At 40.4% G+C, this 108,897-nt stretch overlaps 11 protein-coding genes across 16 annotated transcripts in view; 2 read left to right on the top strand and 9 right to left on the bottom strand.

The window, feature by feature from the left end:
- Positions 1 to 904: 904 nt before the first annotated feature.
- Positions 905 to 15,646, bottom strand: LOC115587178 (tyrosine-protein kinase CSK-like). The gene is made up of 13 exons (XM_030426840.1): positions 15,148 to 15,646; positions 9,146 to 9,241; positions 8,009 to 8,122; positions 7,764 to 7,876; positions 5,347 to 5,566; positions 3,061 to 3,154; positions 2,869 to 2,934; positions 2,427 to 2,526; positions 2,234 to 2,324; positions 2,079 to 2,152; positions 1,631 to 1,826; positions 1,429 to 1,515; positions 905 to 1,165 (listed from the first exon to the last, which is right to left on the bottom strand). Exons 2-13 carry the CDS (start codon positions 9,158 to 9,160, stop codon positions 980 to 982), a joined length of 1,356 nt encoding a protein of 451 aa, XP_030282700.1. The 5' UTR covers positions 9,161 to 9,241; positions 15,148 to 15,646; the 3' UTR covers positions 905 to 979.
- Positions 15,647 to 18,458: 2,812 nt separating this feature from the next.
- On the bottom strand, positions 18,459 to 22,379 carry edc3 (enhancer of mRNA decapping 3 homolog (S. cerevisiae)). Of its 3 annotated transcripts, none has more exons than XM_030427184.1 (7): positions 22,194 to 22,379; positions 21,810 to 21,975; positions 21,498 to 21,718; positions 21,076 to 21,414; positions 20,837 to 20,990; positions 19,801 to 20,018; positions 18,459 to 19,685 (listed from the first exon to the last, which is right to left on the bottom strand). In XM_030427184.1, the coding sequence occupies exons 2-7, from the start codon at positions 21,971 to 21,973 to the stop codon at positions 19,351 to 19,353; spliced, it is 1,431 nt and encodes a 476-aa protein (XP_030283044.1). In that variant the 5' UTR covers positions 21,974 to 21,975; positions 22,194 to 22,379; the 3' UTR covers positions 18,459 to 19,350. The 3 variants fall into 3 exon arrangements, with proteins under 3 accessions (XP_030283044.1, XP_030283045.1, XP_030283043.1); XM_030427185.1 differs by having other exon boundaries at positions 22,214 to 22,379; XM_030427183.1 differs by having other exon boundaries at positions 21,810 to 22,379.
- Positions 22,380 to 23,043: 664 nt separating this feature from the next.
- Positions 23,044 to 30,887, top strand: LOC115586066 (myosin-9). Its single transcript, XM_030424826.1, has 24 exons — positions 23,044 to 23,105; positions 23,388 to 23,537; positions 23,625 to 23,689; positions 23,799 to 24,081; positions 24,266 to 24,363; positions 24,453 to 24,573; positions 24,658 to 24,783; positions 24,886 to 25,011; positions 25,114 to 25,218; positions 25,317 to 25,376; positions 25,454 to 25,680; positions 25,793 to 26,057; positions 26,150 to 26,255; positions 26,628 to 26,667; positions 26,770 to 26,839; positions 26,969 to 27,042; positions 27,133 to 27,217; positions 27,334 to 27,409; positions 27,492 to 27,574; positions 27,657 to 27,755; positions 28,552 to 28,674; positions 28,796 to 28,948; positions 29,826 to 29,886; positions 30,126 to 30,887. The coding sequence occupies exons 2-24, from the start codon at positions 23,457 to 23,459 to the stop codon at positions 30,311 to 30,313; spliced, it is 2,715 nt and encodes a 904-aa protein (XP_030280686.1). The 5' UTR covers positions 23,044 to 23,105; positions 23,388 to 23,456; the 3' UTR covers positions 30,314 to 30,887.
- A 433-nt stretch (positions 30,888 to 31,320) lies between these two features.
- LOC115586067 (uncharacterized) lies at positions 31,321 to 35,687 on the bottom strand. The gene is made up of 5 exons (XM_030424827.1): positions 35,162 to 35,687; positions 33,644 to 34,662; positions 33,003 to 33,159; positions 31,658 to 31,818; positions 31,321 to 31,545 (listed from the first exon to the last, which is right to left on the bottom strand). The coding sequence occupies exons 1-5, from the start codon at positions 35,304 to 35,306 to the stop codon at positions 31,339 to 31,341; spliced, it is 1,689 nt and encodes a 562-aa protein (XP_030280687.1). The 5' UTR covers positions 35,307 to 35,687; the 3' UTR covers positions 31,321 to 31,338.
- A 1,480-nt stretch (positions 35,688 to 37,167) lies between these two features.
- On the bottom strand, positions 37,168 to 49,943 carry LOC115586017 (AT-rich interactive domain-containing protein 3A-like). Its single transcript, XM_030424756.1, has 9 exons — positions 49,687 to 49,943; positions 48,401 to 49,000; positions 43,170 to 43,244; positions 43,002 to 43,074; positions 41,139 to 41,322; positions 40,140 to 40,390; positions 39,448 to 39,735; positions 39,267 to 39,356; positions 37,168 to 38,451 (listed from the first exon to the last, which is right to left on the bottom strand). Exons 1-9 carry the CDS (start codon positions 49,711 to 49,713, stop codon positions 38,312 to 38,314), a joined length of 1,728 nt encoding a protein of 575 aa, XP_030280616.1. The 5' UTR covers positions 49,714 to 49,943; the 3' UTR covers positions 37,168 to 38,311.
- Positions 49,944 to 52,941: 2,998 nt separating this feature from the next.
- Positions 52,942 to 56,569, bottom strand: cox5aa (cytochrome c oxidase subunit 5Aa). Its single transcript, XM_030426892.1, has 5 exons — positions 56,390 to 56,569; positions 55,387 to 55,503; positions 53,707 to 53,828; positions 53,466 to 53,583; positions 52,942 to 53,373 (listed from the first exon to the last, which is right to left on the bottom strand). The coding sequence occupies exons 1-4, from the start codon at positions 56,460 to 56,462 to the stop codon at positions 53,470 to 53,472; spliced, it is 426 nt and encodes a 141-aa protein (XP_030282752.1). The 5' UTR covers positions 56,463 to 56,569; the 3' UTR covers positions 52,942 to 53,373; positions 53,466 to 53,469.
- Positions 56,570 to 57,510: 941 nt separating this feature from the next.
- Positions 57,511 to 59,479, bottom strand: LOC115586954 (ribonuclease P protein subunit p25-like protein). Its single transcript, XM_030426448.1, has one exon. The coding sequence runs from the start codon at positions 59,122 to 59,124 to the stop codon at positions 58,438 to 58,440; it is 687 nt and encodes a 228-aa protein (XP_030282308.1). The 5' UTR covers positions 59,125 to 59,479; the 3' UTR covers positions 57,511 to 58,437.
- Positions 59,480 to 61,550: 2,071 nt separating this feature from the next.
- LOC115586205 (protein mono-ADP-ribosyltransferase PARP6-like) lies at positions 61,551 to 69,252 on the bottom strand. Its single transcript, XM_030425033.1, has 23 exons — positions 69,029 to 69,252; positions 68,763 to 68,847; positions 68,286 to 68,384; positions 67,371 to 67,465; positions 67,217 to 67,277; positions 67,020 to 67,110; positions 66,855 to 66,921; positions 66,601 to 66,750; positions 66,380 to 66,521; positions 65,705 to 65,836; positions 64,948 to 65,043; positions 64,751 to 64,843; positions 64,544 to 64,669; positions 64,374 to 64,439; positions 64,173 to 64,240; positions 63,982 to 64,030; positions 63,704 to 63,816; positions 63,525 to 63,597; positions 62,554 to 62,623; positions 62,351 to 62,430; positions 62,200 to 62,263; positions 62,021 to 62,105; positions 61,551 to 61,916 (listed from the first exon to the last, which is right to left on the bottom strand). The coding sequence occupies exons 2-23, from the start codon at positions 68,763 to 68,765 to the stop codon at positions 61,820 to 61,822; spliced, it is 1,920 nt and encodes a 639-aa protein (XP_030280893.1). The 5' UTR covers positions 68,766 to 68,847; positions 69,029 to 69,252; the 3' UTR covers positions 61,551 to 61,819.
- Positions 69,253 to 73,733: 4,481 nt separating this feature from the next.
- On the top strand, positions 73,734 to 81,220 carry pkmb (pyruvate kinase M1/2b). Its single transcript, XM_030426742.1, has 11 exons — positions 73,734 to 73,864; positions 75,181 to 75,359; positions 75,517 to 75,608; positions 77,066 to 77,197; positions 77,290 to 77,476; positions 77,584 to 77,854; positions 77,939 to 78,089; positions 78,180 to 78,332; positions 79,429 to 79,595; positions 80,383 to 80,564; positions 80,699 to 81,220. Exons 2-11 carry the CDS (start codon positions 75,209 to 75,211, stop codon positions 80,803 to 80,805), a joined length of 1,593 nt encoding a protein of 530 aa, XP_030282602.1. The 5' UTR covers positions 73,734 to 73,864; positions 75,181 to 75,208; the 3' UTR covers positions 80,806 to 81,220.
- Positions 81,221 to 84,917: 3,697 nt separating this feature from the next.
- On the bottom strand, positions 84,918 to 102,548 carry LOC115585958 (potassium/sodium hyperpolarization-activated cyclic nucleotide-gated channel 3-like). The gene is made up of 8 exons (XM_030424642.1): positions 101,177 to 102,548; positions 95,050 to 95,473; positions 93,037 to 93,198; positions 91,469 to 91,687; positions 90,294 to 90,440; positions 89,390 to 89,630; positions 88,020 to 88,184; positions 84,918 to 86,732 (listed from the first exon to the last, which is right to left on the bottom strand). The coding sequence occupies exons 1-8, from the start codon at positions 101,830 to 101,832 to the stop codon at positions 85,174 to 85,176; spliced, it is 3,573 nt and encodes a 1,190-aa protein (XP_030280502.1). The 5' UTR covers positions 101,833 to 102,548; the 3' UTR covers positions 84,918 to 85,173.
- A 3,409-nt stretch (positions 102,549 to 105,957) lies between these two features.
- nptna (neuroplastin a) overlaps positions 105,958 to 108,897 on the bottom strand; it is a 15,850-nt gene continuing 12,910 nt past the window's right edge. For 2 of the 4 annotated variants that reach the window (XM_030425973.1, XM_030425975.1), the window contains 3 exons: positions 108,680 to 108,701; positions 107,082 to 107,158; positions 105,958 to 106,953 (listed from right to left, as the gene is read on the bottom strand). In XM_030425973.1, the coding sequence (XP_030281833.1) occupies positions 107,098 to 107,158; positions 108,680 to 108,701 (83 nt within the window). In that variant the 3' untranslated portion in view covers positions 105,958 to 106,953; positions 107,082 to 107,097. The remainder of the gene's footprint in view (positions 106,954 to 107,081; positions 107,159 to 108,679; positions 108,702 to 108,897) is intronic. The other 2 variants (XM_030425974.1, XM_030425976.1) reach the window with 1 other exon arrangement.

Genomic DNA, 108,897 nt, shown 5'->3' with positions numbered 1-108,897 from the left:
TCATTTGTTATTGAATATGAGTCAAACCTTCGTGTAAATGCATAATTATGACGAAAGAGGCACTTTAAAGATTTACCGTAGTTTCGTTTTCGGGCAAGCTAATTTTCAATGGGGTGCAGGGGCACTCTGACGCTAGCATCAAAATCGCTATTTTTAAAACACTAAGAAGGCTCGACACAACATGAAAGTTTGCTCGTAGTATTACCAGGGTCTCTACACATGAACACGAGCATTGAGAACATGGTTTGTGTACACAGAGTTTGCTAAAAAGAAGGTTTTTGGACAACTCACGTTAGCAGTAGCACTTCCTGCGCGCCGCCGTCATGGTAGACCAAAAGTGTCGATCCCCGAGTGCAACCTGACAGGTAGGAGGTCCACCATTACTCTCCTGCCAGTTAGGTCGCACTCAGGGATCGTCACTTTTGGTCTGCCTTGACGGCGACGCGCTGGAGATCCAGCTCCAACGGTGAGTAGTTCAAAAACCTACTTTTTAGTAAACTCTGCGTACACAAACAATGTTCTCAATGCTCTTGTTCATGTGTAGAGACCCTGGTGATACTACGAGCAAAGTTTCATGTTGTGTCGAGCCTTCTTAGTGTTTTATAAATAGCGATGCTAGCATGTCAGTGCCCCATGCGCTCGATTGAAAATTAGCTTGCCCGAAAATAAAACTACGGTAAATCTTAAAAGTGCCTCTTTCGTCGTAATTGTGCATTTACACGAAGGTTTGACTCATATTCAATTACAAGTAAAGCCTTGGTTGCTTTTTGGCGAGAGTTTCACTTTAAGAGTCACTGCAGTCTGAACAACTTGAGGTGAGGGATGCTCTAAATATAAACTCTAAATATAAACTTTGTGAAAACAAACTTCATCATCTGCCAAATAATACAGATTGGAATCTTTCTTTTTTTTTCATCCCATGTTATGGTCCAAGTGGTCAAAATGAAGGTGTTGAAAAGTCACTTCTCTGTCAGATCTCTCATTGTTTTTTCCCCATCCCTTGGCTGATGTGTTGTAGCCACTCCTTCAACATCTGAAAGCTTGGTCGAGCAGCAGGATCCAGGTTCCAGCACTGTTTCATGATGTTATACACCACTTCAGGACAGCCGTCTGGACAGTCCATCTTGTATCCCTTCTCCACCCGTGGCACAACATCTTTTAATGGCTACGGAAACGAAAAGACAAAGTTGTTGGGCAAAAAACATTACTTATTTTGTTCTGGGTTATTACTACATGAAGGACATTTTGATGCAAGAAATGTGCATGGTAAATTACCCTGTATACATAGCAATTGCTCTTCATTAAAAAAAAGATCTGCTTTTAAATTATTTGACTGCTGCAACAGTCAACAGTGTACTGTCAATTCATTGCAGATTAAGCTCTGTCTTCAGAAAGAGAACCTTATACGTTGTTTATATTTGTACTTACAATTCTCGGGTAAGGCACTCGGCCGAAAGAGTAAATCTCCCAAAGCAAAATCCCGTAGCTCCAAACGTCTGATTTGGTTGAAAATTTCTATGGATTATTAGAAAAACATGCATGTAAGAGCTTTAATCAGTCAGTTTCAATTAAATCAAGAGGTGAAGTAAACTCCTCAACATGGTTAAGTTCCTTGTAAACAACAGCGTACCTTCTCCCTGAGGGCCTCTGGTGATGTCCACTTCACAGGCAGCTTAGCAGTATCCTGAGTGGAGGAGGCCTCCTTGGTCAGACCGAAGTCACTCACTTTGGCTATGTTGTCGTCTGACACAAGTACATTGCGGGCTGCCAAGTCTCGGTGGACAAAGTTATTGACTTCCAGGTACTCCATGGCTTCACAGACGTCTCTGTGAACGTACAAGGACAGAAAGTTAAAACGTGAGGGACAGTTTACTCTAATGTCTCAGTCTCAGGGCATATTTCCCAACAAGAAATGGACAATCTTAAAGGGGAGACTCAGATGTTTTCTTACAAATAACATGGCTTCATTTCGAGTCAGTTTTTCTCATCCACAGTGTGTTAGACCTGGCACACAAGCTACGGTTTACCTTTTATACAGCGTAAATGTAGATATTTTAGACAATCACAATCATACGCACAGTGTAAAGTTAAGGAGAGCGTCTCCACCGAGTACTGTCCGACCTCTGGAACGTAAATAGTCAACCAAACATCCCTGAAAGAAACAAACAAACATGTCACATCTTTCTTCCAGTGCTCCGGAGGTTGACAAATGATCAGACGGTGTGCCTCCTACCTTGGCCATGTACTCAGTAACTATAAACAGACTCCCGTTCTCCTCTACGATCACCCCCAGCAGCTGCACCAGGTTATCGTGCCGTAGTTGCCTGAGGAAGGCGAGGACACACACACAGGCATGCCGTTTGGTTTACAAGTTAACTTGTTTATTCACGTTTCTGAAAGAACACAGACATGTAATATTTCCTTACGTCATGACCGAAGCCTCTGCAATAAAGGCCTGTGCGGTGGCGTCATTTTTTATGCACTTCACGGCCACTTTAGTCCCTCTGTAGTCGCCCACCATGACATCTGGAATGATCACACACAATAATGAACTGTTTAATGATCTGTTTAATGATCAGTGAAGACGCTTTTTTTTTTTTTTATGAGCTGACCAAAAATAGACATGGAATTGTCAGGAAAAACACATTAATGGTTACTCTGTTTGAGGGTGAATAACAGCCAGCCCTGTTAAGGTTCTGTTTACTCAAAATTAACAGTATCTACCTTTATCTACTCTGCTTCCTGATACGAAAACAACACAAACCTTCATTTATAACAGTACGTCAAAACAGTTATGCTCATCTCTGCCTCGGGTATGCAATAAAATAAAATTAGCCAGGTCATATATGTCAACCTGAAGCCACTTGCCTCCAAACTCTCCTTTTCCAATAACCTGCTGCAGCTTGAGGTCCCTTCTGTTCATCGACCAGCCACCTGTTGGACATTTAAAGAGGAAACATCACGTAGCTGAAACACAACAGGCCCGACACCTCTCATTCATAAATAGAAGACAGTGATGTATATGAATTGATTGCGAAGAAGTGACAAACTGAGACTTACTCCTGGAAAACTCATCCTGAGCAGCCACCGTCCCCTCCTCCAGCTTTGGCTTTATTAGTTTGGTGCACAGGCCGTCTGCATCTTTGGTGTAGTGCTACAAACAACGTAAATGTGATTTAAAAAAATATGAAAACACCAGCATTACACCACCATTGTATTCTGCATAAAAAGGTTGTTTGATCTTTTCATATAAAAATCCCTTTTTGGATGTTTACCATCCTATTTAACATCCACATAGACTGAACTAGACCACAGGACACTATCGAACTCACTCGTCTAACCGTCTTATGCTTTAAATCCTGCAGGTTTATTATGACAAGGAAAATCTGGTCTTAGTTTTTGTGCATCAATTAACACATGGAGTTATTATAGAACATTCAAATCCGCTTTTAATTTGTTTTCATATTGTTCTTTTCAAATGTTTTAATGCTGCACATTTTTATCATCGCAAATAAGGGAATCCTCAGTGTTTTGGGTTTTTTTTTGGGGGGGGGGGGGCTTAAATAAAGGTTTGAATTTAATTCAAACGTCCAGCGTGCAGGATTTTAGGAGATTTGGGGGCAGATATGGAATATAATATTCATATATAATATATATAATGTATAATCACCTGAAAGTAAGAATCATTCATCTTTTATATTTACAAAGAGTTTCAATCAGAGTCTGTTAGGTTGCAATGTCATGTTGCTACAGTAGCCCAGAACAGACAGACCAAACTGCTAGGTATCACTGAATCCACCACATTGGAACTCTAAAGGATCCCCAGATGTTGTTTGTAGCCTTCAAAGACAATTGTACTAGAGCACATGTACACTCCACCGGATGAATAAGGTTTGTCTAGAGTGGCTGATGGCCGAGCTGGACCGGGATTATAATATAGGTCGGGAATCTAACATCAGTCCGGGTCAATCTCCACATTCATTCAGTCCATTTTCAATAGACAACTCCCACTATAAGTGTTAAGTTGAAATATTTGTTCTGTTTACTGTTTATACCAATCACATATTTTCAACTCTTAGTTAGAAAAAACATCCAAAATAGTCAAACAGCCGAGTATCTCCAGTTTCAAGAGTCGGTAAAGTGCACTTCCTACCCTGACAGAGCAGGAGTAAATATTGTCATTTTTGTGCAGAGTGTTCCTCGGAGCTCTGACTGGAATTTTGTTTATCATCATGAATCTCTGGTATCTCTGAGTAACTGAACAGCAGACAGGTCTTTATTTTCCAGATTATTTCCATGAATGGGCTTTCCTACATTTCAAAATTAGACACGTTTTTCAAACATATAATCAACCCGAAAAAAGAGCTTTGTGATGTGCTGATCTGCTTGTTTGTCTCTGTGTTTTTTCAAAGACCAACCACGTCACTTGCTTTTGACGGTATCTGTAATTTTGCATCAGTTTCCTTCAAGGCTTTTGTCCTTTAAATGCGCTCCCTCTCAGTTACATCTCTTCTCTTTTTACATTCTCTCTCCTTCCTGTGCTGCCCATCTTTGATTTACACATTTTTAAGTATCATTTTTAACCCTGATCTCACATTGCTCGCTACTGGGAGTTCTCCTAGCACTTCCAAAGGCCAGTCCCTGGTCTGGTTAATGGGTAGGGCTGTTGGACAACCCTTTATTTTCCTCTCTTCTTTCGATTTTCTGTTGTTTTTCTCAGCTTGTGCACCAGCTTTTCACCATGTTGACTAGTGGCTCTAAATTGTTCCATCATCTGTTCATTATTTTATGGAAGACTTAAAAATCCAGCTGTACCAACTGTCTGAACAATAACAGCCGCCCACATTAAAATAGATCTGACAAAAAAATAAAAAAGTTTCAGTTTAGTAGCTGTGAAACTTGGTAAGCAGTGCTTCAGAAGGACCAATAGAGGGCTGTCAAGTCAAGTTAGCAATAAATATGAAGGACGACTGAGTTTTACCTTAAATAGTTCATACTGAACTCACTCACATTCCTCTTTTTTACTGTGTAGTGTACAAAGTATGCTTCTGTTCATAATAATCATGTAACACCGGAAAATTTGCCATTTTAAGAGTAAAAAGCCCTTTTTTTAAGGTAAGAATCTGAACCTCTGCATAGTGTTCACTGTTCCTCTTTGACACTTCCTGTTCATTATTTGTTCCAGGAACTGTATGTGGTCTATGTGGTCGAGCAGAGACGCGGGGACTCTAAAACAGGAAAATACAACATGCATACAGTAGAAGAAAGCCCTATATAGCAGCAGAGGTAACACCAGAAACTCCCCCTTTTATTTATAAAAAAACAAACTCTAATTTTATGTCTCACCTCAACCAGCTGCATGAGGTTTTCAAAGTACATCTCATCATCAATTGTGAGCTTGCCGTTGTGGTAGATGATACGGTAGTGCTCCACCTTGCCATCACAGCTCACACACAGGGTGTAGTCACCGGGGAAGTTGGTGCTCTCTCGCACCAAGTACAGGCCGGTTTCAGGAGGGTGAAGCAGCTGCTCTGCTTGGTCCCGCGTTATCTTCCCATGAAACCATCTGGGAGGGACAAACCAGAGAGTTACCAGTGTGAATCTAATGAATGACCACAATGAAACCCACCGTTTTTGTGGCGGGATCACAATATTAAAAACACCACTCTGTATAATGCAGTACAGTTGAACAACACGTTCCTTTTAGTTGGGTCAACACTTTTTTTTAAAACTGTTCAGCTGAAAATCGAAGGTAGAATTTACATCAGGATTGTTGTCTTAGACATATGGTGTTTGTTTGAGCCAGTTCTACCTGATAAACTTGCAACTGAGAGTCCCCGTCTCTCAATTGGTTTAATTTTTGGTCTTCATATTTCGCTCGTTGACACTTTTCTGTTTTCACACCATAACACACTTTGTAACTTTTGTTGTTTAAAAAGTACTTTATATGTCATTAGAGCTGTTATCACAAAAACACTTCTAATACATCTTGAGGAGGAGGAGACAGCGATGATCTCAACATCTGCCTGCCTTTTCTATTTTTCGTACTTCCTTTACTTTGCAAATTAATGTTCATCTTCATGTTCGTGTTTTCTGCACAGTCTTTGTGGGTTTAGGTGTAATACATTACTGATTTGCACTTTTGATAAAACTTATGATGTTCTCTGTTCACTCTATAGCTGTGCAATGATTACTAACCGCTATTCTGTGGACTTAATACTTTTTCATCCCATTTCTTTTTTTGTACTTTTTCCTATTTCACACAATCGCATAATTGCTTTTAAATTGGGTAAGTTGAGGAGATTTCAGCTTAGTGATATGTGTTTGCTTTTAGGTTTTCTTTTACATCGTGTTAGGATCTGAGCTGATTGTTCTGTGTATCTACGTAAATATGCACAGGCTAATGGACGCTGTCATCGTTGTATAAAATGCCAGATACATGTAACCCGACTGAATAACTGTTGAATAAATTCACCATGATTGTTGACAGTTTGCAGGAGACTATTTTTTGTTTGTTTTGAACAGGTTGTCCTGTTAGTCAAAAATCCTGGAATCAAAAGTCAATAATCAGCTGAAGATATTATTTTACGTCCTCCGCATCTGTCTGATTTAATTCTCATTGTTACACCATCTAGATTTAATTAACAATTTAGACACACTGTACCTTTATATCAAATGGTTTATCAAAAGACTTTGATACAGTTAGCCTTGCCTTGATTTTCACAAAGTATATCCTCGGTTGACATTTGAAAGTAACCCTCTAACTGCTATAAGAGCAATAAATCAGACCAACATCAGTGTCAAAGCAGGTTAATAGGGAAATGCTGCTGGGATTCGTTTTGGACCAGCGTTGCTGTCTACTTTCCATTAGCCTTTGAGAAATGTTCCCCTTGTATTATTTAAAACCCTTCATAACGTTATTATTAACCTTCAAAGGGCCTTTAATGCAAATTAAACAAATACTGTTCTGGAGATTACAGGGATTTGCATAAAGACGGTCACAGACTGTACAGTAAGGTCATTTGCGTCTGGCTCCATGAGAAAGTTGCATTTAAATATCACACATACGACCTTGTTGGAAAGCTGAGACAACAGTGATGCACTGAGAAGCAGTTTCCCTTTCTATCAAATTTTATACACATAATGCCGCCTACACTCAAACCTTGTTCCCCTGATTTAGGGTCAGTACTGTGTAGTTTAGGCTAAGGTTAGCTGAAGTAGGGCTGTTACATCTCTCTGATGGCTATATTCAGTCGGATCACGTTTTAAAGGTAGGTCTGTTTTCTTGAAGTCATTCGAAACAATTTGGTGATCAGCTGTTCTATAATAAGCCATCAGACATTCACACACGTGCACAAGCATGCACACGGAAAGCTCATGTGGACAAATGGGGATATTTTTGAGATTACTTCAGTGTGAGATACAAAAGAAACAACAGGAAACAGTGCAGAGCTGGAAACCGACACAAGTGCACTGCAATTACAACAGAACCTGACCCAGCTGTGGTCTCCATTCACATAACTACAGCATCACTGCATCGACAAATAGGCCATCTGCCCACAGCAGCCACAAAGCCATAGCAAGAGGGCAAAGCCGAGCTATTTTAGCCATCGCTGCAGACAACGCACAAAGCTGTTGTCATGGAAACCTTTGAGATTTGGTCACCAGATACAGAAAACCCAAAACTGGTTACTTTGAAAGTGAAAGAATACATCCGGCATTGGATGTAAAAAAAAAAACACGATGATAATCTTTGTACTCACGGCATTAGACTCAGCTTGCCTTCAGTTTTAACACCTTCCCTTTTCTGAACGTAGTTGGCTGGAATTGTTCCCTCGCAACCTGCAGCATTTTTAGCTTTGTACCAGTTTGGATCCTGAACACACAAAATGTCAGAAATTGATCTCTTTCATACCTACAGACAGTAAGTGTCATTGTCAAAATGTACATATCAAAAGCATAACTTTGTAGGAAGATAAGTCAGAATAGCAGCCTTTGAAAACATTACCTTTGTGACTACGATAATAGTCAACACATCTCCTTTGTTAAAGGGCAGGTCCTGTTCTGATGTGCCCTTGAAGTTGTACCTGGCCACACACTCTGTGCCCTGTGGCCATGGAGTCTACAGGAACATGGACAGATCAACTAATTATTAAACACATTTTTAAACAATTACTCATCAGACCATGTCTCGATGTCTGTCTGAATTTTGACATACACCACTGTAGACAGACCAATCAACAGAATGAAGTTCCTGCAAACCATTTATTACATTCATTTTCTATTGAGTTAGGTTCGGTTTAAACAACAAAACTACATTGTTAGGTTTAGACAACCAAACTATTTTTTTAGGTTTAGACATCAAAAACTACTTTGTTAGGTTTAGGCAACAAAATAACTTTGTTAGAATTAGGAAAAGATTAAGTTTGGACTGAAATAATACATTAATGGTTTCACACAAAAATAAAAAATCATCTCTGTTCAAAGTTGGTAGAGACGAGACAATGCAGGTGACGACAGGGCGCATCAGGCACACAACACTGACGCATGACAAAAGGCCTCACCCGGGCATTATGCCACATTTTTGGGGAGTCCCCTTCTGTTACAGGTACAGATGACAATCAGTCTTCCTGACACAAATGACGGCATAGCTTATTATATAACTCTGACCATTGTCATTGTCAATGACTAGTGTCATTGATTCGCAGAATATCATCTCTGTCTGGATGTCTGGCTATGCTAAGGGAATGAAACCCCAGCATGTGTATATCTGAAACTCTGAGCTAGCACAGGGTGGTTAATACTTGATAAATTAGGATTTGCCCAGTCCAAAGCAGTTACAATACAGTTCCCATTCTATTTTCTGCCAATACATATTTTTATCAAGATGTCAGGACATTTTCCAACTGTGTTTGTGGTGACAAAAACAGGTATTTAAGTCAATAACATGATCTTTTCCTAACCCCTAAAAAGGTGTTCTTTGTGCTTAAACATAACAGGACATCAATCACGTTGTCAAAATATACAAGTAAATATTTAAATGTAAAGAAATGTGTATCGTTTTAAATTATCCATGGTTTGCAGAAACATACAATGCCAACATATATTGCCGACTGGGTTTTTGTACTCCAGAGGCCTAACTCACCTTGACCTCTGTCATGTTGAGGCGGTTCAATCCTCTCACAGGAGATGCCTTCTAGCTGCTATCATTAGAGCTGGTAACCACACACATCAACAGTACCTATAAAGAGAAACAGAATATGATCAGTATTTACGCCCCTGCTTCACAGAGAATTCACTTCACCACAAGCTTTCGCAGGAACACGGTTAATTTGTGGCTTTTGCAGTGGGGGCTTGCTAATTCGCAGTGAACAAGTCAGAAGGCTCTGCAGCGGTGTCTGATCAGACAGTGTTGGTAAAAATAACTCGCTGATACAGAAAGCAGAACTCACAAGTCTTCTTTTTTTAAATCACACTTTCACAACTGGGGCAGAATGTTTCCATGACGCAGGAAAACAGCATGTGCATAAAAGACAGTTTCAGTGTACTGATGGAACAATAACACAGTTTAAAAAACTTAGAAACACACCATGACATTTACTTCTTATCTGGTGAATAAAAAGCCTAAAACTTGATCGACTTTGTTCTTTATTTTCTATATGGTAACCTGACCAAAAATAGACACACTCTCCAGCTAAGCCTCAATGACTAGGTCTTGTAGGAATCAAGATAACTCTCTTCAGTGCTGGAATGCAAACTTGTGGTGAGACCTGACCAGGCCTGAGCGACTCATCCAGCCCGGCATTTCTTTACGTCAATAAAACAGCCACTGTGAAAGAAACCTTAGGCCTGAGTCACCCGGCGCAGTTTTTTCCATCATAAATGCACAACAAATTACAGCAGAGGTGTTATAGTGAAATGATGGCCTGTGGATTAACTCATGTCTCTCCTCCCCCACAAAACCCCACTTCCTGTCTTCCTGTATCAGTTCCCATGGAGAAGCCCAGGGCTCAATGGTCAAAGCTCAGGGAAAATCCTGGCTCAGATAGATCTGTCACTTTACATTAGGTCACATCCTCCGACATGTCCATTACTATGACATCCACTTCCTGTAGGAGAGCCCAGATTTTGTTACTCCTGCATTAGAGTGGCGTTTCCAGAAACAAGAAAAATACAACACATTCTCTGCGGATATCACTCTTTACTTTTAATAATATGTTACTTCCTTTAAAACACATTCTGACATGTCCTCTGTGTCACGTATTTAAATATAAAGCCAGTCCTTTCACTGAAATCAAGAGTGAGACTAAAAACTGTCGAGTCCCAGAGAGGACTGTCATCGTCAGTACGATGAGGATGTGGCCGATGTCGTCCCCAATGGAGTGCTGCAGCTGTCTTTCTGTATCGAGAGACGAAACAATCTCATCGCATTTCCCACGCCTGTCGACCCGGAGGTGATACGCCAGTTTTGCCTCGTCTCATCCTAGCCCATCTTTTCTATCACTTTGAGATATCACACTGTGCGGAAGGCCATAACAGGAAGCGAGTCTACAGGCGAGCAGCTCTGTGAGGCTGTAATTCTCATTGTGAAGAAGACCGAACTAATTTGTCCAGGTGACCCTTCATCACAGGTTTAACGTGACTGTAACTGTAAGTTTTAACATGACTGTAAGCGAGGCTGCACGATACGGTAAAAGAAAATCATATTGTGATAACATGACACACATCATGATTGCAAAATGAGTCATGACTATGTAAAATGGAAACTCTTGTATCAAGATTTTAATTTTATCATTTTTTCCCCCAGTTCTCCGGACTGCTAGCTGTGTGGCTATCTGAGCTAACTACCAAATGGCAGCTACAGTTAGCAGCAGTTAGCATCAGTTAGCAGCAGTTTGATGTTAAATATGCAGACCAGGGGAATCAAACCAGCGACCTTCCAATAACAAGAAGCTGGCTCTACTCCTGAGTCACAGCCACCCCCTCATTAATATCAACTGGCTGTTGGCATTACAAGTAGTTCAGGGGATCATCAAAGTCAGTGTGATTGATCCTTTGTGGACCATGAACGTCGGTACAAAATGTCATGACAGTCAAGTGTTGGGCTAACCGATGCGGTCATCCCTTAAAACCCACATCTAATGGAGGGGAGAAATCCAATCTTCAGACAAAACCTCAGTATAAGTTATAACTTGAAGAAGGAAGCTGTGCACATAATGCTCTGAACAGCAAAGCTATATATGTCGATTGCAACATAATATGTCTGGGCAAAGTTCTCGGTGAATGAGCAAAGTGATCTCACCAAGTGAGGAATGGATCAACGGAGCCAAGGCTGACACACAACAGCACTTAATAATTCCTCTCTTTTGGGACAGTGAATGCATCTCAGCAGCAGGCCACCAGCAGCCGAGTGAATGGGACAGAAGTCAGTCTGTCATGGTGTCACATTGCCATTTCCAGAGAGCTCTACATGGAACCACAGCTCGCTCATTTCAAGAAGGGGACAAGGCTGTCATTGTGAGTCGGTCAAGTTTCGACTGACCCCTGTCTCATTGAGAGGTCCATCATCATCAGTCCGTCCGGTGAGTAGCTTTAAGGGGAAGCAATGCTTCATTTCTGCAAGTCTGGAGATATGACTTCATATCTGATTCTGCAGTTACAATCAACATGCGTCCACTGCTCTGTTATTATCATGAGAATTTCAATATAGACCAAAAAACCCTTACACACACCAAAGAATGCCATGACAGAGCAACTAAATCAGTGAATTTACATATCAGATTTAGAGATGTTGTCCGTGACAAAACAAGCAATGCATGACATAATGTACTAAAAGCAACAGGAAACCAGCAAACTCAGTGACAAATTGAATCTGAATGCTGCCATGAAAGGGCACAAACCTGCACAAGTACTAAATAAAAACGAGTGAGAGGTGACACATCTTTTCAGAGCAGAACACATATGGCGTTTACAGTCCAAGTTTGCATATTCTTAGGGTCCATAACAATCCTATTGTTCAAACCAAACCGGTTAATCAACGTTTAACTCTCATCTTATGCAAGTCAGTCACAGTCTAGCCTGTACAAATCAGCCCTAGCCTGACTGCACGCAGCAAGACAGGACAGGAATGTAGACATATCTTCTTTGGCCTTCTTTGAATCCGCCACTCCCTTCGTCTCTCGGAAGACAAAACCTGAGGTGAAAATGCTGAACTTGCAAGGTGCTGCAAAAGCTGCTGTGATACAAGAGGCCAGTGAGAAAGGCTGGAGGTCGGCATCAAACACCAATATATCTGTGGGTTGATATTATTAGTTGATATTGGCCAACCACAGATATTTTGGTAAAAATGATTGGAGTATTCATCAGGCTCTACTACTTGTATTACATTACAGTATTTCCTATTTAATGCTACTATTCCACTACAGTTAAGAGGGAATTATTATACTTTTACTCAATTACATTCATTTTGACAGCTGAAGTTACTAGTTGGATAATGAAAAGATTATTGATAAGATAAATTGTTAGAGATTAACAATTACACTCCTTTACAGGAACCAGCATCTGCTCGGGGCCCGTCACGTCAGTCACATGTCTAAGAGTCGTTCAATCAAAGAGACATTTTCCCAGCAAAGATTAAAGATAAGGTTGCAAAATGTTACACACCAGAAGTTTTTACTTTTTGCTTTTTCTTCTTTCATTCTACAGCAATCATCTCACACCATCTCACTCGTTTTTATCTTGTGACCTTTAGAAGAGGTCCAACCCCGCAGATCACGGATCAACGAGCCCCTCTGTGACATCAAGGATGACGCTTGCAGATTCATGCATCAGTACGATCGATCTAACAAGTAATAACCTACCAGTCACAGAGGCGATTTATCCAATTTTTCTCACATTAACGCATGGCTAATTTGTCTTAAAGAATAAGTTGAACCAAAATAAAAATTCTATCATCAGCTAGTCACCCCCAAGCAGATGGAAAGGCAAGGTCAAGTTTCATAGTCCACTGATGACTTCTGGTTCTTCGCAGCAAAACAGTGTTATAGCATTCTCCTAAAACACTGAATTAGATGGGGGCTTGTTTTAAAACGTACAAAATAAATATCAAAAAGAAACAAAATAAAGAAATCAAATGGCTCCATACAGTTTGCACTGAGCTAAAAGCATTCGTGCACACCCGTATGAAGTGTGTGCGCAAACTTGACTGCACGTCCAAGGTGTAGATAATTAGTTTAAAGTAAATCAATTCAGGATCTCAGGGTTTCTGGAGATTTGGATTACAGTGTATGGAGCCATTTCTTATTCAGGTTTGTTTTTTTGTTGGTGTCCCAATCGACTTTAGTTGTTTAGGAATATACTTAAAATTTTTTCTCTGAGAAGCCAGAGAAAGGTTTCCTGGACGACGAAACTTCACTTGACTTTTCATCATCATGAGACTGAGCAGATAATGACAGAATTTTCATTTTTGGGTGAACATACCCTTGATGGATTTCTCTTGCTCTACTGGATATCCTGTTGTAAGAACGTCTCATTGAGCATCATGCCTGTGTTATTTTTAGCTGCCTCTTCTATGTGCAGCATGGGGCTGGGGCAAACTGCCCTTCATCCTGACCCTCCAGCCTCAGGATGCTCTGCTGCTGCTTTGATGCTGCTGCCCTGTTATCATCCCCATTACAGCAGCGGGATAGCAGCCAAGTGCAGAGAGAAGAGAACAATGAATTCTGTCCATGTCCACTGAGCTTTTATCTGGCAGAAAATACAAACCAACACACCGAGAGGTGAGAAATGTACCGAAACAGTTCAGTGCCAGCAGTTCACCCAGCTGGGTCTGTCAGGCTGCAGATGTTCTTGAGGTGCCTCGGAGGAGGAAATAGCCTCTGCCTCAAGGACAACAGCTGGACTCTGGTGCAGCAGCACAGCTCACTGAAACGCCTGTCTGTAGGATGTAAGGGCGGAAGTACGACTCTAGTGATAGGCACTGCAGCACAAGCTGTCATTGTATCACTTTAATGACTGTCAGTTTTGCCTGTGAGGCTCACAAAGCATGAAAGCAATCATATAAACCTGAAGCAGTATCCTTTTTTTCATAAACAAACCTTAACTCACACAAACAAGGCTGTTTCAGAGTAACAGGAAGAGGAAAATCAATGATTGTTAGTCAGGGGAAAGTCCCCCTTAATTTGGCATCCAGAAATAACAGCAAACTTTGTATTTGACTCCTATCCAAAGTTTAACAACATAATAAAGGCCCTGCCATGCGGATAATAAAATATTTTATAAACTCATCGAAAAACCCCATGCAGGGTGAAGCTGCCTTGTTGTGCGGTGGACAGACCGTTTCATGCTCTGCACAGCTTGCAGTGCAATGCTGCTGCTGCTGCTGATCATGCAGCCATGCATGACACATTACAGGGTAGCAGATCTGCTTTGCTGTGGTTTCAAGAGCTGTCTTCGTCTGGTTTTCACCAGCTTAATTTTTCGTTGCAGTTTTGTTACACTTTCACAGAAGAATCCTCTGTGAGAAAGGCGTTGAGGCCGTGCGAGCACCAGACTGGCTTCAGACTTTTTCAGAAGAAGTTGCTGACCTTTGAGGGAATTCCTGCCTCAAGCGGGTATGCATCACCCTGAAACAAACCCATGTGCTCCTCAGTTCCTCTCTCTGACAAATAACTGCTCTCACTGAACTTTTGTTTTCTGTTTGGTTATAACTTTTTCCAAGATCTCCACTCCATGAGAATGACAGACTAAATGAGAGAAAGCTATAGGCACATTTCTGCAAGTGCGCTGCATTCGGCTTCAGACAAACTAATCAAGCACCCCACTGGCTGTGTGCTCATTATCAATGGAATAGAATCATCTGCCATGTAGTGACAGTTCAGAACTGCGTGGTGCAACTGCAGCACCCCAGAAGGAAGTGGCAGACGTTTCAAAGAGGAGGATGTGAGGTCTGTCATGAAACATATCACATATTCAGTCTGTTCACATTTCAGTGTCAAACACCCTGAGCTGCATGAAAAAAAGTAGTACAGATAAACGCAAAGTTATTATGCAGTTTCTAAAACCCCAATGCTTCCAGCTGTCAGTAACTCAAACACATTTCACACCTCAAATACATCTACAAGCACCATTTCAAAATAAAAGTCTTACCTGTTTGCAGGCAAAGAAAAAAAAAAGCCGACAGATTTGACTCAATAACAGGTGATTCCTCTACTGCCCGACGTCTGTTCTCATCGGAGCGCCTGCACACACACTCCCATTTACGAGATAAACAACCGAGAGTTTACGTCGAGGGCGCAAAACACATCAAGTCCCGATGAGGAAGTGAAGTCTGTCTCAGGTGACCTACACTTCAACAGCAGTCCAACAAGTAACTCACTAAACAACACCAGCCACGATTGTTCTTGGTGCGTCTCCTGTCAACATCATTTGGAGAAAAAAACAGTCTCAATTTAGGATAAAATAAAATAACTTTCTGCCCAACTTCTCACTTTGCTCTTGACGCCCCTTCAGTGGGGGAAAAAAAAGGGAGAATGAGTTTAAAAAAAAAAAAAAACACCCAAAACGTCACAGCTCAACTGGATCAAAACTGCAGCGATGAAGTAAACGCGATTCAAGTTTGAGTGTACTTCAGACTGCCTCCTCCGCTTTTCCCCGTCAGACGTTGAAGTTTTTATTTTTTTTGCCCCACCTTGATTTTGCACTGCACATGCGCGTTAATGATAAACTAAAAATGGATCACTGGGGTCTATTTGAGTCGAGCTGGAGAAGGAATTTGATCATGAATGTTTTAAGAAATAAGTCCACAAAAAAGGGTGATGATGAACTTTTCCTTTTTTATTATAATTTCTGCAGACATGACACAAGAGGACTGCATTGTGTTTTTGCATGACACCAAAAGACAAACTCTCCCACGAGTAGTATGAACTGCAGACTGATCTCAGTGGACTAAACATCCAGTGTGGATTCATGTAAACGAATTCTTAAGAAACCTGCGTTTAATTCCTTTCTCATCAAAAGCCGAATCACTTGCTCACATCGCAGATAAATAACCCTACTCTTTCAGGAAATAGTATTCTGTAAATGACGTGAAATGACGGCCACAACAAGGAAGAGCCGCCAAAAGTGTTGGTCCAAAGCCCCCTGGCGGCCAGAGACACACAAAAAGTCATCTTTTTAGTTCACATTCAGTAACGCTGGCTGCCGGTTCAAAGCCAGACTTGTCTCAACAGATGAGACTGAACACATCAGGTCAGAGGAATGTTGGAGAAAGAACAAAACCTTTGTGCACAACAGTGACTCTCACTGAACCAGCAGACTGTGCAGGTTAATGTGCACAGAGAGGAAACAAATATGATGCAAGTGTCTTTAATCATCCTGAGTGCACATAAGTTCATATGTAGAGAAACCATAAAACCATATTTCAGATGATTATCTGCAGATTCTAATTCAAGTCAACACCCTCTGGACTTCCGATATGCACAATATGCATTTCTCCAGAAGATCTGTGGACTCTTCTCTGGACACATTTCAAAGTGAATGTGATCTTGTTAAAGGATAAGTTCACCCAAATATGGACATTCAGCCTTTATGTACTCATGCTCAAGTGAAGTTTTGTAGTCACACAAGATATTTCTGGAGCTTCATGGCAAAACAGCGCTGCAGCATTCTCCAACAACTGAAGATGGGGACTTGTTTTAAAACAACAAAAAAAATGTAATTTTTACAGCTTTGCTGTGCAGCTCCAGAAATGTGTTGTGAACTACCAATGCGACTTTCCATGAGCATGAGGGTGAGTAGATAATGACTGATTTTACATTTTTGGGTAGGGCCAGATAACGTTTAAAAAAAAATTGGTTCCTGAAAGATACTTTTCTCTATACCAATTTTATGAGATCCTTTTAAAAGGATTATATCATCTGATTATATCATCTGAAGAACAAGTAAATGGTTTGACCGATCTGGCAGTAGCGATGCCTACAACTCCTCTTCCTCAAGAAGCTCAAAACAAAATGTTTAAGTACATAAACAGGCAGATCAACCCATCAACAATTTATCGTCACAAAGACCTAATCCGATTGGTTCAAAGAGGGCCATGTGTATAAATGCAGGATATTACATTGAATCCCTCATATACAAAGCTTATATACTTCGGAAGATGGTCAACTGGTTATGTTAATCAACACAACCTGTTTGAACTTAAAAAAGGGCCATATCAGCATTTTTTTAGCTCATTTATAACAAATCACTTACATTTTGCATCTCTTGCTACTAACCATCTGGAATAGACTTGGAATAGACTTCTAGGCTCATTTCCATTTAACAAAAAATCTACTAGGACGCTCTTGAAGCTTAACTCCATCACAGTCAACTTCAAGTATATAGTAGTTTTTGTGTGTTTCGAAATCTGTGTTCAAACTGTTAGACCATACAACAATAATGTGACAATTAACCAAAATATCCAGATTTTTGACACTGTGATGGATTATATAACACAAAAGACGCCTCAAAGTCTGATAATTGAGTCCTATACTGTGCAGCAATAATTGAAAACAGATATAAAAATATTTGTGTATATATATATATATATATATATATATATATATATATATATATATATATATATATATATATGTATGTATGTATGTATGTATGTATATATATGTATATATATATATATATGTATATATATATATGTGTATATATATATATATATATATATATATATATATATATATATATATATATATATATATATGTATGTATTATGTATGTATGTATGTATGTATGTATGTATGTATGTATGTATGTATGTATGTATGTATGTATGTATATATATATATATATATATATATATATATATATATATATATATATATATATATATATATATATATATATATATATATATATATATATTTATTTATTTATATATATATATTATTTATTTATTTATTTATATAAAATCTGCACAAATGTTAAGTGATTTGTAGTAAAGGAGCTGAATCCTGCTGGTGTGGTCCTTTAAATGATACAACAGAGCATCGAAGTTAAGACAGATATTCCAGGTTCTGCTCCACAATTAAGAAACCTCATTCATAATCTCACTGACATTAACTAAAAATCCTGCTTTGAAATGCAGCCTTACATAAGTTTGTTGGGTTGCTCACTAACTGGGGGAAAAAAAAAATGTATTCTTGTTGATTCAATATTTATGTTTTTAGCAACCTCTAAGGAACACAATTTCCCATAAGCTTTATATGGTCATGAATATGAAAACAAAGTTACGTGACACAAGCACCTGTGCTGCCACACTAGATTTTGTGTGAGCTGTAGTTTTTGTCTGTTAACAAGGCAATCATTGTTTTACTTTTTTTTTTAACAAAGGTTTAAGTTTCTTATAGCAACTACTGCAGTGGATGCCGATTATTTAATAATACGGACAGTAAACTACAGGAACATGCTTGATTAATACATTTAATTGAGTTACAGTAGCTAGCCTGGAAGCAACATCATGACTTCTGTTCTCTACTGTGCCAAAATTTATTTTGTAAACCTTTTTCCCTAGAAAAACTACAGGTGTAGTATGCTGTGTCTTCGTATCACAGCCCTTATCATCACAGCCTAACTTACCATGGGCAAATAAAACAGCTGATATCTGGATTCTCTCCAGTAGCTGCCTGTTCAACACTGGTTTAGTATGAAAACACAGCATTACTCACAAAAATATCACTGCACATTTGCTTAGATGTCATTTCTATACTATTAACACTTTAGACAACGGTAACAGAGTGCTGCAGAGCATGGCAGGTGATAAGCCAATAGCAATGGTGACACCAACTAAGTGGAATTCCTGTTGTCTCATCCAGATTTATCTAATAACATGGCACTTGCATGTATTAGTTTATTAATCAGATGGCTTTGGAATGAGATGAGAATACAGTGACGGTAGGACATTGTCCATTTTAAGTCAAAGATTGTCGTATTCAATTTAAAACTGAACACCAAGTGGTAATGTTTTTGACACTTCAGCAGTGCTTCTGAAAAATCTATCTTCCAAATACCTTGTATCATCACACAGGTATCTACAGATTGCTGAAGCCTTGAATAGTCAACACTTCTACTTTTTTAATAAAGCTCTTTCCTGTCCTATTCTTTTGTGCGTAGTCCTTGATGGACTAAAGCACCCAACAGTGGTCCTTCAGTATGAGGGAAGTCCTGTTCACATGTTGATGGGCTAGAAGCTTAATGGATGAACCGAAAAACAGCTGAAGCTCTGGAATATACGGTAAGGCGCCAAAACCCAAATGGTCATGGTGGGTGAAAGATTCATTCTTTTGACCATTAGTCCCATCATGCAGAGTGCAAGGGAATGACAAATTTGCAGCCAAAAGGAGAATGGTACTTGATTCCCACTTCCTGGAACACCTGGCGAGGGATGCCTATGTCACACAGGTAAACCCTGCCAGCTCCCTCAGCTAGGGAAAGGGGTAAGCAAAGAGAAAGGGACCACTTGGCCTCCACTGCCTGCCCCTGTCCACTACCTGGGGGGTCTAGGCTGAGCACTGGTGCCCTGTTCTGGTTAGCCCAGTCTGCGGCTGCTCGGTACCAGGGCTGATCCATCAGGAATGTGTTCTCGTGGCAGTCCAGGCAGTTGATGATGAGGTCGACTGGGGTGTCTGGGAGGTCTGTGGAGTCAGTGAGAAAAAATGTCAAATCTCATAGTGCAAGGCTTGACCTGACCAACTACAATACAAAATGTAGGGAAATTAGGTTAATATAAAACTAGAGAAATATGCCCACCTTTGATACTTGACACCTGTTTGCCACCAGTCTTGTTAAAGAGTGTGAGCTCACTGGTGACTGAGTCCAGCATCTTAACAAAATTTGGCAGAAACAAGATGACCTCCACTTCATGATTGGCCAAGTGACGACCACAGCTAATGCCCTGAGCTCCCTGAACGTGTGGGCCACAGAGCAGAGCCACTGTGGGACGCTGGTGTAGATTTTTTGGAGTGAATCTGGAAGAAACATGAGAGATTGAAATATGTTAGTTCTGTACTGTTGAGGCACTTATTGCCAGTAAATTTAAATTTGGCAGTGAGGTTCTGTAACGGTGCTTGTAATCATCTCAAACAGTTGCGCAAAGGACCTTCAATTTGGTTTGCAATAGGTCACAGTCCTACAGCAGAGCATAACTTATCATGGACATTTATCAATATATCAGGTAGTTGTTACAGAAAGAATTATTGCTAATTAGCCAATTTTCAATGTTTACATTTTTGCAAAAAAATGACGCTACTTTCTACATATTTTACATCACTAGACCAAAAACATACTGAATCGTGACCCCATAACCAAGGTGCATACAGAATTTTGTATGCGTGCACTGTTTCACGCCTACAGGTAAACAAAGTATTTAATTATTCTATTTAATAAAGCAACAAATTAATAAATCATAAAAGGACAAATAAGACAAAATAAAATGAGAAAAGTTAATCTCACTATTGAGAAGCATTACTGACCATTATCTGTTTGATTATTCAAAAATGGCTTATCAATATCAAAAAATTATGGTCTTAAAACACTGAAAAGACACATAATTTATAACTTTCAGCTGATACTGTACATCTTTAACAACATGAAGCCACTGTTAACAGGTAAGTAACTATAATGAACACTGAACTGGTCAAAGAAAGTTATTCTTTTGTAAATTTTCTTCTTAGGACTCTAGATCAGACGCCAATAAAATAAAATTCAATAAAATAATAAGTATGACTCAACTGTCATAAAGCCAAGACCAGTTTCATTTGTGCCTTCAAATCATCAATAAACGTACCTGTTGGGCCCACCCAGCAATGTAAGTGCCATCTGACTGGCACACACACCAGTCATCTCAAGTCTTCGGTCCAATGAAAGACCATAACGCTCAGCGACCGACAACAGACGCTTGTGTAGCTCATAGGATACACTGGGAACAACAAGGCCAGAGTCTGTATGGAACAAAAGTATAAGACAGTTGACTTCAGATAACTTGGCACAACTATTATTTGTCTCAGTACAAAGGTAAATACTTACCAGTGCAGTACTCTTTGGCGCCCGGCTGTGGGACAGTAATCTGTCTGTAGACAATAGGTTTGGCCTCCAGGATATTTTCATCATGACGATACCGTGAGGGCGTCTGGTCTTGAGGTGTGCCACGTGACCTTGCACCGTTACGGCGCTCTGATATGTCAATTTCTGAGAAAACTGCTGCTTTGTCAAAAAGAGCCAAGTTTCCTTCAAAATCAAAGTCTGTGTCCAACCCGTCGTCCATGCCATCTCCAAAACACTCATCATCTCTGTGCTTCATCTGTCCATTCTTCACCCCATTCTTTTTTGGCGTCACCTGGTTTGCCCCTCGACTACTAGATGACCCTGATGGGAGAAAATAAAGCTTAACATAGCAAACATCAGCAGTATTTTTTTTACTTGACCAAATTGTATTATATTGCACTTACAGGAGTTGTGTCTTCGACGGAATGCCTTTGGCTGACCAGGTACATCCAGATGTCGCTCTCCATAGCTTTTAGAGCAGTGCTGAGGCGAGTTGAGCTTCTCTACAGACCTGGGGTCACCCTTTGGGACTGCAACTGGGGCACTGCCCACTTTTGTAGAACAGTTGTTCCTAGCATTGCCAATTCTGATATCTAAAATCTTTAATTCCTTTATGTCAATGGCACTACAGAAGAAGAAGAAAAAGAACGAATACCACATTTAATGACACGAAGGGAAACTTAACCACTGTCAATAATTTCTTGGCTGAGCTTTACCTGAATGTGACCTCGGGAACAGGACACTTGACTCCATTATGGAAAGGTTGTCTTAAGGAGATTGTCTGGCTGGACTGGTCCACAGACACCACCTCTCCTTGATAGACTCCCAGTGTTGGCCCACAGTTAATTGACACCAAACTACCCAACCAATCTGCAGCCATGACTGCAAAACGATAAAAAAGCAGAAGCCTGACCTTCTCGTTGACGTTACGTGACAACGTCTGTTCAATTCATACGAGTTATTACAGAAGGACAGATTGGTGAATGTTAGCAAACAGTTATGCTAACATGCTAGCGCGAGCGTCTGCCTGATATCGAGTGTTAGCTAAGTTATCTAGCGTTAATTTCAACACACAAACGCCGCAATTTAGGTAATTTTACCTTGGGTTAAAGTGATTTACCTTCCAAAAAAATGTATCGAAGCACACTCTTCAACAACACAAATGACTAAAGTGTCAAGTTTAGCGCTGAAAAGAAAACTGTTGCTGCTTTAAACTGCTAGCTTTTAGCTTCTTCAATAGTCAAAAGATGCTACTTTTGCTAGCTTCTGCATTACGACTTCCGGCTTCCGGCATAAGGCACCTTTCGAAATAAGAGCACAATCATGACCCTTTTTTGTTAACCTAAATGAAAAAGGCAATAACTTGACATGCTGAGATTTTTATGGTCATCAAAACTTTTTAGAAAAATTGTGTTTTGTTTCATTTTGGATGCTGAGCAACATGTATCTCTTGAAGATTTTCAAAATATTTATGAACGATAGAGCTGAATGATGGTCTGACTGGCATATTTAGTCAGACGATTTAGTCAGTGGTATGCAATATTTCACACTGAGCTGTAGAGTATTAGCTTACTAATATAGCCATGATACATCTGACAGTTAATCACATGCTTGCTTATATGGAGCTTAAATGAAATAATTTACAAATCCCAATACGAACAATACTCTGAACCATTGTCTCCTTGTATGTGTCTAATGGCAATCATAATCGATCCTGAAACATTCACTGGAATAAATAATGACTCATAGGACAGCTATGTGCATTATGATCATTGTTAGGGAGATGTTCTTAACAACCCATGTCAACAAACAGCTGACTGAGTGAGATCATGTGGAAACTATCCCAGAAGCCTTAGCGCACGACACACCCACCCCACTGCGTCCTGTGTACATAGGTTACCATGGATACTCAGTTCAAGGACTACTGAACAGCTTGCAATCAAAGCTGTGTGAAGCTCACAAGCAGATTACATGAGTGTTGTTGGTGTAAAGGGGAGGGTCTCTGCAGAGAGGTAGCGTAAGAAGGAAGTGCCATTTTGTGCAGACTCCAGCTATGTTGTGTTTCTTTTCCTATCAATCTAATTTTCCTACTTTTGATCACATTCTCGTAGCTAGATATGGAAAAGGGTGACATTAACAAATGTATATTCAGGCCTATGACTGTAATTGTCATGCTGTGTTAAAACTAGCTGTTGACCATCAAGCAAGCAGTGGAAATATCAAGACACATGATCCATGAATAGTCACACGCCTCAAGCTGCCACCTTTGTGTGAAAATTGTGTGTCTTGGGCAGACGTGGGGAGATGAGGACTGTAGCCTCACCCATACAAGGGGAAGTCATAGCTTCGAGCTACAGTCCAAGATGTTTAGACCCTCATGCACAAGTCCATTTTCTCTCACGGACCTCGACATGTGGGACACCAAGTCTCGCTTTACAGCTCAGGTAAGACACATATATTTACCTTTTTTGTGGTAAAACAGATTGATTGAAGGTTAGTTGTTTAAAAAAAAAATTGTCTTTCTTTCTTAGACCTCAGCATGGTGTGGTATGGCAGCCGTGTCTGGGACAGGGTTTATGTCCAAAGTTAGCACAAGGTGAGGAGAAGATTTATACAGTTTTTTAAATGTGAGATACAAAGGTAATGCTAATTTTCTAGTCATGGCGATGTAATGTATTCTGGCAAACATTTTGTATGTGTTCCAGCACATCTGGGAGCACCGGTGGCTTTAGACAGACGGACCCAGGTCTAAGGAAGTGGCAGTCATTGTCCCATCTGCCACCCGAGGGTCCTACACGATCCTTTTCTCCATCTCCAGGGGCTGAATTAAGGGCGTCTCGAGGTGCAAGCTTCAGACAAGCAGAAGTGGGACAATGGCTGCAGGGTTCTCATGAGCATGTAGACACGCAGCTAGACCGCCTGACGACCAGAAATTCACAGCTGAGCTACAACAGAGCTACAGCACAACTGCTTGACATGAAACACAAAGTGAGTTAAAATATATCTAAATCTGCATGGACATTTTTTTTCTAATATTTCCCCCTTTTTTTTCATTTTTTTCTGTTCTTTCCACTGATTGTTTGGGTGGATTTATAGTTTTTCTACTTTGGATAAGTGTGTTGTTTATGTTTGAATGGCACACAGTATCCTGTTATCTTGATGTGTTTCACAGAAGCTGTCAGAAATGATGGCCGCTCTTGAGCAGGAGAAGGGGGCAGCTGAATTATCCCAATATGAAAAGAGCTGGCAGCGTGGAGAGCTTCATGAAAAGTGAGTGCAGCGAAAGAAAATGCAAAAAAAGATTTTCTTGAACAACTTCAGCAAAGATTGAGATTCCTCATGCTAAATTTACTCACAAGGGACCTACAGCTGGAGAAGGAGCTGCTGCAAATGAGGTCTACTTTGGACAGAGAGAACGGAAGAACTCCTGGCTCACTTGGCAGAACATCACCAATGAGTCAAGAAGACTTAAACAGACAGGTGTGTAAGCTTTTTGTATTATGAAAACTGATTATTATTGTTTTTGCCAAACCTTTGCTCTTACACATGATGGCTTTAATTCAGGAGCGGCAGGAGGTTGACACAGAGCTGTGCAAGCTGAGGGAGTCTCTGAGAGACGCTGAGGCGAGGGCGAAGAAACAAGAAGAAGAACGAAACCAGGCACTCCAGAAGCTGCAGACTTCTACAGAGGTCAGTTTGAAAATATAAAAAGGAAATTCAAACGTTTACTGCAGCAGACTGTTTCACTGCCATTGTCTTTTCCCTTCCATATTTACACGTTCACCTACCCAGAAGCAGAGGGCGCTGTTGAATCAAATAGACGTGATGAACCAGAGTTTTACCCACATGAAACAGAATCACTCTGAAGTGCAAGAACAGCTGAGTGAAGCGAACAACAAGATCAGCCAAGCATGCCTGGTCTGTCAACATTTAATATTAATATGAAAATGAATATGAACCTAGATTTCAAAGTTTCATATTTGGAATTGCACAATGAAAATGATCTTTAATACTTTTCAGGAAAAAGCCATCCTGTCGACTCAAGTGCTGAAGCTGGAGGATGATATAAAAGAACTGAAGGCTAACCAGACAAGGCCTCTGTCTGACGAAAGTCACCTGACCCAGGTGTCAATCTTTTACTACAATATCTGACGCATCTTAGATCAAAATATTGTGTTAATGTTACAGAATTATGACTAGGTGTTTGTGCATGTGTCTTATAGGACAAAGCCGGGCTGGACCAAACTGTTCTGATGAAGGAAGAATTAAAGGCTCTTAAAGAGGTTAAAAGCGTAATCTTTTGTAATTAGGTCTCATTTGTCTAAATTATTTATTAAATCAACTCTGCTGTTTGCTCCAGGTAAATGAAAAGTTGAAATCTGAGCTTGAAATGATGAAGCAGGAACTGAACACGTCGCAGTCTCAGCTACAGGAGGCAACTGCAGAGAGGGTCATCAACTCCAAACAGATCACAGATCTGCAGGCAGAATGCTCCCAGCTGATCAGAGAGAAAGACGACGTGTGCAAAATGAATGAAGGTCGACGTGAGGAGCTAAAGGAGATAAAAGAGAAATGCAGCCAGCTCAGGTGAGACGGTGGCCAAGCTTTATTCTTCAATATATTAAGATTGACTCTTTACTTGAGTGATGCAAAGTAGTATAATTGCCCTCTCTCTACTCTCTCTGAACTTTTTTTTAAGGGAGTCTTTGGACGTTTTGGAATCAGAAAAACTGAATTTGCAGGATCGGTGCCTGTGTTTGGAGGCTGAGGTCCTTGAGAAGGAGGAAAAGCTAAACCTGCAGGAGGAAGAGTTTCAGAAACAAGATGCTGTGAGAGTCCAGAGCACCAAGGAGCTGAAAGCTGTGGCAAAGCACTGGACTGAGAAATGGCAAAAGGTGGCTTTGACCCTGCAGTCCACACAGGAGGAGCTAGAGGAGCTCAAAAAGAACAACTCCAGAAATGAAGTAAGACTCTCTCTTTACCACTCCCTTAAGATTAAATTAATAAAGATGCTGATGTTATACTGGTTATTTAACTATGTGTTTTTTAATAACAGAGAGAGTCTGAGTCACTGCTAAAGGTGGAGCTTGACACTTGCAGACAAGAGCTGGAGCTGGAGAGGAGCAGGAGTCGGGCGCTGCTTCACAGATACAAAGATACAAGTAAAGGCAGTGCTGGAATGTAACTTAGTATATTTACTCAAATACTGTAGTTGAGTACAATTTTGAGGTCATTTATATATTTTACTCCACTACATTATGGGAGTCAATATTGTAGTTTTTGCTCTGTTACATTTATTTGACAACATTAATTACTAGTTACTTTGCAGATTCAGATTATTAATGCGACATATACAGTAAATTAAAGATATCAGAAATTATTATTCTGGATTAAGCTACCGAATGTATATCTAGCACTTGGTTTAGGTGAATGTGCAATGCAAACATCACATCAAAAGTATTTTGAGTAATTTTTTTTTATTATTCTTTAAACACAAGGGGGCGTTAAACTGCTGTGACCTTGTGTATTTCCAGGTGGTGCAGTTCAAACACAGGACCAAGAGACAGTTACAGAGTGAGTGGTTTTGATTAGATTTTCATTTTCAAAATGCATCCGCAAATCAAAAATGGAATTCTGTGATCCGTGTCTTTATCACGAACTCTGTCTGTTTATCAGCTTATCACAATCCTCTTTGTCATGGGAGCCACCGTCAGAGTCCACCAGCAGTCAAAACAAACCCCCTCAGGTAACAGGATGTTCCTCCCTTGAGATGCAATTACACATGACACACAATGGTGTATTGTTTATGTAAACATGTGTTTAGAGTGAATGTTTTGTGTGCAGAATACTGAGGTTTCCATTTGATGATCAATAGGTGTGTGGGCAGAGCAGTGAGGTTCAGAGGCTGGAGCAAAAACTGGCTGTAAGGGAGAAGGAACTCAGGGAAAAGTAAGCTTTCCTGTGACGGATTGGTGAATGGTTAATTGTTCTAAAGACTGGGCGTTGAGTATAAATCAGCTTTAATCCTCACTGTGATAGGGAAGAAGCTCTGAAGAGTCTAGAAAGGCTGAGGGAGGTGGAGATAAATGAGGCTCAAGTCAGGATTTCTGCCCTGGAGCTCAAGGTGCATATGGTCTCATATACAGTATATGGATCATGAAGGTGTGTTGAGTGGAAGTTTAACAGACACATCTTTTCTTTCCCCGTCATCTGTGTTTCTCATGATCGTCTTGAAAAAAGGCCTCAGAAAAGGCTCAAGAAGATGTCCGCCAAGCAAATGTCTCAACCACAGAATCAATGACAGCACAGCTGGAAGGTATGAGCCTGCATATGAAACAGCTTGCAGAGGATAGTGTGATGATTTCTGCTCTGTAACTTCCTCCTCTGGCTGTTTCCAGAGAGCAGGAGGAGGGCAGACCAGCTGCGCCAGGAGAAAACACTGGCAGTCCAGAAGCTTCAATCATTGAGGCAGCCTCACCCGGTAACGTCCCCAAACAACACGTCTAAAGACGACCTCCTGTGGTGGTTATGAATATAATCAATGACAGACTCCTTTTCTACAGGCTAAAGATGAGAAACCATCCGTTGAAGACAGGAAGGATAAACCTGTCTGTCCAGTCAACCTCGACACGGAGCAGCAGAGGAGGATGGTCACTGAGCAGGTATATACTGTATGATCCAGGTGCAAGGCTCTCAGGACGCCAGACCACTACTTACGATCATACCGAAATATCTCAGTAAGTTTTAGTTGGATTGGATAAAATGCATATGCTGAAATTCATATCCCCAGAGGATAAACTCTAATTACTTTGGTGATTCTTTTTTCTTTTACTTTTTCGGAAATGTCTGAATAACTGTGTTACTAAAATTGGACCTTCCTATAATCATCATCATAGTCGCTGAATCTTTCTGTTGCACCATCATTGGGTCAAACTGTAAGAATACATTTTCCTGCAAAAACTTATGACATCCCCATCAACCTCAAGTATACTGTGAGTTCAGTGCTCATAAGCAGTGGTGGAAAGTAGGAAGGTAACTAAGTACATGTACTCAATTACTGTACAATATTGAGGTACTTGTATTTTACTTGAGTATTTGCATTTCCCATTCTTTATACTTTTACTCAACTACAATTCAAAGGCAAATGTTGTATTTTTAACATTTATTCATATTATCATACTGCACAATGACTCAAGCTTTAAAGTTTAAGTGGTCATTGTGCAGTAAGTAATACCATACGCAAACATCAAACAATGGAGTATTTCTGCACTGTGGTATTACTAAAGATCTGAGTACTTCCTCCACCTCTGCTGATGAGCAAATGTTAGCATGCTAACACGCTAAAATAAGAAGGGTACAAAGGTGAACATCCTCATGTTAGCATTATCATCACGAGCAGCAACTTGTAAATGACAAGAAGCCCCAAACGACAGAACATCTATTTTACCAAATTTGTAGTTAAAGAGTCTGTTCAAGGAGCGAGAAGGAAAGGAGGCAGGAAAGGTTGACAACAGACCAGCAGCAGCTCAGACTGGAGCCTCCTCACTACAAGACCGGACCACAACCTCTAAAGTGATGAGGGTGAGGAGCCTCAGGAAATCAAATTTTAAAAAAATGATCAGAATCCTGACTAACAAATGATGACTGTTACGTGGTATGTATGTGGAGCATGTGCAAAAAGAGCATGTTTATCTTCATTCAGGCTGCAGCAGACAGGAGGAGCTGGCCACACGGCTCAGGTTTGATGCCAGTGTTTGAAGAGGATGAGGAGGGCTGTGACTGGATAGGAGAGGAGGAGGGACATCCAGCAGAGGAGGCTCAGACTGAAACAAATGTCCACAACCAAGACCAACAGGTTGGTTAAATTAGCCTAGGCTGTGATAACCAAGTCAAAAATCCATACACAATCAGCCTAAACGGGCAGTGTGCATATATGTCCATATGTCTGACATCAACATAAAGCCTCCAGCCACCACATCAATTAAAATAAACATGTTTGCATACTAGGATAGAGTAACATCTGCAACAGATGCAAATTAATATCATTAATGGCACACAGATTATATCAGAAATTAACAGCCCGCACATTCATTATTACATATCCAGACACATATGTGCAGACAGCACTAATCCAGCTTCTGCTTTAATCAAAGAGCATACAGCACAAGGGGGAGGGGCATCAGCCTTGCTGCATTAGCACTTAAACTCAGTGTGAAACATAGTTTATATATAATCACACACATGACTCTCCCTCCTCGGTAAATAATCGGATTTGAAACTGAGGAGTGAACCGCTCGGCTGGAACACATCTGATTCGACCATAGAAGGGAGAGAAAGAGTAACTGAAGGCCTGTGACTTTGTGACAACGGAGAACCAGTCAGTCACATCCAGACAGAAGACATATGAGAAAAGTAATGTGTAATATAGTAACTTTACTGTCCAAACTTAGTCAGAGTCAGTCTGATGAATGTCATTGGGAATTTATTAATCATAGATCACCCTGAGCATCATTTTCTACAGTTTGTTTTGTAAAAAAAAAAAAGAGGTTTCACATTGGTGTGTACTGAACAACATATACGACAATATTGATATAGTGTCTGTGGAAGGCCAATATTGGCCTGCTAATGAATCTGTCGGGCTCCTAATAAATGCCGAAAGGAGGCAAAGGAGGCTTTCAGCCCCGGATACAAAGATAAAATGAGAGATTTCAACCCATTCTCTCCTCTGCCAGATGTCAACTATGAGTGCAGAAATCAGTGGTCTGAAGGCAAAAAATGAGAATCTGCTTCAAGGTGAAGTTGTGCATGAATCAGTGTGATAATCATTAGTGTAGATTTGTGCCGTGATCTGTGCTGTGTTTCGTCTTTGGGAAGACCATTGGATTCATGTCTTTATCTCACACAGGGACAAATCCAGTCCCTGGACAAATCCTACAATCTTCTCTGTGTGTAAAAGTACTAATAGTAATGAATGTGTACCATTTTTAGATATTAATCTCTGTGTAATTATTTCCCCCTTTTTCCTGATTTAGCCACACTAAGGTGCGAGCAGCCAGACCAGGACTGTCCCCTCACTGCAGTCACACTGTCAGAGAAGACTCCCACTCTTGATGTGCAGCAAAAGAGGGCACCCTCCCTCTATCCTGATGGAATATTTCTGGCTGAGCTCATAGATATCTGTAGCCCTGATGAAGGTGAAGAGGAGGGAGAGGACAAATGAGGTGTTTTGTCGAGACGCCTGCTTTGCAAAAAACTTTTCATAAACCGGTCTACACAGACTAGTCTTCCCAGTTTGCTGCACCAGTGAACTTTGTGCCTCAAAGCTTATGCTGTATGTTTTTTTTTTTTTTTACTCAAATGAAACGTCAGAATTAACTACGATGTTACATTTTTACACTCCATAATTATCATAACAACTTATCTATAAGTATCATGTAATTTGTCATGTAATATTTCTATCATTATTTTACGGTCAGAGAGCTGCCAAGTGAGAGACCACTGATCTAATCCTAACCAGGTTGTTGTTGTGGTTAACCCTAACCAGACATTAAGCAAAGCATTGTCACAACTTGAAACAGAAAATTGCAAAGTATAAAATCACCTGTGGTTCGCATAGATATCACAATGCCACTATTTATTCTGGTGATTGGGCTGAGGACTGAGATGTTCTTGGATGGTAGTCTAACAGAAAATCCACTGAATGGTGATCAGCAAATACAAGAGCGACAACATGAACCCTTTTTCCCCCAGAGAATAGTGTTATTAAAAGTCACCACGGTACCTCAGGCAAAAGTGTGTTTTATTTATATGACACGATATGGCTCCTCACATCATAGTTACATTCAGAGGATCCCACAACCAAAAAGACATGTCAATCTTATCTCAAAAGTACTGTGAAATTACACACATCAAATGAATGACTGAAGGAGTGAATACTTGTAGAAAGTATTATAGATAATACCATATTGCTGAGTTCATCACTGTCACATTTCCGTTTGTTTACAGAGAGAGAGGTTGAATGGTTACAACAGATCACTGAGAAATTAAATGAGGAAGGTTTGTTCTCGATAATGTTTCACAAATACCTTGTTCTACTCCAACACACTCTTGTTCCCAAAGCTTGTGCACATCTACAGCACTTTGTCATAGGTTAATGATACATCCAAATAAGGCCATTTTATTGCTGAGTGCCCATGTATCAGGTCATCCATTAGAACTGAAGTGTTAGTAACACATAGTGAAACATTAGCTGTGTGCACTCTTGTGGTGAAGGCTTATTTTGGATGGGTTCAAACAGTGTGTCAGGTCCACTGAAGCCGGTTGTACAGTATGCCAGCGTGCCTGCTCCACCTGCAGGCTGCACATGTCCCTCCAGTGAGCGCGTCCTGCATCTGCAGCATCTGCACCGATTCGGACTCGACCAAGAACTTCACCTTCTGAAAAGACCTGATTCTGTCACAGCAGAGAAAAGGAGATATACAATTCAAAGAGTTGTCACAGTACAAACAAATGTGTTTGGTTTGTTTTACCTCTGTGACTGTGGGCTCACAAGACGATCATTTACCTGCATGATGATGAACTCGACCATTAGCGGCAGTTTACTGATATCTCCTGCAGGCAGGTCAAACAGAAAAGAAGCATTCCACACAGTACAGGACCCTCCTTCAGTTTGTCTGCTGCTGATCACAACTCCCTCGTGATGCAAATTGATCACCACCCGGTATTCTGCACACAGGTACACAAAGGTTTACTGTGAAGTATGAAAAAAAAATCAATTGTAGAATGGACAAATTAATAAGATTAGAAATTGTAACTGGCAGGACAACACAATACTGCACAATCATAAGACAGGCATCAAGTCTAATGTAATCCTTGTGACATGCCACAAAGCAAAAGTATGTTGTGGTAAGTGTTTCTGTGTTAAAGGAGACCTATTTTGTTTTTGTCCTTCCTCCAGTGTTTTATATCCTTGTGCATGTGTACCATGCGTGTAAAAGACCAAGAAACGTTGAAAAGGTCAAAGTCCACACTAACAGAAGCTCCGCTCTGCCACAGAAAGCACTGCTGTGCCTTGTCAATAGTCCCGCCTTTAATTCCATTACTTGCATCACACTACATCACCATGTCACACATTTGCATAATTTTTGCCTAGGGGCTAATAATAGTTAATAGTTGCCTATTCTACAGTCGCAGAGAAGTATATGTTCTAACCCACCACAGTCACTGTATTCATTATTTAGATCTGTAACAAGTTAATAAAAACCTGAAACTGTTGAAAAATCATATTAGACAAGAATGTTTAAGCACACTGTTGAAAACTGTATGAAAATGAATCCAAAAACAACAAATGAAACCAAATTACATTTCCTGTAAATACAGTATAGTTATAAGAATACATATATTTTCCCCGTCTATTCTACGTATGTTGCCCTGTCTGGTCTCTGCTGTATAAATATTAATGAACAAATACATTCGGAAACAGATTAACCAAGTCAGATTTATGAGACATACTGTACGTGGAACAGATATCATAAAACCCTAATGGCTCTTAGCATGAGATCTGCCTGTGTGCAATAAAAAATCGGGCCCAGACAGGATAATGCAAACAAAGATTAGATGTGTCAGATCAGAGATCCAGAGGAGATTGGAACATTTTCCTGAGGATTGTGAATAGTGAGGGATTAAAACCACAATGTCATTAAAAAAAGGATGATCTCCTGCTGCATTCAGGCCCTGTAAGACATCATTTAATCCCCTCAACATTAAAAGCAAACATAGGGAATTACTTTACCTCTGCCCCTGAAAAATGAAAGTTAGTTCTGCCCAGGCGTGTTTACATAATGCCCTATTCATGATGTCCTTACGGGATCTCTGGATCAAATTCAAGTGACATTAAACGTCGGTTTTACCTGTTGCTGACAACGTGTGGACGAGGTTCTCTAGGTTATCTGCTCTGAGGACTGTGGCCTTGATGCGGTGTGCCAGAGTCTGATACTGAAGCAGAATGAAGATCTGTGGAGGACAGCTAAGCCCCTTACACATCACTGCATCCTGCGAGATCAGACCCTGCAGTCAAAGGGCAAAAGTTCACAGGGTAGAGAGAGAAACCTCAATCAGGAAAGGGCAGCATGAGGTTTATGCTTTGTAGCAAACAAAAATTAAGAAAATTGGATGAACGATAGAGATTACAAGTCCATATGCAATGCAGCCAAACAAAAAGCTAACAAAACAATATGAGGCAATATACGTAATACTGCTTTTGTTTCTGTTTCAGCAGATATTTTATTGTCCATGCAAGGCTGGAAGACCAACTGGACACAACATGAGGCTATCTGCCCCCAAACCATCAGATTCACTGCATGTCACTGTATTATAATTTAATGTATAGCTTGAATGTTCATTCTTGACCTTGGAAACAGCAGTATGAAGTCTTAAAATACACTTAAAGTGGGTCAGACAGGGCCTAGCAACAGATTTTTTGCTAGGTTCATATGGCCATTCCGATATGTCAACACCACAGATAACAGATATTAATTCAATACACAACTACCTTTTTCAGCTTCCACTTGTGTGGGTAAAGCTCTTTCGTGAAGTGAAATGGATTCCCTGCTCTCCAGTCTTGCCCTCTGCATTCGACCTCCAGTTCACCCACTGCGGTGCGTCCTGGACTGGGAGTTTCTTGAGTGTACACGGCTATTCTCAGTGCACACCTTTGGAGCTCCTTCGCAGAGATCACCTTGAAAAGCAGCACCAGGCTGTGGGTCTCAGGGCTGAGGCTGCTCTGGGCTGTGGCTTGTATGGGACAGGGGTACAGAGGCGGCAGGCTGCCCAGCACAGACACATCCTCCAGTCTATGGGGCGTCCCAGTGAGGCTGAGGACAGTGACTGCCAGGGTTTGCTGCTCTTGAGAGAAGGCCATAGTGAAATGGAGGCATGGTTTTGGTGATATTGGCTGTTGGCAGCTGGCACTGGAGCCATAACTGAGTGGGGCCAGTGGGATTGGTTCTTCAGGCATAAAAGGACATGCAGCACTGGGGCTGGTGAGCCTGCTGTGTTCATTGTAAGATATACTACCTCCAGTGACCGTGCGGCGCCTCTGCAGAGCCTTACATGTTTTAGACAAAAGTCCCAGTTTGGGAAATGCTGGCAGGGAAACATGAGCGGGATCTATAGGTTTATAAAGGGGTGATGTTAATGGAGGTGTGCTGAGGCGGCGCAGGGAAAAATACGACTTTTGCTGCTCCTTCCGCTCAGAGGCAGCTGTAGGTCGAGTAGAGGATGGCAGAGAGGAGAATTCACTCTCCGAAGGGGCAGGGCTGGTGAAAGTGGAGGGGTAATCGAGTAGATCCGAGCCCAGCTCCGCATAATGCTGCCTGGACATCGTCGTCGCTGCTGAGGGAGGCGGAGCCTGGGCAAAGGTCACAGGTTCAGCAGGAGCTGGTGCTGTTGTCACAGGATCTTTGTCTTTCAGGGGACACATCTGACTGTTCCTCCAGCATATAACACATCCCAGGACCAAACACAGACAAAAGACGATCAGTCCAACCAAAAGAAGAACTTGGAGGTGAACTGTGAACAGAAAACAGAATTATAACTTCCATCAGATTGGAGCAGTCCAGTCGTAATTTACCTTCATGCAACCCCCTGGATTACATAACATACAACATGCAGTACACAGTCACCTGTGCTTCATATTAGAGTGCTGTTAAAAGGCTGGTTCACATGTTTTCAAGTGATTATCCATTCCCTTCCTGATGGTGAACGATGGTGAACAAAATCTACCTAGATGTGTGATAAAAAATCATTTTCAGCAGTCTGATTTAGCCATAATGACAGATTATCATCTAAAATTACAGCTTTTTATTGCAGCATCCCCTCATTTTTTCGTGGGAGTTTCCTTGTTGAGCTGTAGAGGAAGGATAGTAAGACAAAGAGTAAATATTCTATTAAAAAACACAGTAACTTTGCAAGATACCCACTTGATTTGACTTGGAGTACTGATTAAAGCAACCTATAACTCTTTAAATGCAAATATGAGCATGTGAGTATTACTTTACTAAAACCATACCTTCTAGTTGTTTGGTGAAAAGCACCTGCACCAGAAGCCAGAAGAAGAGTATGACCATGATGCCTTCAATCATCCCTTTACAGCAGAACAGCAGCACAGACTGCCACAGAGGCTGACCAGGGTACTCCTCATCCTGGTAAGGCATGGTGCCAAGAGTGTGCTGAAGGTTTGTCAGAGACTATTTCTAAAACATTTACAAGTAGAAGCCCATAGGTCCAGGTGAAGAAGATCATTTGCACATACTGGCTTTCAGTCCTGGAGATGTCGCCCCATGTAACTCTGCTCCAGAGGATCAATCAAAGCCATTGTGTCAGGGTGTAAAAGTCCCAGAGGCACAAAAAACATCTGTATCCCATTAAAACATCTGGGGTGTTTAGAATGACAAAATTCAGGCTTGAGCAACAAAACCTTCACATTATGTGATATCTCCAGATAGAATTTCTAATAAAGGGAGGACTTCCTTCCAAAAGTTATAGTTCAAAGTTGAAAAATAATCCTGCTGTCCTGACATGTAACATGCATTATATCCCAGTCTTCATCCCAGGGCAGTGATCTCCTCATCCGCAGACGGGCTTGACTGGTATCATTCCTCCCTAGCGGGCGGGGCCTGTGGGCGGAGATATCCATCTCATAATGCCTCTCATTTGTGCCTGTAGCATCTTTATTTTACAGTGCTCCAGATGCCAGTACAGCAGTGCCACTATAGAAAACAAGACGGTAAATCCTGCAACCCATCCCCCGGCCTCATCCCCTGACCCACGGGCCATAATCTCAATTAGTGTAACCTCTGTCATAGTTCTGCTGCAGAGTTCAGGAATTACCCCTCTACACACACTCTTTCTATACTTCCTCTTCTATAAAGACAAAGATCATGTAGATATTACCTTAACATATAGATAAAGAACCAATGCACAAAAGATTGGTTGTTATTGATGAAGCAGATAAGAGTGAAACAAAATTTGACAATAAAATAAAAAACAACAATTGTTGAGAAGCATCTTAATTAAACACTGCTTCAGGTTCCTGATCAAAGATAGTAAAAGCAGATTTTTCAAAGTGATGATTTTGAGTCAAAGGAGTTTATTGGTCCTAATACCCCTGAACTTTAAAAATGGTGTGTCTTGTATAGAGGAGGAAATACTACCCCCATCTGGCCACTTCTTTTTCCTTCAGAGGTATTCAGACCCTTTAGGAACTTCAATATAGAAATACTTCTTTATAATTAATAGTCCTGCAAACTGTAGTATAGTTGAGATAATGTATTTAAGATCAAGATCAAGATCCGTACCTGACAAAGTGTTGAAAAAAGGCCATATCACGCAAAGTTAACTAAAGTAATAAAACAATCCTGGATCTGTCCCTTTATGAGGATCAAAAGTACATTCTGGGCCAAACTCATCCTACATCCAAGTTTCATGGAAACCCTTCCAGTTGTTTTTGTGTGATCCTGTTGATAAACCAACCAACAGATAAAATGGACATGGGTAAAAAAATAACCTCCGTGATGAGGTTAACAATGCATGAGTTTTGTTTGAAATATAAGTTGTATTTACTTGGCTGGTATCTCTTAGTAAGTACAATTAGATGCAGGTCCGAGCTCTGCTGAGTTTAAATTATGGTCAAACAGTTCTGGGTGTTTTAGAATTTAGAGTGATACGGGGCAATCCATTTCGATACTGGATTTGATATCTTGATTTAATAACAAGGGACTGTTGGGCCTTGGCGGAGGTATGCACTCTACTTGGTGCCATTCTAGTCAACATCAGGATCAGACAAATTATTTCAAATCAGTCACCGATGAAGACAGATAAAGCTGAAAGCTCAAAAAAGTTTTGCGCTGAAATTATTTTGTCACACATGGTATAAAAAGAGAACTAACACAGTTGTATGCATTCAATGTGAAATATGAAAAAAGCTAACATTTTGAGGAACGTTATAGGAAAGTCGAAGGACACAAGTTCACAAAATAGCACAGACTTTGTGCGAGATAAAAAAGAAACAGTCTATTTACAGCAGCCAAGATTGTTTTATTCCTTATGGCCACATGTACAAGAAATACGTTAATCAAAGACCAAAAACTTAGAGTTAAACATCAAGCTTAATTTTTTTTACAGTTGTCAAGTTCACAGTGGCATTTGTTTGCAATGATATGTCTACTTGATTGTCCACATACAGGAGATTTCAGCAGATGGCTAAATTAACACATGCTGCATTAGGTATTGCATATTTCTCTAGAATAATGAGGTAGCACTGTTTCAGTGTTCACTTGTCAAAAGCTTGAGGTAATTATTGATACATTCTCTGTGTTTATACAAATACAACACAACAATATATATTATGAGATACAGTATAAATGTCATGAGTCCAGAGGACATTCCTGAGTCCGGAAGATATCCCAGAGAAACTTACCAACGCGGGAAGTCAATTGAGGTAAATTTGTATCACTTCCATCCTACACAAACCTTGTCTCTCATATCTTGCCTTTGATTCACAGCTGACATGAAATAAATGTTTTGTAATTTTGAGGCAGAACCAAATGATTAAATAATAATAAAAAAAAAAAGTAAAATAACACACAATGAAAAACATTTAAAAAAAAATTAAACCAAACTGCAACCAATTTCTTTTAAATTCCACTTGATTTTTTAGGACGCAACACTTCTGTGGAAACCACTGGTCAGCTGTGAAAAGTATGTAACTATATGCTTCAACAAAATAGGAGCTATGACATTAAACTAAGGCTTTTTTGGTCTTCATCAGCAGCACATTGTTCTACTCCGGAAAAAGGCAGCTACAGAACTGTTGGATAATTAGTGACACACAAAGAGACTTTGCATTGGTTCTCATTGTGCACTTTTCTCCTCTAAAAAACACCTCTGAACAAACCTTGTAAAGCCCTTTCGACATGAGTCCAACTACATTTACTTTGCTTCAGGCACTAAGGTAAACCGTGATCTGAATCTACATTAGAGTCGTTTTGGAAGCCATTTAAAGCACACTCAAGGTAACGGAAAAACAATGCTATGAAAAACTGGAACTGCGCCATATGTTGCCGCTGATTTTCCCTGGAATCCACAACGTTCTTGTCTGACAAGAGAGGTATATTGAGTAATAATTTTTCCCAGAACAGGCTAAAAAAGCCAGTGAGCTTTAATTTGGTCCCTTTGAGGAGGTGGAGGATGAAGAGGAGGGACTGTGTGAGGAGGAGAGGGCACTGAAACCACTTGTCCCTGCCATAGTTACAGCCTGTGACACCACGGGACCAGCTGACTTCTGGGCAAACAACATTCCTGTAATGCAGAGATCAGAGAGAAGATTACAATTAAAATCATTTGAGATTCAAAAGCATGTATAGTTGGTCATACTCACAGAAATTACAAATTTCAAGATCAACTTCAAGGGGCGAATTTAATGTATCTCAGTGCTTTGTATGAAGAGGAATAAAATCTTTTAGTGCTGTGATGTACATAAACAATAATAGGTATAAAGGACAGATAATTACAGTAGTTTTGAAAGGAATAGTTTTACACTTTGGGAAAAGTTCCATAGTGTCATATACATATTTACATACATATAAAAGGTGGAGCCAACAGGCTATCTTAGCTTAGCATCCACACTGTAAGCGGGGGGAAAAAGCTAGCTTGGCTCTGTCTGAGGGTAACAAATTCACCTTCCACCACCTCAAAAGATCCCTTAACATGTTATACCTGAAGGGTTGAGGGGGTAGTTGGCTGAAACACATATCCAGTACAGAGAATGCACTCTTTAAAGGGTATCATCCAAGTAAGCTGTTTTGTAAATATGACTGAGAACCTTCATCAACATGTTTTGTAAAAAGTTTAATAATGAATATAGCTACTTCTGACCAACCCATATCAATCATAAACAGATACAGGTGTATTTTCTCATCCTGTTTCTTTTGTTTGTTTAATCTGCACAACCGGGTTATAAAAAGTTGCGAAGAAAGTTCCCGCTCCCAGCTAGGAAATAGTACAGTTGAAAATGTTTAACTATTCCTTTTATAACTATAGAAAACTACTTTATTAAAAAAAAAAATCTGTTTACACAAAGTTTAGTCTGACATATATGACTTGGAATTACTCACCTGAGTAAACGGTACCATTGACCTCCACAGACACACTGATACTCGCTGCTCCGTTAGTGGAGATTTTCAGAGACATATCCTGTTTGCTTTCTGTGGGAGTAAAAGAAAACAATCATATTAATGGCCTTACCTAAGATAAAGAAATGATAAGACCCGTCTCATAACAGCACATGCAACTCACCATGTCCATTGTTAAGTTTGAGATTCATTGGGTTGAAGTGAGAGGCGATGGCCAGGAGGTTTTGTTGGAGGGCCTGCTGCATGAGGCGCTGCTGCTCTTCTGCCAGCTGCATCATTTTCTTCTCTGGACCGTCGGCGGCAGCTCCCCCTGCTCCTCCTGCTCCTCGCTCCAGCCTCTCTCTCAGATGCTCTAATGTGGCAGCTTGTGCCAGCTGCTGCTGCTGCTGCTGCTGCCCCAGTGCCAGAGCCATGGGCAGCTGGCTGGGTATTACAGAGGCTGACATCTCGTCTGATAGGAAAATAAAGTGACAAGAAATTTTTCATGAAATCAGAACTCAGAAAAGGGAAGGAAAACTGTTGTTTCCCTTTAAATTAGAAAGTTCATTGTGTGCATAATAATGATCCTCTCAATGTCACCTGGATTAATAGTCTACTGAAAAAAATAATTGTGAAGGAAGATTTAAGAGGACACAAGTATCTTAAATAAATAAAGGCAGCCAGAGTTCATGGAGGCATGGTCACAATCCATTTCTGGTTTTATATGATGAGGAAAGTAGTTTAATAGTAAATTCATTGAAACCTGATCTAAGAAGCCAGTAGTAGTCCACTAATGGATTGGAATAAAACAATATGGAATCCATCACAGATCATATCGCTCATACATGAAATCAGGAAGGACGCATCATGTCGTACCTGTCTTCCTCTTTAGATTTGGGCTAGCGGATGTATGCAGGCCGTTGTGTCCAGTCGGAATGGTTTGCATCGTGGATGAGGAAAGGAGGGCATGTGGAGCTGAGCTCGGGGAGGGAGAGTAGCGGTACAGGCTGTTGGTGTAGCTCGGACGTCTGCCTTCTCTGCGATTACTATCGATGGCAGCCTGCAGCTGACCTGGAGAGCTCAGGCTCTTTTTCTCACACTCAAACGGGTACAAATATTTCATATACCTGCAAGGAAACATTTGACAGGAGTATTATCATACAAGTTATATTTTTAAATAAAGATAATCTTGGTGTAACAGATAAAACATTTGATGCAATGGATTGAATAGGTTCCCATTGTCATTTGTTGTTATTTGGTCATTTTTCAACATTCAGTAAATCACATAGCTGCCTTTGAGATGTGAAAACCTTTTTGCAAACTTAAAGGGTTGCTCCACCACATTAACTCATTAAAGTGTATTTACAGGTCTAGTGCATGTATGAAAAAGCAGTATAAAGCCTTTTGTGGTTGTGTGACAAAATACCTTAAGTGAGTAAGTACCAGACTCTGAAAAGAGAAAAGAATCAGTGGAATAAAAAAAGGTGAATCGCCGGTTCTACTGTATTGAGGTTGATTGAGTCCAACAGTGTTGTAGGAGTGTCATGTTAGACCAGCGGACTGCTTTTCAAAACATCGCGCCTTCATTTCCCACAATGCAACTTAGTCACCAAGTGACATTACTGGAGGCATTTTATCAGATTATATGCAGCTTCCTCTGGAGCCACAGAAGGCTTTATACTACTTGTTTCACATGTGCAGTAGTACACTCCAAGACCTGTAAACAAACTTCAAGGTGAAGTTACCCTTTAATAGCCAATGATAATTATGTTATAGTTTCTCCAAAGGTAATCAATATCTTGCCGATAATATTGAAAATAGAATGATATTTATTCTTTTTTGAGATTTCTTGTCACAAATGATAGCGACACCTACTGTGTGCGGAGGGTGAAGGCTGCACTGGTGATTGAGGTCGGGAGGTTGAGTCCCTTGGTGATCTCCCTCCAAATCTTCTTGTTAATAACCTCGACGAGACCTCCCTTCTCCGTCACCAGCTTATAAAGCCTGTACAGGTCCAGCACCTGCTTGGCCATAATGGGAATGCGGTTCACAGGAGTTCCTGATTGAATAAGAGGATAAATTCAATTAAATGCATTTTGAGTTATACTCCGGGAAAGATGACAGAACAAGTTAAAAACACCATTAAGGACAAGCAAAGGCGGAAGAGAACATAAACACTGACTTAACTACTTGAGGGCTTGAGGTTAATGTTTGTTAATTTGGCTTAGCATGCATTATCTGTGTGGATAGACCTCTCTAATGAAGCTTATTTCAGATGGATGGGGGTAGGGACAATTCCACAACAGCAGCTCTGTTGCTGCATTGATTTGAGCGCAGGGGGAGGGGTAATTTCAGAGCCAGCCGTGCCTGCCAATCACCAGGTTGACAGCTAACCCTTCGAATCCCGATTTGGAATAAAGCCAATTAATGAAGCAGGCTAAAAAGCAGTCTTAGGAATAAGATTACTTTGTACTTAAGACAAACAGAGACAGACAGACATGAGCGTGACCTTTGCACATATGGAAGGAAGCTTGCAGACAGTGTCCTACTGCTTCTATTTGTGTTTGAGTCGGATTTGTCTTCATCATACAGCTTTACAATGTTAGAAAACAAGAGGATTGAGGGTAGAGGCAAAGGTACACTGTACATACACATTTCTATTGCTGATTCATGTTTATGTTGAAATTCTGCTGTTTATAGCCAATTAAGAATTTTCTGATGATTTGAAAAGGATCCAAGTCAAAAGTAGATTTTAAGTGCAGAAATTGTCATGAATTTTATTATCAGAACCCAAACACTTAAATAAATATATTTTAGAGTGTTTACCTGATTTGACTAGTCTAACCTGCAGGGTCGGAGTTTGTCAACACTTATGCTGCTTTTCCACATAAGTGTGTTTCAGGATAGTACCTCTTGAGCTCTAAATAACCCTGTATCCAAATGCCAGATCTACTTTGTGTTCTACACTCTAGACAGTATATCTAAAACACAAGTGGCGTTGTTGCTGGCCGGAGTAGTGGAGTAGTAGCAGTAAGCTAGTGGAAATGCAAAACAGATCAGCCATTCAGGCACAGTTACCACGAATTAAGAAGCGTTCAAAGGAAACTATACTGCAAGTACTTCTGTGGAAAAGCAGCTTTAACAGATCATCTACTTTAAAATCATGCTTGATTATACATCCTGTGTCACCTGCTTTAAAATAAGAATTGACAAACTATTTTCACTCATTAGCTGATATATTGTTATTTTTTGCATTTGTTTGTCTAATATTTGTACATTGAACACATTTTGGCAACAATTAAATGTATTTAGATTGATTGTTTGTTGAATTCCAGGGATAGATGTTTAGCAAATGTATTTAAATATTTTAATTGGTTTACTGTACATGGTAGGGTCAGTTGATGAGATAATACAGTATCTATAAATATGCATCAGCCCTTAAAATAATTTCTATTCCACACAAAACAAACAAAATCGCAGCTAATTTTTTATGGCAAACACTGTTTGAGCTCATTCAAAACCATTCGATCCTTAAATCTGAGCAGCAGCTTTAGTTTGTTGTTTAAAATGCCATTTGTTTTTAATAAGCATTTTGAATCACCAGTGTCTTGAGAGCAGCACTACTATCTTTATCTGATGCTCCACAAAGACTGCAGTTGACAAAATAAGACAGGTACATTAATAAGAGGTCCTATAGCTCCCTGCAAAAAAAAAAAAAAAAGATCCATGACACCTTACCTCGTTTCTGCATAAAGACAAAGAGATCATCAAGAAACTCCTTCCGTTGTGGATCATTATCCAGCTCATAAAGCTGTTCATAAAAGGAAAAAAATAACCATTAGACAACTGTCACTCTGATTGTTTTGGGCATTATCTTGTTAATATACATCAAACGAATCAACTGACCTTGGCAAAGTCCCTGGATGGTTCGCCTCTTACTTTCCCTCCGTCATTCTCCTCAGCCCAGATGGCACTTCCTCTCTGTAAATACAACCAAACAGAGAAACATCAGTAAATAGTTTGCCCTCCACATTGCCCTCTTGAGTGTAGAAGTTAATTTGAAGTTGGTTATTTCAAACTAAAAATGTATTTACACATGGTACTGTATCATAAAAGGCGTTACTATATAAACTGACGACCAAAGATACAGTATACAGATTATTAAAATTAAAGAACCACTAGGATGTATATATTCCTATCCCTATTTAAAAATATATATTTGTTACTTTTCCATAAGGACTCTGGAATGTGCTCCCATGCACATTCCAGAGTCCACACATGTCCGAACCTGCCTTATTCCCCGGACTGAAATGGTTCTGCAGGACAGTCAGACAGCTGGCCACTGTGAGCATCTGGCTGCATGTGCCACTGTGCCGTGTATACATTAAGGGATATTTTTCAAAAGGGAGTCCCTGTTTAAAGCTTGCAGCGGTAAAAGGGAGATTAATGAAAGGCCCCATGCTCATTAGGTAGCTTAATATGACATGCCCCTCCCCTTACCATGACAGTTAAAGGTTAAAAATGTGAGTTGAGGGCAGTGTGTGTGCAACTGTGTGGAAAAGCCTGCTGAGAAGTTATTGTCCTGCTATCGCACACAGCGCGATGCATGGTGATGCTCTTCTTAAGAGTGGCTGTCATTACAATTACATGAAGCGGATGATGTTTCTGCTCCATTATCTCTTCTATCTGTATCGTAAAACTAGACCAACCAATCAATTAATTCCAAGATTATTGTTGATTTTGTTGCAGCTACTGAAACGTCCCACTGTTTTTCTTGGTTACCTCTTATTGGTTTGCCTTCAGAGGCTTACGAAGGGCCTTGTTCACATTCCGTCCAGTGCATACTTGTTTAGTGTGAACGTGTTTTACATCAAAACAAGCATATGTATTTCTGTCAACAACATGTTTTTGTATTTGATAGGACCACCATGCTGGTAGTTTATCAAACTATCACAGAACGTCTGGCGTGGCAACCTGATGCGTGTAACCTGTTGGCTTTAAGTCCAACTGTAACTCTCCTCATGTTTACAGTAAAAACAGCGTGCTGACACACAAACAGCTGCATGGTGTTGTAAGGCGGTGTATGTTCCCTAACACTGTTAGAGGCACCCTGACAGCCCTACCAGGGCTAATTCAAATTGACTTTAAATTGGATGTTTACCCTGATAACTGCTCAAAAATGGACACTGTCTCTCTATGCTATTTAAATCAAATGATTAGGTTGGTCAGGTCAAGTTTGCATGTGTAGTGGACATTTTAAACATGTTTCCATTACTTTACCTAACTGTTCTAACCCTATACCATAAGTCCATGCGCCGGTTACTTTTAGCTAAAGTTATCTATTTAAAGATTTCTCACATTCCAAATATTTATACATCACTTTTAGCTAACAATTCAACCTCTTTGGACATTTTAGCAAACTATTTCAAGTATTTATCAATGACTTTCAGCTAACTGTTTCAAGGCTACTACCAACTGTGCAAATAATTTCAACTAATAATTTCAACTAATAATTTCAACTAATAATAATAATAATAATAATAATAATAATAATAATAATAATAATAATAATAATAGCTATTTCCACGATTTAGCCACGTCTTAAATATATTTGAACTGTCACTATTTCCAACATTTGTCCATTAACCTCCATTCAGCTAGCTTTTAGTTCACGAGGAAGAGGTGAAATTACAAATTCACTTACGACAAAGACATAGTAGGATTCATAAATTTGGATATTTTTATTTACCCAGAGACACAGTAGGCCGGGTTATGACTTGGCCGTAGTAGGATTTAAAGTTAGTGAGGCAAAGATAACAAGTGGCATAACTCAGGCCTCCCGCTCCTGATGAGTAGTTCAGTGAATGTAATATGTGTTGTAGCCTAAAGTGCTTTGAGCGGTGAGGAAATGGCTATAAAATGCAGTCCATTTACCATTTAATTCAACCACTCTGTTATTACTATTAGCTAACCATTTCATGTTCTCCACTCGTTTGCAAACTTTCACACAATCCTAATGGCAACACAGGTGATACAGCTGACTCGATCGGCTATTTTTTTTTTTTTTTTAAGATTTTTTATGGCATAGACACCTTTATTAAGCAGTAGACAGATAGGAAATATGGGAGAGAGGGGGGATGTGACATGCAGCAAAGGACCTCCGGCCGGAATCGAACCGGGGTCGGCTGCGTTTATGGCATGCGCTTTAACCACTCGACCACCTGCGCACCTCGATAGGCTATTTTGATTTCAAACATAAAATTGTAATTCCAATTCTTTAACTACTTGACGTACTCCAGGATCTTTATGTTTAGGCACAAACCCTTAAATGCGGAAGTAAGTTATCCCTCGTGGTACGAGAATCCCTGGTTTCTTAACAAGCCACTGTTTACATCACCTTCCCCTGAACATTCTTTTCTATTGCTCCGTTTTTAGTTGTTAAACTGGTTAAACAGTTACGTCGCAACTGTATGTATCCACTTAACACATAAAACTCTGCCCCTGTCGTGGCAGAGCTGTTGACACATCCAGTGGCTTCACAGCTGAGAATTTCTAATGAAAGGACTTCCAACTCACTCCCCCACCAGAGAGCGTATTGATGTGAAGGTAGATAAACATCCCAGTCTTTTCACCATCCAGTGGAAATAAAACCCTTCCCCCCTTATTGATGAGCAAGTGAGACCTACTGTGGATCTATTAACAAAGAGCTTTCAGTTAATTGCTCACAGAGTTTTCACACATCCAGCCCTGGGAGAATGCTGATAGTATTCAGTATGTAGGTCAGTAACAGGTTTCTTTTGTTGGCGAGTTTTTAATTAACCTTTTAGATTTTTTTTTTTTTTTTTATGTATCCAAATCATTTAATCATGAGGCTATTGCATATTACTATGCTTGAAGTAGTTCTGTAAAAATATGTCCGTTCAACCGTTCAAGATGCGAATAAATAAATTACACTTCATTTGAACTATCCCATTAATCTAATCAAACATTAACGCTAACCAGGTCCCTATAATGAGCTTCATTAGAATCGTCCAGCTGCTCCACACCAGAGCCACAGTGAAAAGTTAACCCTCGCCAAAGTTCAATGTAACCACATGGGGGGGGAAACCAAATTTTTAATCCAAATCAAATGAATCGGCCTTAAGTCAGCTGAATAAGTCAAGATCATTTATCTGCCCCCTTGCTGTGCTGTTAGCTGAAACTGAGAGTGGGCTCTTCGGGGGGGTGTTTCAACCCCACCCGTGCTGTATTTAAGGGCGTACAGTGAGACAGCATGTGAGGCCAGAACAATGACTGTCCGGCATGGTGAGGCTTGTACAGCATTGTTCAGAGTTTCAAAGAAGTTTGATTGAAGGAAGAGCTGACAAAGTATTGGAGGGGAAAAAAAAAACTTGCAAAATACCTCAACATGTGTAACTATTTGTAATAAAGCAAAGTTATGCTCATACATGTCACATGAGACACGTTGTGAACTACAGGAAAAGAGTCCTGTTTTGAAAAATCCCTCATCGCTACTAAAACTAACAGCGACATATCTACATGTTAGGCAAAATAGAGGGCATCTTTAACTTCGTGTCTGGTTATAGGCTGCCTTACATTCTGCAAGAGCTTCCTAAGCTCAGTGAAGCTATAAATGTTGTTTATCTTATCTTAACATAGAATTCAACAGGATGAAATTAAATATCACAAGCAATTCCTCCTACTTGTAAGCTGGTAAGTAAAACTGACAACATACAAAGATGATCACAAATTTTTACACAAATGGGTCACAGCATCTGTCTCACATGCAATTGATCTAATTTGTGTGTTAAAGCAAGAGAAAAACAGAATCCACACCAACGTCACACACACGCAGTGCAGTTCTCTTGACATCAACCCCACACAACTCATCACCACGGCTGCGCCTGTTGTGTGCCTGGCTGAGAAAAGGAAATGCATTCTCACTGCAGTAGCTATATAATGTATTGATTACTTGCAGTTGAATTAAGCTGCCATTTAGCGTTGCCAAGCGACAGCTAAATTATGCAAAACTATCCACTGAGCTACAGCTACGCCATCAGCGAGTTTTCTGAGCCTGTTGCGGTTTAAAAGGGGCGAACGATCACATAACTTATTGAAAAATACTATGCAGGCTAACTTTACCGGAGCACAAGCAACAGAGGGAGGAGAAAAGACCAAGAAAACTCCTACATAAGGAACAAAAGGGCTGTAAAAGCTCTGATAACATATAGCAAAAGCCATTCTGCTCCACTGAAACTACTGTAAGTAAACTTTCTGGGTAGTTGCTTCCTGGTATGCTGTAAGGCTCTAACCCAGCTGTCCCTCTGCCTACAGGCCTCATTAATCATAATGTATTGTATTGAAGTGAGGCCTTTTCAAGGGAAACATACACACAGAAGAACCAATCAGATTGGAGAAGGGAAAAAAATCCATGAGGGCAACCTCTGTTTACTCTTTGAGTAGTCAAACATATCTGTTGGAAAATATGTAAATACTGGCTTTGGATAATCATGTTTCAGTTTTAAAAAATATATATATTTTAATGGAGATCTTGCTGATACAAGGAGAGAAAAGTCCAACCTTTTACCCAGCAATTCCATACAGTTAACCATTAAAGCCAGTATTGTACACAAACACATACTTGAGGCTATTTCATTAATCCTTTGGTCTCATTTTAACTCCATCTCGGTTAGGCCTGGACGGCCGTTTTAAACAGTTAGGATTGGACGTCAGCCAAGACCAATTAGCTCAGCTGGTGGCCAGAATGTGTTCTCAAGAGTGCAAGACACGAGGTGAAGTATAGCAGAATCTTTGGCCTGGCCAGTAATTAAAGCACCATCAAATTTGGGGATCTTGCCAAAAGGGACACGAGCCTGACTCACAACAGGAAGAGGTCAACAATTAACACAAGCTGGAACACACACAAGCTAGAAAGAAAAGTTACAGATGTTCATTCCCTCTCAATTAAGATGAACTGAGGTGCAAGCCACTTCAGAATAAGAGTAGAGTAATGGGAATTGATATGGCTGTTGGTGGGAGAAAATGTTTTTAAAAAATCCAAATTAAAAGACGGTAAACAAAACAACGAAGAAAAACAACATTGCATGATTTGGCCGGTCAAATCAAAGATGACTTACTTGTTTGAATGGCTCATCACAGCCCCAGTCAGCGAAGCCATTGGGTGATGTGAAGGCCTGCTGGCCTGCAGGAGACAGCAGCTCTCTCTCCTCCTGCTCCTGTTTGATGGCTGAAGTTGGAGATTCAGACAGATGCTTCACAGCAGACGACTGAGGTGTGGAATAAGGAGCAAAGGGGAAGGGGATTCGAGGCCTCTTCGCCTGCTGATGAGGCCCATCCTCCTCCTCCTCGTCTTCGTCTTCCTCCACCTCATCATTCTCTTCAGGCTCCACCATTTCCTGCTCCTCCTCATCTGAATCTTCCTCGTCTGGATCCAGTCTGCTGAGATGGCTGTTCAAGGCTCGTTGAGCTGCCTGATAAGTCGGCCCATCTGCTTTGCCAAATAATGCAGAGTCTAATCGGGAGCCGGGAGCTCTGGCTGCAGCGGCAGCATGTTGGGCGAACAGGAACTGGGCCTGAAGAAGATGTTTCTCCTGCAGGTTCATCTCCAGTTTGGCTCCTTGTTGTCTCTGCAGATGCTCCATCATCGCCTCCAGCTTCACCCCAGCAGGACTGAGCTGTGGACACCCGGCTGAGCTGCCCTCCTCGGAAAAGCCTGACTGTGGACAAAAATACAAATCAATGACTTAATTGAGGAAATGTAATTTGAGTAGGTATTTTTGCTTTCATGTGCTGCAGCGAATTATATGAAGGTAGAAAAAAAACTAATGGAAACAACATTCAGCCAGTGCAAAAAAGCCCAAAGGAGGCAAATAAAACTAAAACTAAAACTGTTAAAATACAAGGCATATTGTTAAATCAAGTTAAACAAATTAGTGACTGGATCCTGAGACATATCCAGGTTAAAGAGAGACAACTTTTCAGGCCTTAAAGCACAATCAGTGGTGGATTAAAAAAGGTGAAACAAAGGTTAACGGCTCGGGACAATTATTAACAGGAAATACATTAATACAGTTAAGAATAAATTGGGAACAGGATGCAGATGTTCCTCACAAGCACTGCCTGTGTGCTGATTTCCTTCAAAGTTAACTAAACATGCGGGGAACTTTCTTTCACATTTCTTCAGTTTTATAAGAAAACTGATTGGAGTTTTATTTCCAAGCGCAGACAAAAGCGAACACGGCCTAAATTAGTCATTAAGGGAAAATCTAGTTGATTTGTTCGATGGCTGAAACGAATGACTCGATCGACGAAGTGTAAATGTTCCTGTAAAGGTCTACTTGAATCCTCGTTTGCTTTGTTACAGTAACAAACACGAGTGGGAGCGTTTGTCGTCGACACTCACCATTTGCGCCTTTGAGTAATCCATCATCGCCAACAGGTCTTATCTAGTTTTCTCGTCTTTCCTCCGGCGGACACAAATCGCATCGCGTGACCAGTTATATCAGACAGAAAAAAGGTGTTTCCTCTGATCAAATGTGATTTAAAAAATCCTTGCCGAGCGGAGGCCGGGGTGATCGGAGCTGGAGGAGGAGGAGGGGTAATAGTGCTGTACGCGTTACCTCCCTGGTCACTGCGCATGGAAACTCAAACATCTTTGATTGTCTTTGGCTGAGTGAGCTACACCCCCCAACTTGGATGAATGAAAGGCCCGCCCCGTGCGTAAAGCTCGTAAAGTGGGTTTTTCTTTTTTCCTGCGCCTCTGTTGATCTACACCCACCCACTTCACAGGGAGGTCCCACCCACTGGCCTCAGGGAACACGACCTCTACTAAAAATACAGCGAAACATATTTTAGTCTGGACCTGCTTCATGCACACTGCGAAATGTGTCTGACCTCTACAGCCAAAGCTATGCACGGACAGTCACCCTGCTTATAGTCCGTCAATGTCATTTTTCCCCCTGTGGAGATGGATTAAGTACATTTGACAGAAAGTGTGCCCCAAAAGAATGTGTTTCAGAGTCTGGCTGAAATTTTTACCATCCTATATTCATGGTGGCATTACCAAATTAATGTATGCATTGTAAGGCTTTTTTGACCCCAAACCAATTTTAACTGCAATTAAGCGCATTGGTTAACTTACTATTTAATGTGCACAATGTTAAGAATCTTGCTCTCAAGGCAATAAAGTGATTTTGTTGTCTCACACCAAAGCCCATCGCAGATGCTGTTGACTTGCTCGATAACAGGGCAAAAAATATGCTTTTATTAGGATTAAGAAGTCTTTTTTCTTCTGAGAGTTAGGCAGAAACATTTCTTAAAGGGTAACTTCACCTAATTTACACATAAAAGCGTGTTTACAGGTCTTGTGAAGTCCTACTGAATTTGTGAAAGAAGCAGTATAAAGCCTTTTGTGGCTCCAGAGGAAGCTGCATGTAATCCAATAAATAGCCCCCAGTGGTGTCATTTTGTTGCTGAGTTGCATTGTGGGTAATGTAGGTTCCACAATAACCCTGTTGGACATTTAAAAAAAACAAGTGATCATAATCGTTACAGCAGAACCAGAGATGTCCTTCTTTTATTCCACGCATTTGTCTTCCTTTTTAAAACCTAGTGCCTACATAAACCACAATGCAACTCTGCCACAATCAGATTACTATCAGCTTCTTCTACGGCCACAAGAGGCTTTATACTACTCTTTGAATTGAAATCACCAGATTTAGTTTTACACAATCTGAGAGTCAAATATTGCAAGCATACAAAACCTAAACTGAGTCATTCCTCTCAAATACGTAAACTCTGAAATAAATTTATCTCACATAGATTCAGTCAACCACATTCATAGTGACAATGTTGAAGGAGTGGATGTAGCACAGGTACAAGCAGTGACTCCTGTCATGTCTCATAAAACTGTGGTTTAAAGTGTAACTGCACCAATCATACAAATTAAAGTGTGTTTATACTTACCCTGAGGAACACTTCTGCATTTGTGAAAAAGTAGTATAAAGCCTTTTGTGGCTCCAGAGGAAGCTGTAAATAATATGATATATTGCTTTCGTAATGTCCATAATGAGTAAAACAATGTTTTAGGAGCACAGTGCTGAACCAATGGAGTACTTGGTCCAATTTAATGTAGAATTACATCACTGCAGGTGGTTTATCTGATAACATGCAGCTTCCCTGGAGCCACACAACGCTTTACTGCTTTTTTCACGTATGCGGTATTAAGACCCTTCAGCATTCACTGATGTGTAAAACTGGTGGACTTACCAGTTAATTAAAATAATGGCCAATGCTGCAGTAAATACAGGAGTTCTTAAGTATTTTACTACCATGTACCTTACCATGAAGTACACCATGTTTAAGAGAAGAAAACTGAATGACTGCACATATTACAAAATGGTATGACAACAATTAAGTTTGACTCCAAGACCCATTGACTTAATCCTTTAATGTTTTACTGACACACCTTGGAGGAATCTTTATGCTCATACAAGTGAAAGTAACACTCATATTCATTGTAAACACATCACGGCAATACTGTTCTACTTGCATATAGAGCTGATGCAATTTCAGAAAATGTGCACTATAAACATGCAACATACAGAAGTGCTACACCTCAGCTGCTATCACGTTGTCTTATTGTATAGTAAATGGCAAATGTGTACATATACACTACCCAAAATTAGTTAGACACATAGGGATATATTTACGGAAGCCCTAAAGGGTCATGCATTCATACATTTTATTTCCTCTATTTTCCCGAGATAACGGGATCATTTTCTCGAGATCTCGAGATAACGAAACTTTTCCCGAGATAACAATAACATTAATTTGAGATCTTAAGAAAACAAAACGATAGTATAGTATATTAAATTATTGCAGGAAACATCTTTCAGTGTAGCAATGTCAGAAGAGCAGGAGCATATCGATCACCGCGTCACAGATTTTTTCAATCAAGGCCTGACAAGCTGAAATAGCATTATGCCTTGCTATAACAGATAATATTCACATTGTGTGCGTAATCTAAAAAGACGGTTAACAAGGCTTCAGCTGTATCGGCGGCGCAATCCAGGTGAGCCCGATGTCGTCGTTAACTACATAGATGACCAGCTACAAGGTCCCGGGCGTCTCCCTGGATACCGGATGCCCGGGACCTCGTAGCTTGATTGAAAAGATATGTGACGCGGTGATCGATATGCTCCTGCTCCTCTGACATTGCTACACTGAATTACGTTTCCTGCAAAAATGAAATATACAACACTATCGTTTTGTTTTCTCAAGATCTCGAATTAATTATATCGTTATTTCGGGATAATTATCCCGTTATCGCGGGAAAACGGAGGAAATAAAATGTATAAATGATGCATTCACACATTTTCCCCATGAGCTCGTATTATTCTGACATATTATCTGGATTCTTATTTTGTTTTTTTTATTTTGGTCCCCAAAAATAATGTGACATTTCATTGGACTTTTATTTCATATGCAAATATAAGAATTATTTATTTATCAAATTTAGGCATGGATGATAATCAATGTGATTCTTTTTCTAAAGCCAACTCTTAAAATAATTTAAAATAATAAAAGGTCAATAAGAATCTAAAATCAATATTTACAATCCCTATTCCAGTTATGTGCTGATAACAACATTACACCATTTGCCATTTGAACACGTTTATTTTACCAGCATGTAAATTTTCTTTCCCTGAAATGAAAACAGATGTCATATAGACTGAATACAGTAAAATGATTTTTACATTTGTGTGAAAATGCTGCTCCCTGGTGGCAAAATGTGACTTTCACAAAAGCATCTACACACACTCAGACAACATGCACTTTAAAGCAAGGTTCTGCTCTCAATGAACACCACTTCTGATAGAGTATTGCTTCAATGAGTACTCAAACTATTTGAAATATCCCAAACATACTTGTGACACTCAATAAAGATACATTTTCCTTTATTAGGTTCATCAATATTTTACAAGCAACAGAACTTAATAAAGGTCAAATTAAATATAGCACGTATTATATGAGGCAAACATTTAAGTACAATGTCTCTGTGTCCGGGGGATATCCATAGTTGTTAGATCTGAAACAAACAAACAGAATTTATATTAGATTGTCATCTTATTACAAACACAGTGGGGGGGAAGAGACTGATTGGAGAAATTTAACACCCACTTCTCTATGCTTTGTCGATGCCAAGCTCTTCAGGTGTAGAGATGCCGAGCTCGTCTAATGTTGGCCTCAGCTCTTGGATCACATATGGGTAGATGTCTTTATGAGGGCCGGCTTTGTCCTGAGGAAATAATATTAGTAACACCCAAGTTAATCAATAACTCATGACTACCAACTGCAAAGATGCTGGTTGGCAATGTTCCCTGAATTAATACCATGCTAACTCACTAGGTTTTTCTCTCACCTTCACAGCTTCCAGAATTCGGATAGCGCTGGCAAAGTCATTTAACCTCCGACAGGCTCTCAGTGCTGCCTCAAGAATCTTTGGCTCAGGTACCAGATCATACCCAATCAATGTGTTCATCCCTGGAAGAAGGAATTACATCTTTTATATGGAGATCAGAGAGAGAACTCATAACTATAATGCACATTTCTGTTATTAATTCAGTTTCTTAAAGTTGTAAGAAGGACAACTCCCTACATTTGTCTGATGTGAATAAAACCCACAAAATTGTCAAAACTGCTAATGAAGTGGTCCCACCTAAAGGTTTTCTGTATTTTCTTAGACCTCCACACAATTAGACAACTTGGACCAATTGTTTCTCTCAGACATCCATTTTGGAGCAAATAATCCTGTTCCAGGTATAGTATAGCAGTTTGTTTTGAGCCAACTTCCACACACACAATCCAAGAGCCAAGAGTGCTATTGTGTGTGTCTCAAGAGTGCCTGGTTTAAACAATGAAACTCAATATCTATAACATGTGTCAAAAAACTTTAGATCCACAGAGAAAGAGGGACTAACATACTGCTTGTTGTGTTCTTTTAGTGGTATTTGTTGACACTAAAAAATATGGAATAGCCCCTACCGTATCTTTCAACTCCATTTCAATATACAAGTTGAGAACACAACAACCTTACCACATTTGCAACACTACTTCTGACATGTGTTCCTGTGTAATATCCAACCATTAAAACTGCCAACTGAGCCATTTCTTTCACTTTCTGGTCTGATCTTTTCTCACCTGATAAGGGACCTTTCCCTTTATTCCTGCTATTGAAAACATCTCTTCTGTTGTGCTTTTTTCTCTTAGTGGGTGTTCGTACATTAAAAGAATACAGGATGCTTCGGGTACCATCGAGATGATATAATACAATCCAAGAAGTTCAGTGAATTAATGCATGTCACAGCATATCAAATGGCAAAACACTATACACTGTACATGACTCTCAGAGATAGGATCTGATCTCTTTGTAAAAGGGTTCAGAATGCTAATTCAGCACCTTAGTAGATGATATTCCGCTGGTATGTGCTCTGTATTGTTGTTTCCCCCCACAACTGAATGTTCATTTTCACAAACAAATACCCATCTTTTTATGATTTGATTATGTATTCCAATTCAGAATATTTGTTGACAGCTAAAAGAGTAAAGAAACCAATAAATATTCTCATCTAAGAAGCCAAATCAGAGAGTCTGCCTCACAGGTGATAATAATAGTGGGATTTTAATTAAAAAGTTGACAACGCATCGAAAAGCGCTGATTACAGACATATCAGTTATGATCCTTATTCAAACATAAGCACTGTTTCATTAGAAACAAAACGTGCATTTGTTGTTTGCAATTTAGTTATTGTATCTGTAACACTACAGCATACTGTTAATGTTTTGAGTAATATCCAGCAAAGACATAAAAATCAAAACATTTAATCAGAGTCAAGCACTCATCCATTAAATTGAATATTGTAATTTGGCAGTCATCCTCACTGACTTGATCGAAATCTCAGATCAGATAAGTTGGGAACTCTCTGTTGACTCACAGGCGTACACATTGAATTATCTTTGCTTAGACTTGCTTAGTTACTTCCTTATGCCAAACCCTGCAATAAAAGTTGCACAATATTCATTCAGTCATCCATAAACATACCTTTTCTCAGCTCCCATGCGTCAATGTCTGGCTTGTTAAAATAGGTGACCCAGCGGGCATCAAACTCCTCATCTGTCTCCTGCTTGCCATGTGAGTAACACCTTGAGGCCAAAACAGCTGCACAATGAAAACATTTTTAGTTAGACATCTTCTCCCCAATAAAATAAAGCTGTTACAGTGGCATCAGGTATTGCAGAAGGGCAAACACAGTCATGGGAATATACACCGAGTGAAGTGGAAAGACGACAAATGCTGTCGAGTAATGTAATGGAGCTGGATCATTTCCAGCGTCCTGACATGACCTGCCAACTACTACACCTACAAGGGTGGAAACACCTTGACAAACACACAGGAGATTTCTTTGCATAGTATGGCTCATATGATCTATACAAGAAGATGTGGTACTCAGACAATGATCAATAGACAATCAGATACCTATTTAACGTCCCTGAGAGGTCAAACTAATGTAGCAAAGTTTTAGCCAAACCATCACCACAACATCCGAATAAACAATGTTTCCTAGCTGTTACTGACTGCACCACATCATAACTTCATGTAAACAATCCCTGCAACTAGTTGTCTGTACACATATAGCTAACTGTTGGACAACAAACCTTGTTAGCACGTTAGCAACTAGCATAAGCAGCAGGACAACTGGGCCCCGCATCCAGCCTTCCAAGTGGGTCATGACAAGGACACAGACACCACCGAGCTAACACCGGGGCCTTTTTAGAGCGGCACACACCCAAGTTTTGTGGGTAATGGGAGTAATGAACGAAAGTCTACATCATTTGAGTGACACCTTGACATATTTAACATCGCGGCGTGTATTACAAGCGACAGTTACATTGTCCAAGCTTATTTCAGCCAGCTAGCTTAGCCGCGCGGGCACTGCAATGTGAAGACAGCCACACTGACTTCCGTAGGAACCTCGCCTTGGCAGGTCTATACGCTACCAAATGACTAAATAACACTCAGAGGTGATAGCCGAATGAACAAATACCTTGGCACCGTGGTTGCGTGCGGGTTAAACTCCGGACACCGGAGACCGAGAGTCGGACGGCGGCTCTGAACATGGTGTGGGACAGCCTGCTACACGGACCTGACCGGTGAGGATTCTCAAACGGAAGCTAGCGCTGCGCTAACGTGCTTCACCCGTCACGTAAGCATCCCCGTCCTGCGCATGTGCAGATCGCAGCTCGTTGATATGTTTGCTGTATTGCTGACCTGCTGATCCTGACCTAGAAATAACACTGTAAAGTGGCCGGGTAGATCTGCTTAAACACGTTATTGTTCTGACAGGTATGTTCAATAAACATAGCATATTTTGGGGGTTTCTTTAAAAAAAGGGGACAATGCACATTAATTAACATGAGCACCAGAGTCCATCGTGTAAATGTGCCAGATTTATCCCAGTAAATGTGCCCATACAAGAATGTCAACTGCAGTCCCTGTCAGGTTAATGGCATTAAAACACACACGCACACACACACACGAAAACACGCAAGGAAGAAATAACAGGGAACACAATAATTAGCACAATAAAAATCACAACTATTACTCCAGACCTTGACAGCTGTCCCTTGCAGGTTATTGCATTTGAAGCTATTTATGACGTAGCATACAGGCACAGAGGCACAGATAAAAGCACTAAGCACATAAGCACAGATCGAACAGCATGAGCGCAAACAAAAGCACAAGGACACAGAACGTTATTGAAGACAAAGACATGATCACATTATATCAGACGATGACACTATGTTTGATTTTCCAATAGTCACTGTTGGAGTAAGAGTTGAGAGATGTGATATTCATTGGTTCTGTGAGTATGTTATCTAGGTACATCCTGCTCGATAGGAAAAGGCTAACCGCCTAACAATACTTTTTTTAAGTGTTATTTTACAATCATCTCATGTAGTTAATCTGGTTGATGAAATTAGATTTTGTTTAATTAATTCTTATATGAGTATGTTTCATTAGGATGCTATAAAATTCAAAAACTCAAAACACAATGGATAGACTTAAAGATGGAATTAATGTAATTCAGACATTACCTTTAATTACACGGTGCATGAAAATATAAGTTACAAGACAGAGCCTTGACTTCGCCACTAATTAGCCCAATTACTGATAATCACCACATACACAAAAGTCCTTAAGGGGTAAGTGAGCCCAAAAATGAAAATTGCGTTATTATCTTCTCACTCTCATGTCCACAAAACATTTCTGGAGCTTCACAGCAAAGCAGCGTTGCAGTATTCTCTTAAACAACTGAAGCAGATGGAGACTCGTTTTCAAATCTAAAAAGAAAACAACATTAACTAAACATAAAATGGCTCCACACAGCTTGTCTGGTATAATCAAAGTTTCCAGAAGCCCCGAGAGGTTTCAGTCCCTGAGTGTTAATGTATAGTGTCTACCTCCGATGAAAGCATATTTAAATCTCCAAGATGTGGAATTTTATAGGGTCTGTATCAAATAAGTAGTTTATTTATTGTTACATACATTAAAACAGACAGCATTATTATGAAAATCAATTTTTAACCAAAGCAAAGTGGTACTACAATCTATTGTTATGTACATGAATTCCCTACAAAAGTAAAAAAAAAAAAAAAACATAGTAATGACTGTGACCAACTTTATGTACTTTTACAGTGTTTTGTCTACAGTTTGAATCTCATATGAATAATTTAAAAATACTTGTATTATTGCTCATACGCATATAAAGAAATCCTTTCTTTTTCATGAAGTTAAGTGTTGCAAGAAAGATTCACATTTTAAACATGCACTTATTTCTACTACTCATTCAGAGTATCATTGCCTAAATCATTTCTAATAGAAGCTCAGAACTGAGCATATCCTCTATTTTTGGCGACTGGCGGCAGAGGCAATTGTTCACTTAAAGTTAAACTGTGCATAAACATCAGATCATCATCAAGTTAAAGTTCAAGTCATGTCATATTTTAGGCAAACTTGATGCTGCCAAAAAGACCAATAAAGCAGCCCTCTGATCGAGCCTACCATACATGTTCATTTTCAAGTATTTCTCATTCAGATTTTGGACATTTGTGAAGAACATTCGCTCCAGTCATGCAGACAGACTTTCTTGGCTGTGTGCTGTGAGGAGGGACCGGGAGCTGGCCTCAGCAGAGCTCTGCGTCTCTCTATATCCTCCGTGGGGACACTCAGGGTTTGGGGTGGTTGATATCCAGGTGCCTGCGGATCCAGAGGGTCTTTAGAAAGCAGGATACAGATAGCAGGGACTGTCCTCTGCATGGTTACACCTGCTTCTCCCTGCTGTGGACTCTCCCAGACTTCATTCACCGTCTTGTAATGGAGCTTGGACACCTGGTGGAGCCCTCCCACTTTACGTTTCAGGATCTCCACACAGGTGATGGTCTTGGTGACTCCTCTGCCTGAGCCACTGAAGACCACCTGTCTCAGCGACGTCCCGTTGCCATCTTTTCCCTCCCCCTGCATACTAGCCGTTGCAAACCGGAGCAAATTGCGGATCTTGCTTCCTTCTTTCACTCGCATGTGCAGGACGTCTGCTGCCAAGCCAGGGATCGGACAGGGGCTGCTGTCCTCTGTGCGGCTGACTCTCCTGAAGTGCTTCCGGCCAAGTTTTGGAGGCAAAGATGAAGATGGGACGTCAGGGAAGAAGGAGGCAGACTGCAGTTCCATCACAGAGCTGCTTGCACCATTTGAACTCTTCCCCTGACCCCTGGGTTCAGTCATAGTTTAGAAGGCAGTGAACTAACAGTGCTGAATGATGTTTCTGAGCCAACTGTTTTGGATTATCAGCATATCTCCCTTGACATCGGAAACACGTTTCTTGTCCATTCAGCATAAGAAACTAAAAACTGATCAGCTCTGTAATCCAAACTTGTGACTTATTGTGATCTTCTTCCTGTCCTCTGCCCGTGCTGCATTTCCATGTTTGTCTTCTGAGCACTGAGATGACAGCCAGCAGTATGAAGAGGGTATTTCTTCCTCTAATCCCATTGATGTGAAGGAAAAGATGTCCTTGCTCTATTCAGCACTGAGGACAGCTGATGCCAACAAACACATATGAGGCTCAGAGAGAGACATGTAGAGTGGGACATAGTGCTCTTAAAGGCACATGCAACATTTAATAATGTCTGTCACATTCTAGTTTGTTGGTTTTGGAGGGAAGCTTTTGTTAAACCCTCGAGGGCTCAGAGATTTTATTTGTCCGTGTGGTTGCTTGAATTATATGGATGAATAAACACGAGTTAATGAGATTTAACAAGGCATGCAGTTAAAATACAATCCTTTGTTTCAACTGAATTGGTTTTGATTGTTGACATTCTTGATGTGCCGTTTTTTGCAAATACTGCACCAATCAATAATTTTACTAGAGTAGATAGATATTTAGAAAAAGATAATAGCTAAGGCAACATATCAGGGTTTTCAAGACAGCTTCCCCTCTGCACTATCATCAGAGAACCATATGGTCTCCAAGAAGTGTCTTCCTTTGGGCTATTACAGCAACTTCACAGTTCTCCTCCCTTCAGTCCATCGCCCGCTGGGCTGACCCAGAAAAGCCTTGCCAGGCCTGCATGAATTTGCCTTCTTCGAATCTATGACATTTATGAGGACAATCATACCTTGAAGCTGCTGAAACCATCAAACTAAAACGTCTAGAAAGGATCTGTATACAGATGCAAACAGAGGTGTTTCTTTAAAAGAGCTGAGCCAAAGGAGGAGGTCAGGATACAGCTGCGGGGCTCATATGGAACCAGTACACTGTTATAATGCTGCATTTCTGCCTCACAGGGTGGTATGCACCCCATGATATTCACTGGCTTGAACAATGAGCACAGATACGTGGTTCTTAGTGGTGTCTGTACAGTTCAGAGCATATTACAATTGGTTCCCAGGAGAATAATCCACTGGCCATGAATGTCAATTTAAAGCACATTGTTACATGTGTCACAAGACAGCTTTTACCAAATCTCGTCTCCGTCTCACACAAAAAGGGTTCAGGATTATATTTCAAGACCAGGCAAAGCCACAACTGCAGGTTGTCTCATAGCAAAGCTGTCGCTTGCGCAAAAAATTGTGTAGGTCGACAGTAAAACGTGGAAGAAGGAGTGTTGAATAAAGATGGTTATGTTGATTTGAGCTCCTTTGTGTTTGTATTTATGGCTCTGAGAAACAAAGTACAATTCCCACACACACATACACATATATGGCAATGAAAGAGGTGAATGAAGAGCTATTTCATGTGTCTTCTGTCTCTGTTTTTATGCAAATATAGATATTTTATGCAAATGTAGATCAGACAGGAGTGTCTATCGTTTCCATGTTCCACATTTTATTGTTTGTCATGCATTGTTGCCTCGCACTGGTCTTGGTTGACTACAATACTGATGAGAATATTGGCACATCTGGAATATAGCTTTAGTACACTAAAGTTACTACATGAGCCAAAAAACCTCTCAAGTTACTCTTTGTATGAGTTTTTTGTTTTTCTTATGAAGAACTTGTGATGTATCTGGTTTTGTAATTTGCAGTTAACAAGTGTTGTAGAATATAACAGGCTTATGTCAACATTTGTGTTTTGAATGTGCTAATTTAAACATCTGCAGCAGTCTCCACTGACATACATTTCGAGTTTTAATATCACAATTATGGGGATTAATTGGCTCTGTGTTAACAATGATAATAGCGTCAGAGTAATTGCCATTGGTTACACCTCCACCTTGTGGTAGATCACACATATTGCATTAACAACAGCAAGTCATCGAGCTGTGGGCAATCTGCATTAACATGTGTAAGGAAAACTTACACATGTTAAAAATTCATCATTTGACCACATTAGCAAATATTGTAAAACTTTATTTTAAAAAAATGTACAAAATATTTGTTTACAGTAAATTAACACAGATTTCACATTTCACCAGACTGTACATTAAGATATAAGGCAAAAAAGAGCTTTTACAGGTGTGTCACAACAAACTACAACAACAGCAGCTCTTTGTAATAACCATCATTAATGAATAGTTAATTTATAGTTAATGAAACTGTAGTTTGTAGGGTTATTATGCCGTTAACAAACAGCAACAATTTTTTGTAAACCATTTACTAAGCAAATGCAGCTGATGTTCGTAAGACTTCACAATTGCTAAATAATGGTTTATTAAGCAGCTCATTTTGTTTAATTACCTATAAATTTACCATTTATTAATAGTGGTTATTAGGTGTAATAGTTTCATCTGTCTACTATTAGTAAACGTGGTATTTTCCTGCCTTTGAGTTGACTTTTTTTTATACAAAAGCTGAAAAATGTAATATCAGGCAGCTCATTGTTGTATGTTCACTTGTCAAACTAATAAAAATGTAATGAATTCAGCCACAAAGACACCAGCACATATTCCCAGTCACTGCTTTCTCTTGCTTCAGAGGCTCAGCACGGCTTTGAAGCAATTACTTGTAAAATTTCCCTGTGGATCCTGGCTTCCTGAGTGTTGATGTGGACGTCTCCCACCTGGCCGTTCTCATACCTGAGGAAGAGAAATAAGCAGAACATTGAATAAATCTGAAATGGAGTCCATGAATGTCTTATAACAGTGCGAGGCAGGTCGCTGCTGCTTCGTGTTGTACTCACACAAAGAGGAAACGTGTGCACACATGGTCTGATATCGGACAGACCCAAATGTTCCCATGTTTCTGAAGGTGCTTTGAAGTTATCACTGTCAAGACATACAGAGAGCTTTTAGAAAACTATGTCAAAAATCGAATATCAAATCAAGGCTCATAACACATACATATAATTCTCAGTTTTACCTTCACAGAGAGCAATGCAGTTTAGATTCCTTGTTTGCAGAAACCTGGCTTGCCCTGGCTCCTCCTAAGACAAGGAGAGAACACAGGATGAGATACAAAAAAAGGAAAGAAAGGAGATGTGAATCTTATCAAATTGTGAATGATTATCCACCTGTTTGATTTTGTTTATGTGGTTGTATTTCTTTATGAATTCTTTTTTGTTGGGTATGTGGTGTTGCCCTTTGCCCATCTCTGTACAAAGAGGATGCACAAGTTTAAAAAGCATGTTAGAATCATAAATTAATGGCAATCTTTGTATAATTAGGACATTTTGTTTGCAGAGTATTATGAACAGAATTATAGTTGCACTCGTACCAGAATATCCAAATGATATGCTCGAGACAGGACTCAGGTAAATGCCTTTCCCATATGCAGCTCCGTGAAGCTTAAATAAGAAACAGGACAAAAAACATGAGATTAACAATGAGATGAAAACTTAAAGATTCCCTCTGCAAATGTATTAAGGCATATTATATATTTTTTAAATAATTTAGAATGACACCCTGTCTTCCTTCCTTGTAATAAACCCCAGAATATGTAAATATTTTAATTACAGAAGTTTGTCTGTTGGACACAAGATGTCTCCAACGTCAATGTGAAGTCACGTCTCACTGTGTGAGAAATGGAGGATTCAGGTTTCCACATCACACTCATGTACGCTAATATTTGAAACCAGGATTAGCTTCCAAAATATTTGTGATGTCACAAATAAGGCTCTTAGGGTGCCCCTCTCATAAACAGATTTTCAGTGGGTACAGAGGTCATTTTCACTTTCAACAATGAATGTGAAAACAGCCTCTAGTGTCAAACTCTGCACATAAATCATTTTACACAATGGAGCTCAAACATTTCTTTAAGAAGAAGAGAAAAAACAAATTTCTGACTGGAGGGGGACTATATATGTCTGTTGCAATCTCTTAAAACAATGGCTGAACTTTCCATAATGCCTCGGCATGGTAAATATATTTCTAAAGCTGTTAGCGAGCCAGTCGTACAAGAATAGAAGAGAAAGTGCATCGAAATTTCCCGATACTAACATACTGTAGCTTGATAGCGGTGAGTCTTACAATAGCCATGTTCACTGTTTACGTTCATCATGATAATGCCAGGTGTTTGTTCTTATATAATAATGAGACATGAGGGAGTTGGACCCACTGAGCCAGTGGGATACTTTCAAAATGAATCTTTCTCTTGCTGGTTTCTACAATCCAAGCAACCCCAGCTCAAAGAGGTTAAATCAACAATGCTCAAAAAGCGCATAAACTTACGTTATTGTCATACTCTACCTGTAATTTTGTATAAGAGGCGTTAATTAGGCCATTTCTCAAAATCGAGTGCCAGTTTTCAATGTGGGAACCACTGAAAGAAGAGCAAACAGGGTTTGAGTATATGAAGCAGGAATCATGCTTTGTACAGTATTGATATGACGGTTTTCCACGAGTGGAACCGCTTTGATTTTACTTACTGAAAAGCAAAGGTGCTGCCATGAAGTTTCCTTGCAGCTTGAAAACGAGCCTCTTTGAACGGAGGGCTGCTGATCAACAGGAACTGATGCGGCGTGTGCATGAACTTAAGTTGCTGTTGTGCACCAAGGGATTAAAGCAATACATGAGAGTGAAACAACAGAATAAACATGTATGTTAAGTAGAAAAACACGCAATCTATCTGGGCAATTATCAACCACTACTGCTGTGAAACTTCAGCTACTGTATCAGACTCTAACTGTGAACTCCTCTATCGTACCCTGTTCAGTGGCAGCTTGACAATGTGCGATCTGTTGCTGGCTAAAATCCTGTTGTCAAACATACAAAACACACACCTGGGTATGAGTCTAATGCACAGGCAGATTTTATGACACATACATAAACACACACAAGTTTTTGAAATAGAATAAAAATAGGAGTGAAAAGGCCAGTTTAGATTGTGTCGCTCACCATTGTAGTAAAGGATGAGCGAGGGGGTCTATCTTGTCCATCTGCTTCTTTATTTCAGAATATGGACCCTGGAGATGATATATTACACTTTAATCCCTCTAACATTAACGCAGCTGTCGAGGAGACATTCACCAGCGTTCAGGTTGCGCTCAGATGAACATTTTAATGCTTTCATGTGTGAAGGATTCATTTTAAGATCACCTGTGCCATCCTCCTGATTAACAAGATACTGTCCAGAGCCTTCTGCAGCCTCTCATAGCTCTTTCTCTGCCACAACAACACAATGATGTGTTAATGATTACATAATCACACGATTAACATAACAATTAGCCCACTGAAAATCACGTAGACCAGATCAGTTCGTCTGATACCTTAGGACTGAAGGCCAGAGTCTTGGGGTTGTACGGGTCAACCACAGAGGGGTACGGCTCAAATATGATGTTCTTGCGAGAAGACTGCAGGGCAGCTCTGCACATGGCCACCTGCAGGTCAACCACCTGTAAGGGAGACGGTATTTCAACACAGTAATCTTGTATTATGATCATCCAGATAAAAGTGTGTATGTGTGTGTTACCAACCTCTGCACCGGTGGCAACCTCCTCTGTAGCTCCTGTCATGACCCCCAACGTATAAAAGGAAAACACACATAGCTCTCTGGTGCAAACTGCTGGCTGCAGACAAACAAAAAACAGAACAGGGACAACATGTTAGCGGTCACCTTGTTTCAGGTAGTTTAGCCACTGAAGCATTTGCTCATTTCTGTGCAGCAGCGTACCTTTAACATTGGGCCGTTTTGAAACACATGCCGCTCATCACAGGCGACACAATATTCATTTAGCGTGGGGATTCTCTGCTCAGCATACCTCATTACCTGTGAACACAGTGAAAAACACACATGTCGTTTGCGCGTCGTGATCAAATCGTTTTTGTTGTTCCCAAAATTCAAAAGTTTTTGAGATTTCTGAATTGACTGCATCGAACAGTTTACAGACTGATCTTAAATATTATACCACTAACTCATTTTAAAGCTATGGGGAAATCCATTGAACCCAGGTTGTCTAAGTGCAAATGTTTTATCCCAATATTTGAGAGTGTTTTTCTGTAATTTACTGTTGTTACACTGTGAAAAAAATTGTGTCTGTCTTTTCATATCATCTGTAAACCATTTTACAACTGAGTCAATCATCTCCTGAGGAAGACGATGTGTGATTTGATAGAAAGCTCCAAAACAGGCAGAGGTGTGGACATTTGGTATTCCACCTTAAATGCATGGTGGCATATGTAGAAATGTTTGAATGAATTGTTCCCACTCAATTTAGATTGCGGTGCATCTGTGTAAATCACCATTTTAACAATAAAGGACCGCCACAAGTACAACCACTGTGCCACTGTATAGTACAAGGCTAAATCAGCTGCTGCTGCATATTGTGTGTGAGGAGCAGGTGGTCACCACAAGTTGTCAGTTGTCAGCAAACTGGATAATGAGACTGGGTGCAGTTACTCTGACAAAGACTTTCTGACTTGTGTTTTACCTGTACTAAGAAGCCATGCTGCAGAGATGGGGTGCTCCTACAGTGCCCGATGGCCTGGGACGAGAAAAGCAGCTCTATCAGCTGTTTGGTACTAAGCTGCGCTGATGACTTGACTGCTGACACCACCACCCTCTGTGGATGAAGAGGCACAAACACTTAGGTAATAGTGCAGACAAAAACCTGGGAAGATTGTCAAAATACTCAGGTGGATGTCTCGCCCAGTCCCAAGAATTACATCTTTGCATTTCTCTTTTCTGCAAACCACAAATATGTTCAAATGTGTTCATTTCATACGTTTCATATCAACATTTCTGCAATATGTGTAATTTCACGTTCATACTACATGTATACGAGCTAACTGTGATGTCGGAAGGTGGGGTGGTGGTGGCATGAAAGCTGAACGAGAGACCTCTGCTCAAGGCAGCTGCTTAAAGTTTGAAATTACGAAACCACTGGATTGTTTTAAGGATACCTCAGGACAATTTGCAGCTGTGTTGGTGCCAACAACTATTCCTTTAAATAGACGTTGGTACAAATGAAATTTAAACCCCCCAAAATTTACACTTTCAGCATATGCATGGTTTGCAAAAATGTGCATTGCCAACATTTACTCTGGCGACTGGGTTGGGATGACACAAACTGTATTTTGACTTTAATTAACTAAAGAGTCCTCACCTTTCCACTGGGTGTGTACGTGAACAGCTCTCCAGTGGGATTCTTGATGGTGTAGGAGGTTGTGTGATTAGTGAAGTGGTTCAGTTTTATCGCCGGTAAAATGATGCTGTCCTTCACAGAAGGTTCCTGGAGGTCGTGGGACCTGCTCACCAAGAGTGATGAAGCAGTCAATAAAGGCTTCAAGATTGATTCTGTGATAAAACTGCTGAATTGTCACATACTTTGATGGTGGGAGCCAGATGTTAAGTCTCGCACGAACTTTCTTCATGGTTCCACTAGACCTGAACCAGCTTTGTCTCCTCCTCTGTCGGACTGTGACGTTCTCATTGGTCAGATGTTCCCACTCCCGGGATAAGAAGACAGTGAGAATACTGGCAGACAGAAATGAAGAGTTTGCCATTCATATCCAAGTGACATCTGTTACAATGTGCAACATGCGCTGAGAAAGTGCTATAAAAACTATACAAAGGCTCACTTTTGTAGTTGTTTCCCGAAGCTGAAGTTATCTTTGTTGGATGGTTGAAAGACTTCAACTGTGGGTGCTGCGGCGAGAAACATCACCTCATCATGTGTCACATTGACTTACAGTAATTTGACATTCACAGTGAATTTTGCTTGCAGCAGTGTTGCTGTTGCTCACCAGGTCCGTCCAGATAAAGAGACAGAGAGAAGTGCAGGCGGATCACGATGGGCTCTGATGGATTAATCCTCCAGGCCTTGGCCACTTCCTCCTGTAGACACCAAAGAGTGTAATCATCTTAAACAGATCAACATACCAGCAACAGCAAACGTGTCACTATGCTGCTCTTGATTTGAGTGTCTGCATGTATAACTTACCTCCAAAATGTTGGCATTTATTTTCAAGTCAACATCCACATCATCAATTGACCCAAACTCCCTAACACGGGGAAATGAAAGAGAGATTTGTTGTAAAAGCAGCAGAGGTCATTTCCTTTAAGGCCAGAATATGAATAATAAAAGATGTTCTGACCTGATAGAAACTGCAGCATCTGAATACAAAGTCCTGACTGCCTCGATGTCAGTGTACAGCTGGGGGTGGTGATACAGGTCAGTGGCACAGCTCTCCTGTGGAGACAAACACTAACACACTTACCTTATGGTCCAAACAGCTCAGCACCACAGGGTGCCGAGGGATTAAACCACTCACAGTTTCTACAACAATGGCTGACAAGAAGAGGCGTCTTATGATAAACAATGGGGGCAATTTTGTATTTAGCATTTCTAAATAGTATATAGAAAATAGAATAATGGTTTATAACTAACTATAGTACAATATTCTGTAGCTATACTGAGATATAAGGACATTTTTAAAGTGTTTATTAATTATGAATCAACTGCATTTGCATAACTCCTCCTGAGAAGCACACTGACTAATTAAATGACATATTTTATGTAATAATGGCCAACTGTTTATTATGATTATATTCATGAAATGCTTTAGCTGACGAAGGTCACAATATGCTGCTCAAAGTTCCCAAAGAAATCTAGTAAGTGGACCCAGAGTTAATTTTTCCTTGACAAACAACTATTTATCTGTGCACGTGTTTTAATCGCTAAAGGAATTGTTTGTGTTTGTGATTCATATCTGATAGATATGTTGCAGTCTGTAGTTAAACTTCTTTTTGGATGGATGCTTCACAGGAGGAATTATAATTGTATTTTTAAAATGTTCTTACATTGGTTAACAGCTACTTTATACGGTTACAAACTATTTATGAAGCGTTTCTGTTGACTCCAAACTTTACGCCATGGCCTTTTCAACATCCAGTATAACATGATAACGTTTTATGACAACTTAGTATCCTTTGCAAACGCTTCCCATACGTAGTTGACTTTACTGAAATGTGTAATGATAATTTGGAATGAAACAGTAAATAATGCTTACATGGATTCCATACATGATCTCCTCTGTATCACTGTCCTCATCAGTTTGGCTCCCTGCCCAGTGCTCACACTCCGTCTCCTGTCGGGTTAAAGAGAAGAGCTGTGAATCAGAAAGATTCCTCTTATTTACTGTGCCAATGTATTCCTTCTGTCCATCCAAATAACGTCAGCTGACCACTCTGCTCTGATCTCAACATCTTTTCAAAAGATATATTACAACATTTACTGTAGACGATGAACATGCATGCATCTAATGTCCTTCCTGTGTTATATCTGGTGGTTGCAAAACAAAACAGGACCAACGATTACTATTACTGTCAATTAATGTGCCAGTTGTGTTCTTGTTGAATCAACTAACTATTCGGTCTATAAAATGTGAAAGTGGACCCAACTTACTAACTTAAAATCAGATCCAGACTGTGTGTTATTGAGAGTAAAACATGAATGGAAGAGGGATAGCTGCAGCTTACAGACTCACCATATGTTCAGTTTTTTTTTCGCACTTCTTCAGCAACGATCAACAGTCGGCTCCTTCCGCTGTGGCTGACACAATTAAACACGTGCTGGAAAGAATGTGTGACCTAATCAGTTCAGCTGCCTCAACAGTATGCATCTATGAACATATTACTCTCAGCATCTTCTTCACAACTATGCTTTCATCCTCAAGAACATTTGCCTACCATTATGTTAATACTGTCCAGGATATTATTGAAAAAATGTCTGGTAACACCAAACAGTCCTTACCTTTCCTTCATGAGTTTCCACATATCCCCGCTTGACAAACAATGCAATGGTATAAAAAAGACAACAACAAAAATGAGAGTCTCATGTCCATGATCCTACAACAACAAAATCAGTGAATATTCCTGTGTTTGTTTGGCTGGCGCTTGTGTGCTTGGCCGTCCTCCTCTCTGGTTTGAACAGCAGGAAGTCACACATGTTCAGTCCTGGACTTCAGTGTCACATGATTGGCTGCAGATACTGACTGCTCAGATCAGCTGAACCTGGTCCAGAAGGAGGAGAGAGGCTGAGGATGAGACCTGTGGCTCGAGAGCTTTTTCATGCACACTTACAGCTTCCAGTCTTACATCTTCTCCACAGTATGGTTTATTCCTCGGTGACAGAGCAGAAAAACAAACCCATGTATCACAATATCCTCCAGACTCTGGAAAAGTCAGCTCCATGAATCAGTTTTAAGACTGTGATGATAACAAAGTTCCCTGGTGGCAGAGCTGAAGGATGGTGATACGGGTGATGTTTGGCATTTATTAGTCTTCCTGTCTGCCTGCTGTGCTGCAGGCTGACCTTAATCGGCAGTTACCCTTGTTAGCCGTCGCCTGCTGCTCCACAGTCTGGCCAGATTAGACACTTCTAGGACTGCATACATCTGTGCAAGTCTTCTCTCAACAAGTGCTTTTCTCAGAGTAATCCACTTAGACATGTGGGGGTGTTTGTGGATGTGTTTATTTATAGTGGGTGGGCACAGTATCATGAACCCCCTCTCCTGTACGCTGCCATTTTCAAGGCTGTGCATGAAAAACAAAAAACAATATGGAGCAATTTCTGCAGCGAGGTTGTCAACATGTCTCAAACACAGTGAGCAACATTATGAGCTTCTCAACGCCGGTGTTAGTTTCAGAGATATTAATTTATATCGTGCAGTCTTTGTGTTGTCATGTCCGCCTCCTTGTCATTTTGCACACCCACTGTTATATCATCTGTCAGAGCCACAAGATAAATGAACAACAGGTTCCTAGTCAGTGGACAGGGATCAGATTTACACAGCGACTCGCTTTACACAAATATCTCCTGCATCTGTTGTTGGTGACAAACTGTCAAAATCGTGACTTGTCAGGAGATTAACTGAAATAAGTAAAAGCTGGTAAATCCTTTATTTGAACATGCAACTTAATTGAGATCAAAATCTCTCTTTTTTAATATTTCTCAGAGACACAGGCTGGAAATTAGCACACAGAGAGTATAGGCAACAAATGCAAACTGACAATTTAACCAGGGACATTGCAGTCGTATGGTTATATGTGGACAAACAGCACAATTAAAACATCATCCATATAAGCTTCACATTACAGCAAAGAAAAGGATTACAAGTGTGTAGAAGGGACCAAAAGCCTAAAGCTGTTTTGAACATGTGATGAAGCTTACGTTGAAAAAAGTCTTGTGACTGAGGTTGTAATTGATCACTGTGGGAGCGGAGGAGGTGAGGCAATGCACAGGTGTCGGTTGTATGATATACAATATACAACTTAATATGTATGGCACATTTCACCACACTTCAGTGGGTTTGCAGGTCAACACTCTCAGACAGAAGGTCAAGACAGTTCAACTGGTTGTCCACAAGAGAGAGCTGTTGTTGAGAGAGAGACACACACAGAGAGAGAGAGAGAGAGAGAGAGAGAGAGAGAGAAAGAGAGAGAGAGAGAAAGAGAGAGACAGGGTGTCTGAATGAGTGATGGAGTCTTAGTACATTTACTCAACTACTGTACATAATCCAAATTTGTGGTACTTCCATTTTCTTTTTCTTTATACTTGTACTTCCACTCCCCGACATTTCACAGGTAAATGCTGTACTTTTTACTAGTCACTAGATACTTTGCTGATTACATGCTGTTGCACATTTTTTAATTAACACATTTTTTATCAGCAATCAGATAAAAAGGAAAAAAGAAAACTGAGACCAATAAAGTTTATAAATCTGTCGGATCAGTGGTTTGTTGACCCACAGTATACAGTACACATGTGAATAAATGTAAGAACAATCTAAAAAAAAATAAAGCAGATTTAGTTTGAATGCTACTGAAAGAATAAAAATCCTATTTGAATTAGTATTAGTGGGTTTAGGATGTAACAAGTGTGTGTAATAACGATACAGGGAAATTAACTTAACATACAATCCTAGATAAGTATTATAAAGTAATTTTGTAAAAAATCAAAATAAAAGATAATATAAAACCTGTGTTATTACTTACATTTTGCACTATGTTTTAGAAAACGTACAGTAGGAACAGACAACTCATATACTTTGATGCAGAGCACAGATGATTCCATGAATGTGTTTAAACTGAGGTGAACTGAGAGCAATCCATTGGATGTCACTGTAAAGGAATAATTTATGAGTCTTTAAACTGGAAGTCAGTACCGTGGCTCCACTGGCTTCTATCCATTTGTCCTTAAAAGGACAGGAGGTGGGTGAAAGTCAGTTTGGAGTCAGATTTCTTGCTGGGTCACATCAACCACACACCAAGGAACATTTAGGGCTCATAAATCACACAAAGGTGCAGATGAAATACTTCATAAATTCTGTTTTCTTGTTACCTAGCTATAAGGCATGAACATCTACAGACATGATCTTAATTCTCATAATTTTTTTCAGTTGTTTTAGAGCATTTTTTAAGCTCACTACAAATGTCTAGTCCAGTTAAGGATGATTTTAAGTCTGCCGTAAAGCATTTGTGAGTTCAGGTTAATTAGCTGCCAAGTCTGCCTCCCCCCCTCTGGAATTTCTACATCGTTTCACATGTTTTGAAGAAATATTTGTTCCTTTTAACAATTATTGGAATAATATGGCTGACAAAAATTGGGGTTCCCCTGTCAGTAGATAGAAAATTATTTTATGCTGAGGAGCATGCAGCTTATATTAAATAACACTAAGGAGAGTGCACATACATGTTGAACATGACACTGGGTAGATCTAGTTTATGGTACAGTACAGTATGTTCCTCATGTAACATGTGCCCAACATGGTGCATCTATATATAAACATATGTACATATTACCATTGCATACTTTGAGTGACATCCTGATATTTGTTTGAGTTTCACGCCTATTTTTGGTAAAACGGAGCCATGTGTTGCCATACTGTACATGAATGACTTATAGCATTCATCTGTGCATCTGTCCAACAAGTTAGCAGGTTCGCATACCTGCGAGCACTGTTGCCTTAGACATGAATGCACGTACAGTACATTTCACATATTCTTTAAACTGTACAAAAACAGATTTTAGTTATTTAAAAAAAAAAATCCTCTCGCAAATGTATTTATTTCTATGTTTCAGTTTTCAATGTTTCTTGATTGACTTTTTGTTCACTGTTAAGCACCAAATACCAGAGCAAGCTCAGAGTATGTGAAACCTACTTTGCATTGAATCTGATTCTGAATCTTCAGTTGTCATATCCTTCAGTGCATGTCATTTTTAGCCTGGCTGCACATTTGTTCAAAGTCCAGTAATGTAATGTATATCAAGCTCTAAGTGAATGCATTTGGATGATCATATCACGCTGCAGGAATGTAGCCACAGCTCCACCCCTGCTGAACACATGAAACAAGATAAACAATGATGCGGCCCTGCCCGTCCGACAGTGTGGTATGAAGTCTATCATGCAAAGAAGTGAAGTCAGTAAAAGAGATGATTTGACAGCTTCAGAGTGAGTGATCGTAGTGCAACCATAAAAGGAGGGGCAACTGTCAGAACAGATAACAAGCATCTTAAACTGGGCCAAGTGTTTGTCCCCTGACCTGGGGAGCACACTGGTTGCTACTGGTTTTTTCGATTGTACAGTAAATTGTTGAAGCACAAGAATTTCTTTTGGGATGAGTAACATTCTATCTTATCTTATCCAATGTTGAATATAAAATCTGTAATGACAAAGAAAAAAAAAAGATGCACGTAAGTCCTGACATAGTTTCGATCAGGTGTGCACCTGAAGCGATGTGGCATCTGGACGAATGAACAACATTTCTGAATAGGTCTTGCATGATGTTCATTATAATGTATCCTGGAAATGAAGCAAAGGGACACAATGAAAAGCAAGTGTGATTTTTGTATTTCCATACTCACCATATGTCCTCAGAGGAACAAGAAAAGTTTTTTCCAAAACACTTATCTACACAGCTTTGACAGATTTTAAAGTTTGTGTTTAAAGTGCAAATGAGGGCAGATTATGATTTTGCCTGTTAAAGCTCCTTACCACATATTTTCAGTGCCATTCTCAGAAAGAAGAGATTTATTAAGGAACAAGCACCCACAACTATAAAACATCTAATATTGCATGAGCAAGTAATGTGACTTTTACCCATCAGCTTAATTCTTGAGGCAAATAATATAAATACAATAAAATAAGTCATAATAAGAATGGTAATAGTCATTAAGGAACAGAGCTACAGCGACCGCTGCAGCAGAAAAGGATATTTAAAGAAAGAAGCGTAATTTACAGCCAGAAGGTTTCCCCCTGCTCTGCACTGACCGAGGATTATTTCAACCACCCGCGGAGCATTTTGTGATCAGCCGGACAACAGTCCCACCTGCGCTGTATCCTCCCTCAATACTGTCAAACTGTTGTGCTTATGGCACGCAACGTGATATTTACGTGTGGAAACCTTCTTCCATGTGAAAATCATACGTTCAGCTCGTCGTCCAAACTGTAAATCTCGCCTTAACTGCCGCGACCTATATCCTGTCTCACTGCTTCCTGGAATGTAGTTCCGGTTGGTGAGGGGGATAAAAACTGTGGCCTGCAGCCTGACCAGTGGCGCCCTCGTCCTTGCAAAGTTTACCCAGTAGGTGAGTAACTGCGAGAAAAATTCCAAGTGTGTGACAGAGAGGAGAGGACATTCTGTACTGGTTCTGATAATGTTTCAGTTATTAAGTATGTAAAAAGTATTTTCAATCACCGGACAAACTTCTTAATTTTGAAAATCTTTGCAGACTTTCACTTTTTAATGTAATATTCACAGTTTTGTTACAGAAATTGTGCATTGATCTCATTCATAGAGGCTAACGTCTATTTCACATTCTCAGTTGTACTGTATTTAAGGATATCACTTTGATCTGGACTATCGGGAGAGTGCACTATTTGTATTTTGTGTGCTTGTTTTGCACTTACAGTTGCTTTATGTGCACACTTTACTAAGGTGCAGTAAAGTCACATATAGTTCTCTCACTTTGACTTATTTGTTAATTGTGTATATTTCATTTATTAACCTGTGTTCTTACTCTCACCTGTGCTGCTCCCTCCTTGGAATAAGATTTTAATCTGAATATTGACAGTATTCAATATAATATTAAGTAATGATTGATTTTTAGAAATTACCTGTAACTAATTACTTTGTAGAAAGATACAGCCCTTTTGTCACGTAGTCATGTTTTTTTGTCTCATTGTTTTGGACTTTTTCTTCTAATACATTTCTACAGTCCATAAATACTCTCAGCTGACCATGTTATTTTTGGTAAAGGCTGTGGGCAACACACACACACACACACACACACACACACACACACACCATGTTTCCATGCACTGGCTGACAACACACATCCGTTATGCGGGCTGCATACCTCTGTTGCTGCACTCCGGGCAGCAATAATATTGTTGTTTCATCTATTTATCGTGGAGTACTGGAGTTACTCTTTGTGTGTGTGAGGTACCTTCAGCGAGGAGAGGAGTGACAGGCTCCTCTTATTTGCACATAAACTCCCGCTGGAATGTGGGAGAGTGCAGTCAGGCAGGCACATACTGTCGTTGTTGCTTTATGCAACGGCTGTTCGGTCAGCTAGCACAGTCACTCTCCACTGGTGGAGGTCACACCTTACTATAAGTGTGCACTCTTCCATTGATATAATCTTTCTGTGGTTTCTGATTCATTTTTCATACTCTGACTACTTATGTGGTCCTGTTTATGTGATAACTTGTTACTGTAATGCAGCTTTCTATGACAAGTTCTGTCTTTGTGTCACTGTTTAGACCGCGACTCTAAATACTATGTGGATAAAGACTTCTGTCTGTGGCCCATGCAAGAAAGAATCTCCCAAATTATCTATAATTATAATGGAGTTGTCAGTTACTAATGATCATTGCACTCTTTACCTTCTGGTCTCCACAGGATTTTTCCTGCAGACCCGGATCCAGTCATGTCGAAGTCAAAGGATATGGGCTCTTCCATCATCCACACCCAGCAGATGCATGCTGCCATGGCCGATACTTTCATCGAGCACATGTGTCTGCTGGACATCGACTCTGAACCTGCCGTGTCTCGCAACACTGGCATCGTCTGCACAATTGGTCAGAATCATGAATAAAAACCCTGTTGAAACATTATTTATTGTTGAAATGTTATATATTTTACGTAATTGTCAAAAACATCCGTATGACCTCCTAAAGTTCACATTTAGCCTCGTGGTTTTCTGTAAAATCCCATCATCCACCTGTCTCAATGCAGGACCTGCCTCCAGATCTGTGGACATGGCCAAGGAAATGATCAAGTCTGGGATGAACGTTGCAAGAATGAACTTCTCCCATGGAACACATGAGGTGAGTCAGAAAACATTCAGCAATTATAACAAATCATTTTAATCCCCGCACCTTAGCATCTTTTAAATTTCTGCACTGTTGCATTCTACAATCCTAAACGGTGACATCAAGAGTCGAATGGGAAAAAAAAACCCTGTTGTGACCTTACGGGTTTAAGTTTGCGCAGAAGTGCAACATGTACCCAGACAGAGCAGCACAGCCGTATTTTCTTCACCCACTACAAATGACTCAGTATGGATTTACCCTTTACAGCTGTAGCCGTCAGTGTGACATTACTCTTGTGGCCCGGTAACTGTCTGTGGCTGTAATGTGATCTACGAGCTTGTACTCGCCCCCCTTCAGTGGCGGGTCTGAGTTGTAGCTTGTGATCTGGTGGGCGAACTGAATTACAGCCAACTCTTTGGCCCACCTAATACTCGTGACCCCTCGCCTTTAAAAGTCATGCCTCTTTACCTTTTTCACTGTCACCTGAGCGGACGAGCAGTCGAGTCATCAGCAGCAGTAGCATGACCACCCGCAGTTGATATTTGGATGTTTAAAGGTTAACCGCAGGGGTTTTTTTTCTTCAATGTAACTCAACTCTCAGAGTGGCTCCTGAGGTATCAGCTCAGTATTTTTAGGCAGTCAGCAATAAAACATGATGAAATTGATTATCATATATCCAGAGAACAAAGTGGAGATCCGATTTTGTTGTGTGACGGGCAAAATAGACTTGACTTTTGTGTCATTGCCATGTCAGTTGCCAGTCCAGCTATAAATAGGAGTTCTCTGAGAGTCAGCCTGGCAGCAACAGTGCGAGTTGAAGGCATGTAGTGAGACCAGCGTTCATTATCCACCGAGGACAGAAGACAGTGTGCAGATTAGACTTTGAACCTGCAATTCTGAGCCAGACAGAAGACAGATTTGTTTTTTATTTAAGTTGTCAAACACCCTATTGTTCAAATATTTTGGAAACTGTTCTTATAAGACCTGACAGGGTGTGAACGAGCTGAACAATGTCACATGCTAAAAATGTGTTGCAGCTGTTAGAAAAGATTTACTGCAAATAATTATGTAACCAGTGCCGTGCACCCAAGTTTGTCCTCCTTATGTTGTTCTTCATTCATTTCACGTTTTCAGAATTTGATACATTTAAAGACAACCCTTTCCCCGCCAAAATAAAACAAGGTATTTTGACGTAGCAACGTCTGTGCTGTACTCTGTACATTTTAACACAAATATCACAAATACTTTCTGCTCCTTACATTTTCAAAACAGGCTCATTACATTAGTTTCAATGCCTGTGAAGGGGATTATCAATTGTTTTTATTTCGCGTCATTACACGTATCAAGCACAGCAGACGTAAAAAGACGTGAAGAACTACTTTAATTCACTGATGGGAATTCTCTCAATTTTTAAGCTATGGTAGAATTATTTTGTTTTTCAACGTGACAGTATTTGTTTAACACCCACACAGTACCATGCCGAGACCATCAAGAACGTCCGTGACGCAACTGAGAGCTTTGTGCCAGGATCTTTGGAGTACAGACCCGTGGCCATCGCTCTGGACACCAAAGGACCAGAAATCAGGACCGGACTCATCAAGGGCGTGAGTCATCAAGGCTCAATTTATTGCACAAATAATTGCGAGGAGGTTTTAAGCAGAGAATGAACAAGCTCTGTCTCCCTGGTGTTGTTTAGAGTGGCACTGCTGAGGTCGAGCTCAAGAAGGGTGAAACCATCAAGCTCACACTCGACGACCAGTACATGGAGAAGTGTGATGAGAAAGTTCTGTGGCTCGACTACAAGAACATCACCAAGGTCGTGCAGACTGGAAGCCACATCTACATTGATGATGGTCTGATTTCCCTCAAGGTTAAAGAAGTTGGTAAGTGCACAGAAAACAATCACCTGCGAGGCTCATCCTTAATGAAAATTTTCTTTATCTTTCTTGTGGAAATAAATGTTGTTCTCTGTGTGTGTGTGTGTCTGAAGGCAATGACTTCTTGATGTGTAACATTGAGAACGGCGGTACGCTGGGCAGCAAGAAGGGTGTGAACCTTCCCGGAGCTGCTGTCGACCTACCCGCTCTCTCTGATAAGGACCTGAAGGACCTGCAGTTCGGCGTGGAGCAGGGTGTTGACATGGTCTTCGCCTCCTTCATCCGTAAGGCTGCTGACGTTCAGGCCGTCAGGAAGGCGCTTGGCGAGAAGGGCAAGGACATCAAGATCATCAGCAAGCTCGAGAACCACGAGGGTGTGCGCAGGTGAGTGGACGATGTCAGTGAACCTGAGCAGATCCAAATCTTTGGAGAATTTCTGAAACTGATTTTCTTCCTTTTGCCTCATAGATTCGATGAGATCCTGGAGGCTAGTGACGGCATCATGGTTGCCCGCGGAGACTTGGGCATTGAAATCCCAACAGAGAAGGTCTTCCTCGCCCAGAAGATGATGACCGGCAGGTGCAACAGGATCGGAAAGCCCATCATCTGCGCCACACAGGTCTGTGACCCCAGTAGGGCGACTGTTTTGTGAAAAAAACATAACAAAAAAAAAAGTTTGTCTGAGAGTTATGTTGTTGTCTCTCCTCAGATGCTGGAGAGCATGACCAAGAAACCCCGCCCTACTCGCGCTGAGGCCAGTGATGTTGCCAACGCCGTGCTGGATGGCAACGACTGCATCATGCTGAGCGGTGAGACCGCCAAGGGAGACTACCCCCTGGAGGCTGTGCGCACACAGCACATGGTAAGAGCCCCTCTGACTGATCCTACTGATTAAGCATCATATTGTGTTCAGTGTGAGTGCGCATCTTTCACAACAGTATGACAACAGTATGACAAGTTTTCCCATTTTTTTAATGACCAAAGTAACCAAATTCACTTGATCTAACGTGGCATTGATGCTCCGTTATTATCTGTTCGGGCTTGATATTCATAGCTTCACTGTTCCGTTAGTTGTCCTTCTGAAAAGGAATTATCTTCTTGTAATCGTCATGTTAGTCTAACTTTGTCATGCGTTGACCATGAAAAACCCACAATAATCCATGTTTTAGCTTGTAATACAAGAACCGTGCATTTTGGTGTCATGTAATCTTCTGATCAATCACGTAATCGGAGCCCAACCGATATATCAGTCGGACGATATTACTGCCTGTCAATGTCTTATCGCAGATAAATCGGCATCAGCGTGTATGTTTACCGACATGTCATGACATGACTTTGTAACATCACACTATATCACCATTTGAGGGATCATTGTAAAAAAAATTGTGTATATCCGTCAATATATTGATTATCTGAAGTTTTTATTCCCTAATGTCGGCATCAGCCCCAAAAAAATCGAGTATCAGGATCATGAATAATAACCATCAAAATGACTGAAATAAACTTGAAGATGATGTTTGCTTTGTGGCGTAGGATATATTTTGTGCTTTTAAATCATGTGTGGTATCAGCTTGAGTTTTACTAACAGCTTGTTTGGCATTTGTTCGACTTGCTTCGTGTATCCCTGCCTCCTCCACCCCTCCCTCCGTCCATCTGCTACCAAACATCTCTTCTTGTCTTCTTGCATTGTGCTTTAACTGTGTGATCATATTACTCAAATAGCATGTGTCTGAGGATCTGCCGTGCACAGCAACAGTCCCTGGACATCATGGCCACCGCTGTTGTTTAGCTTCATGTCTCAGTGCACTTTCAGGTATGAAGCCCTCTGCACTGACGTCAACTGCCCCCCTTTTGTTTTGTCCTTTGAAAATACAAACTAACTCCTGCAGTTAAAAGTGGCCGCGTGACTGCAGCCTGACACGACTCTCATCCGTCTGGTTTCGCTGTCGCACTTTCAGATCGCCCGTGAGGCCGAGGCAGCCATGTTCCACAGGCAGATGTTCGAGGAGCTCCGCCGCACCACTCATCTGACCCGTGACCCCACAGAGTCTATCGCCATCGGTGCCGTTGAGGCTTCCTTCAAGTGCTGCGCCAGCGCCATCATCGTGCTCACCAAGACTGGCAGGTGAGACCTAAAGTCCTTCCTGTCGGACTCCTCTGCACTGCTCTTAGTCATAATGTCCTCCACGGCGCCCACTGTGAGTGAAGAAACTGGTGTATTATAATATCTCTCTCTCCCTCCGCCTCCACTCTCTCCAGTACATAAGCCCTCGGCTCATATGAAGTGTGCCAACTTTCACGGCACACAATCTGTGCTCCACTTGTGACCTTTGGAGATCTGAACCCTGACATTCTATGAGTTAATTTTAACTCCCTGTTCATTCCTCTCAACACATGATACAGAGGACGTTCTACTGTCAGCTGGATGGATTTCCTAAAGATAATGGCATAATTAAAGCAGCTGTGTGAACAGTATGTCACGACTCTGCTGTTCCCCTCAACTCTGTGGAATGATCTTTTTTCGTTTCACACTAACGGCTCCCGTGCAGTCGCGAAGAAACACTCTTCAAACCCACTGAACACTACCTGCTCAGCACCAAACAGACATGCAGCAAACGAGCTGGTGATCGTAGCATAGCATTTAGCAGCTAAAGAACCCTCAGGAGATGGTAGAGACCAAAAATGGAGCTATAAGAGAGTGAATTTTCGACTAAAGTTGCTCTCTGTTTCGTGACGAGTTCACCACATAAACATGAAAGATGAAGAAGTTGTGAATTACAGTTTGTTTGTTTTTTTCCAGAGAATCACTCATGACAGGTCTAGGTGTGGGCTCAATTTTCTCTAAATGGGGTCGAAAATTGAAGTATTTTACATTATGCATCTTTCTAATAATTTGTACCTGTTACCTGCAGGTCTGCTCACATGCTGTCAAGGTACAGGCCCCGTGCCCCCATCATTGCCGTGACCCGCTGTGGCCAGACCGCCCGCCAGGCCCACCTGTACCGCGGAGTCTACCCCGTGCTGTACACCAAGGCTGCCAACGACGTCTGGGCTGAGGACGTTGACCTGCGTGTGAACTTTGCCCTGGAATACGGTGCGTGTTCATGTGATTTCTTTAACTTGTTCTCAAATAGGTTAAAAGTGAAATTAGTGTTGCCTGAGGTCACAGGGCTGTATTCAACTTAATCCTTTATTTTCCACCAACACATCTCTTGTTTCTCTCCATAGGCAAACACCGCAAATTCTTCAAGTCCGGTGACGTGGCCATGGTTGTTACCGGCTGGCGCCCCGGTGCCGGTTACACCAACACTATGAGAGTTGTGCTGGTGCCTTGAACATCATCAAAGGACATTAGTAACCTACCCCCCTCCCCTCTCCTGTAACCCTCCTCCCCCCTGTGTCGGACTTCTCTTTTCCGAAAGCAACTCAAAAACCAGGCCGCTCCCTCAAAGGACTTTCGATGGTGTCATTCACAGACAGTAACACTTTTCATCCATATCTGTTATTTATTGTCTAAATCCTGCTGCCAGAGACTGAACTCAAAACCTTTTAGTGGAAACTCTCCTGTCATGTGTGTTTGGACTCGGTTTGCATGGTGAACAGAATGCAGGTACACATTATGTTGGTTCTTTAATTTTCCAGTGATAAACATGAGAATGTACTGTTATTTTCTTCTCCAGTTGGTAAAAAAATGTGACTGCAAAGTCATTTGGCATGACTGGTTTCCATTAAAAGGAATTCTGGGGTCAACTATGTTTGTCTTCCTTTTGTTGTCACACTAAACTGAGACAAGGGTCATATTTAAAATCATTATTTTCCATGCTAAGGAGACAAAAAATACTGTAGATGCAACAAAGCTCCAGGGCTGATTCAAACCAGAGACGAGGTGTTTAAAGTGGTAAAATACGGCAGACACCACACAATAAAAGATTTCAAACAATTTAAGCACATACTACAAAAGATGGAAAAATCATTAGAGTCAATCAGAAGACGTTACTAAAAGTGTTCCAGTGAGCCTCAGTAATTAAAACTGCCGATATGGCAAATGAGAAAATGAGAGCATATGCCAATGCCATGTGGTCAGAGTAGATAATTAAGTTATGGACATGTAATGTACTGTCAGTGGCGGAAAGAGCACTGAAAATCTGTATTCACGTACAATTAGAGTTACATCACTGAAATATGACTACATTTCAAGTAAAACAACTGTTAGTGAAATAAATCTTAAGAAAAAGAACAGAAGTGTTCCTCTCAGTGTATCAGTTACTTTTTAAACACGGATGTTAATCAATCAAGCATTATCAGTAGCAGATGTTCAACCAGAGGGGTTTATGTTGACTTCAAATCTTCAGTCGAAAATTACTCCCATCTCCTGCTCTGTTCCACTCAGAGGTGAAGGTCTCCTCTCAAAACCTGCGCCTGCCGCAGCGCTTTGTGTTTTTGTCTGTATGTCAGAGTTTGGCTACTGCAAATCAGGTTGTGGGTTTAAATGTTTGTCTGAATTTCTGCATGGGAATCAGCAGAAGCCAGTTTGAACTGCAGGTACTGAAGGAGGGCAAAGGATTTGTAGCCTCTCACGCTCGATTTCTTTCAGAATATTTGTAAGAAATTCTGCTTGTAAGAAGTGGTGGGGGCATGTCGTTGTGTCCTTAGTGTAAAAGTCAAAATGAATGAGCGAAAGAAGTTGGTGAAGTCTGTTTAGATTATTTCTTAACATGATTCACATGTAGATTCATGTAGCACTCAAATCTGCTCAAATCAAAAGGACACCTACACTGTTCGATAAAAATCTCATTAATGAATACAGACAAAATACAACCGTAGAGATGTGACACGACCCAATTCATTTTTGAAACTAACCTTGTTTACTTAGAAATTATTTTTCGTCCTGTTTCTTTTTTGCTTTATTTAATTCAACATTGTCCTTTTCCGAAAGTCAGTTTTTACTTTGTCATTTCTCCAGATATTAAATTGTACTGCCTTTCATCGATTGCCTGTAAATTTAGACAGTTGGATTTTTTTTCCATCAAGATCAGTGCTTTAGTCCCTGAGAAAATAACAAACATGGAAAAACACCAATGTTAAAGAAAGTGAGACACATTCCAGCATCTGCCACCAAAAGTTAATCGGGTCTATTCTGATGCAAGACCCATCCTCCATCCAAGCTCTGTGGGAATCTGTTCAGTAGTTTTTGTGTAATCCTTCTGACAAACCAACAACCAAACAGACATGGGGGAAACACAACCCACTAAAAGGAGGTAATGAATAACTATCAAATGATAGAAAAAAAAATCATAATAGCAAGCTGACTTTTAAAAATATATTGGATCATTTAACGTTTTCGTGACATGGTCATATTAGATATTTTGTCTGCATTTAGTCATGATTATTTCTTTCAAGATTACTATAGAAAACACCAATGAAAATCAGAACTGTACTCCAGTGAGTCTTTCACTGTTTATGTGTGCTGTAAACTGCTGCAGTGGTTGAAGAACATTCAGAGTTTTGGACTTTGGTAAAAGCAGCAATACTCTGAAAAAAAAAAAATGACATAAAATTACTCTATATTACTGTTATCGTCATAAAACAACTCATCTAGTTGTTTCTGCTTTAGATCTACCTGCCAGCTTCATCTCAATGTAAAACAATCTGATTTGAATCAAACCATGCAGGAACACTGAATTAAACATCTATATCTATGTATATATCCAACAGCCATCACTCTATGAAGTAGAATATTTGGCAAATTATAATCTGGGCTATTTTGATGTTGGCACCAAACAACATCAGGCAGTTCTCAATTCATAATCCGGCTTAGAGCCTGAAACTTCACCAGCGTTTTATCAGATTCTCCTCCTTCTGCTCTTGAAGAGAAATCAACAGCTCGGACGAGCATCATTGACCATATGTTATTTTATTGCATTGAATTCAGTAGCTAAAATAAAATATGCCTAACATACATAGGTGATGGATTCTTCAGATAAAAGGCAGCGAAATGAGATATAAATATATAAATACATGAATGACTGACACCTCCTCTCCTCCTGCACACACACTTAACTTGAATGCACTCAAAGTAACCTCGCTCTCAAACTGAGCTGACGCCTCTGGCAGGTGGTGTAGTGGTGCGGGGTCGGAGGAGAATAGTGATGAGAGATTGATCGAGCCTATTGGCAGTGACTGGCAAGTGACTGATAGTATCTCTATTCCCTCAGAGGGAGGCGGGGTGGGTGGGTCACAGCACACCTCAGGTTCAGTAACCAGGCAGCTAAAGCCCCTGGACAGGATTCTCCGATGGTCTGACCTGCTGACCGGCTCGCTGCTCACAGTTCCTCGCCGGCCGCAGGTCCATGGAGAGAGAGAGAGAGAGAGAGAGAGAGAGACATAGACAGGGAAAGAAAGAGAGAGAGAGAGAAGTATCATCTAAACACATGAACTTATTAACAAGTAGAAGGATTTTTTAAAAAAGCAGTCAGTGATACACTTCTTATCGATTCAGCATAGCATCACAAAGCAGCAATCGTTCAACAACAGATGCCAAATTTTACAATCAAATGATGTAAAATGAAGGAGGTAAATATGCAGCAATATGACCCATCAGGGTTCCTTATTAAGTGTGCGTCCAAGTAACTGCTTTTAGCCCTTTGACTGGTGCAAGAAACATTCAGATCAGTCTTAGTGCATTGCTGGTTTCAGGATGTTTGATTATCCACAGTTGCTTTAATAATTCCATTTAATTCCCTTGTTTTAATCTGCTCTAACTAAGAAACTCAAGTGCTTCAATTCACAGTACCTCTTTTAAAAAAACACAGATTATTGCATACTGTTCTGATGGCACACAAACCATGGCTCAGGTGTATGTTTTGGTACCAGAGTCAGACTGAAATGTGTTGGCATCAGGTTGTGCGCTTCGCCATGCGCCCGAGCAGGAAATGTGCGCGTTGTCTCCGAAACTGGTTATACTTTCCAGAAAAACCATCATCGCCCTCAAGTCCTGCACATTCCAAAAATTATTCCCACTATTCTAACTCAGACAGACAAACATTACATTACATTCACTACTTCAGTTTTTCTTAAATGTGATCTGATTTGTGTGACCCATTCAGGTGTGCAATATTGCTGAAACGCTATCTTGGAAGACATGGCGTCATCAAACCATTCAGTCAGGTGATCTCTGAAACGAGCAAAGTGCACAGTCTGTCTCTCCTCTAATCTCTTCAGGGGTAACCTTGCATTCACACAACACACTCAAGTAGGGGGAAAGGATTCTCCCGAAAAAAGGATGATGGTTTTTGGTTTCAATCATAACTGGTGGACGGATCTCAAACTAAACGGGTGTTGCTAAAAAGTTACATAAAACTGCCTGGACAGTGGGGTTCAAACAAATACTGATAACAAATCACAGAGTGTGGTTATAATACAATACATAGAACGATTGATATTTTCATGAGGTGCTATATATACCCATCAATAGGTTTTGGATTTATTACTATATTCAAAGACTCAACGTCCTGTAGAAAAAATATCCATCATTGTCCATTTTTATGCACAATCCATTCATTGATTAAAAATGAAACCACATATCTCCAATCTGATTAGAGTAACACACCCTCCTACTTTAAAATTTGATTGTGGTTTACACGATGCCAAGAAGGAGACGATCTCTTGTTTGTTCAGGCGTTGAAGGAGGGTGTGTCTGAACCTCACAAGTTGGATGGAAGTTTGGACTGTTTGTGTTCCGTCTCTAACATCTTAGCAGGTGATCTAGCATGGGGAGAGCGGACACCTACGGACTGGTTCTGAGGTTCGGACCCTGAATGTGTCCGACTGACAGGGGTGGCTTGACCCGGGATCGGGCTGTAGGGTTTACTGACAGCCATGGGGTAGGAGAAGGGGCTCGATGCCCCTGCTGCCTCCTCTGAGGAGCCGCTCATGGCCAAAGGCCGTTCCCGGTGTATAGAGCTGTGCGAGCCTGAGATAGTCTTTATTTCCTGGGTAAAGAGATCGAGCGAGGACTCGGCCCTCTCTTTGAGGGTGCAGGTCATCCTGGTGGGGCACGAAGTCTGGGGGATTAGAGGGCTGTGAGAGCCCATGGTGCAGGGGAGCTCACTGTGGTGAACTGTCCTTCCCCTCACAGGGCTCTGTTTGCTGGGACTGTGAACTGGAGGCGTGTAGCAGGGCGAGTCCTCAGCGGAGCCATATTGGGCCAGAGAGGCAAGGGCCGAGTGCTCGGGGAGGACCTGGGGGAGGAAAACTGAGTGGAGACCTGCAAGACTATGCTGCGCCAGGGAGGCTGCAGCACCAGCTGCGACTGCAGACCCCAGCTGAGTACATCCACTGGACGACTGGGTGCTGGTGATGAAGGGGAAACGTGGGAGATTCAGACCACTGATTGTCCTGCTTGCTCTGTCATGACTGAACCCCATCTGCTGCTGCATGGTGGCGTGAGAGGTCTGCTGAAGCTGGCTTAGGATAGGGCCGACTGAGCTGGAGATCAGAGGGCTTATGGCAGAGGCGGAGGGGGCTGGGAATCTCCCTACTAGCCTCCCTGGCACCCCCTGCTGGAGTAAACCTATCGGGTGTGGTGGGGTGGTCATAGCACCGTGGAAGGGCTGAGAGTGGAGCTGAGCGGAGCAAGTGTAGGACACAGTGGCCTGGCTGATGGGGAAGACTGATGCCATGCTGGAAGGTGGATGATGGGGAGGGGGCTGGTGTGAGGGCAGTGGCCCCAGAGGCTGCAGGCTGCTGGTGAAGATTGGCTGGGACATCAGGGTGGGTGACACGGACCCAGCAGAGAAATGGTGTGTCCTGAGGGACGCCAGGGTGGGAGTCTCAACTCCAGATCTGAATTTGGTGGCGCTGGCAGGAGAACCGTGCCCTGAACCACAGCTGCCAGACATTGTCGCTCCAACATGGACTTTCTTTGGATGGCTAGTGGTGGTGGACTCCTTCAGGTTAACTGGTGCCAGAGGGTGGTGGAAGAGGATCGGAGGGAGCTGGGATTGGTGGGCTAAGGCCAGAGCCAGTGGGGTGGTGGCAGCAGCAGCCTGGAGCGGGGCCTGAACCAATGGGGCCCAGATGACCGGGGTGGGTGATGGGGGAGCAGGGGGAGGGTTGAGGCTGGTCTGGATCAGCTGCGTGCACTGGGCCATGTCGCGGTCATGTTGCACTATTCTTTGGATGATTTCGCTCTCTTGGAAGTTCAGAGTGCCAGAACTTTGGTGATGCTGCACTTTATGCTGAAGAACAGAGTTCCTCTTCCCTGTTGAGAGAACACAAATAAGGCCATCAGGACAAGTCCTCAACGCACCAGCCTGAAATCAAATTAAATCAAATCTAAAATCATATTTAATTCTAACCCTAACCTGAAGAAGATCCCAAATAGTATCATTATTGATGAGTTCATGATGTGAGAATACTACTGACTGAATTTACTTTATTCTTCCAATTGAATCCATTGTTGTGTCCAGTTTTGTGATTTGTATTATTTCCTTTTTGTGTATTGAAACAATCATCCAAACGTCCCCTCAACCTCGGCTTTATTTAATAAGTTTAAACGGCTTTGTTGGATCCTGGGTTCGCCTGTCATGATAATAATATCATTCAAATCCAATCAGCTTATCAATACATGTGCATTACCTTGATCATTTCAGAGGAACTCGATGTTGCCTGTTGTTTTACATTCTACTTTGTTTACATTAGAATGTCACCATCATTTTTTCTAATATAATGGCAGAATAACTAGCAGGGCTTTCCCTGCCATTATAAGCATATATTCACATTTGGTTTAATGTTTAATTCTATAACTTTTATCAGGAAAAGGATATTATAAAGACATTTTGGGAACAAAATTTGAATCATAAGAGAAGGATCTTTGATCATTTAGTAATTCTTTTGAACAAATTGAATAAACAAACTGACCTTAAAGGACAACAGAATTTCTGTTTTACTTTGTTTATATTTGGCGGACCCTGCCACCTGTCTAGCTTCAAACAGTGTTCTGACCTTATTTTGCACTGAGAACAGCTGGTTTATTCAATTATGGAAAAATAACCATTTCTGAGATTGTATTATTACCTCAAAAATACTGTAAATATTACAATTCTGAGTTTGAATTTCTTCTCTAAAACTACTTAGTGCCCATTTAAAATTTTGTTTCACATCACAGTTTCAATGTCTGAATATTTAGGGGAAAAAGCTTGTGCATTTGCATTGTTCAGCTTTCATTATCAGAGGCACAAAATGGTCATAAAATGACAATAATATCTTTTATCGCAATCACTTCTGAGACAAATAAATTGTCCGACTAAACCTAGTTATCGTGACAGGCTAATCCTAATCCTGCGTTTGAATGTTCACTCGACATATCCCACATCCTGCAAGCCACAGCCTCCACCAATGTGGCTGTGTAGAACCAGCACATAAAAATAAAATATCACATTAGCACACAGACAATCATATTTGAAGTATAGAAGCAAACAAAATGAAATATCTGAATATATATAACGATACTTATCAGTAAAACTCATAAGGAAGATATAAGACTCACCAATGCGGTCCAGGCGGTCCAGAGCCACAGTCTCGAAGGCCCTCCTCATCATCGGATACTCCTCCAGCACCTCGTTGAAGTTGTCCACCGACAGAGAGTAAAGCCGACAGTAGTTATCTGCTCGCACGCTGGCTGTCCTCCTGCCTCGTGTCAGCAGGCAGATCTCTGCAAGAGGGGAGGGAAAAAAAAGATAATTTAAACTGTTTCTTTAAAACATGTCCTGCAGAATTCCACTCAACATTTTTAACATCAAGCATTTAAAAAAGGTTCCTCATATTAACCGTTACATGATAGTTTTTCCTTTTTTCTTACACAAGTTATGCGAAACATCACAGCCACATTTCTGTCTTTTTAGATCCATTCATAAAAGGAAAAGGCAAAAAATAGTTTTATTCATGTGAGACGATAAAACATGAAAAGACCAATGCCTCTGAACCCCACAGATGGAGCACTTAATGCAATTTCTGCAGCTTACAGTTTGTCCTGACCTCGTGTGTCGTGCCAGATCAGAAAGATAAAATAATGCGCCATTTAAAAAAAGTAGACATATTTTTCAGGACAGACATATTGAGGATATACAAAACCACACACACACACACACACACCGACACACACAGACACACACAGACAGACACACACACACACACACACACACACACACACACACACCTCTCTCTTCCTGTCCTGTTTATCAATTTAATCTATTTATTACACATGACAACATGGGGTTCGTGACATATTCATTTTGCCATGTGTTGGATTTGGACACACATTTTCTGTCCTCATTTGTCATTCTTAAATCTGTTTGTTCTTCTTAGAGCCGCTCTAAGCCACAATATATAAAACATTTTGTGATAAACATATCAGTCTTGTTTAAAAAAAGGTATGATGGATTATGGCTGAACATTAAAATATGGTTCGAAATAATCTCGGGTTGCCAGATTACACCGCTTTCATCTGAAAATGAAAGTAAATGAAATATCAACGTTTCCTGGTTTACATTTGATGATCACATTCACAGCTGGACAGTGACATGACTGAGACAACGTAACAAAGGCAGCAACAAATGGAAAGTTCTGGATTTCAGATTTAAATATGGTGCCAACAAAAGGGGAAAACCCCCACAGATGGAATCAAAGATCACAGAGCTTTGCTCCTCTTAGTCCCCGAGCCCTTTTAAGGAGATGATGTGGACGATTTTTCCCAGCTGTAATATTCAGGGAAGTTAATCTGCTGAGTGCCGGAGAAAAAAATAAATCAAAACAAATCATACTACCCCTGCTCCTTCACATACATTAAAAACTGACTCGCTGCCAGCTACAGAATATATTGTCATGCGGTACACACAGCAGGCTGCGTGAGGACCTTACCTCCAAAATAAGAGCCGTCAGACAGCTTGGTGTCTTTGCTGCTCTTGGTCAGGACGCTGACGACGCCGTGCTGGATGAAGTACATCTTCTTGCCGATGGTTCCCTCTCGGATGATGTAGTCGCCCGGCTGGAAGACCTCGAAGCGCAGCTTGGTCAACATGGAGGTGACAAAGTTTGGATCGGCGTTGGCGAACAGAGGCATGGAGGCCACCAGTTTACGACAGTTAAAGTTGATGATCTCCTGTGGGAGGCAGAAAAAAAGTGTCTTAGGTTTAAGGCAACACATGTGTGTACATTCCCAATCATTATAAAAGCAGGGCGGTTAGTGGTGGCTTAATGCTCTGTTAATGAGGCTCTCTGTCCTCCTACAGTCTCTAGTCATTACTAATCAGATTACACGACTATTAACATTATCGTGCAAAGTAAGAGAGCCCTATTAGATTACACAAATAATTAACTGTAAACCATTTAGAACACTTGATTAATTCACATATTTGATGCTCAGAACATAAAATACATATATATATTGAAAAAATTAATTAAATTAAAAACATTTTCTGTGAATTCACCTACTGTATGAACATTTAATAAATGGGTTATAATACAAAATAAAGTTCTTGTAAGCTTATATCTGCTTACAAGAACTTACAAGAAGGGCATTTTGAAGGGTTAATAATGCACATTCTGAATTATCTCTTTTCTATAATTACAGTTGTTTTTTAAAATACTTACTACAGCAGCCACAGGGGTCCTAATTGTTGACAAATACATACATAAACACTTATAATTGCTTACAACTATATCATAGTTTGTTGTAAATGCTAAAGAGGAGGAATTAAAGTGTATTATTTGTAGACAACATAATGAAGACTCTGCAGCAGAATCGAGGTCGATGACTTCTGACCTCTCGCAGCGGCTCGTTCAGCTCCTCCAGGATGCTCTCCTCATCGAACATCTTGCCCTGGTAACGGTGCTCGTAGTAGTCGTGGATCCTCTGGCGCATGTCGGCGGGGAGCTTGTGGAAGGACATGTACTGCTCCACCTGCTTATACTGTAACGACAGACGCATGTCCACTTAGCAAAATGATAAATTCAATAGAAGAGTGTCAAAGTGAACAGCCGCAACAGAAATAACTGTAACTGCAGCGTAAGTGCAAAGACAAAATGCAAAGTCACGTCAGAATGGATATATTAAACTGATTGATGTGTTGGCTCAGAGGTGGACTATAATGTGACTCATTATGTTAACAGTCAACTGTCAGGCCATCTGTGAACCCTTCCCACAGCGCGATGCTGCGCCTCTGTCCCATCTGACAGATACAGTTGTGCTCTGCAGGGCTGCAGCTAATAACATTAACTAGTCCGTCCTTCAGCCACACACTCTGCCAGCAAAGCACATATGAACCGTCCATCTACCAAATCTTCATGTATGTTACTGGCTTTAAGTCATTTTTTTTTTTTTTTTACTTCTGAGTTAAAACAGACACAAGAGTAGCTCAAAAAGCTAGATCTGTGGGCCATTTTCTTTCTGCCAAGATTTCTGCCAGGCAGTTATAATATATATATATATATATATATATATATATATATATATATATATATATATATATATATATATACATATATATAAATCTGGCATGTATTTAGATGTCTGGCTTCTATGAGGGAATACGAGCTGATGCAGATCAAAACAAAAAATCTGGATCTAGAGAATTCAAATATGTTTCAGTCTCACTCTAGTTATGTCTTTTTTTTCATTCATTTTTTATTTATTTTTTTACTCCTAAACTTATTCGTTTTAATTTAAATTTCCAGCTTTTGTATACTTATTTTTAATCCTTGTATGCTTACATATTCATACACAGTACAATTAACGCTGTAGAAGGATTGTTATGTTCTACACTGAGACACTCTTCTTGTTTGTCATATTAAAATGGGATGTACCAGTAATTTTACATTTTTTTGAGACTGTAAAAAAAGGCATGTTACATCCCACCACTGATTTCAGCTCTTAGGATGAAATAAATTGGATTCTTTTTTTTTGGGACAAAAAGGAGCCATGCAGAGCCAAACTCCCACCTTTTCTTGGTACTGCCTCCTGGAGGAGTCCAGAGACTGAATGAGTGCAGTTGCATGACCCACAAACATGGCGAAGCAGGTAGCGCCCACAATCATGCTGAGGATGGTGAGCCACACGTCAGCCATGCCGATGGGAGGGTACAGGCCGTACCCGATGCACAGCATGTGACTCATGGCTTTGAACAGGGCGTAGGAGTACTGCTGACCCCAGGTGTCGTTCTGTGAGGCACAAAGAGTAGGAAGACAAAGTTTATCAATATCAACAGAGCTGGAGCACATCTGTGTCAGACTTTAAGATCAAGAGATGATGATGCTCAGACTAAAACATCCCTTTTAACATGGGATGACTTATTATAGTCATGGTAATTTTTTTTTTATTTAGCACAATTTGCTCTGTTAATATAATCTGCACTCAGAAAGATAATTAATAGTGTAATCCTTGACAGTTTTTAAGGCTGCAATTAACACTGACGCTCCATTATCACTTGATCTGACAATTATTTTCTCACTAATGTGCCGAATTATTTTGTCTTTAAAATGTCAGAAGATTGTCCGCTATGATCTACTGAAATAAAGCTCGTTTTAATTTACCAATGGTTTTAAATCCAAAGATATTAAGTTTATAATCATATATGAAAAAACTAAACATTCAAACTCTCACATTTAAGAGGGATTTGTTTATAAAATGAATAAAATGATTATCAGTTATTAAAATAGCTACCACTGAAATGTATGTTGATCAACTAATCAATTAATTGAATCAGCCATGTACGATTAAGTGGATTAAAACAGCTGTCATTAAATATCTATGACTTTTTTTTTCCTGCTTTTTTTTTTTCCTTGTCACTCCTCTTACTCCTCTGATATATTTATTTCTAACACGGTGAATTAAATTTATTTCCCACAGTCCAAGAGTTGATGATTGTTGGAACAAAGGAAAAACTAACCAAGGTTGTTTTGTTGTATTATTTGTTTTGTTTCGTTTTTCAGTGTTTTCTGTGTATTTTACAAACAATAAAACTACTGTTTCTGTGAATGGAGTTATTTGGCAGCTGTTTCTGGTTAAAACTATAAAGGATCGTATCTCTCTATCTCTGTAGGATCCTTTCTATTATGTTGTCAGACACTTTGGATAACAATCTGAGCCTGTCACTTTAAGTGGATGTACTTTAAAGGAGGGCAAAACACGGGAAATTAGGTTAAAATTTGAGAATGACTGAAGTTGCCCTTTAAGTATTATTTATTGAGCGTTTAACATTCAAAACCTCAGCTGAGCTGCTTCATCAGGACGGTTTTGATCTGATTTGACTGACAGCGACCAAACATCCACAAAACTGTCATCAGATTTGTTTGGAATGTAACTAAAGTCTGATTGGTGCACAGAAGTAGGTGATATCACCTTTTCAAACCAGTGAAAAAAAAGCCCTGACAGAAGAAAAAAATACAGAAAATCTCTCATGTGAAACAATATTGTGTTCATGCAGGACTCATAGTGAGAAAGTGAAGTTGGGTGGTCTTCAGGAGCTACACATAAGGATTGCTGTCTGACTCATTAATAATCCACTTACCACCATCTTATTTCTGGTGACCCAGCAGTCAGGAGGGAAGTCCTGCAGCATGGGGACCAGGAACTGCAGACAGCCGTCCCAGTGACACAGCAGCAGCATCATACCAATCAGGTTCATGATGCGCACCATGGCACTGGCTAGATCATAGGTCATATGGAAAACCTGCGACGCAGATTATCAGCGTTAGTGGAACTGAAACAAACAAACACACATCTCTTTGTAAATAAATCTATAGAAATTTAAATTTTCTATCATGCAATCAGAGGATTTGAAATATACAGCAGGTCCCGTGTGGTCTGATGGACGCAGGGGTCCTATAGCAGAATGCATTGTTCTTAATCTTCTACAGACCGGTAAAGGCTGATTCACTGTTGTGTAACCATCTGCAAGCAACATTAATGGCCTGTGGGGAGAGCAGCCTCGGTTGGAATTATAGAAATAAGATAATGCAGGAAAGTATCTGTTAAGTAAGTTGAGTGTGCGTGAGTCTCAGAGGGGATCCAACAAATTAACTCTCCAGCTTTAAGGATTTGGTTTTTTTACAATAAGCACCATCGTGTATTTTCTCTGAAAGAAATGTAGTAGTCAGAAAAGGTTCAGAAAGTTTTCTAGCGATGCAAGGGACATCTCACGATGTTCATCATACTTTCATAATTAATAGATCTGTTTGTTCTATAAAATGTCAGAAAACTGTGAAAAATTCCTCCCACATTTTCTCAAAGCAAGGTGGTGTGCTTGTTTTGTCCAGCCAACAGCTCAAAACCGAAAGCTGTTCAATTTACTGTCACTGTAAAGCTGGAAGCAGAGAAATTCTGGGATATTTTCCTAAAAATGACTAAAGCAACTCTCAGATTTGTTGCTGATTCATTTTTTTTGTTGAGTAATTGACAAATAATCAACTGACTGTTGAGAGCTCTGCAGGATTTAGTCCTAAAAACCCAGAAATTAGTTAACATTTTTGCACTTCTGGCTCCCCTCATCTCAAAATCTATGAGTTTTGGGAATTACTTTCTGGTTAGATGGCTGATCAGAAGGTCAGTGGTTCAATCAGTTTAGTCTGCGAGTCAAAGTGTCTTTGGGCAAGGCTCTGAGCCCCGAATCACTTCAAAAAGTGGAGCTGGCTTTGTATAGTTAAGAGCTTTGATCGGTCAGTGAGACAAGCAGAATAAAGAAGCAGCTCATTTACCTTTCTAAGACAAGTATGAGAAATTTGTTATATCTACAACAAAAAATAGGTCAGTATAAACCCCACTCCTGAATTTGAAAGCATTTTACATGTCTTAAAAGAGGCAGCTGTTGTGTGGTGGCAGAGTGAAGCTACAGATGTTGTCGGAAACATTAAACATCAACACGCCAGACACTGAAACTCATCTACTCACCGCTCAGCTAGAAACACTAGCTGTGTATTTCTGGCGCTAACATTTATGCGAAGGCTGGGCGATGTGACCTTAAAATAGCATCGCAATAATTGTAGGCTAGATACACAATAGATATCTAGGTAATTTTAAATCTCCTGAAAAGTACTTCATCAATGCTAGGACAACAAAATCACAATATTTGAGACCAAATACCTCAATATTGATATTGAGACAACACTGTAGGGATGACTACTTTCACAAAATATCAACACGATGAGGTTTTTTAAGAATAATCATAAGTACTATGATATAATGACTAAATGGGTTAAGGCAAGTATTAGAGCAAGCAGAACCATCTGGTAAGTTTCCAAAATGTACACCACTTTACTGTAATGCAGCCTTTCAAAAACCAGAAATTACACTTTAGAAATCAGTAAAGTGGTGCTTATCTTCTTTAGATAACTTGCTGAATTAAAAAACGTGTAAGTATCTTATACATGTGTTTCTCACAGAGGTTATTTTCTGCAATAATCCAATTCAAAAAGGTGTTTTGTTTGAGAGAGCCAGGGAGATGCTAACTTCCAGGTTAGCCAACAAAACTACGTCATCCCTACAGCACACTGGTAGCTAGTGTGAAGTCCCTGCAGGAATCTACCTCTTCCCACTGGTGGATGTAGCGGATGAGTCTGGAGAGGCGCAGCAGCCTCAGCAGACTGAGGATCTTGGTGAAGCGGACGATCCTCAGGGCTCGGGCCGTCTTGTAAAAGTCTGAGTTGATGCGTGTCTCTACGATGAGGAAGATGTAGTCCACAGGTATGGAGGAGATGAAATCCACCACGAACCAGGTCTTCAGGTACTTAATCTTGATCTGCTGCGGGTCCAGGATGATCTCTGTGTTGTCTTCCTTGACAATGCCCGTGCGGAAGTTGAGGACCAGGTCCATGAGGAAGAAGGTGTCCGAGACCACATTGAAAACGATCCAGGGCGGCGTGTGCTCGTCCTTGAAGAAGGTGATGCCCACAGGGATGATGATGAGGTTTCCCACCATCAGCAGCAGCATGGTCAGATCCCAGTAGAACCTGAAGCACAGATAACTCATATTGTAGGTGACAGCAGCCAAAAGTCATTTAAATCCTTTAGCTCTTTGGATAAATCATCGTAAATTTCTCTCAGATTATCAGATAATAGCTGAGCTGAACGTTTTGTGTCGGGATGCAAAAGTGAGGTTTTTATTTCACACCTGAGAGATGACAGAAAATAAGGGGAGAGAAATGGGGACAGCCATGCAACAAAGATCCCCAGATGGACCCGAACTGGAAACGCAAAAGTGACCAGAGACACCCAATCAGCAACTATTGTGACGCAACCCTGATTCCAAAAAAGCTGGGACGCTGTGTAAAACAGACTTTACAGATATACAAAGTGTTCCCGAGCCCATGTGGTAATATCCTTTATACAATCAGAGCGGTGAACCTCAACCCGTCCTTGCCTGTGAACGACTGAACCTTTCGCGGATGCCCGTTTCTACCTAATCATGATACTGTCACCTGTTAGCAATTAACCTGATTACCAGTGGAATGTTCCAATAAGGCACATATTGAGTGTTTGATAACTTTCTCAGTCTTTTGTCTTTCTCTGTCCCAACTTGTTTGGCATCAAATCCAGAATAAACATAGATTTACACAAATTCAAGGGGAAGAAGAATGTGGTCAAAAGCTGGTTGATGAGGTAAAACATTAATCATATGTTCTTTGGGCTGTTTTCGTCATTTGTCAAAAAAGGATTACCAAATGATCCGTTGAGTTAATGGTGTTGTAATTAATTAGTAATTCTAGTCATTTTCAAAGAAAAACAGCAAACATTTGCTGGTTACAGCTTTTGTAACATGTGGAAGTCAATGCTCTGCTTCATCATATTTGATCGTAAATATCTTTGAGTTTTGGTCTCAGACAAGCAATTTGCATACAGTATGTTACGTTGGGATCTAGAGAATTTTAAAAGGTATTTTTTTTTTTACCAGTTTGGTACACTTTATTTGATTAATCTAGATCAGGGTTGCCCAAAGTGGAGCCAGTGGGCCTAAGCTGGTCCGCCAAAAGGTTTGATTTGTCAATTTAGGGAACTTGGAATCCTATTACTACAGAAGCCCTGAGGAGATGCAAGTGAAAAAAACTTTGACAGATTATCCTGCAAACCTTTTTTTCTTTTTTTCACATTTATTAAGTAAGAAGTACAAGAGAAAAAAAACTGATCAGAAAATGGATCATCAGAATTTGTTTTCCTCACTTGTCCCTCTGTGCGTCCGTTTTGCAACATCTTTTTTTTCTAAGACTGTAAAGTTTTAGTTTTCCTACCGAGGGAAAAAAGTTTGGACAGCCCTGCTCTGGAAAATGATTTGAAAATTGACTAGTGATAAAAAATAATAATTAATTACAGCCCTAATGCGAGGACTGAATATCAGAAGTCTGAACTTTTTAGTCTGTTTTCTTTCATCAGAACAGTAAAGAAAAAAATCTGAGAGAAACTTGAGTAGATGATGAAAATACATCATTTCTATCAGTTCACACAGAGGACTTTTAAAGCAGGAGCTTGAGTGTGAGTGTCTATGTGCATACTGAAGATGCGCTGCATATTCAGAGCAGCTCTGGACGTGAAGGAACTTCAAATAGAAATTAATCTCTGGGCAAATTGCATTCGCACACTGTGACTTGAAACCCAGCAGATTCATGTTCAACTGAGAAGAAACAAACTGTGCAAACAAACTGCCGCTACTGAGAATAAACAGGGCAACACAACGATGAAACAACAATGGTTCCCTAATTCAGTTCAATACTGGGCTTCTGGCCATGGGGACGGAGAGGAAAATGCGTTATTGGAATTCATCTGAATTGCTCATGAGGAAATATTAATTTTCACAACTAACTACATCCTCAAGTATCAGCAGCGGAAGGTTCAATTTCACCTATAATTGCATGAAAAACAGGGGCTGCTTTTAGCTGTTCTCACTGTGACGGCTCAAAATTGCATTTCAAGATATTACAAAATGTTTTCATTTAATTTCAGAGCTTTATTAAAAACATCTAGCACATTATAACCAGCAGTTATGGGCTAAATATAAAAACAAAAGTCTCTGTTCCTCTTCGTTTACTATCGTGAGATTGGATATTGTTTGTTCTCACTTGTCTTTATTTCTTTTCTTTAACTGCTTTTGAATGATCATTGAGCTATCGGTGCGTAACAGAGGACGATATCAGAGCACTTTAATTCAAAGGAAACATGCGCACGTACAATAACACACACGCTCACAAGCACCAGCCAGAGATATGGAGAGTGTTTGTTTACCAATTACCATCCTGAATGTGTTTGAGGTGAGAGAGCATGTGATTGCATGTCAGATCTATTTCAAGAGACCTAATTAACCACTGATCGATCCAACAGGAGCCTGACACACCTGCAGGGTCAGCACGACTGTGTGAGGGTGCATGCATTACATCACGTAAAGGCACTCAGGGCGTGTGAGGCTCGCACAGTCACCACACTGTATTAGACCAACGACTGTGGCATACACGAGAGGTGAAAGTAAATCAGAGGACATTTCTCACAATCTTGTCAACAGGTATAAATCAAAACTTGAAATCCATTATTTGCTGAATTTAACATGGACCTATTATTCTGCTAATCATCAGAATAAAATGAGTCCTCAGTTAGAAGAGGTTGATCCCATCTGAATAAAGTTTCAATCAGATTGAGAGAGGTGGTGTAAACCTTTGACCGTTCTGCGTCTCAATGTGCAATAGTGTCAATATTTTTGGAGTTTTTATTTTTTATTTATATTATTTATATTGTTTATATGGTTTCTAATGCTTTTTTTCATATTTGTAAATATTTCTTAATTATTTATTACTACTGTTTTTTCTGATGCTCTATTTTTGCTACCTCCTTTGCTGCTGCAATATTGTGGCTGACCCAAGTGTTTGTTGGCGATATATCGATATTGACGATAATCATGGTATTTCAAAAAATGAAATACTGATCTTGTGTTAATAATACAGGTATGATAATATTGTGTAAATATTCCAGCACCTCTTACATTATTTACATTCCTTCCTTAACGCTGGTTGACACCCGCACCAATATACAATTACAACTTTTCTTGGCCAGTAACAGAAAAAACAGTAGCAATCATTTATCCGGAAACGTTTGTTGATTCACTTTAGATTTGGCCTTTAAAAAAAATGTGAGTGAGTCAGCTTGCTGTCAGAGGGTGTATTGGTGTCTAAGCATTGAAAAAAATGAAAATTAGAAGGATTGGTGCGTATCGATTTATCTATATTTAGACAACATTAGTCTGTTGGAATATATTATCAGAATGATTTCAGTCAGACTGAAGAAATGCTGTCCATGTAACCACAGCTACTGAAAAGACATTTATTAGACTGATACGCCCTTCACAAAAAACCCACTAACATCTGGCTGTTGTGTTCCTGACATTGTGGCGAGGTGATCAGCAGCAGAGATGTGACCACAGCCTACAAACTTCAGTCACACCGGACCTTCACAGGAGAACATCACAAACAGAGGGAACCATAAGGGGCAGGTTGGCCATTTGTTCTAATCAGCTTTCTGTTGTTCTCTGCCAAACAAACCATTTGCATTCCTCTCCTCATCTGCCTGTTGTCTCTGCTGTGACACACTGGTCCTAATTGCACTTCCCCTCTCCAGCTAAATCCACCGTTATCTCCTGGGAATCCATGTCATCTCCAGAAGTCAGCTCCCATCAGCCAGATGTTGAGTAGTTAGCATTACTGCTCTGCACACGTCACTCTGATGCTGCTGCAGAACACGGGAACAGCTGGACCACAAAAAAAAAAAAGGTCTGCAGGGGACAGTGCATTACTGCCGTCCCCTGCAGACCATCCCGCTGACTGTGCACGCAGCGCTGGGCTGGACAACTTGCCGGTGTAATCTGGTGTTGCCATCAAAAAAAAGGCATCCGACAGTTGTGGGGTCTCTGGACCTTTACTGGTCCCAGAGTGGAGTCTTGCAATATTTGGGTCAGAGTGCAACTACGTTTAAGAGCATGAGTGCACAAAGAGAGAGGGGAGTTACAGGCAAAGTGAACACAAAAAGGCTTAAAATGGTGAAAGGAGCTTAGATCAATCAGGACAGCTGAAAAAGGGATCACATTTGTACTAGAGATACTTATCTCTTGCTGCCAGAGCGCAGCTGAAGCCACAACAGCCTGCGTGCAGCTCAGTGGCTTAACACACACCTGTACTGTGGCTCAGGCCCACCAGCAATCATATTAACCATATTTACGCAGCGTGCCAGTTCAGTATGTCTGCCGCTGTATCCCTAGAAAGCTTAAATAAAAGACAGCAGTTGCTTCAAAAGACGGGGAGACACAAGGAGAGGAGCGGTCCTGGACACACACACACACACACACACACAAAGAGTAGTTTAGAAGCACACTACTGTTGCAGATATCAGAGGGTGAAGTTGAGTGTTTGCAGGATTAGGATTGGATTCATGAGTAAGCCAAAAATGACCCAAATACCCGTTAATGGTGCAAAGGTTTACACCTGTAGCTGGAAATGGGATCTGCAGGATCAAGTGTTCACCCCAAGAGCCACACACAGCAGGTGGGCACCTGCTCCTGCTCCGAGTGTGACCCCAAACCGAGCATGAAGTAATGACACCTCGTGGCTTGTACAAAGGCTAAACAGCTGGATGTCCTCATTCCTCCTCAGCAGCACATCATTCTCATTTCAATCTCTCTCTTTCTCTCTCTCTCTCTCTCCCCCCACTGTTCTGTGGCGTGTCCCCCTCCCCGTCCACACCATCTCTGCTCCATTAGACTAATTGTACTGTAATAATCTCCACTGATGTGTGCTTCTAATATCTTGAATGGTCATGTTACCCTATTTTGATTACCCCATTTCCAAGCCCCTGCTGCACTCTCTGTAATCCATTGCCCTCGCTAAATGATATAAAAAAAAAAGAAAAAAAAAAGTGTAATTCAGATGAGTGGAAAAAAACTGCAGTGACACACATCGGTCATACAACTGGCCGGTGAAAATGTGATGGTGACAGTGAGCCTCAAGGTTAAATGTCATGAAAATCCCTTGATGGCGGTGATTGAACAGAATACCGGTTTGTATGCAGCCAGCGATGAAATGCAGAGTGTGCACGTATGCATGGCTGGTAAATTAGGGAATGACAGGTTGGCTTAGTTTGCTGCACAAAATTCCATTTCTGAAATCATACAGAAAAATTGGTGGGTTGGATTTACCACACAGCCCTGTTCCTGCTGTGGGAAGGAAACACACTTCTCCAGGCCAAACAAAACATGGACTCTCACATACACACACACACACACACACACACACACACACACACACACACATCCTACATATGGATGATATAAGAGCAATTCTGAATGCTGGCCAGCTCCGTTATGATACATCACATGTTGCTTTGTGAGAATAAGGGCCTGTGCAGAGTGTTGAGTTGAGACAAAAAACATCAGAAATTAAGCCATTTATCTGTTGGAGGTGTGTGTGTGTGTGGATTACTGAGGCACATTCAGCTCCTGATCATTATGTTATCATTAAAGTGATCAAACAATAAACTCTCCAGGTACAAAGAGGATTAACCTGTGTTTCTCATGTTAATTTTATATCGTGATATTATCATGTTTGATGGCATTTTTCATTTTATTTTTTTACACAACATCAGGCTACAGATGTTTTTCTGGAAAGGTTTTTCTGCTCACAAATTACCTAAAATCACTGTAGGGGTGGATTATCCAGAAGCCAGCAGACTTTACTCGCTCCCTCTCGTGCTCCACGGCCCTCTCACTGCCCAACATCCGCAGGGAGAACTTGTTGACTCCCGGCTGGAGCATGGCTCCAAACTGCCGGTGCATGAAGCCGGCTTGGTACAGACGGTCATCCTCAGGTATGATCTGCTCGCTGCCCTCCAACTTGATGAAACTTGACTGGTCTAACACGGATCCCTGCTCACTTGCGCCGCTCAGCCCCCCCGCTGCCGGCTGCTGGGCCCCGGGGCCGTGCTCACCGGGGAAAGTCTCGCTGACTCCCGCGTCAGCCTCGGGGATGAGGCACCGCTGCTCCGCCGGGTCCGACCCGGGAGTATGCCGTCCGGTGATGGAGGAGATGCTTCCCCTGAACAGGCGACAGTCCCCGTTCAAGTTGGTCTTCACAACAACGTCCCTGTCCAAGTCCTCGCTTCTGGCCTCCTCGATGCTCCTGCAACTGCTCGCAGGAGACGGAGAGGACAAATGTTTTAGCCGGATACTTTTCCTCTTGGTGTCCTTGTCGCCGCCGTCTCCTTCGTCAATCACGAAGGGTTTTTGCCCAATGTTTTGCGGCAGGCTGTAGAGCCGTTTGCGCATGGAAGACTGGAATCTTTCCATTTTTTGAAAAAAAATATATTTTTTTTTAAGAAGCAGAAGAAATGCGCTCTAAGAATAGAAAACAGAGGGATGAATCATGAATCTCACACACTTGGGGTGCCACCGGAGGCAAAACAGTGACGGCGCATCCGCAGGACAGGTTGTATCTTCTGTGACACTTGGGACGTGCCTCTCTCCCCCGGCTCAAACATTGAGATGCGCCAACAATACGTGGCAATCACTCCGACGGCCGTGTGAAGGCGATGGACGGCAAATGCGTGTAAATCCAGGTAACCCCAGAGCGTGCAGACGAGAGCGCATCAGGATGCAGCATGCTGAGCGTCGGACGTGCCGGAGTGGGAGACTGCTGCTGCTGCTGCTGCTGCTGAGCGCCTCAATGACAAAGCATGCTCTCCACCTCCCCAAAATATCTGAGCTCTCTGTCAGTGCAAGGTGATGACACGCGTGCACGCGGCCGGCAGCTGCATCCTGACATCACTGATCCATCAGCCTCCCTGCTTTCCAATAATGTGAATATTGATGGGGGCTGATCTATCGGGTTGCCATAGGAGCCAGGATGGCACACGCGCTCACCCCGCCCAGTCAGGACAAGATGAGGAGGGGAGGATGATTCAAGGATGCGATCCAGCCTTGGAGCTGATGAGTTTGGTGAAAGAATCTCATCGTGGATACGAGTCTTTGTTGTTACTGTGCCGCAGTCCGCCGGCCAGCTGATACCGGCATTTCATCTGGCAGCCTCACTTTATTCATTTGAGATCCCTGCATGATATATTTAAGCATGCTTGCTTTATTGATCTTTTTTGGCTTTTAAGAGGTATTATGATGTATTAACAACAGGCAGAGGGCAACATGTGGGCCAATCACTGTATGATTATGCATAAACAGGTGCTGAAGTATGACAGCTCATTGAAATTTTCAAGTAAAGTCAGAGAGTGCCCTGACAGGACAGCAGAAATATGGGAAATAACCTTGTACCACACACATAACCTTGTAACTTGTGGTATGTAACCTTGTTTACTTTATTTGTTCTTTTAACTCCTAGCCTGTAGCTCTGTAGCCTCTGATTTCAGATCAAACATAGATCATGTCCAATGTATTTCATATGTTGATAATGATTAACTGATAATCGATTTATTCTAATTTCCCAGTCAGTGGCTGTAAAATGGCACAAATAAATAGAATTTCCTGTTTCCTCTATTGCTGCTTCTTACATGCGTCTTTTTCCATCAGTAATCATCCTCCTGAACCCAACAACAATCTGTGTCGTGGCGTCAGCACCACAAGTTTGAAGTCTCCTGATCATGAACTGCCCAGATTAGGATTTCACACTCAGCGCCTTATTTTAGTTCACTCCATGTCATCACTTTCCACTACGTTTGCAGGCAGCGAAACCTCGAAGATTCCTTGTTATTTAAGTCCCCTGTAACTTTGATGGAGACACACTGTGTAATGTTAGGTTTCTCTGAATTTAGTGACAAGAAAATGTGTTTTATTACTGACACTTGAGCCACATTTGACAAGAAGATACGCCAAAAAAACAACAACAACAAAACTAAAATGGCTTCATACGGTTTGTTCAAGTCTCCCAAAGACTTGTTATCACACATTGATTTTGGAAAGATAATGTTTGCACAGTTGACATGAGGTTGAGCTCGTGCACTCACTTCAGGGTGTATACTTACACTTTTAGCTTAGCAGCTACAGTGAAGATTCTGGCCTTAAAAAGGGTGTAACGTTTTTTTCAAATGAATTTGGGATCTCCAGGCTGGCTCACGAAACTCAGAAGTTTTTTGGGTGAACTGACCCTTTATGATAATTTCTGAGACTGCAGTTTGCATACAGCACCTTACCAAGAGGTTTTTTTTTATCATGTTCATATTGCATGTTTAAGATCTTGCTGGTAGGTGGAGGGATGGTGGTGTCGTTGCAGGTGAGTAGGCTGCCGAGTTGGCAGACTGTGTTTCAACAATTGTAAGTGCAAATAATATTATAATATTTTAAGGAGATCTCTGGACAATCTCCAGCCATGTTTGTGGCAACCAAAACAGCTATTTTGAGCCAAAATGTGATCTTTTCCAAACTCTAACCGAGTGGTTTTTCATGCACAAACACGGCAAAGGCACAGTGTTGCCACGAGATAAAAGTGGAAATTGAACATCAAGTAACATAAGGTTTTACATAATATCCATTCACATGTTACAAATGGAAAACAGTTTCACTGCAGCGATTCTCAACAGACTGTGACCTGGTACCAGTCTGCAGTCTGCAGCAGTGTTGGTCTGGGTCACTGTTGCTGTTGTTTGACAGAAACCGATCATCCACCCACCAGTGCAAAGCAGATTATCTTTATATGTTGTAAAACATGTCTGGGGAAGATCTTTGTAACTACACTCAGTCTGGTCACTGCTCATTTATGGCATGCGAATAAATGACAACTCAAAACAGAGGAGGTTAGTCCAAAGGAAGGCCACCGTGTGATTGTATGAGAGATTAATCCACCCACAGAGAGAACTACAAATCAATTCTATCAAAAGTTGTGTTCCGATTTTTTTTTTCAGGGTTCACAAAGTCGCAGATGTCTCTTTGCTCTAGAAAAGGGACGTTTTATTACTGCACATAAATCCAGGAGATGACTTTTACCTGGTGGGAATCAGGTTCAGACAGTTAGGAGGCCAGTTTAAAAGGTATGAAAACATATAGTAATCATCCATAACTCTCCAGGTGGTGATAGTTATGAAAATGTTCCAAAAAGCACAACAATGACAACTTGGTCCTAAAATAGCACCCACTTTTTGTTGCACTCCTGTGACCTCCCATTGATGAAGTGCATCAATTTCAACAAAAGCTGAACATTACAACCTTTCTTAAGGTGGAATTGATTGTAAATCTGTTGGATTAGACCGCATAACTTTAAGCTCCGGTGTTTCCGTGTCTTTGAATGCAATGGCAAAACCCACACACAATCAGTAAGTAACAATACTGCCACTGCTTGGTAGAAAAGTGATATAACAATACAAATATTACAGTGTGTTTATATCAGTTACCTCAATAAATTGGGCTCCATGTATGTGAAACCTGGGGGTTGGAAATTCATAATATCAAGGTGCAAAGTTTTTTTCAAGACATGCTTTTCCAAATGCTCCTTCAATGCCTTCCCCTCACTACAGGAAGAACATTTCAGAGAATTACATAAATTACATTTGTTTGATCCGGTTTTCTAGCCATCACGAGCATCAAGGATGAAGTGGACATTGTGGTTCATTGCAGTCTTTTCAAATTTTTATTTCTGCAGAAACGGCATTACAGAACTGAGTTATCTATAATTCAAAGAAACAGGGCATAAAATATTAATAAAAAATAAACAAATATCGCAAAATCTTGAAATCATTTTGAGTATTGTAGTTTATTTGACAGACAATGCTCATTGATCGGGGGAGGGGGGAGTTTGCCTCGGGAATTGTTTTTATCTATGATCTGTGGCCATTTATCAAAAGCTCTTTGTGTTTTTTCCTGACAGTTCAAGCATTTCTGTGAACTATTATTCAATCTAGGTTTGTTCGTTCTTGTTCATCTGTCAAGCTCCGACTCTGATCACTTTTAAATCAAAGCTAAAAATGATCTCATTTTGCACAGCTTACTCTACCAGTAACGGATAAAAACTAAATCCTACCATCCTCCCTTTATCTTAAAAAATGTTTTAAATTATTGAATTTGTTTTTAATTGATTTATTCATTGACTGTATTATTTAATCTTGTAATATCCTTTGATTGAAGCTGCAGTGGTTTAATTTGAAATTCTCTTGCTCGCACTTCTGCCTCTCTGAATTGAAAATCTTTCCTTTTTTGACATATTCTTATCCTGTAAAGTGCACTGCTTGCTTTGATGTATGAAATGTGCTATAGAAATAAAACTGCCTTTGCCTCTGATGTCCAGAGTTCATCATCATGTTCATCATGTCTGCTGTGAGTCACTGTAAACTTCACAAGATGGTGCTGTTTCCCCACATGCTTTTATTTGTCTGCATCCACCCAGGACAGCTAGATGCATTATCAACAGTGCAGCTGTGGCATGATTTTTTTTATATATATATATATGTATATATAAAGAAACCCACTCAGACACACTTTCCTTTTTCCTTTTATAGATATTTATTCTTAAAAATGAGTCAAGATCTTGCAGTTTGCTTCACATGTGTCAGTCCTGACGTGGGCTTCTCTTTCGCCGCCCTCCCACGTCAGCTGTAGAGAATTCATGCAGCTGTGTAGTATGCCATCAACGCTCTACGGTGATCCTACTAGTTTTAAAGCTTTGTCACAGAGAAAAATCAAAAGCTGCAATGATTTTCAATATATTGATATGGATAATAATTGCATAGGATAATAGCCATGCTGTACAATACACATAATTATAAAACAATATGTTAGAATGATTAGTACAGATCTCCTAAAGTAGGTTTATACAGATTTTCATTATTCTCAACATTTAAGTGCATCATATAATATGAATAGTCTTTATATTAATGCTGATCTGATACATAGTTATAGTGATTTAACACGTACAGTACATACATACAGTAAAGTAAACCTTAATCAAATTTAGAGGGACATTGCAAAGCCCTTAAAATGCAATAGATATAGTCTGATATCATGACAAAACTTAGAAAATGGTATGCAGCAGAATGATAAAACTATACACAACTGTCATACCAGATTATGGTGGCATTTTTAGTTTTTGTTTTTCCTCTAGTACACACAGGTTATCTACATGAAGCCACTCTCAGAGAAAAGATAAACTGAAGAAAAACATTTCATCCTTCAAACAGAAGGTCAACATCTTGCATGCATTATTTCAGAAGAAGTAAAAATATTTTTAAACTAGTGAATAAGAGGGAGAAATTAATAATGTCAACAACTGCATGCAGCAACAATGGTTATAATGTTTACAATCCCATAATGGTTTGAGTACCGCCTGATTCGCACGCTCACATAACAAAATCATAAGGCATGCCTCACTGAACCCCTCCACAACCAGACTTTTAAATGGCAGATAAATCCTAATAACAACTGGTATGGATTCTCTTCTTGTTTACCTTCATATGGTCAATACATGTGTGATGCAGCCTGCAAACAAAGAGACAATTCAACTCGTTAGCCCCGTATTACATACGGCAGTTCATCTTGTAATTTGTGGCCACAGGCATGTAACACATATTATTTATCAGGCCATGTCTAAATAATTCAGTACTTACTCAGCAGACAGGCTGCTCAGTTTGTGTTCCTCTGACGGAGGTTCTTGTCTTTGTGGTTGTTGGTTGAATTAGTTTTCCTTCAAAAAGAAGTAAACAAAACACATCAGTTCAGACTGGAGGATGATTAGTTGATTGACAGATAATAATTTGATTAAAAAAATTTATAAATAATCTATCAAATCAAAATACAAAATGTTTGTTTTTCTCTGTCTCACATCTTTTTAAACTAACAAACTCTCTGAAAATGTAAAGACTGTGCGAAAGGAGCTTTCCAAAGTCTAACAACAAAATTACCTTGATGATATCATTAGGGTAATTTGTGGAATGCCCCCCTAATCAATAAAGACAAGTATTTTAATTAGAAAATTGGAAGTTCTATTATGTAGGTTTGACGGTTAGTGTAAAATTTTATGTAAAGCTTTGCTGTCATGTTGTGTCAATGTGTATGAATTTATTAACTGAGTCTGATTAATACTGACTTTTGCATAAACATAATGTGTTTAAGTGTTTACTACTCAGTTATTACACATAACAGTAATGTATTTCAAATCAGTTATTCTGTCTGTAATAAATTAAACTCGTAGTAATTTAAAATGATACACATTGACTCAACATGATAAAAAAGCTTGGCAGTAGATGTGAAGTATTGAAGTAATGTGATAAAGTTAGATGGAAGTTTTATATGCAATTGAAATAAAGTCACTGTTAGAGGCTAATTATTTTTTTGAGCGCATGAACACAAATTCAAGTGTACCAGAGCTCAGTCCAGTAATATTTCTTAAACAGTTTTTTAGCATTAATTATTTAATAAAAGATAATATCAAATGATAGTAAGAACAGAAATAAAAATAAGAATAGAAACGTGCCCTTGTATAGTTTTATTCCTATTCTTATATCTATTTGACCTTTTTTTAAATATTGTATTCAAAATCTATTTTATTTTATTCATTTGCAAATATGTTTTGTCCTTGTGCTGCTCAACTTTGCTGGGGATCAATACTAATGTATCTTAATATTTTTATCCTTCATAATCTTAACATGAATTATTTTACTACACACTATAATGTAGTTTTAAGCAGCTATAATCAGCTATATCTAAATATTATGACAACTGTTTTACTATATTGTCATTTATTATCAGTCTCCTTTTGGGCGCTCACAGGAGGAGTTACACTGGTTGACACAACTATTTAAAAAACTTGTATCTGTTTGCAACTGCATTATCGCCTGTTTTACACCTTCTTATTAAACCTTTACATTCTGCTCATGACTGATCATAGAGGGACGTAAAGTACAGTTTGGCCTTTTTAAGTCTTTGATAATCTTGGCCACAGCCTCCTTAATCAGAATAGTTCAGATAGTAATTTCTCAATGATGGCTAATATGTTGCTTTTTGATTTTAAGTGCATTTCCCTGTGATTTAAATAAATGCGGCAAAGCGTCATCGCCGGATGCTTCCAGTCATTTGTGACCCAGATTTTGGGGGCGTACTGTGTACAGAGCTCTAAAGACAGTCAGGAGTCAGGAGACATCGAAAACACAAACATTACCAGGCTATACAGGAACAAGCTATTGAAGGTAAAACGTTTGATACTTACACTGGTCCGGCTGGGTCATCATCTGAAGCAACAAGGAAAAATATGGAGAAATGAAGACCAGAAAATAGAACAATCGCAAAGGAAGTTGTACACATTGATGAAGAGACATTTCATCTAGAAGTGTAGCTGGGGCAGCGACTGCACTTTGGCCTGAGGTCTTTGAGGAGTTTTAGGTTTTCAACTATGCTGTATGTGCAAACTATGTTATGGGATGAAAG

The sequence above is a fragment of the Sparus aurata genome, chromosome 8, assembly GCF_900880675.1.
Source record: "Sparus aurata chromosome 8, fSpaAur1.1, whole genome shotgun sequence".
Taxonomy (NCBI): Eukaryota; Metazoa; Chordata; class Actinopteri; order Spariformes; family Sparidae; genus Sparus; species Sparus aurata.
This window is presented reverse-complemented; position numbering and strand designations above follow the sequence as displayed.

Bases quoted from the DNA above. Each gene is read 5' to 3' on its own strand.
- cox5aa (XM_030426892.1), bottom strand. From the start codon at position 56,462: ATGTTCAGAGCCGCCGTCCGACTCTCGGTCTCCGGTGTCCGGAGTTTA. The intron at 53,829-55,386 runs GTATGTTTATGG...TCCTTCTTCCAG, and splicing joins CGCATGGGAGCTGAGAAAAG to GGATGAACACATTGATTGGG. The intron at 53,584-53,706 runs GTGAGAGAAAAA...TTATTTCCTCAG, and splicing joins GAATTCTGGAAGCTGTGAAG to GACAAAGCCGGCCCTCATAA.
- edc3 (XM_030427183.1), bottom strand. From the start codon at position 21,973: ATGGCTGCAGATTGGTTGGGTAGTTTGGTGTCAATTAACTGTGGGCCA. The intron at 21,719-21,809 runs GTAAAGCTCAGC...CTTCTTCTGTAG, and splicing joins GTTCCCGAGGTCACATTCAG to TGCCATTGACATAAAGGAAT. The intron at 20,019-20,836 runs GTACGTTTATTG...TGTTTCTTCCAG, and splicing joins TTGCTGGGTGGGCCCAACAG to ATTCACTCCAAAAAATCTAC.
- LOC115586066 (XM_030424826.1), top strand. From the start codon at position 23,457: ATGTTTAGACCCTCATGCACAAGTCCATTTTCTCTCACGGACCTCGAC. The intron at 26,668-26,769 runs GTGAGTGGTTTT...TCTGTTTATCAG, and splicing joins GACCAAGAGACAGTTACAGA to CTTATCACAATCCTCTTTGT. The intron at 28,949-29,825 runs GTTGGTTAAATT...CTCCTCTGCCAG, and splicing joins TCCACAACCAAGACCAACAG to ATGTCAACTATGAGTGCAGA.
- LOC115586017 (XM_030424756.1), bottom strand. From the start codon at position 49,713: ATGATGGATTACTCAAAGGCGCAAATG. The intron at 43,075-43,169 runs GTCAGTTGATTC...TTTTATGAACAG, and splicing joins CATCCAGGGACTTTGCCAAG to CTTTATGAGCTGGATAATGA. The intron at 39,357-39,447 runs GTGAGTTGCATG...TTACTCCCACAG, and splicing joins CAAACTTAACAATGGACATG to AAAGCAAACAGGATATGTCT.
- LOC115586205 (XM_030425033.1), bottom strand. The intron at 67,111-67,216 runs GTAAGTTATACA...TGGTGTCTACAG, and splicing joins TAAATGCCAACATTTTGGAG to GAGGAAGTGGCCAAGGCCTG. The intron at 63,817-63,981 runs GTACGATAGAGG...GGTGCACAACAG, and splicing joins TCAAGCTGCCACTGAACAGG to CAACTTAAGTTCATGCACAC.
- pkmb (XM_030426742.1), top strand. From the start codon at position 75,209: ATGTCGAAGTCAAAGGATATGGGCTCTTCCATCATCCACACCCAGCAG. The intron at 75,360-75,516 runs GTCAGAATCATG...GTCTCAATGCAG, and splicing joins TGGCATCGTCTGCACAATTG to GACCTGCCTCCAGATCTGTG. The intron at 79,596-80,382 runs GTGAGACCTAAA...TGTTACCTGCAG, and splicing joins GTGCTCACCAAGACTGGCAG to GTCTGCTCACATGCTGTCAA.
- LOC115587178 (XM_030426840.1), bottom strand. The intron at 5,567-7,763 runs GTGAGTACAAAG...TGTCCCTCCCAG, and splicing joins GGCAAGCTGAGTCTAATGCC to ATGGTTTCATGGGAAGATAA. The intron at 3,155-5,346 runs GTGAGACATAAA...CGTTGTTTGTAG, and splicing joins ACCTCATGCAGCTGGTTGAG to CACTACACCAAAGATGCAGA.
- LOC115586067 (XM_030424827.1), bottom strand. From the start codon at position 35,306: ATGCCTTACCAGGATGAGGAGTACCCTGGTCAGCCTCTGTGGCAGTCT. The intron at 34,663-35,161 runs GTATGGTTTTAG...TTCTGTTCACAG, and splicing joins TTTCACCAAACAACTAGAAG to TTCACCTCCAAGTTCTTCTT. The intron at 31,546-31,657 runs GTAAATGATCGT...CTGCTGTGACAG, and splicing joins TCGAGTTCATCATCATGCAG to AATCAGGTCTTTTCAGAAGG.
- LOC115586954 (XM_030426448.1), bottom strand. From the start codon at position 59,124: ATGACTGAACCCAGGGGTCAGGGGAAGAGTTCAAATGGTGCAAGCAGC.
- LOC115585958 (XM_030424642.1), bottom strand. From the start codon at position 101,832: ATGGAAAGATTCCAGTCTTCCATGCGCAAACGGCTCTACAGCCTGCCG. The intron at 93,199-95,049 runs GTAGATTCCTGC...TCTGCGTCGCAG, and splicing joins ACATCCACCAGTGGGAAGAG to GTTTTCCATATGACCTATGA. The intron at 90,441-91,468 runs GTGGGAGTTTGG...CTGTCGTTACAG, and splicing joins GGAGGCAGTACCAAGAAAAG to TATAAGCAGGTGGAGCAGTA.